Genomic DNA, 144179 nt, shown 5'->3' with positions numbered 1-144179 from the left:
TTTTCACCCCAAAGGTGAGACTCTTAATATTATTACAGGAGGCTAAGAGAAGCAAAGAATCCTGTGGCACCTTATAGACTAACACGGCTACCTCTATGAGGCTAAGAGAGTTACTCTGAGTTTGTCATCTGAGAGGTGTGCACAAGAGAGTTGGGGGAATTGACAGTTAGGGAAGTCAGGTGTGGGGGCACGCCTTCAAGGTACAAGCATGTGTGTGTGTGTCAGGATGTGAGTCTAGCTGCTTGTGACCTAGGAAGGGATGTAGCAGGGTCTAGGACTGGGGCAGGTTGGCAGCACTTTTCACGGGGCAATCTCCCACTCACTTGACAATTCATCCTCGGCCTTCTGGCAAACCAGGCAAGAGCCAGTGAAGAGTGGTGGTCTAGAAACAGCACACGTAGTATTAAACACAGCAGGGAACACCAGCAAATATACTTATTCAGTACTTGTTCCATCCAAATGTAACCAAGCCAAATGCAAACTAATTAAAAAACCCAGACAGACAACTCCCATTTAAACAATAATGATGTGTAATATGTATAGGCCAAATCTCAGTCATTACTCAGTTAATATTCAGGCAAAATCCCCAATGAGTAAGGCTTGAGTAGGTAATTTCAGGATTTGATCCATTGATATGATTTTACACTGCCAGAGAGCTTTGCAGGCAATGATCTCAAAGCATGTTATGAACATTTGCGAGCCTGTGTCAGGCTCAGGGTTTTGCTGAGTGAAGACATGAGGCAGTGCCTGTATCTGCAGCTTCATTTTCAACAGTCCCCACACCATCACAGAGCTCTACTCATTGTCCTCCTTCAAAACTTGACAATGGCTGGGCAGTGGGTATGCTAAGACCACTACCCATTGCCCGTTGTCTCATTGTATTCCCTATCTGTCTGTATCCACCTGTTGTCCCTCATCTCAGAGACCGTAAGCTCTTTGAGGCAGGGGCCATCTTTGTGTTGTGTGTTTGTACTGCACCTAGCCCAATGGGGTTGTGAGCCTTAACTAGGGTCCCGGGGTACTACCACATTACAAATAATGACCACCACCACTATAGCTCTGGTTTACAGTGTATCTTTTATTCCTTCTCCTTTCAAGCTTTTTTTGGAAGGGTGGGAGGGTGAGGGGAGGGAGTAGGGTGGCAAACTAAGGCCCCAGTTCAGCAAGTTTATCCAGACAGGTGGGTCCCGACACCCATGCAGATCCCCACTGAAGTCAATGGGTTCTGTGCAGTCCAGTCCCTGCAGATGCCAGGAGCCTTAGTGACTTTAGTGGGGTTCCCTGCAGGTGCTGAGGCCAGCCTGCTCCTGACAGCTGATCCATGCTGATAGATCCTAAGGTTTCAGTACATAATGGGGAAACCACTGGAGTTGTTGGATGGGGCCTCCATCTGCCTGCTAGCTGGGAGACAGTCATGTCTGACTATAGTCCCTCAGTGCCCATTGCTATGGGTAGATCTATATTATCAAGCTATTACCCAGGTAGTATGAAAGCAACATATAATAGTGGGTTACACACTTTATTGCTTCTGTAGGCCAAGCACATTGCCACACCAGGAGCTCCTTGCATCCCTCTATTCCCGCCTGCAAGTTCCCTGTGTGCCACTCTGTTATCCCCTCTATTTTAGAGACATTTTTGCAACCCACCTCCACGCCTGTGTTCTCCATTGCCTTTGCCCACACACTAGATTCCCCCATTCTCCCTCCCAAACTAGGGGCTCTGTACCCTTTCTTCCCCCACCCCATGCCATGTCCTCTTTCCCCACAGGCCAGTGGCTGTCTGTGCCACCACCATGCACCTCCCCCCAATTTCCTCATTGCTCCACCACAGCAGAGAAATGCCACCGAGTTGCCTGTTAGACATGGCTTCCCTTGCTCAGTAATTGCTATCAAGTTACCCGAAATGCACGTTACTACAACTGGCAGCATAAAAAAAGGTTTGTAGTTGTCTAAAAGGAAACTCCATGCTCTGTGGCTATATGCATATAAATAATTCAAACAGACATATCCATGGGAGAAAAGACAGCACATTTAGTTACAGGGCGGGCAGGCTGTGGCAAGAACGACGACACATTTAGCAGGAGTTTAGTAACACAATCTAAAGGTATACATTCTGGCTTAATTCTTCTGCTGCTTACCACTTAAATAAGCCTCATTCCAAGGGTTGACATTCATTTTAGTGCTAACGTTACCTGTATTCCACACCAATTCCACTGTCATTACTGAAAGCTATATCCAAAAGAGAAGATCATGCAACTGCAGGTGAAGAAAACCATTTACACTAACAGGCCAAATCCCACAGCATTTTAAATCTCCTCTATGAATAATGTTTGTGACCCTCATTTTGGGCCTCTGTCACACACTGTATCCCAGGTAGAGTAAATGTAAGTGTAAATCATGAGCAACTGAAATAAATGGAGCTACTGTATAAGGGTATGTCTACACTACGGGATTATTCCGATTTTACAGAAATCAATTTTTGAAAACAGATTGTATAAAGTCGAGTGCACGTGGCCACACTAAGCACATTAATTCGGCGGTGTGCGTCCATAGTACCGAGGCTAACTTCGACTTCTGGAGCGTTGCACTGTGTGTAGCTATCCCATAGTTATCCCATAGTTCCCACAGTCTCCCCTGCCCATTGGAATTCTGGGTTGAGATCCCAATGCATGATGGGGCAAAAAACATTGTCGCGGGTGGTTCTGGGTACATGTCATCAGGCCCCCTCTCCCCACCCCCTGTGAAAGCAACGGCAGACAACTGTTTCGTGCCTTTTTTCCTGGGTTACCTGTGCAGACGCCATACCACGGCAAGCATGGAGCCCGCTCAGCTCAACACAGCAGTCATAAACATTGTAAACACCTCGTACATGATCGTGCAGTTTGTGCTGAACCAGAACCTGCAAAACCAGGCAAGGAGGAGGCGGCAGTGCGGCGACGAGAGTGATGAGGACATGGACACACAATTCTCGCAAACCGCGGGCCCCAGCGCTTTGGAGATCATGGTGTTATTGGAGCAGGTTCATGCCATGGAACGCCGATTCTGGGCCCAGGAAACAAGCACAGACTGGTGGGACCGCATAGTGTTGCAGGTGTGGGACGGTTCCCATTGGCTGCGAAACTTTCGTAATGCATAGGGCCACTTTCATGGAACTTTGTGACTTGCTTTCCCCTGCCCTGAAGTGCAAAGACACCAAAATGAGAGCAGCTCTCACAATTGAGAAGTGAGTGGCGATAGCCCTCTGGAAGCTTGCAATGCCAGACAGCTACCGGTCAGTCAGGAATCAATTTGGAGTTGGAAAATCTACTGTGGGGGCTGCTGTGATCCAGGTAGCCAAAGCAATCACTAAGCTGCTGCTACCAAAGATAGTGACTCTGGGACATGTGCAGGTCATATTGGATGACTTTGCTGCACTGGGGTTCCCTAACTGTGGTGGAGCGATAGATGGAACCCATATCCCTATCTTGGCACTGGAGCACCAGGACAACCAGTACATAAACTGCAAGGGGGACTTTTCAATGGTGCTGCAAGCACTGGTGGATTACAAGGGACATTTCACCAACATCAACGTGGGATGGCTGGGAAGGGTTCATAACGCTCGCGTCTTCAGGAACACTAATCTGTTTAAACAGCTGCAGCAAGCGATTTACTTCCTAGACCAGAAAATAACCATTGGGGATGTTGAAATGCCTATAATTATCCTTGGGGACTCAGCCTACCCCTTAATGCCATGGCTCATAAAGCCATACACAGGCAGCCTGGACAGTAGTCAGGAGCTGTTCAACTATAGGCTGAGCAAGTGCAGAATGGTGGTAGAAGGTGCATTTGGACGTTTAAAGGGACGCTGGTGCATTTTACTGACTCGCTCAGACCTCAGCCAAACCAATATTCTCATTGTTATTGCTGCTTGCTGTGTGCTCCACAATCTCTGTGAGAGTAAGGGGGAGACATTTCTGGTGGGGTGGGAGGTTGAGGCAAATCGCCTGGCCACTGATTATGTGCAGCCAGACACCAGGGCAGTTAGAAGAGCACACCAGGAAGTACTGTGCATCATAGAAACTTTGAAAACCAGTTTCATGACTGGCCAGGCTACGGTGTGAGAGTTCTGTTTGTTTCTCCTTGATGAAAACCTGCCCCCTTGATTGACTCATTCCCTGTAAGCCATCCACCCTCCCCACTTTGAAAGCAAGCAGTGACTTTATTTCCTTTGATCACAATCATTTAAAAACCATGTATTCTTTATTACTTGATTATAAAAATAGGGAGAGAACTGACAAGGTAGCCCGGGTGGGGTGTGGGAGGAGGGAAGGAAGGAAAAGGTCACTTCAAAACTTGTTGAATGACAGCCTTTTGCTTGGGCTGTCCACTAGGGTGGAGTGGCAGGGTGCATGGAGCCTCTCTCCCCCACGTTCTTGGGCGTCTGGGTGAGGCGGCTATGGAACATGGGGAGGGCGGTTATACAGGGGCTGCAGCGGCACTCTGTGATCCTGCTGCCATTCCTGAAGCTCCACCAGACTCCGGAGCATGTCCGTTTGATCCTGCAGTAGCTGCAGCATTGCATCCTGCCTTCTCTGATCTTCCTGCTGCCACCTCTCATCTCGAGCGTCCCTCCTGTTCTCGCGTTCGTCCCTTCTGTCCTCACATTCATTGGCTGCTTTCCTGTACTGTGATATTGTGTCCTTCCACTCATTCAAATGAGCTCTTTCACTGCGGGTCAACTGCATGATCTCAGAGAACATTTCATCTCGCGTGCGTTTTTTTCACCGCCTTATCTGAGATAGCCTTCGGGACGGAGGAGGGAGGCTTGAAAAATTTGCAGCTGTGGGAGGGAAAAAAGGAAGAGAAGTATTTAAAAAGATACATTTTACAGAACAATGTGTGTACTCTTTCACAGTGAACAACACTGTTCACATTACATAGCACATGTGATTTCGGTACAAGTTCGCATTTTGCATCTTAATATTGAGTGCCTGCGGCTTTGATGTTAGAGATCACAGACACAGGGCCGGGCAACAGAATTCAGCTTGCAGGCAGCCATGGTAAGCCATTGTCTTTCGGCTTCTGCAACCTTCATAAAAGCAGCGCCCTCCTTTCCCATACTAAGCAAAGCCCATTGAGTGCTGCTGTTTTCGTGTTAATGTGCATCAGCAGAAACTAAACTAATCCCCCCGCATCCAGTTCTCTGGGATGATCGCTTTAGCCCTCCCCCCACCACATGGCTGGTATCAGGGAAGATCCCTGCTAGCCAAACGCAAACAGCTCAGCGCCAATGACCCCCGTCCCCGCGTGGCTAACTGCAGGGAAGGATTTCTTTTCAGCCACAGGCAAACAGCCCCGTAGGAATGGCCACCTCTGTCCCCTTAATTAAAATTCCTGTATTTCAACCAGGTTACCATGAACGATATCACTCTCCTGAGGATAACACAGCGAGATAAAGAACGGATGTTGCTTGAATGCCAGCAAACACCGGGACCATGCGCTACTAGGCTTTGTCATGCAATGATACCAGATTACTTGCTACTAGCATGGCGTGGTCAAGTGTCCTACCATGGAGGACGGAATAAAGCTGACCTGCCCAGAAACCTTCTGCAAAGGCTTTTGGAGTACCTCCAGGAGAGCTTCATGGAGATGTCCCTGGAGGATTTCCGCTCCATCCCCAGACACGTAACAGACTTTTCCAGTAGCTGTACTGGCTGTGAATGCATCCCAAGTCCTCAGGGCAAATTAATCATTAAAAAAGTTTGCTTTTAAACCATGTTTTATATTTACAAAGGTACACTCACCAGAGGGCCCTTCCATGGCTTCATGGTCTGGGATAATGCCTTGGGAGGGTTGGGAGACTACTTCAGTCAGGCTGAGAAAAAGATCCTGGCTGTTGGGGAGAACGGTGTGCTGTGTGCTCTCCGCAAGCTTGTCGTCCTCCTCCTCCTCATCTTCCCAGTCCACAGAATCCTCAGGCATGGCTGGGAGTACCCCCTCCTCGGAATCCATGGTTGGGGTGGGGTAGTGTTGGCACCGTGGCCCAGAACTGCATGCAGCTCAGCGTAGTAGCAGCATGTCTGCGGCTCTGCACAGGACTGTCCGTTTGCTTCTTTGGTTTTCTGGTAGGCTTGCCTGAGCTCCTTAACTTTCATGCCGCACTGTAGTGAGTCTCTATTGTGTCCTCTCTCCATCATGCCCTTGGAGACTTTTTCAAATGTTTTGGCATTTCATCTTTTGGAACGTAGTTCTGCTAGCATGGAATCCTCTCCCCATACAGTGATCAGATCAATATCTCCCATACAGTCCATGCTGAAGCTCTTTTTCGATTCTCGGACTGCATGGTTACCTGTGCTCATGAACTCTGCATGGTCACTTGTGCTGATCAGAGCTCCACACTGGGCAAACAGGAAATGCAATTCAAAAGTTCCCAGGGCTTTTCCTGTCTACCTGGCCAGTGCATATGAGTTCAGATTGCTGTCCAGAGCGGTCACAATGGTGCACTGTGGGATAGCTCCCAGAGGCCAATACTGTCGAATTGCAGCCACACTAACCCTAATTCGAAATGGCAATGTTGATTTCTGTGCTACTCCCCTCGTCGGGGAGGAGTACAGAAATCGGTTTTAAGAGCCCTTTATATCGAAGTAAATGACTTCGTTGTGTGGATGGGTGCAGGCTTAATTCAATTTAGTGCTGCTAAATTCGACCTAAACGCGTAGCATAGACCAGACCTAAGAGAGGTGAATCACACCCCTAAAACAAACTATTTCAGCAGGAACCCAATGAGCTCCTAGGTCTGGAGCCACATTTGAGATGAGGTTTCTTCCCTTTGATTTGTTTCTTTTAGGGAAAAGAGAACTTGATTAGAAGTGGCTATTAATACTAGGAAAAAGCCTATGAGAATAAACAAGGCAAATAGGGCCTTGTCTAGACTAGGACTTAAAAAATGTGTGAGATCATGTTATCTAGCTCAGTCTAACACCTTCTAAAAACGCTAGCCTGCACAAGGCAAGTTGTACATTAGCATGAGCTAAGCTTCATGAGGCTTTAAGGCAACCAGTATTGCACTTGTTAAAGTACAACTTGCCTTGTCCTGCCTAGAGTTTTGGAAGGTGTTTTTTAGGGCTTCTCTACATGGGGAAACTATTCTGGAATAAGTGACTACATAGAAAGCTGTTCCAGAATGGCGATTGCCTTCCAGTAACTATTTCAGTCAATTTCCCCTGTAGATCAAGATGGCTTTAAATCACACCTTTCAATCCTAGTCCAGACAAAACTCTAGTTGTCTGGAATGGAGTCTGACAGCCACCCCAGTTGTACATATGGGTCAACAAGATGGAGAAAATACCTTAGGGGGAGATTTTCAAGAAAACAAATAGCACATAGGCATCCAACTCTCACTGATTTTCAATGATTGTTGAGTACCCAACTGCCACATTATCACTGAAAAGCTCTCCCTTAAGCAACGGTGCTGGAACAATTTGTACAGTGGGGGTGCTGCTGAGAGACATTGAACCAAACTGTAAACCCTGTATAGAATGGAAATCACTTCAAGCGGAGGATGCAACAGCACCCCTGGTTCCCACACCTATGCTCTTAAGCATTATGTTGGTTTTACTTTTACATTCAGGCTTGCCAAGTGTCTACCTTGTTACTTTATGCAACCTTGACACTTTCCTTCTGTGTTTTTGGAATGAAAGAGTTTCCATTGCCATTTACATGGGTATTGGGAATGGGAAGGTTTTCTCCTGGAAGAGCTTCCTGTTAGAGAAAACCTATTATTAACCAGTTTACATGGAAAAGGTGTGGTGTCTCATCACTCCACCCATCTGTGTGTGTGATATCTGCTCAGGAATGAATCATGGTGATAGCAGCATTACGAATCCAAGCTTACACCATGGCTATTTTATTCACAATTCACTCTGTCACTCACTGCAGCCCACTTGATCAAGGTTCTATGACTGAGGACATGACCAATTTATGACTGTCACTTGAGCTGTCTGGGAAGCTTTCAGTGTTATGGTAAAAAATGTTAAGTATATTCCAGGACTAAAAATAGCAATGCTGTGATTTAATTAACCTTGGGATCGGTTGGCAATCAGTTACTAGAGAAACAATGTCTGTGAGATGGGGTAAAGTGAATTGACATTGATATGTGATTAGGTGTTTTTGTATGTGCTGTGTGCATGCCAAAGAATTATATACACTGTGATAGGTATATAGACTTCAACCTACATTTGCCTGGGAATAGGTTAAAATTCTCCCCCCTCTCTCCATCACCACCCTCAAAATCTACATCAGTTGCCTGCCTTCACTACAGGGATTATCAAAGGAATCCAGCCATGGGGAATGTGGTTTAGTATCAGAGCTGGTTGAACCCGGGGTGGGGGCCGGGGACACATACACCCAGTTGAGAACCTCTGTTTTGCGGAGGGCAGTGATTGTCTCGCATATCACATGCTCTGTCTAGTGCACAGGGCCCCAATTTCCATTGGACAGAAAATTCTGACATTTCAACTTTTTTTTTTCCTCAAGTCAGAACAAGAAGCCAAAATTCCCTATGAAACAAAAACTCTCCAGAATTTTTGATTTGCAAATACCCAATTGTTTTGACACTAAGGCAAAACATTTCATTTCAATAGTTGTTGAATTATAACAACTTTATTAAAATAGTTACATGTAATAAACCTCAAATCAAAATGATAAAGTCAAAAGGAAGTACTTCGACAATAAGAGAAGGCTGAAGAGATGTTTTGACTTTCACATCAAAATCACCATGTTCCTGCAAAATGTTTCAGTTTCAATAAAATTGCAGTACGGACAGAAAACTGTTCTGTTGAAAACATTTTGACCAGCTCTGTCGAGTTGATTGTAATCTCAGAACCTCGTTTTCACAGGTGCTGAACAACAGCAGTTCCCATTCAGTTGACTCAAATTAGCCAGTGTGCACTTGCCCATCCACCCATTTTAGGGGTTTTCCTGACCATCGGAAAAAAAACATAATGAGGTTGCAAACCTGTGTGCCCGGTCACGATACCACGCACTCAAATTTGGCCTGACTGCCATTCAGCAAAGTTGCTGGGAGTAGGCGTGTTGGGGGTGCTGCAGCCCCCACTACACCCGGTTGGAAGTGGTTTCCATTATATACAGGGTTTACAGTTTGGTTCAATGGCTCTCAGCATCCCCACTATACAAATTGTTCCAGCACCCGTACCCTTCAGTCATGATGGGGGGCAGCTGGGGCAAATCTGAGTGAGTAGCTGACCCCCATGCTTCTACCATAACTCCCAAATCATCAGAAGGCTCACCATACCCCTTCAAAAAGTCCAACATGCTCTCCCCGGGGTGGGGGCCGGGGACACATACACCCAGTTGAGAACCTCTGTTTTGCGGAGGGCAGTGATTGTCTCGCATATCACATGCTCTGTCTAGTGCACAGGGCCCCAACATTTTTTTAATCTGGGCCTGTTTATGGGCATTCAACACTTCTAAAAATTAGGCCCATAATATGAACCTAGTGATGAGATATGCAGCTGCAGTTATACTAGCTAGGAGAAAGTTAAATGGGCTATCAATCCTCATGATCAGACGCTGAGGTATAGTAACACACAATTTATAACAAATCTATGTGCCCAGAGGTACCATCTATACCACATCCATGTAGTAATGGAAACAGAATCAGAGCCTTCTAGTGCTTGTGCTAAAGAATAAGCTTTTGTAGTTGTCAGTATTTTAAGACTGTTCATATTATTGTTATTTATTATTTGTATTACAAGAACACCTGGAAAGCCCAGTCATGTACCAGGACTGTCCTGTGCTAGGTACTGTAGAAACATAACAAAAAGATGGCCCCCTGCCCCAAAGAACTTACAATCCAAGCCCTGGAGAATTCAGTTCATAAAGAGCCATGAAGAGGGTCCAACTGTAAGGTTTTGAAACAAACAAAACTCCCCAGGTGCCTCAGACTGGCCCTGTTTGCCCACACCTGGGCTGAGGTTCACACACACAACCTTCAAAACACTCAGATGTTGAGTAGGCACTGTGCAAACTCTTTGCATGGCTGTAGTAGGTGGCAGGAGAAGGACTTTTATCCTTTGTCACCCAGCCATGAGAAGGCAGCAACACACCTCAAGTTTAGTCCACCTCAGATAGAAAACTGTATTATAGAGAAATGTGCCTCCAACAGAAGTTTAAACAGGAAAGATAAATCTAGGATATTTCTAAGATAAGACAAACAGAACAAAATTTAAACATTATTGAAGGGGGGAGGGACCTAATTGACCTAAGGGAAAAAAAGTCAGGCCTTCTGTACACATGGCAAGGAATGAAAAAGGGCACAAACCTAGCTTTTCCTGTTTACAAGTCACCTTTAACTATGTAAACCCAATTTGTCCTGATCCTCAGCAACTGATTAGCCAGGGATTAGTATTCAAAGTGTGTTTTGTACAGTGCCTGTATTATTGACATGATAATCTTATTTGGCAGTGTTCAAATAGTGATGATAAATAAGTGATGTAAGTCCTGGGAGAATTGTACAGGAAATGTGTCAGTTATGCTAACTCATCATTTTTGGCTCATGAGACATTACAGAGTGAAAGCTCATGCGGAGCTTCCAATTAGAAGAGGCAACAAGTGAGAATTTTTCCTCAAGCTCTCTCACCTACAGTTCCACATATGTTTCTTTCTGCTCTGTCTTACATTTTTCATTCCTCACATCTCTGTGCCTTGCTTCTTTCTCCCACTTTCAGCTTTTCACTTCCTTTTTATCCTGCCCTGCACACATGGAGCAGTGTTCTGTTTCTTTTCAAGACTCCCCACCACCACCCCTCTTTCGAATCTGTTCTTAAAACTAGTGCTAGTCAAAAGGTGAGGGGGAGATTTTGAAATAATTTCTATGTCATTAGTATTTTAAATAGACCCATTTTAAATTTTTTGTTCATTTTTTTTCAAAATGGTATTGCTATTCTTACTGATTTTTCATAAGAAGCTGGTGAGTTCTCTCATATTTCATTTGTAAATTGGAAGTTTTTGAAAGTGATTTGTTAAAATGGTGAATTTTAAAAAAAATCCCACCATGTGACTAATCTGACCCCTCAAAATAATAACAACCTAGCAAAAGAGGGAAAACAGGGGAAAGTTGTTGTTTTTTTGTTTTTCCCCTCCTTATTTCATTTTGCTCCCATGTAACCTTTGAACAGCCAGCTTACTCAGACTGGGATTTAAAAACAAAAAACAAGAAAAAGTTCATATCTGAAATGTTACTATTTAAGATTGTAGCAGAGTGGATGTGCCGCTGGCCTGGCACAACCCCTCATGGCTGGCCATGACATAAAAGAGCTTTCTCCTCTCTAATACCATCTATCAACAATTGCTCAGACCTGTGATGGGCCGTCTCATCTCACAGCTCAGCACCCCAGACAGGTCGTGTTTTAGTTCCACCCCTTCCAGGGTAACAGAAAGGACAAAAAGAAAAAACAAACAAACAAAGTCTTCAGCCCCAACTTTTGGCCCCATGATCCTTACAGTCTTCTCTCTGGGGCATTGAATAATCATTATCCTCTTATGTCAGGGGGCTTCACACCACCTTCCCAGTGGCTTGTAGGGAAACCTAGGACCACCTTCTACCCTGAGTTCCAGCCCAGGGAACCTAGGACAAGCAGCCAAAGCCTGCTCCATCAGACATCTTGCCGCTGCCTCCCTGGACTTCTTCCTACCTCTAGCCTTTCTCCAGGCCTTTTCCTCAGCACCTCCCAGGGCTTCTTTCCAGAGACCCGCTTGCTGCCCATGTGTCAGGGTCAGCCAGAGAAGCTTGCTCCAATCCAGGCCTTCCCCCAGGCATTCACCTCACTCTACAGGAGCCTTCCCACTCCCTTCATGTCTCTCCACATCCTATTGCCAAAATAAACGAATAACCACAGAGTTATTCCTCCTTACCCCACAGCCCCCTTCTGCACCAAACTTCCTCTCTCTATAGCACACCCAGCTTCTCCCATCTTGGGCTTCGTTTCTAATTAGGCCTGGTCCATCCTCCAAGTGCAGCCAAGGTGGGTTAATTGGCTTCTTAGGCCCATATTAACCCTTTCACTTAGGGTTGCCAACAGTTCCGTACTACAAGGGACATCCCTTATTTAAATAGAAAATTGCCCGTCCCATACTAACTCAGCACAGGATGCCTTTTATCCTGCATTTCAACAGTGGGGAGCCAGTACTCATGGGTGCATATTTCCACTCCCCTCCCGATCCAGCCCTCGAGCATGGCCCCATTTTTTGTCCCTGCACAGCACTGGAGGGCCACAGTAGGGAGAGGCGTGGAAAAATGTACCTGTAACCCATGAGTACTGGCCCCCTCCTGGACAGGGTCCCCTGCTGATTCCAGCCCATGAGTGCTGCCCCATCTGCTTTCCCTGCACAGGCTTTGTCTGGCAAGGCAAGTGGACAGGGCTGTGAGCCCTGGAGCTGTGCTGAAGGGCCAGGGTGAGGAAGTGGCTCTGTCTGGCAGTGGGGTCACTACCTCCAGAATGTAGCCTCCACACTCGCAGAGTCTCTGCCATCATCCCTAGCAGCAAGAAATACCCCTGGCAAATGTAGATGAGTACTGCTTATTATAATAAATAATGATGATGATGATAATGGAAGGAGGAGTGGGTGGGGCTGCTAAGAAAACAGTCTCTTATTTTTTAAATGCAATGTTGGCAACCATGCATTCACCGCTTGTCTTAAGTAGACACCATGTCACCAAGATAAACAACAACAAAAAAACCTCAGAAATATCGATATGAAATAGGGATAACATTTATTAAACTATTGAGCGTGGATATTTTAAAAGTTTATACAATTCATTTTATTTTCAATTTAAAAAAATCATGAAAATATTTTGAGAACATTTTCACATAATGGAAATTTTCAAGAAATATTTCCAGATACGGAAAAGTGCACATTTTGATTTTCATTGACAATTTTTGACCAGCTCTACTTAAAAATACTTCTTCTATAAGTTTTCCTACATTGATTCCCCTCACTGATGATCTCTCACCACTTCACCTTAACTGTTGCCCCATCTTCTGACTTGTTTGTGTTCCACTATAAGCTATAGAGTGTAGGGACTGCTCTATTCCTAATGATAAGACTAATAATAACAGTGTTTAGTGTCAGATACCATGATAGTTTAAGGATAATGAGGTATTGAGAATGAAAAGAGTTCAGGAGATATCCTTTCCATTGCACTAGAAGGGCAAAGTGGGTGAGGTAATATCGTTTATTGAACCAACTTCTGCTGATGAGAGAGACAAGTTTTTGAGTTTACACAGAGATCTTCTTCAGGTCAATTTTTTTTATATGTTTGTTATAGAAAGGTTGTCTTAAAATATCTCAATGTCATGTTTCTTATAGGGCTAGGTTCAATGCACATCAGCAGGGATGTGACAAAGCTCAAAATCAGGGTTACAATAACCATAGTGAGCAGTAGTATGACTCAGCTGGTAACACCCTTGCCTCTGGGCATGATGCGCATGAGTTCAAACTGTAGAAGGCTGAGAGTTGAAATACTGTTCTGAAATTTGGGATTACACTTAATATTGACTGTGCAGTTCAAGGGTGACTGCTACACTGTTCGATATCCTGTTTAACTCTCCCTATTTAAATAACTTCAGATGGGAAGTTAAATAGAGGGAATTTTTGCTTCTCGCTGGTGACTATAATCACCTTTGATTTCTTCTCATTTAGGACAGAGTGGCCCCAGTGACTCAGAACCAATCTCTCAGTTACCTTATTTAAATGATTAAATGTACCTCTAGCATTAACTAATGGTTAATATGGGCAGTCTGGGGGCACTCATTATGTCTTTGGGATATGGACCACCAGATCATAGATTCCAGATTGTTACAGCAAAACTGAGATTTATCAGCCGCCTAGGTGGCTGTCCTAGAGAGACATGGCCTATAATTTTCTAAAAGTGTAGGAAAGAAATCTGTTGTTCTAGTTACCATTCCACTAATTGCTGTAATAAATTCTAATGTCCAATGCTGTGTGTAAGATGTTGCTAAGAACATAATGCTTTGCCACATCAATTTCTAATGTATAAACAATAGAACTGCAACTAATTTTGCCAATACACACAAGAGTTTCTGCTCAAATCTGGGAAATAGGGTATCAGATGATGTAAGAAATGTAAGACTGGAAGGGATCTCAAGAGGTCATCTAGTCTAGCCCTCTTCACAGAGGCAGGACCAGGTATACCTAGACCATCCCTGACAGGTGTTTGTCCAACCTATTCTTTAAAACCTCTAATGAGGGAGATTCCACAACCTCGCTTGGAAGCCTATTGCAGAATTTAACAATCCTTTATAGTTAGAAAGTTTTACTTAACATCCAGCCTAAATCTCCCTTGCTGCCGATTAAGCCTATTCTTGTCCTACCTTCAGTGGACAAGGAGGAAAAAAATGATCAACATCCTTTTTATACCAGTCTTCAACATATTTGAAGACTATCAGTCTTCTTTTCTCAAGACTAAACATGTCCAGATTTTTTAACCTTTCCTCACAGGCCAGGTTTTCTAAAGCTTTTATCATTTTTTTTTTTGTTCTCCTGAGGACTAATTCCAGTTTGTCCATGTTTTTCCTAAAGTGTGGCACCCAGAAGTGGACACAGTATGCCAGCTGAGGGCTCAACGCCACTGAGTAGAACAGGACAAAAAATTCCACATTTTCTAAATCCCAAAAGGCTTAGGAGTATCTTTTATAATGCCATTGTATATTCTGGAGCACACAGCAAGATCTGTGAGATGACACAAAATCCTTAGAAGTTACTTGATTTTCCACATCTGTGGATTTCTCTTGTCCCAGCACATTTCTTTGTAAAGCTTTACTGAAGTACCCAGAAAATCAAAAAAGCGACATGAAAGCAAATTAAAACCATGGCTGTGAACCTGGGTAGGGTTACCATATTTTAGGTTTCCAGAAAGAGGACACTGGGGGGAGCTGGGGCAGGAGGGAGAGGGGGGAGGGGCACTAGGAGGGTACTGTTAGGGGTGCTGGCAGGGGTACCTTCAGCAGGGGTATGCACTGGAGGTGGGGGGCAATGTCACCCCCTGTCCAGTGGCAGGGCTGCCAGCACGAGCCCAGGATGCAGCAATAGACTTCAGTCAACACCTCCCTCTGGGACCCCCTCCCCAGGGGTGGGAGCTGGGACGGCGGGATCCAGCAGCTGTGGCTTGCTGGGGAATGGACTAATCAGCTGCAGATGCTAGGACCAATCAGGAAGCAAAGCGACCAATCTGGGATCTTTCTGAACTGCAGTTTGCCTGCTCTTCAAAAACACCGGACATTTCTTGTTATTTGAAAAATCCACCCTGACGGAGAAAGGAGGCTCAAAAAAAGAGGCTGAGTTCAGGAAAACCCAGACGTATGGTAATCCTAAACCTGGGTACAACATAGTTGTCTTCTAAATCCAGTTACAAATATCCCATTTGTAGTACAGCCTGGATTCTAAATGTGTTTCTTAATTAGGTTAAACGTCTTAGTCTGCCCAGGATGGGCCTCCATTGTAACATACACAAACCTTACCCGAGACCCCCACACCAAGCCAAACTCTTTGCCTACAACTTTAGCACAATTCAGGGACATGATTAAGATCTCATCTACTTTGCAAAATGGAAGAGTATTCCATGTCCGTTGACTTCCTTTTTTTAACAACACCCGCTGATTTGATAATACTTGTAAACGGGCCATAAGACAACCATAATGCAACAGTGGTCTGTTAGCAAGTGGTACAGGTTCCTTTTACTGTTACTGTATTACTGTATTTTACTGTTTACTGTAATCTAGCATTTCCTGTTCAGCAAGTCATTTTTTCCATGACGTCTGATCTTTCTTTTACTGAACTGTCAATAAAGCCATACCATTCAGTCTTGACATTCAACCTACAGCCACCTACATATTTGTTCTTAACAGAAAACAAACTAAATGCCTTCATATCACAAAAGACATTCAGTAATTTCAGGTGGTTACTGATTAAAAAGATAAACTTGCACTATTTTGAGAAATCAAGAGAGGAGTCAACATGTTCACAAGCCTAGTTTAATATTATGAGCTGCTAGGATCAAAAAGTGAATGAGGTGGAGAAATGGTTTCTGCCATTGTAATATTTATGTGGCCAACAAAAAGAACCTATTCTCCCTCCAGTGCACATTTCTAACACCTATTAACATTCATGAGCAATGCATCTGCACATCCAGCAGGGGAGAGGGCTGCTCATATGAGAAAGCAGCATCACCAAAATAAAGAAGTACAAGGAGGGAAATGTTAATTTATAAGTCCCGAGTTGGATTTCTGCATAAAGGCACTAATTCAGACAGGTAGTTAAGCACATACCGAACTTAAACACATGAATAGTCTCATTGGCATCTAGGGGGCTACTCATATTATCTTGTGTAAATACTTTCCTGAATTGGGTCCTTGGTTTATTGTTAGCTAGATCTTGATGCATTTAGTATGCACCCAAAGTCCAGTTACTGCAGCTGGAGGAGGTGGAGAGGTGCTGAGTCATTACCTGAGCTAGCCCCTGCTCAGCCAGGGTCACCTCCTACCTGCATCGGGAGGCTGCAGCTCCCAGTGGTTCTGCAGGTGAGTCCTTTCCATCCCACGGAGGGGGGTACGTCAGAAATGGGGAAAAAAAATCCTTTAGGTCACCTAGTCCAGCCCCCTGCCAACATTGTTCCCTACAAAACATTTTTGAGAATATGGACCATTCTATTTTTACATGTTCCAAAAGAATAGAGTTTCCACCAGTTCCTCAGGGACAGTACTCCACGGCTTAATAGATCTTACTGTCAGGAAGTTCTGATATCCAACTTTACTGTCATATTGAGGGATACAGCGTAGCACAAATCTGCCTCAGAGGTAGGATATGTTTGCTATCTAAAGCCTTTATAGTGTATTGCAAGTACAGTGTGCACTGTGCAGCCTCACTCCTCTGGTTTGTAGCAACCAGCATGGAACTTGGTGGGAGGTACACAGGTTGGAGGAGGGGAGAGTTTGGAGGAGGCAGTCTGCACTTACATGGCTAGAATGTTAGTAGGGTGGCTAGATGTCCAGTTTTTGACCAGAAAGTCCTGTCAAAAAGGACCTGAAGGTGTCCAGTCAAATCTATTGACTGGACACCCAAAGTCCAGTTACTGCAGCTGGAGGAGGTGGAGAGGTGCTGAGTCATTACCTGAGCTAGCCCCTGCTCAGCCAGGGTCACCTCCTACCGGCATCGGGTGGCTGCAGCTCCCAGTGGTTCTGCAGGTGAGTCCTTTCCATCCCATGGAGGGGGGTACGTAGAGCTGGGTGTGTCAGCCCTATGCTACCCATTCATTGGACATTTTCTGTGGGGGATGGTGGGGAAATTGGCTAGCTCAGGGGATTTGGGGACAGGATATGTAGTCACTCATCTTAGGCTATGGCTACATGACAGCTTAAGTCAACATAAGTTACGTCACTCAGAAGCAGGGCCGGCTCCAGGCACCAGCTCAACAAGCAGGTGCTTGGGGCGGCCAATGGGAAGGATCAGCACATCGGGCTTTTCGGCGGCAATTCAGTGGCGGGTCCCTTGGTCCCTCTTGGAGGGAAGGACCTGCCGCTGAATTGCCGCCGAAGAAGAAAGCAGCACTGTGGAGGTGCCGCCGATCGCGCCTTTTTTTTCGCCTCTTGGGGCAGCAAAAACCCTGGAGCCGGCCCTGCTCAGAGATGGGAATTTGCGCCCCCATCCCCCCGTGATATAACTTATGCCAACTTAAGCACCAGTGTGGACAGTGCTACATCAGCAGGAGAGCTCCTGCCAACATAGCTACCGGTGCTCGCAGGGGCGGGAGTAATTAAGCTGACAGAGCTTTCTCCCATCTGCTTAGAGTGGCTACACAGAGAGCTTACTGCGGCGCAGCTCCATTGGTGCAGCTCCGCCGCTGTAAACTCTCTAGTGTAGCCATAGCCTTAAAGTCAGTAGGTCTAAGCCTGCGCAATTGGTGATGAACTTTAGAGATGGTTGAAATATTTTTCCCCTGAAAATTTTTATGAAAACAAAAAAAATATTTGCTCCTAAATTTCCCCCCCTCCTTTTTTTTTTTTTTTTAAGAAATTGAACAGTTTTGCCCAAAACTGAAAAAAAAATCAGCTGAAAATTTAAGTGTTTCTGTTTCCAAATCAACATATTTTAGTTTTTGGCCAAAATATTTTCATTTTCAGGCATTTGTTTTTTCAATAAAAAAATTAACATTTTCTATGGAAAGCTGACACTTTTTGTGAAAAATATCATTTAGTCCAAAAAAAAAAAATCTGTTGAAAGACAATTTTGGTGGGAAATTTTCAACCTGGTGTCCATGAATTGTTGTTATGTGGTTGGCCAACAGTCACAGTAAGCTGGGCTGCTTTATCAGCATTCTCAGCAGAAGCAAAGGACTGAGTGGACATGAAAATGCAATTAACCTTTCAGTGCCAAAGATGGGCCCTTGAATTATGAGTTGAGGCACAGTGGAGAGTAGATTGCACCACTGCTGCCCACAAAGGGCTTTAGGCCTAGCTCCTCAAAGTAATTTAGGCTCCTAAAGTCCATTGAAATCAACAGGAGTCAGATGCCTAAATACCTCTGAAGATCTGGACCTTAGTGTCCGGGGCAGTCAGCCTACTGCTTCCACAAACACTAAACTCACTCAAATGTGTTTTGAAAAATTATCTCAGACATTGCATCTTTCTTCATACAACACATGCAGCGCAGCAGCTACTAGTGAGAGGAGACAGTGGAGAAATGCAGCAATGAAAAAAAATGTTTTTGCCAAGGAGCATCAGGAACACGAGCAGAAAGCTGAACTTGAGTTGCCAGGTTGCAGTCATTGGTGATGGAGGCATGCTGTATCAAGACCTGTGTTACAAGAATGTTCAAGCTGTGAGAGAGACTAAACCAATGCAAATAAAAGAAGGGCAGTCCAAAAGGCGATAGATAAGAAAGCAATTATAAAAATTGAATAGACCCTATCTGACAAAGATGGGAAGAGCAGTAGGGTGAAGCAAAGCTGGAAGGCACACACAAAAAAAATCTACTAGTGCTACTTTACCTATTGCAGTTGCTGAGCATCAAGGGACAAAGGGGCATTGGGTGGAAGGTAACAAACTAGTTTGTCAAAAACTTCAATAGTGTTGCTATTTGGGCTCCATGAATAATGCAATTAGGTGCCCTCACAAACAGCTGAATAATTGACCTCATTGCCATAGTGCCACAATAGTTCTTTTCCAGCTTGTCCTCCTGTCATTCTGCCTTCCCTCCTGTTTGCTTCCTACCTACACCCCCAAAATTCATGGTCTGTACTCAGGATGCCTGCCCCTGCCTTATTATTCCTGTGTGCTGCTTCTTCCCTGTTGACTTCCCATCTACTCACTAACATTTGACTTTGTATGTAAATGGATATCCATTGTGTTGGCTTACAATGCTTCATTTGCATCTTGACAGAGAGATGCACAATCCTTACCTCCTGCCTGGAGGGAAACCTGTTTTCCACCTTTGCTGGTGACTAATACATTGATACAGACTAAAACATGTTTTCAGTGTATATATGCATAACTCCTTCCATAGAATCTGTGCATACAGTTCACAATGATATTAAGTATACGAGGGGTAGCTGTGTTAGTCTGTATTCACAAAAACAACGCGGAGTCCAGTGGCACCTTAAAAACTAACAGATATATTTGGGCACAAGCTTTCGTGGGTAAAAAACCCACTTCATCAGATGCAACCTTAATGATATTAAGGACCAGAGTGACCTCGACTTTCATTTGAGACCTCACATGCCATTCTTTGGTGAGCCTGAATATACACAACAGAATCAAGATATTCCTGTAACCCCTTTGCCAGTTGGCATTAAGCGGTTCTTGGGTCACACCATTATGATTGTACAGTCTGACTTCTGCATAACACAGGCCATAGAATCTTCCCCAGTAATTCCTGCATCAAGCCCACAACTTCTGTTTGAGCTAGAACATCTCTTACCCTCACCATTAACAGTGTGCACCTTATTTCTAGTCTGAATTTGTCTAGCTTCAGCCAGATGTATGTAATCATCTATTACTATAGTGTGTGTGTCATCTCAGCTGTTGGCCTTTCCCAGGCAGGGTTTGAAGGAATGACTCAGTCAGTACAGGCTGTATGAACTGGAAATAATTTATTTTTGTTTCTTGCATCACACCTCAGTATTTGACTGCTACGTGGTCAGTTTGGAAGGCTACCATGCCGTCCCTGCTGACTAGATTCATAAATTCTAAGGCCAGAAGCAGGGGCGGCGAGCTGTGTGGGCCCGTGGTGCCCGGGCTCTAGCAATATTCAAGGCCCAGGGCCCAGCTCCACCAATGTTTGGTGCCGGATCTCTCCCCTAGCCCTGCCTGCCGCCCCCTGGCACCTCCCCCGAGTGTCCCCCGGCCCCACTTGCTGTCCCCTGTGTGCCTCCCCTGTGTCTCCCTGCGTCCCTGCCTCTCCCCTGCAGCTCCATGCTGACTCTGCTCTGCTGGCTCCCAGAATCAACTGTCGCTGTAGGGTCCTAGTGCCCCCCATGCACAAGTGGCAGGGCTGGCTGCCCTTCCTCCTTGGACCCTTCCCTTTTCCGGCAGGACCCTCCACCAGCACAGGCCCCCCCCCCCCCCCCGCCCGCAGTCACCACTCCTGCCCCACACTGAGCAAGGGGTAGCTTAGCTCCATCTCCCACCCGCAGTGAGGCTACAGTGAGAGGCAGCAGGGGAGGAGGTGCACATGTGATGGTAGCCCCCCCCCCCAGCACCCACCACAGGGGAAGCGAGGGGGCTTCCTGGACCTGAGAGGGGGCCTAGAAGCACGTGCAGTGACAGTGGTGCAAGGTGAGTGTGCTGCCAGGGGTGAGAGGAGGGCCTCTCCCCCAGAGCTCGCTGCTGCCAGGGGGCAGAGGGCTAGGGGGGAGCCCTCCTCTCTGGCCCCAGCCCCAGGGCAACCTGTCTGCACCCCAAGCTCCTCATCCCTGGCCCCACCCCAGAGCCTGCACCCCCAGCCAGAGCCCTCACCCCCCGCACCCAACCCTCTGCCCTAGCCCTGAGCCCCTACCACACCCCAAACCCCTCATCCCCAGCCCCAGACAGAGCCCTCATCCCCCCCACACCCTAACCATCTGCCCCATCCCTGAGCTCCCTCCTGTATCATGAACCTCTCATCCCCAACCCCACCCCACAGCCCTCCCCCCTGCACCCTCTCCTTCTGTACCCTCCCCAAACTCCCTCCCAGAGCCTACACCCCCACCCCTTCTCACACACCCTCCCATCCCCAAACTCCATTGCAGAGCCTGTACCCCTCACCCCCACCCTGCACTCCCACCCCTTGCCCCAGCCTGGAGCCTGCAACCAAACTCTGTCCCAGAGTCTGCACCCCCACCCATCGCCCCAGCATAGAGCCCTCTCCTGCACCCAAACTCCATCCCAAAGCCTGCACCCCAGACTCCCTTCCCCACCCAAACTCCCTCCCAGAGCCTGCACCCTGCACCCCAATCCCCTTCCCCAGTCCAGGGCCTGCACCCTAGACCTCCTCCCCCCACCCAAACTCCCTCCCAGCACCTTAGGCAGGTGGGGGGCAGAGTTTGGGGGGGGGGTTCTGGGCACCACCAAAATTTCTGCAAACCTGCCACCCCTGTCCAGAAGGCACCATTGTGATCTTCTAGTCTGACCTCCTGTATAGCACAGGCCATAGGACTTCCCTGAATTAATTCCTGGTTGAACTAGAGCATCTCTTTTAGAAAAACATCTAAGCTTGATTAAAACATTTCCAGTGATGGGGGGAGGATTGCTACCTGGCCTGCTTTTTTAATAGTTTGGATGAAGGGCGAGGGGTTACAAGAAGCTGAAGGTAAGCTGTAGCCAAGGGGACTTTTTAAAACATTCTGTAATAATTATGTATTTAAAAAGTGAAAATTATATTCTCCCTAATGTTTTTGTGGGTTTTTTTTTTTGAGCTTAATTGTTTTGAAACTGAACCACATTACTACAGCCATGGAATATAGGGGAGTTTGTACTAACAACTGACTTAGAGCCCAATCCCTGCTCAAATTCGCATTGACTTCACTAAGAGAAGGACTGAGCCCACTGGCTCATAAGGCTTAAAAAGTGTTGCTGAACATTCAAAGAACCATCCCAGGATTCGCACATATTTCTTTAAATCGGGTCATCCCCGCTCCTCTCACCTGCTTCCCCCAACTCTAGTGCACAGGGTCCCCTCCACAGACAGCCCATTTGCAACATCTGACCGCTATGTTCCCTCAAAACAGGCAACTCTGGAAAACACAAATGGCAAGCACCTATTATTGTTTAGTTTGCGGTAGCACCTACATTGTGCCTGGCACTTTCTGAACACAGACCACGACACAGTTCCTGCCCCAAGGAGCACAGGAATGAAAAGGAGAAAGACACATGAGGGGGTGAGGGAAAGGGCCGTGGTGTGGTTTTGCGCAATCCATGAACTTCATGCATAGTTGACATGCACAAGCTTGTTTCCTTGAGTGTGATGAATAACCTGAGCGCAGCATGCTGCCACCCATCAAAGAACACAGCAGGCTGTTGGAGAATCAGAACATCAGACCCTTCATGGAAACGAGGACTAGTTTTTAAGTGCCTGGCTTTCCCCGGTGTTGTTTCTGTCACTTTCTATTGGCTGAACAGCTTCAGTAGCAGCTTGAGGACACCAGCTGAAGTGGATTTGGGTACCTTCTAGGAAGCTCTCTGCCTTGGCACATGCACTAGCACATGTCCACCCCCTCGCTGTCTGGGAGTGGATGGGGCTTGCCACTACCACTCCCCATTCTGGGGCTTGCCTTGAACACTCCCCACTTGGACAAACATGCAGCTACACCCAAGACTGCACACAGCAGGCTTACAGTCACCTATGGTTGATCAGATGCCATGGACAGGGCTGAGTAGTGCGGGCTTTATACACGTAGGAATACGTAAGGATTCAGGGTGAGAGCCTCTGCTGGTGTAAATTAACACAGCTCCATTGAGAGCAACGGTCCAATTGGCAAAGGGGGTTTCCTCTTCCATCATGGTCTCCGATTCATTTTGTTAGGATGAAATGTTGCATTTGGCTACCTCTTTAGCAGACAGTCAGGGAGTCAAACAGAATGCAAAAACAGCAGCAGGCGGGGAAAAATTTGATTTGTGAGTATTTATAAAGTTAGTGCCGAACATTAACAGTAAATGTTATGTAGAATTTAACCAATTTTCTTACAGAATGTTAGAAAACAAGTGTCAGAATTCGGACTTGTTTTTCTCATGTCAGGTACTGGCATTCTCTCTCTGCCTACTGCACCTGGAGTACAGTGTACACTCCAAAACACGTCTTTTCAGTGTATACTCTCTCTTCAAAGCCACTTGTGTATACATATCTTTTCCATGGGCCAAATTCTGTTCTCTAATACATACCTGAGGTTCCTGCTAACCCTCCAGGTCAGATGTTGACCCTTCAGTAAGTAAATGTTAAAGAAAAGATTGGAACAATCTGAAACAAATCAACGTAAAAAACAACAAAAAATTAATAACATTTTTTAAAAAACCCAAAGCACCAACCCTACCTTACGAAGAGTTTTTACCCCAGACATGCCACAGACTGCACTAGGGACTTCATGTATTGCAGTTGATTTTATAGAGAAACACGCAGACCCAGATCCTCAAAGGTATTTTGATTCAGAGTTCAGCATTTAAATACCTTCTAGTATCTGAGCCTCATCTAGTATGATGATGGGCAGCAGTATAAAACCCTAAGATAAGATAAAAGGGGGACATGATAGAGGTTATATACATTATTTTATATCTTCATTACCCTCTCTCATAATAAAAAACAAAACAAAAGGACATTCAGTAAAATTGAATGGCAACAAATTTTACAGCTGACAAAAGGAAATACATCTTTATACAATGGATAATTAACCGGTGGAACTCAGCTACAAGTTGTTATTGGTGCCAATAGCATAGTAGGATTCTATAAAGGACCAGACATTTATGGAGATAATGACAACATCCACACTGACTGACTGAGATGAGGAAGAGAGACAAGGTGGGTGAGGTAATCTTTTATTGGACCAACTTCTGCTGGTGAGAGAGACGAACTTTTGAGCCACACAGAGCTCTTCTTCAGGAAGATATTTTGAGGAAGCCCCCAACCTGAAGTAAATACTCACCAGCAACCACACACCACACAACAAAAACACCAACCCAGGAACCAAACCCTGCTACAAACCCCGGTGCCAACTCTGTCCACATATCTATTCAAGGGACACCATCATAGGATCTAACCACATCAGTCACACCATCCGGGGCTCGTTCACCTGCACATCTACTAATGTGATATATGCCAGCAATGCCCCTCTGCCATGTACATTGGCCAAACTGGACAGTCTCTATGCAAAAGAATAAATGGACACAAATCTGACATCAGGAATCATAACATTAAAAAACCAGTAGGAGAACACTTCAACCTCTCTGGTCACTCAGTAACAGATCTAAAAGTGGCAATTCTTCAGCAAAAAAACTTCAAAAACAGACTCCAACATGAAGCTGCAGAACTGGAATTAATTTGCAATACCATCAGATTAGGCCTACTGTTACTTACACCTTTTGTCAATTGTCTGCAATGGGCCACTCTCTTACCACTTCAATAGCTATTTTTCCTCCCTTGGTATCCTGCTGTTAATTGATTTATCTCATTAGCAACCCCCATCCTTTCATGTATTTATACCTGCTCCTGTATTTTTCACTCCATGCATCTGATGAAGTGGGTTCTAGCCCACAAAAGATTAAACCCAAATAAATGTGTTATTCTCTAAGGTGCCAGAAGGACTCCTCGTTGTTTTTATTCTTGAGGAAGACATTTCCCCTATGGGCAGGTTATTCCATAACCACCTAGAACAGGGTTTTCTGCCTCTCTTAAGCTTCTGGTACTGAATACTATCAGAAGCGGGTTACCAAAGTAGATGGACATTGGTCTGATCCAATATGGCAATTCCTGTGTTCCTAGGTAAGGAACCTTAAAATGTAACTGCATTATATATACACTTAAAAGTATACACAGCCTCATAACTGGCTTGCTTTTGCCAGTCCTTCCCGCCATGAATTTCATTTCTTTGATGTGCCTGCTAGCAAGGAAAACCATCCTGTCTGCATTAAAATAATGGCTCTCTCTCACTGGGAAAGCTTAAAGTGTGCTGTGGTCACAGCAGAAATATATCATGTAGTTGTTGACTTTTATGGTATATGCAACATCTCAGAGTGATACATTCTGAGGCATCTTTAGTGAGTCCAGAATTTGCAGTGGACCCCATGACACCTGAAAAAAAAATTAAGGGAAAGGTATAATGTAGTTATGTGCTGAATGCATCACCTGGCCTGGTTAGATGTGTATCCAACACCTATTTCAGTACTTCACTCAGGTTTCCTTTTGGACTTTGCAGTTCACCTGTAAAAGCAAAGAATGATGACAGGTTTTTTGTTTGGTTGGGGTTTTTTGCACCAATATAGATACACTAGTCTAGTGTGAAAATCCCCTGTGTTGGCTGGGCATCTAAGACGTGGTTATTTCTCAACTGACTGACAGGAAACTGGTATGCAGTGTTGTAGCTGTGCTGGTCCCAGGATATTAGGGAGACAATGTGAGTGAGGTAATATCTTTTTTTGGACCAACTTCTGCTGGTCAGACAGAGAAGCTTTCAAGCTTACACAGCTTCTTCAGGTCTGGTAAATGTCAGAGAGTCTCCGTCAAATATAAGGTGGTACAGATTGTTTAGCATAAGCAGTTAACACATATTTCAAGGTTTAAGAGCATAAATTCATAACTTTGCTAGACACTAAAAATCATAGACTGAATTTATGGCTTATTACAACAATCTATAACCCACTAACCCTCCCGCCTCAGCTTTTATTTTTTCTTCTTTCTCCCCTATGACTGGAGAGGTGTTAACTGGCCACTACACCTTGAATTGTTCCTTGAGATATATGTTAAATATTTATGCAAAGCTACCTGTTCCACCTTGTATTTATCCGTGACACTATGTTTCCCAGATCGGAAGAAGAGCTGTGTAAGTTGTCTCTCACAACAACAGAAGCTGGTCCAATAAAAGATATTACCTCACTCCCTTTGTCTCTAACTGGAAGTTAATATTCAGCTTCCATTATATACAGGGAGTGACCAGACCATCCCTATGAACTTTTAAAAGGATCAAAGTGAAGAAATAGCAACATTTAAAAGTCTAATATATTCAACAAGAACTAAAGCCATGTCCCTATTGCCTCCGGTTGTGTTACCTCACCCTACTCCACCCTGTCCCATGTCCCTATGAATTGTTTGCAAATAATAGCATGTATGCATGTGCAACCAGAGCCAGAATTCTATACAAGATTGAACAGAAGTTCTGTTCCTACGTCTGTGTGCTTTAAAGACCTGTTGTAAATCTCTGGCCTGGTCTACACTGGAGCAGGGGGGGAGGGGTGCAGGAAATCGATGTAAGATACACAACTTCAGCTACAGGAATAGCGTAGCTGAAGTCGACCTATCTTATTTTGACTTACCTCCTGTCCTCACGGTGCAGGGTCGACAGCTGCAGCTCCCCCGTCGACCCCGCTACTGCCACTCGCCCTGATGGAGTTCCGGAGTCGACAGGAGCGTGTTTGGGGATCCATCGCTACCCGCCAATCCAGCAGGTAGTGTAGACGTACCCTCTGACGCATCCTAGCTAGAGACAACACTCCTAATCGAGCATTGCTCTCTGTATACAGTGTTATTTACACCATGTCTGCACTACAAAATTTAGTCAACCTAAGTTAAATCAGCATACAGCCACCACAATAATTACATTGCATGGGCATGTCTATGCTTTGCTCCTTGTGTCGGCGGTGAGCATCCTCACTAGGAGGGCTTGTTGTATCAATTGTGCTGTCAGTATGGGGCATTGTAGGATGGCTCCTGAAAGCCAGTAATGACGTAAGCAACACAATGTCTACACTGACACTGCCTCAACCTAACTACATTGACCTTGACTTTATGCCACTCATGGAGGTGGAGTTATTGAGTCAGCATAATGGGGCAGTTACATTGGCAGAAGTGAAATTTAAGTGTAGACACAGGTTGACATAAGCTGCCTTAAGACAATCTTCTGGGTGGTACAAGGAAAATGGAAAGAAGTTGGGTAATAAAAGAACCCAGCCTTTACACTCATGTACAAAGAGCAAGGAGCAAACCAGTGCCACATGCTAGGACTAGTGATGGGTGAACCTCAGAATGTACAAAGTCGAGATATTTAAAAGCAAGCAACTATCCCTGAAATGCAGGTATTTTCCAGCTGCTTGGCGAGTGTGGGTCTATTATCTCCAGGAGAAACACAGCAGAAATCTATTGTGCAAAAGGGTAAAACAGCAGTGATTTTCCATGAGCTGGGGAAAATGATGACCCAGCAATGTGAATTAATGCAGGAGTCAGTGGCTCAGAGATGACACCTATAGGGATCAGTCCTTGCCCTGACTAAAGGTCGAGAGACAGACAGGTGGAAGAAGGACAGTCGTGTGATTAAGGCATTACAGTGGGACTCTGGAGATATGGGTTCAGATGCTGGCTCTGCCACTGACTTACTGTATGAACTTGGGCAAGTCATTTAGGCTCAGATCTACACAGGTACTTAGGCCCCTAACTTCTATTGATTTCAATAGGAGTTAGGTGCCTAAATATCTTGAGACTCCTCTTTAAGCCTCAGTTCCCCATCTCCAAAATAGAGATAATAATGCTTCCTATCTCAAATCCTTTATCTAGATTGTACATTCTTCAGAGCAGGAACAATCTCTTCCTATTTGCATCTATAGTGACTAGCATAATAGGGTGGGGGAGGGACTAGGTGCTACCATGATATAAATAATAAAAGAAAGTACCTTTGGGGGGGCTCCAAAGAAAAGAAATAGTTAATACAATGTTACCAGCTAAACCAAAGCAGGGCCATTACTTTTCTTCTGAGCCTTTGTATTTGGAAAGCTTCTGATTGAAAACATTTGCTTTGTCAAAGACCACCACCTAACTCATTAATGGAAGAAATGCTTCACCGGAACGCAAGCACATTTCACAAGGTTGGAGAAAGAACAAAACTTATGCCTCTACATTCTTCTTCATAAACACACCCAGGCAAGAGACAATTAATTATCTAGACAACCAAAGAGCGGCTCAATAGAAGGAAAAGGAGAGGAGCAGGGAGCTCCAGCCCCCTCACAGCAGGAAAAGTTGATTATGTGCCATAAACCCATAGCTATTGAATAATGTTGCTTTGCCAAATTAACTAGTAACTAACCAGCCACACCCCTGATTAACTACTAGGGAGAAAAACTGGGAGGGGGGCGCTTAATTAAGAAATTGCTTTTGATAGCTAATGGTGGGGAGGGAGAAATGAACTGAGGAAAAATGGCAACCTCTGAAAACAATCTACTCATGGTACAAAACTAAACTCTGCTGGAAAACATTTTTTTAAAAAGTAACCGCTGACCCTCCTGTTTTAAAAGGCAGGATTGTTTACTGTTACTCATAGCCACCTGTTTTACTCTACATGCCAGTACAAGCCAGATATATTGCCAGTGTTAGCTTGCCGCCCAAGTCAAAGGGTTTGTGTGAGAACAACTGACACACCATGTGTGTGAGGAACTATGGTCTTGTGGTGAGAGCCCAAAGCTCAGTGTCAGGAGTTCTGGGTTCTGTCCCAGCCTTGTGCATGTGATTTTGGGCACATCATCTCACCTCTCTGCCTTAAGGAAGTTTCCCAGTTGTAAAACAGGGCTAGTTATAGGTCTCTACCCATGGGGGCAGGTGGAGCCTTTGTGCTTTAAATTTTGGAAAGTGCTATGGAAGCTTGTACCTTTTTAGAGCAAATATCACATCCATAAAAAGGAGGATGACGATCACCCCTGCACAGAGCACCAGCACAAGACCTGAGTGTTTAAGTGGGTCATGGGCATTTGTGCCGGGGTGAATTTCACCAATGCATTGAAAAATGTTAGCACTATCTCATGAACAACAACAAAGGGAGAAAAGAGCAGGCCAGAAGGACTGGTTGGCTTGGAGACTGGTAATGCAATACAGAAGCTTTTGCTAGTAGGTCATTGTTCAAACCTGGACCAGGTCAGGGTGAGACAGAAGGTCATTCTCACCTGATGGCTGTTTGGTGGTCTACCATCACAACTGGCACTTATGGTATTCCTGCTGATCTCTCAGCAAAGAGACCAAGAATGCACAACTACCTGCTCATCCCAAGCAATGGTCTCTCTGATTCTTAGCTGAGACACTTCTGTGGGGGTGTGGAACCTTGCTCTGTTGTATGAACAAACAAAAAACTTCTGTCTCAAGGGCTGTCTTCCACTTTCCATAAGCACTAAAGCCACTTAGTAAATCAATGACAGAAGAGCAACACAGGGCTAGACTGAGCATGACTGGGATTGTTACATCATTTGAAAATCAAAATCAAATGGAAAGATACTATGGAACAAAAGGTTTTATACATACTTTGGGAAGTTAATGGTTAGGTTAAGTCAACCTGAAGCTTTAGTCAGCTTCCTTGTCCAGGCTATAATGGAGGCATCTGCTGATTAGATAAAAATATTTAAAAATGTAATACAAACATGAATGAGATCTCTGGGGTTTTTTTAAACTTTAACCTCTGTATTCCCCAGGAATGTAAATCTAAATGATCATACTGTAAATACCTGAGACCTGCTACATCTTGTACATTTGAGACCGGTTTCTGTGACAAACATTTGTGCCAAACATTTAATAGAATTGCTCCATGTGTGACTATCACAGATTACACTTGGACTAAACATTTTCTTAGCGAGGTGCCTTTGGAAAACACAAAATAATGGGAAACTAAAGCATGAATTTCACCACTAAGCGTCAGAAGATACTGTCACTGTGTTACATGACAAACACTTAAATGTCATCTGTCTTCCACTTGTGGAGCAGCTATATTCAAAAATCATATCCAAAATGTTTAGTGGCCCAGGCTTGGCCTTTTAAATAAGTGAAGGAAGGCAGCCCCAGGGCTGAGTCTCAAATCAAAGTTCACATGGTCAGGATTCATTTCCATGGACTATTTCTGAGGCGTAAATGGACCATGTAAGAATAGGAGTAATTTTGCAGCCCTTATCGACCCCAAGCAGCACTTAGCCACATGAATAATCTCATTGAACACACTTGAATAAGGTGAGGGTTACCCCAATCAGGCTTCCTGTTTAAAAAAAATATATATACACACACATAGCCAAATTGTGCCTTTAAGGGACTGGCCTACCTTGAGGCAGGCTGACCCAGAGAGCACTTGGGCAAGGAGCTTGCCTTAGGAAAGCAGAATCTGTCTCCGAGCAACCTAGTGAGTGGCCTATAGAATTAGCGCAGCCTGTGCCTGCTAATGCTCCTGGGCTGCTGCGCTCCTGGTATCCTTCCCTCCCCTGGTACCTCTGCAATGGCCAGGGACAATCTTGCACAGTCTGCCCTTGGGAGAAGAAAGACCTTCACACTTGAAACTTTTGTTTTCCCTAGCAATGGACCTGAGTCGTGACATTGGATTGAACTTGGAATTTCTCATAGTTGAGAGGTGTTTGGGTTCGGGTTCCTGGTTCAGGCCATTGACAAAGTAAAACCCAAATTTCAGTTTCAGTTTGGAGGTGCAGAGGGAATCCCCCAGGGAAGGATCTGGACAGTTGGTTCAAGACTCTCGCTAGTTCTTTCCCAAGGAAATAACACTGCTCAGATTTGGGCTCTGGTTCAGTAGAGGGAAACAGGGAACTAATGAAACCTGACTCAAAAAGAGTGTGGAGAAATTTCAGTGTTGCCAATGCTCACAATTTTAACACAAGTGTTGTGATTTTTGGTGTTTTTCTTAAAGCATCAGTGCATGGAGTCAGGTGATCACATGGAGATCTCAGCTTGATTAAAAAAAAAAGGCCGTAGCCTTCATAGTTGCATTAAAAAAAAGCTTGAAAACATGAACCCCTAAAGCTCAAAAAACAGAAAGCAACTAAAAGGAACCGAAGCTGTAGTACTTGTAAAATCTCCTCCTTGTTAAGAGCTTGGGGTTTGTGACACTGTTCCCTGCAAAGCTCAATGGAGGATTTTACAGCCTGCATACGAATTTGGTGCTCCCCTGGTCCTGAGGAGTAACTAGCCCTGCCTGGAGCCATATTTACTGCTGGCAGCTGCTGCACAAATACCTCATGGCTGAACTTTGCAGGGCTGAGTAGCACCAGTTTCCCTACTCAGCTCTTCCACTCCTGCCCTGCAACACGGCTGCTAATTCAGGCCCAAGCCTCACTTGATTGGAGGCAGCCAGTGATGCTGAACTGTTGAATTACTGTCAGTGCACAACAAGTTAGGATCTGCCGTACACTCCATTATCTGTTGAAACAACTTCCTGTGTTATTATGGTCTATTTAATCAGTGGGAGCTTTGGGCTGTGGTTCTTTTTCTGGCTTAGTTCAGCACTAGGAGCAGCAGAGCTATTATTCCATGCTGCGCCACCGCCTGGGGTTAAAGCGTGTCCCGAAAGGAGATGGATCACATGGAACTGGAATGTCACAGCACGGTAACATCTGAAGTGTGATATTGCATCTCTATTGCGAAGGCACTTGGAGGCACAATGCAAGGGCTAATGCATTGATTGATGATTTAGTTGGGGATTGGTCCTGCTTCGAGCAGGGGGTTGGACTAGATGACTTCCTGAGGTCCCTTCCAACCCTGAGATTCTATGATTCTATGAAATGCTCCAGCAGCTGAGCTTAAGGGAGATGGAGTATGATTTACCCTCATATGGGAGGAGACATGGCAAAGCGCCACCTTCCCTTGAACACTGGCCACAGCTATTTACATATGGGGACACTACACACCCCTTTCCTTCTTGGGGCACAGCCCTCCTGCAGCCAAACCAACCACTCAGAATTAAAATAGAAACTGGGATTATTTTCTTATCGCAGGCACTTAGTGCTGTTAACAAGGGAAAAAAGCCTCAAAATACTGTTCTTAGTCAAAGACAACAATGGAGTCCTTAAAAATGTGATGTTATTTCCATATAACAAGAGGTTCAGCCTCCCACTGGAGGAAATGGAGAAGAGCTCTTGGGTTCTCTAGCAGGTGAGCCAGAGTACAGGGGGAAGAGAGGCACCAGGCTGTGTCAAAGAGGGCATGCCCCTGGAAGGGGCGGTGGTGTCAAGAGAATGGGAGGGAGCGGAAGAGCTTCGGTCAGAAAAAGGTGCTAAATTGGAGAAACCATCTTCACAGGGGCCAAAGTACCACAGAATGAGGAAGAGCATCTCTCTGTGGGAGGATCCTGGTGTCTTAAATAGGGGGCGTATATCTTGCTGGTCCTTGAGGAAAGGCCTCCCTCTCTCAAATTTGGAAAATATACTCTGAGGGGAAGGTGGCTCTCCAGCAGCCAGATTTTAAGGGATCATTAAGATCTAGTCTGACCTCTTCCAGAACACAGGCAGAGAACTTCACCAGTGATTCCTTCATCAAGCCCAGGATGTCCAGCTGAGCTAGACTAAGTCTTTTATTAAGTCTGGATATAAAACCTTTCTGTGATGGAAAATCTGCCACATCCCTAAGAAAGCTGCTCCTTTGCCTCTCACCAGCCACCATACTGTCTGTGGATGGGTGGGGAGAGTTGACCTTCAACCTCCCCACAATCTCTTCTACAGCACAGCCCTCAGGTGTGTCTTGTTTTTCTTGTAACCTGCCGTGCAGAATCAAGATGACGCAACAGAAGGGAAATGAATGGAAGGGTTTAGATTTGCCTGTGGGGATGTTAGCAATAAATTCACATTCTTTTCTGTTACCACAGAGGAACCAAAGCATGTTTGAACTGCAAGCCTGATGCTTCCTTCTGAGGCCTGTAGCAACAATGTTCAACAGCTTTTTGCTTTATGCAGAAGCTAAAACAAAACTATCAGCGACCGAGAACAAACTGAACAAGCCTGGACTGTGGATGGTGCAGAGGCCAGGAGACTTCTTAGGCACCATCCCAGGTGCAATCCCCCTCTACACAAAGGAAGTGCACATTCTGCATAATTTCTTAGGAAAGTGCAGCAGACTTCATCTAGCCTTAACCCAACCTCCTTCCCACCCTCTTTGGAGGAGTGGGAGAAAGCAGCTCTGTGCTTCGCAACCTGCAGGGAATGCTCTCGTGCCAGGTCCTGGCATGAGGTGCAAGAGTGGAGAAATGTGCCTTGTACCATTCAGCCCACTCCTAAATACAAATAATTTTCATCATTCACAAGTTTGCATCAATGCCAACAAAAGGAAACACTGAGTCTACCTATGTAGTGCCCGATTTTCAGTGCGACTTCTACCCAGCCTGTTGCGTATGTGCAGCTTCATACATATGCATAGCCCTGAATATGTACTTCTGTGCACTAACATATGCATGAGCAGTTGATAATCTCTCTCATGCATGCACAGGAGTTGGCATTCCTTGTGGAAAAGCCATTTACAAAACAATCCTTCATGAAGAGTTGCACATGTACATTGGGAGACTTTTAAAAAAAGTCACATGCACCGCCTATGAAAGAAAACTGCTTTGAAAAGCTGAGGCTAGTATTCTCTAGCCAGAGCATATTTCAACATTAGCAAGATTTCAGTCAGTAACTGGCTGAGCCTTTTTCCTCCTTGCTACCTCTTGGAAAAAGCTTCAGTAGCATTGTGGCCTGAGGATACACAGAACCAGATGACCATGCATCGAAACTCTAAGGATCACCTTTGCCATTAGCACCATAGCATGAGGTGGAGTTGCATGCCTGAACTCTTTTGACAGATTGACTAAATCTCTAGAGGATCGCAGGAGGATAGAGGTTCTCAGCAGAGCAGGGCCGGCTCCAGACCCCAGCGCGCCAAGCAGGCGCGTGGGGCGGCATTTCGTGGCAGGGCGGCATTTGGCTCCGGTGGACCTTCCGCAGTCATGCCTGCGGGAGGTCCACCAGAGCCCCGGGACGAGCGGACCTGCCGCAGGCATGACTGCGGAGGGTCCCCTCTTCCCGCGGCTCTGCTTGAGCTCCTGCAGGCATGACTGCGGCGGGTGCGCTGGTCCCGCGGCTCAGACGGAGCTCCCGCAGGCATGCCTACGGATGCTCCACCGGAGCCGCGGGACCACAGGACCGTCCGCAGACACTTCTGCCCCGGCCGCGGGACCACTGAAGGGCGGCGTAATTTCTAGAGCCGCCCCTGCAGCAGAGGCCCTCAAGCAACGTTTGATTCTAAAGAGTCCAACTTTACTGACTTTCAAACTACCTATTTTCCCAGGTTTTTGGGGAGCCAGAGGGTTGAGTGGGCAGAGCCTCCAATTTGAAAGACTATGTGTGTTGAAATTGCACTTGTTTAACTTCCAATCTGATTTTAAACAGAAGTCATTTAAAGTGGTGCAAAACACAGAGTGGGTACTTATTTTCATTTTTTCAAAAAAAATTTTTGACTTGATTAGGAATTCATTTAAGCTAAGCCAAAATACGCCCTTCTTAATTAAACCAAGATGAGAGTATTCACACAACTTTTAGCACTAGGGTATTAAACTAGTACAACTTCCTTGTGTAGACATAGCATAATATTGATATTGGACAATCTGGATTGATGGTCCCAATCTTTAAAGAGACACTAGTGATTTTGTGCACTATGTAGGTGCCCAACTTGATACCTTTTAAAGGGCCTGATTTTCAGAAGACAGGTAGTTGGCAATTTCTGAAAATCAGGTCCCCTCAAAGGATCATGTCTGGTATCCAAAAAACAATAGTGCAAACACACACAAGAGTTTTGGATATGCACATTGTACTAGCTGAAATATCAAAAGTTCCCACTCATTTGAGCTCAACTTTTCCCTCATATTCCATTAGTGGACATGGAGCAGCATCTTCGAGTGACAGCACATCATCCTTAATTTTTTCCCCCCTCATAATGTTTAAGCCTTTGCTGAAGAGTTAATTTTGTCCCTCAGGAATGGCTTCAGTGCCAGCCTCACCTACTCTTTTGCAAGGTGTAGCCGATGCCTCTTATTGCGAAAGGCTGCATGGAAAATGTTCATGAGTATGTGGCCTTGTGTTCAATTAGAAGCTGATGCATGATTATTAATCTGTTTGGAAGGAATGTACTGGCAAGGTGGTGGCTGACAACTTATAATAAGGAGTTACATGAGTGAGCCTTTCCCTCTGCTGCAACTTCTGGTGTTTGTGGATAGTAGCCTTCTAGGCACCTTCCACACTCTACGCTAAGTGGTTCAGATGCAGTAGGTTACAGAATTCCTTTTCTGTGTAATGAAAAAATAAATAGTTTGGGGACATATTGCAAAATACAGGATGTTGTCCAGTCAGTCAGTCAAACTATTCCCAAAAGACAGATTAGGTAACATCAACCCTCAGGGTCGCTGCTAATGGGAACTAGATTGCCGAGTAGGTTATACCAAGCTTTTCAAGTCTAACTTGAAATCTAGTTCAGATTTCAGGTAAAAGCAAGTTTGAGATCACCCCCATTTCTAGTGGACATCAGCAACTATTACCAATCACAAAATGTAGAATGATCACCACCAACACTGTTCAAAAGGATTACAATTTAAGTAAGGTGTTGGTGATTAGGATTGAGGCAAATTACAATGGACCCAGAAATTTTTCTGATAAAAGAATTTTCATGCGTTTGCATTTTCCACAAGGATATCTATTTTACATGGAACACATTGAAGGGATTCAGAATAATCAAGATACTGATAGATGCACCTATCTCAGGAGAGATTATGAAGAACAGAACAAAGTTAGCACTAGGTTTATTTTAAAGTCAGTTTCTTTCTGGCCTCTGCTTTAGAAAGTGCATTCTGAGGACTCCATGCTCTTAAACGCGGCAGAGATTTAAAGGCTGCATTGTGTATGTAATCCAGCGTACTGGGTAATAAATACTATCCATTGGCATGCAGTAAATAGCTACGCTCTAATATAACCAGCATGGGCAGTCAGTGAAGTATCCCATCCAAGCAGGTGATTTTTAAAAAAGTGCTAAGCAGCCTGCAGTTCCAAATATAAGTGCTATGTATGGATTTAGAGCCTAACTTCAGACTCCTGGGGTTTTTTTTGGGGTTTTTGTGTTTTTTTTAAATCTTGATGTTACTTTCTCTTTAACAGAATTCTTCACACAGCTGCTCTAGGGAATGTACCAAACAGTTTGAAACAGTTGAATATGTATTTGGAATGGTTTAGATTTTTTCATCCGATTACTCTGTGAAGCGCTTTGCTATATGGCACTAATATATGCACATTCAGTCATTCTCCAGGACTGTCATATGGCACCTTTTATGAGCAACAAATTCAATCTAAAAATATAAGTGAAGAAAGCTGATATGACTGGCTAGCCCTTGATTTGTTTTAATTAATGCCTCAAGCTTTTAAACTTAAGACAGGCAGCATTAAATCATGTATATAATAGCAAAATAAACTGCTATTTTCCTCAGTCAGTCAATAAAGAGCTACTTAACCTGTCCCTGTTGACCAATTTGGTTTATTGCCCCAAAACAGAACAAAGCCCTACTCCTTTAATAATGGAAAGATAGTAATTTGTATATTCCCCCCCGCGCCCCCACACACACACCCCTCCACCCCAGTAAGGTTTAGTAGTTCAGTTTGTTTAACTGCATGATGTACTCTACCTTGTTTTTCTACTAATTACAGCAAACTTTGCCTAAGTAGAAGAATTTACATGCAATAGATATAGAACATTATATTTATTGATAAACAGATCACATCTGAACTTTGAAAAGCGTGAACATTAAGAGGCGTATTAAAACATACCCAGGCCTAAACAGTCTCAATATTTTCTGCTGTAGAAAATGTATACAACTGGTAGAAATACTATATACACAGTATATTTATATTAGAGAATTCACCACAGTTCATTCATTTAGGACACATAGCGTGCCACTGTACACGTGGTTCTATTACATACTAATCTAAACAAACTGCTTGTGAAGAGTTCTATAATGTTATTAGAATATAACATTTAACTACAGTTCATCATGAATTCATTTCAGCCAAACGAACAAAAAAACACCCTAAAAAACTTAGTTGCTTCTAGTTTCACATTACACACTAACAGATCCTTATTTCACAACTGACTGGTAACAAAAATAATCTTATATTTTACTGATCTTACACTATATACAAGTTACTATTGTATATCAAAAGTGAACTTCTGTGCTTCACTCCACCAGCTAGTCTGAGAATTCTTCTACCATATGCATTGGCTGAAGATAGTCTCTTGACCATTCTGAGTAAACAGAAATGTGTGGCTTTATAATCAACATCTCTATATTACAATGAAAGAAGCAGAGCATTTTCATATATTCCATTTTGTATCTTCTGAAAATGAAATTATGACACTCAGCCACATGGTCCAGGTTGAAACAGGTCTATCCTAAAACACATTTTAAATAAATAGCTTGCATCTTTCCAAAATGGTCATTTCAAATTGATTTGTGTGCTGTCAATGCCTCCATGGTAACAAGTGATATTAAAAACACACACAAAAGGATGGATTATGTAATAATCCAATCATCTGAAATAATATGCTTGTCCCACCATGTGCCTGAAGAAATCAGAAGGCAGGATGATAATACTTAAATGTGGGTATGGCACATTGAAAAAATTAAGGCACTATTTAAACCCCATCTAATTAACCCTCACAACATCCCTGTGAGGTTAGTTATATAAGTACTTTCATCTCCACTATACAGGTCGGGAAGGAAACAAAATGCCTTGCCCAAGACCACACAAATGACAGACCTGGAATCAGTACTCAGGAGTTCCTGGCTCTTGGTCCTACACACAGTTCATTAGGCCATGCTACCTCTCTAAAATGCAGTTTCTGACTGGCTGGAATTCAGACTTATCTGCAGACTTAATAGAAAAGCAGGTCACTGTGCAATTCCAGGAGAACTCCCCAAGAGAGTCAAGCTCCAGTAAAGATCTCAAGAGTCAGAATTTGTTCAGCTAAGTCTCACTCAGCAGCATGACAACAGAGCTATTCCCACTTTGCTTAGCCAGCTGCAGTGGAGTCTGAAACTTGAGGCTTTGCAAGTTATCAAGGGCCCCATGTTTTAGCAGAATCTCAACTGTTTTTGCATGCCCGCCTCTCGCGGCCAGATGAAGAGCTGTCAGCCCTTCCTCATCACAATCATTGACATTTTCTGAATTTACGAGTTCTTCGACTACTTCGGCATGTCCATTTTCAGCAGCAAGGTGGAGCGCTGTCCTGTTCAAAGGGCCTCTAGCCAGAGCATTAGCCATTTCATCTAGCAACAGTTTGGTAGTTGCTAGATGTCCATTGCGAGAGGCTAAATGAAGTGCGGTGCATCCCTCCGCTGTTGCTACCTCTATTTCTGCACCACGATTGAGAAGCAGCCTCGAAGTGCTGGTATGGCCAGTTTCAGCAGCTACGTGGAGAGCTGTTTGCAGAAGCACGTTCCGTACGTTGACATCAGACTGTAGTTCTATAAGAATGCGGGCAACTCTGTAATGCCCTCTTTGTGCTGCCAGGTGCAATGGGGTCCTTCCATCCACTGTCTGTGCATTCACATTCACGCCCGGCTGTTTTGCCAGAAGCTTTACAATGGAGAGATGACCTTGCCACGCAGCATAGTGCAGTGGCACCCAGCCATCCTTGCCTTTGATATCCACATTGACACCTCTTCTCAACAGTATCCGCACTATGTGCTCTTGTCCATGCTGGCAGGCTATGTGTACGGGGGCTCTTCCTTCAAAATCCACTTCATTCAGTAATGCATTTTTATCAAGCAGCATTCGGGTACTGAACTCATCCCCATTCTGTGCAGCAAAGTGAAGAGCAGTCCACTGATCCTCGTCTTTGGCATTCACATTGATTTTCCGTGCCAGAATAAGTTCCACAATGCTCTTCATTTTCTTCTCTATGGCCACATGGAGAGGAGTGGACCCTTTCTTGTTGGTCAGGTTGGGGTTGGCATTATATAGAAGAAGCCACTTGACACATTCTTCTTCACCTGCTTCAACAGCCAAGTGTAAAAGGCTGGAGCTTCCATCTAAGACAAGATCAACATCCTGGGGCTGGAGAATCTTCATCAATTTGCTCGTGTCTCCAGATATAATTGCCTCGGCCAGTTTTCTCTTCTGAATATCTGTTGTGCCAATATCTGAGTGGGTAAAGAGCATCAAAATTCTATTACAACCAAGAATTTTATTTTCATGACTGAAAACAGGCTAACAGTGAATAAAGTCATTACCTTTCCTTGCCTAGGAATTAAACTACAGTTTAATCCACACCACTTTGCAGTATAGTTAGGACAATTTTAAAATCAGATTTGGAACGTGTGCTAACTCTGTTCTTGTCTTCTCTCGTGAAAGTAGGCAGGAGAGCATGGTGGGGTGGGAAAGACATTCCGCAGGTGATCTGTCCTCACCCCTGCAATTATCTCAATTTAATCCAGGACTAAAATAGGGTCTTTAGGAGCACTAGCTTGGAAGTGGGGGGAAAAAAAAATCTATTACAGTTCTCATCATGTCTGTATTAAACCAACTGTATGATGCTAGGCTCAGATATTCAAAAAAGGAGCCCAATTATAGGCACCTGAAGTCTGTATTTAGGCAACTAAAGTTACTTGATTTTCCATAGTAAAGTAAGTGACCATACATCTCGCATTAAGCTCATATTTAGGCACCCTGGAACTCAGGTTTAGGGACCCATTTTTGAAGAAAAAATAAAAATCTTTGCCCTAGTTTCAAATCACATAATGCTTTCCCATTTCAGGCTGAAGGTTTATCCAACATTTACAAAAACATTGAACAAATTAATAGTGCTAAGAGCAAAACAGTCAATGCTCTGATTTATGTAATAGTGGTGTTTATAAAATACCCCTCTTACTCCCCACCTTGTCTCCCATGACTCATTCCAGTAAAATCACCAACACTTACCGCTTCCAGAGTTCTCTCTCTCAAAGGACAGTGACAAGGAACCTCTAGAGGAAAAGGCAGAATCCACAGACGAAACCCCTGAAAGCCTCTTGTCACTGGAAGCAAGTTTTGACTCAGAAGCACTACGACTGAGTTCTTCAGGGCCTTCCATTGACTGCGAGATCCCTGAATCCAGCTGGGACAACAACTCAGAGAGGCTATAATCCTTAGCAGATACTGGAGTGGACTCCCGTTTTGGCTGGGATAACACAGGCATTCCCTTCAAAAGAAAGGAAAAACATGTGTTTTAAAAGTGTCTGAATTTCACTTGGCAGTGGGGAAAACTAACAGCATGAAATCAAAACGTGTTCACTTGCAGGTATCTTTAAATGTTGTTAAAGACAAAAACAAAATGAAAAGGTGTCTGGGAGACTTCAGTACTAGGAAACAATGACAGGGATTCTCCAAATCTAGCTGTTCCTCCACAGCATTTTGAAGATCAAACCTTTCTCCCATCCAGATAGTTAACACTCTCTCAATCAGGCCCTCATCACCTCAGTTACTGTAGCTATCTCTTCTCTGGCTTTCCTCACACTATGTCTCTTCCCCCTTCCCCCGCCCCCCCCCCCCTCTCTCACACACACACACTTTAATCTACACAAGAAGCACCCACTGATATTTTTTTTGCCCAATCTGCCCTTGTTATCCACCTTTGAAGCCCTTCCACTGACTCCCTCACCCCCCCCCCCCAAAAAAAAGTCTTAGCCTTCACTGCCCTGCATAATACTGCCCTCCCAAGCACACCCACCTTGTTTCTGATCACATCACTCCTGCTGTTTCACTAATGGGCCCAACCTCACCCTCCTCTTATCCTTTTCTCCCACAGCAGTTTTTGTGCTTCCTTACAAGTCCACCCCAATGCATAGAAGGTCCTTTCTGATCTGCAAGTCTGCTACTCCAGTTTGCATTCAAATCCCTCATCGAGATCCACTTCTACCACAATGCCTACACAAAGTTGCCCAACTAAACCACTAGTGGAGGGATACTGGGAGTATTACAATGGTACTATAGGGGGGTTAGGTCAGGGCAGTGTTTGACTCTTGTAGATTTCACTTCTGGCAACAATTTAAGATTTGTTTAGAGCAAGTTTCATATTAAACTTTGCATTAAATATGGGAACAAGAACTACCTCTGAATGTGGTTCCGGAGATCTTTTGGTGGTCAGGTCCTGAGCTATCATTTCCTTTGTTTCATCTTCTGGTTTTTCACAGAGGTCCTCTGTTTCCGAGGTGATTTCTTTGAAAGAGGCAAGAAAGATTTAATAGACAAACCAGTGGTTATTTGTCTGAGTGGCATTTAATGCTAATGAAAGGTGCTTGGGTCAACAGTACTGGAGATTTACTTCCCCTCCCCTTTCACCCCACAGCACACACATCAAGGGCAGCAATGTAAGTTTCCCCCCCCCCCAACACTACCCACTATCAGTGTGTTATTTTCACCTTATCTCAGTCTTCCTGGACACTGAATTATGGCTTTATCGAAATGCCAGTGGCCAACTAGCCACTAAAAACTGAACAGAGCCTAACAATAACTCATTACACATAAGCTAATGATCACCTGTGAGATGGTAAAAATATCGTCAGTACCCTCCTGGTCCAGATTCAGACATGTGACTAAGATGTGGAAGTCTCCTCATCCTCAGGGCTTGTCTACATTTGAAATGCTACAGTAGCACAGCTGCAACATGTCCGTATAGACCAGGGGTCAGCAACCTTTCAGAAGTAGTGTGCCGAGTCTTCATTTATTCATTCTAATTTAAGGTTTTGCGTGCCAGTAATACATTTTAAATGTTTTTAGAAGGTCTCTTTCTATAAGTCTATAATATATAACTAAACTATTGTTGTATGTAAAGTAAATAAGGTTTTTAAAATGTTTAAGAAGCTTCATTTAAAACTAAATTAAAATGCAGAGCCCCCTGGACTAGTGGCCAGGACCCGGACAGTGTGAGTGCCACTGAAAATCAGCTCGCGTGCCGCCTTTGGCACCCGTGCCATACGTTGCTTACCCCTGGTATAGACACTACCTCTGCCAACAGGAGGGGTTCTCCCATCAGCATAGGTAAATCCACTTCCATGAGAGTTGGTAGCTAGGTCAACGGAATAACTCTTCCGTCGACCTAGCTCTGTCTACACAGGGTGTTAGGTCGGCTTAACTACATTGCTCAAGGAGTGTGGATTTTTCACACCCCTGAGCATTGTAGCTGGGTCGACCTAACTTTTAAGGTGTAGACCAGACCTCAGTCATCATCCAGTCCTGTACTTCATCTGGGGTGGGAGGAAAGGGGTGGGGTGGGGTGGAGATTTAAAAAAAAAAAATAATCACACTTTAGCAATTAGCATTAAAACCATCTGTAGGAGGATTACTGTATTCTCTTATGTGTTTACAGTTGGAGCACTTGTGTGTTTGGTTTTGGATATGCTGAAGGCTTTTTTTTTTTTTTTTTTAAATTAAACTGCCAGAAACATGTCAGTTGTAGAAAGACCAATCCCATTCATTGGTTTATAACGTTAGGCATCATGGCCCAGGGCATCCAATGCTCTCCTTCACCACAACAAACTCAATCTTGGCTAGGATATGTGCTTTAGGAAGTCAACCTACGCACACACTCCCCAGGCAATGGCTACAGGGATTACCCAGTTCAGTACATGTCTTACTTCTAGAACGTTTACACAACATTTCTTCATGGTCAGACTTGTCTTCGTATAATCCCTTCCCCAAGTGAATAAGCTTCCTGTATCCTTGTCTTCACTACACAATATGCTCAATGCATTGTGTTACCATCAGTTTATATAGGATTTAGCCCTCAGCACTTAATGATTCACAGGAGAAATGGGTAGCTGCATTATCAGGAAAGGTACCTTGAAATGTTGGCCGTTTGCTAGGATCGTCTTGCCAGCACTTTTGCATCAGTTTGATCAAGTTATTACACGAGCGAGGTCTGGATTTTGATATGGCAGGTAGCTCTGGGCGGTGGCCTTTAACCACTTTTACCATAATATGCAAAATGTTGTTTTCCTCTGCAAAGTAAGGGCACACAAATAGAAACAGTTTAACAAAATGATGAGATTCTTTTCCTTGAGCTGTTATATGAAAGTTCAATTACTTCAGTTGAAACTTGGGTTCTCCACATTTTTCCAGGGTTGGGAATATATTTATATTATGGTATAAAAACTGAAATTTGAATTTAAAATCTAATTGCTAGACAATAAGTTGAAGTACCCAACCATATTTGCTTTCAGAACGGATGGTGATACTGATGTCACTGAATGACAGTGCTATGTTTCTACCACCTATGTCAGGTCACTTTACAAAACCGCAGGTTAGAGAGAAATACTGATCTGTGTTACTGTACAGTATTTTGCACTTGCCTATCTGCAGTAGGCAAAGAGGAAGGGACTTGTTCTCTTATTCGTGTGCCTCAGCTTTTCATACAAGCTAACAAGACCACACAGCAATTCAACCTCCAGACATACTGTATATAATAGTTGGTGAATCTACCATGGTCTCCATGCTAATGTGCATGATCATGTGATTCAAGTGATGAAAGCGTACACTTTTAGATCCAGTGATCCAAAGCAAAGTCCCTTCAGATGATCCAAACAGGGGTTTCATTCAACACAAGTACGCTCTGTCTAACCACGGTAACATATGCTGATCCCAGGAATAGAACCAGGATTCCTGATACCCAGTATTCCAGTCCCAGTAACTCTGAGGTTCTACTGTATGTTGAAATTAAGCAAATAGGGACAGAGAAGATCTTGTTCTCCAGAAAATGGATTGGGGAGGGTGGGGTGGGGGGGGGGGAGAAGAGTAACCTGCCCAAACAAGTTTGTTATAGATTTGAGAAGCTAACCAAAGGGTAAGATTTGCATTTCAGTACATTTATTATGGGGAGGCAATACTAAAAAAGGAGCAGGGGCGGCTCCAGGCACCAGCATGCCAAGCCGTGGGGGGCACTCTGCTGGTCACCACGAGGGCGGCAGGCAGGTTGCCTTCGGCGGCATGCCTGCGGAGAGTCCGCTGGTCCCGCGGCTTCGGCGGACCTCCCACAGGCTGCCACCGAATCTGCGGGACCAGGGACCTCCCGCAGGCAAGCCGCCGAGGGCAGCCTGCCTGCCGTGCTTGGGGTGGCAAAATACCTAGAGCCGCCCCTGAAAAGGCGAGAGATACACATCAGGACTTGAACAAAAACTCTTCCTCTGGGGCCCTTTTCTTGCAGGATGGATACATGTCAATTTAAAAAAAAGTAAACCTGCTTAAAAGTAAAGTTAAAGCTAAATGTAACACTAGTTATGTTAAGGCCAAAAATTATAATCTCTTAACACATTTAAATAAATGCTGAATCCATGAGCCTCTATCAAAAATGCTGAATTAAAGGCTGCTTTCCTACATAAAGCAAAAATTAGAGGGAAAACCAACTTGTGAGGTCAAGTTTTACAAATATGGCATAGTAGGTCAACCTGTACAACTTAGGAGACTTCTCATTTTTCAGGAGACTTAGGCAAGTAGGAATTTGTGCTCCAGTCACTTTCACTTAGGTACGTGTGAAAATTTTCCCCAGGCTGATGTGAAATAATCAATGTAATTCATTGACTACAGTCAATCCCTCTGTTTAATTAGTCAAATAGTTATAAATGTGAAATATGTTTTGATGAGAAGGTTTATATATTCAACACATTTGAGGTTTTAAATAAAAATAAATTGTATATGTTGGTGTGTGTGTAATTTCCAGTTACCACCCTAATGCAGCTTGACAAAGTCATGAGCAAAATAATTATCTAGTAAATAAGCAATATATCATTCACCATTTTTTAACATACTTAAAAAAATGTATAAGAAGAATTGGAAAATATTAGGTTAAATAATTGCTTACATGAAGGTATATCGTTAGGTAGCACAGATGTACAAAATCTAGCCTAAAGGCTCTATTTAGCTGTAAATCAACGTTTTAATGGTTATATCAACCAATGAAAATGCATCTCTTTAGAAATAACTGAAGTACAAGTGGAATTTTTTTTTTTTTTAAATAACTGATTTAAAAAAAAAAAATCAATCCACCCTGGATTTCTTGACAATTGCCTTCCATGAACTTCCAATAGCAAAGCCAAGGATTTTTTAGAATACACTGGACCACATGCTACTCTAGAACTGTATGCAAACTCCCATTGGGTCACTGATTGAGGGCAGTCTTACGGGTTACGCTTTCAGAATACAAAGGAGAAGTTGGACTTTTTTTTTTTTTTAAATATAATCAATCAATCATACTTGAAATGTATGAGCTGAGAACTTTAGTTAGGGACCAGCCCATTGATATGCTGTAGAAATTGAGGTTGGTCAGTCAAGACACCAGACATGACACCTCAATTTGGGATATGCACACAGAGGGAGCAAAGAATCCTGTTTCTGTTATGTACATCCAAAATATGAAGCTCATGAACAAAGTAGCATTGGCTTACCTGCAAACGGCTTTTTCTGTGTGAGGACTCCCCAAATCACTATAGAAAAACTGTAAATAGATATTATGTCTGTTAATCCTAAGGAAGAAAAATTAGAAGTTCACCTCATAAAAACAGTTTATTTTCATTAGTGTCAATCCAGTGCTTTTGAGTCTTTGAGGCGTGCCTGAGCTACTAGTGTACAGATGGCCCCTATGTGATTAGGTGTATTTATAGGCTGGGATGCCTGAATGGCAGTTAAAATGAAATTATGGATCTTATGGTGAGGACTAACTAACAGTGTCCAGGCATTAGTGAGTGACCTGAGAGAGTCAGAATTATGGTTACATTCGCTACTAGTTTACACCAAGTCACCATATATGCCAAAACCAAGGAAATCTGAATGCAGGTGAAATTTCTAAGAAAGTTGCTAAGTAAAAACGTAAATATTTAAACTGAAGCCCACAGTTTGTCTTCCATTCGCTTAGAACATGCATTATTATTAGAACAAAATATTCACTGCCAACACACTCATAGCAAACTGAAGATGATTTCACCCCTTGTGTACTCTGTCCTCACAGAAGTTAGTGGTGAAACTCTCACTCAATAGGGTCAGGAACCGAAGGGTACATCTACACTGATAAGACACCCTGCCACAGCGAGTCTCATACAGACTGGAGTTCAAGCCTCAGTGCTAAAAATAGCAGTGGGGACATTACTGCTCAAACTGAAGTTTGGGCTCTAAAACCCAGCGATGTCGGGAGAGGGAGTCTCAGAGCCAGACTTCCGGACCAAGTGGGTGTGTCTACATTGCTAATTTTAGCACTGTATCATGAAGGTGAGTCTGTAGGCCTGGACTCAGAGTCTCACTGTTGCAAAGGTTTCTGGTTGTTTCTTTTCCTCCCCCTCCTCTTTCTTTTTTTTTTTTTGGGGGGGGGGGGGAGAAAAGGGGGTTGCACTTACACTCTTAGGGTACATCTATGCTACATGTAGAAATGCATGCCAAGCTAGTCACTAACAAATCAGCATAATCTTTACATAGTTAATGAGTTCTAAATTAGTTTCCACAATACTGAAGTCATAGGATCAACCCATCAGTGTATGATATAATTGTAAACTTAGATTATCAGTGTGTTTAATACCACACTGTACAATTTAACAATGCTTCACTTGAGAAAACATTAAAACAAAATAAAATAAGACCAAAACAAGCAATTAGTCACCAAGACCTTAATCCTGGAAAGACTTCAGTAGGTCTACTCTTCCTCTTAAAGTGAAGCATGTACGTCGTTGCAGGATCAGGGCCTAATCTGGGATTTATTTAGTTTTTAAATTGTGCTTGGCTTGATATTTTAGAGAGAGACGTCCAGAACTTGAGAGAAACAAGGCTCATTATTACAATTACAACGTTGTATCATTTAACCAAGGGTTTTTGATAGCTCTACTGATATCTACTGAGAAGTATGCACTGACCTGTACACATCATGTTTAGTGTCAAAGTATCTGTTCTTCTCTTTTATACGTTCTGGAGGCAGATATGCAATAGTTCCACACAGACCATCTATGCTAAGATCATGGGAATGTGAAAGTCCATTGCACTTTGCTAATCCAAAATCAGAAATCTGCAAAAACAGGAAAGAAAAAAAATTACCCATAAAACCAACAATTACACTTCAGATGATTTCACCTAAACTTTTCTCTAATGAGTTATATCCCTACATTACAGTGAACTGTCATGTGGAAATATCAAGCTAATAAATTTTGAAAATACTAAGATATGATAGGCTTGCTTTTTATTGGCTTAAGAAATAATTTTTAAAAGGTTTTTCTATGAAAAATAAAAGATATTAGCCCATAAACTAAAGAGAGACATGTTTCTTTTTCCAGTTAGCCCATTACAGACATTTACACTTCTATTACCTCAGTAGGGCTACTTCACATGATTCAGATTGTGAGTTTGGCTAATGGAGCCCACAAATTAATACAACTATCACTTTTTTTCCTTCCAAGCAACATCAAGCTAGAAAGAGTTCTGATCATGTATGTTTCAGAGAAACTTTGTAGCTTGCTCAAAGCCCAGAAAAGATTCACAAATGCTATTTAGAGAACGGTTATCAGGATCATCTATGTTATAGTGATTATGTCTACATAGACTAACAAGTGACATGCACAGAGGAAGACACAATAATGTAAAAGAGAAGTAGGGATTTTTCTAACAAGCAACACATATAGCAAGTTGGAGGGAAGCAGTGGAGCCAGCTGAAGAGAAAAGAACAAGTAACAGCAAGTTATTTTTTAAAAGGAAACACCTCCAATGTAATCTGAAGGATCAAACAAATGTGCATTAATTTGTCCTCCAAGGTACATCTCAGTCATAAATCAAACACAACTAGATAAAAAATTCTCTCGTGTTCTACTTGATATTTTCCCAGCTATTTTAGAGAAGATTTTAGAATACAGGTGAGAATTTCAAAGGCAATTAAGTGATTTAAGAGCATAAATCCCATTGATTTTCAATGGGACTTGTGCTCCTAAGTAACGTTTATGCTTTGGGGCGGGGTGGGGGGAGAACCACACACCTCATTCATGTAACATCATCTTTTGGCTCTTTATACCCTCTCCCTTGAGAAAATTCTATACATTTGTATCAGCTATTGATTTGAGGCAATGTTAAAAATTATTAAAATAAGAAGTTTGTGGGAGATCCTGACTTATACTTTGGGGACTCCTTCCCCCGCCCCATATACATTATAACCAGTTTTATGGTGTTAGAACTCAGAGACTTCAGTCTCAAAGAACATTTGATCTCCCTGTTAATTTTCAACAAATTTCAAAACATTCCCTTACCATAAGGGTTAAGAAAAATTTCCCTCTGGGAGCAAGGAATCAGACATTCTTACTCCAGAATTGCCTGGAAGGGTAATTTCTAGTATTCGTAATGGTGTAGTAATGGACAAGTATGATCCTAACCCACTTAGAGAGCCAATACAACAGTGGAATCAAGCTTGGTACCTAGGAAAATGCAGAGCAGAAGGAATAGGGAAGAGAGACCTCCCAGACAGGCAAATGCTGAAAATCATGTTGCGTTTCAGAGGGGCCGAGAACCTGCAGCTCCTATTAACTGCATAGGAGTCCTGGTTGCTCAGTGCTTCTGAAAAATACAGCCTCAAAAATGTCTGTTTAATCAGCGATCTGACTATGCAAGTCTGAACAGATCCAACTTGGAAGAGTACTGATACCTGTATTATATGACTAACACAGTGCAAGGTAGTAGATTGTGCACTTCCCATGAGATTTACAGGGCATGTGAGTGTTTGCTCATCATGGAAGTAATGTACTACCTTAAAATAAACAAACAATGTAAAAGTGTAGTGTTCAGTTAAAGTGAAATATAAAACAGCACACGTGTAAAAGTTCCCAAGTTCAGAACAGCTCCTCATTCACCTTTTCTGTATAGATCCAAGTCAGCAATTCCCAGAACTACAATATAGATTAAAGGTCTTAGAACCAACGAAGGTACCATTGGAACTGTACAGTACATCTCTGTGGGTCTGTTGGGTTTCTGTTTTGTAAACACACTAGCATCAATGTGCAAAAGGACAACACAAAAAGTCAAATGTATCTATATAAAAGGAAAATCCAACAGCAAATTTCCACCTTGAACGTGCTAACGTACTGCAAAGGGCACTGAAAATTAAAGTACTGTACCTGAGGGCTGCAACACCCCAATCAAACAGGCATTTTCTGGAGGGAGCTTTTGTGGGATTAAATTAGGTCCTTTGAAGTAAGTTTTCAACAGTGTGGGGGGTATTTAGTCACCCAGCTCTTATTAACGCCAGTAAGAAGCATACGGCAGGTGGAAAATGTAACCATTTAATGTAGGTTTTCCCCTTTAATTAGCTTCTTAGAGATGTCCCCCAAAACACACCTATTAAGTTATGCAAAATGACAATGTTAAATGTAGTGATTCAGAGTTTGACATGTGTGTGTGTTCTTGGAATGGATATCTTCTCTAACTAGCAAATACACACAACTACAGGCATCTGGAAACTCCCAAAAGGCATTTGTGGGTGACATCATTGTTAGAGGAAACCTTAACCTTAATTCCTTAGAATAGTAATTTACTTTCATATGGCGCCTTTCATTTCAATGTGATTCATGAGCTTATATAATAAAAGCAGTTAAAAATTGCTGCCACTTCTGGGGTGGAGGACAGCATTCTATATAGCATGTGTATTGAGGTGAGGAGACATTGAGAAACAGTTTCCTGCTCCCACAGGATCTTTCATATTCAGAGCGTTTACAGGGCCTCTTCCTTTGAATTTCATATGGACAATGAGGAGGAAAGAGTAGCTAAAGTATTTATACATGTGTTTCTGTACATATATCAGAATAGCATTTGGTACTGAACTTGAGGACATCAAATCATTTCTCCCCCATAGGTTTCAGTTTGTTCATGGAGCTTTGTTGCAGCATTTTTGGCTTGTTCAGCTCACACATTTCTATTCTGATCATCAGTATAATGTGCTCAGAATAACTTTCAGAATTCTGGTCCGGTCAAACATGATTTCAAAAGCTACTTTTAATGACCATTCTGGATAAACTGATTCTCAAAAAGAGACATAGTACCAGGGGCAGCTTCTGGCCCCAGCATGCCAAGCGCGTGCTTGGGGTGGCAAGCCGCGGGGGGCGCTCTGCTGGTCGCCGGCAGGCAGCCAGCCTTCGGCAGCATGCCTGCGGAGAGTCCTCTGGTCCCGCGGCTCCGGTGGACCTCCCGCAGGCATGGGACCGGCGATCGGCAGAGCCCCCCCCGTGACATGCTGCCGTGCTTGGGGCGGCGAAATGTCTAGAGCCGCCCCTGCATAGTACATTGGCATACCTGGTATTACTCATTATATTTGCAGATCTTTATCCATAATGCCCTCTGAGCTGTCAGCTGTTTCATAACAGTACTGAGGTCTGAATACTGGGAATTAAACAGTGAGTTTAAATTGTGATTTTTGCACACAATTTTCTGTATGTTATACAAGCCAGAATTGTGGAAGGCACTTGGTGCTTTGAGCCTTTAATCTCATGTGTGTTATTTTTCTGTGAATAAAACCAAAGCATTTAGTCATCAACTGGGGTTCATTGCATCACACTCAGTGACAGAGTTCATAAACAGGTTAGGTAATCTAAAACAAGATTAAATATTAATCTCTGTTGGCGTGCCTGGTGTTTATTTCATTGTTAGATATGAACACACACCCAAAGAGCTACAGAGATGCTAGGTTTTTCTTTGATGACTTTTGGAAACAGACGGGTGTTTAAGCTTGCATTGAATTAGTGCAGCGATCTGCATGTTTTAGCTTCAAAAAGTTAAACTTTAGTTTTTTTGCATTTCTTGATAACTATCACATATGATGGAGTCAAAGCAAATTGCTACATTAACTAATACAATCTATCTATCTATACAGCTTCGTTTAACTTCTGCTTTTGTCTCCATTTTCCTGAAACATCCCCAATTTATTTAAAGCCTTTGTTAACAGAAATATTTCTTAATTGTATGAATCTGACTAATTTAAAAAGAATCCCAGTTTCTGATAGGGCATCCTTTAAACAATACCCTGAAATGTTAAAAACCTTTTGGAAAAAAAAATTCTGTTCCTCAGTGAATATTCAGAACAATCTTTTTAGCAAAGGAGAAGCTGACAAAAGAACACTAAAACTAACAGAAAGTAAACTGCAGAACAGAAAAAAACTATTCTAACTTTTCAGTTCCAGTAATTTTGGACATTATTAGTTACTACACTAGGTACGCATGACATTGCCAGACAGAAATACATCTTTCAACTTGACTGTGCCCCTTTAAAGTTCACATTCACTTCTTTAATAGAACAAAATTAGCAAGTGACAGGAAAATGGTAGATGCAACAACATTTAAATGTTTGTGAAACATTGTATCAAAGGCTTTACTAAGTCTCACTCCTAACATTTGTTTAGATAGGAACACTAATGATACAAAGGGTGGGGGGGGCAGGCATTAAGGTGGGGTCTAGCTAAATAGTTGTCCTTAGATCTGGTCTTATTAGAGAACTGGAAGGAGGAATGAAGAGTAGACCAAAGAATCCTGTGGATTGTGTTGAGAGAAGTTGTAAATACCAGCCAGGGTAGAAAAAAATACCCAGAAGAATCTAGAGATAGATCAGGAACTGAAGCAGAAAGCAGCAAAATGAAGTTAGCCTAGAGAGGGAAAAAAATGATTAGTACATCCAGAGAAAGTGATCTGAAACTGATATTTAATGGGAGGAGAAACCTGGAAAGCGGTAATGCTGAAAAAGACCTAGGAGAAGCAGCTGCCAGAAAGTTAAGAGTAGGTGCTGCAGCACAAGAGGCCAATGCACTTTATGGATGAACATGAGGCATCAGATCTATTCTAATAGCTCCTTATGGCAGCACATGAGAAATTGCATTTGTTCCTCGGCATCCAATTACTAGACATACTGGGAAATCACAGGGAATGCAGAGAAGAGTTATTTCAAGCAGTCCAAATCATAAGATCATCAAGAAAGATTGCCAGAGCCCATTATGTCTAGCTTGGCTAAGTGAGAAGTGGAGACAGTCTACAGTCTATAGTTGAAGGGGGCAAACACTACGCAGAGAGAGGAATTATTTAGGTTGGTACAAGTGGGAACAAGGAGTGATGGGTCAGAATTAAGAAAGTGAAAATACAGGCTGAATATCAGGAAAAGATTCTGATAGTGAAGCTTATTAATAATGTGGAATCATCTTCCCAATGGAAGTATTGGAAAGACCCATTGCTTGGAACTGAACAAGACACCATAAAAAGGAAAACAGTCCTGCATGAGCAGAGAACTGGACTAGATGATCTACTGGGTCTTTTCCATCTCTAACTTCTAGGATACTTGTAAATAGCTGCACGAACTAAAAAAAATGCTTAGCAAAGCTTTACCATAAATGCATCATTTAAAGATGACAAGACATCACTTTGAACTCTTTGAAATAGATTTCTTATATTCATTTGTTTCCGGCTGTGGTTTACACCACCCTGTTAATTATTCCTCAATAATAAAATTAAACAAAAATATTATGCAATACCCCAGAGACAACTTTATTGTACAAAGGCATCCACTTGATGACTAATGCAATAGGGCTGCACAGAAGTTAATATCATCCCTGCATGGAATTTAAAATAAATATTGTGCTTGTAAAAAGAGACAGGGGTGGTTTTTATTTTAGGCAATGGAAGGACATACAGGAGCATTTCCTATTTACTGCATTTGGGAGCTGTTTTGTTTGTTTCCTGGCTTAAGGACACCTACTTTGTAAAGAACCTTTTCCCCCAGAACACGAATCTACTCTTCTTTTGCAGCCTGCAACTGTTTGTTCACTCGGGGCAGGCTACACTTGCAGATGGAGAGCGCTGTGTGTTAAACCAGCCCTCGGAGTGTGCAGTAAGGAAAGCGCTGCAGTGTGTTCACGCCGTCAGCTGCAAGCGCACTGGCTTGGTCAGATTTGCGGCACTTGCAGCGGTGCATTATGGGCAGCTATCCCACAGAGCACCTCTTCCCATTCTTTGGAGTCTTTCGGTCGGTGATAACAAGGATGACTGAGATCTCAAGGTTGCATCTCTAAAGGCAAAATGCAATGCTTAAGAGGCAGCATTGTTCACACCAGACAGAGCAATGATTTGCCCGTACTTAAAGACGAGCACAGTCTACACAATAGCAGAATTTGCTAGTCCCAAAGTGAGCGCACATAACCCACAGGAGCCCCAAAATGGTGAGTAAGCACAGGGGCAAGGGGGACTGATTGTTTCATGGCCATACTGTCCTCTGGGTTCTGTGCCTTGGGGAAAGCTCACTGATGCAGGGGGCCCCCTATACTGAACACTGTCCCCCCATTTTCCACAGCAGTTTGTCCTGAAAGATCTCGCTGCTGAGGGTGACCTGGGAAGCAAGGGAGAGTCTTCTACTGCAATGCAGCTTCCACCCTGGCCCACATGCAGCTTGCCTGTGTGCCACGGCACAGTGGTGCGGACAGGTTAGCCTTACTGGGACAAGAAACACAGTAGCTCTCCCAAAGGACCTGTGCAAGCACATTTCAAAGGTCTCATGCAGAAGCTGGGCAGAGATCACAGAGGCTGATTACAGCAATGTGAGAGCACATCAACGCCCTATTCTGCATCTAGGCATGCTTGCAGCCCTAACCCTCCTCACCCCAAGAGCCTGCACCGAACAACTTCCTTCCCACAATAAAAGCCACTTAACAGGCACCTCCTCTGGTCTTTGTCCTTCCCCAAGAACCAGCTGCTGCTACTGGCTACCTTCCTCCTGGCTTGAGACCAGCTCCTGGCTGCATGTATCTAGGGATGCTGGGGTGTCTCCCTCCTCCTCCTCAGCACCCTCGCTCCCGGTTTGTTCCTCCTCCTTCTCCTCCTCCCGCCTTGTGGGACTGGACTCTGAAGTGCCCATGGTGGTCCTTGGAGTAGAAGTGGGGTCGCCCCCAAGCATTGCGTCCAGCTCTTTGTACAAATGGCAGGTCACGGGGGCAGCACCGGAGCAGCAGTTTGACTCACAGGCTTTGTAGTGGGCATCCTGCAGCTCCTTCACTTTAACCCTGCACTGCTGTACGTCCCAGTCATGGCCCCTTTCCATCATGTCCCTTGATAGCTGCCCGAAGGCATCACAATTCCTATGTCTGGAGCGCAGCTGGGACTGGACAGCTTCCTCCCCCTCAAAACACTGATGAGGTCCAGCAACTTGCCATTGCTCCATACTGGGGATTGCCTGGCACGTGGAGGCATGGTCACCTGGAAAGATTCGCTGAGAGCACGCCACACCTGGCTGAGCAAACAGGAAGGGGGATTTTCAAAATTCCCAGAGAATTTAAAGGGCGGGTCTGACAGTTGGTCACCTGAGGACAGGGCAGAAGAGTTCAAAGTGATGACCAGAGTGGCTAGAAGAGGCATTGTGGGACACTTCTGGAGGCCGATCAGAGCGCATTAATAGACCAGGGCGTCCACACTGGTGCCACGATGCTGCAGCCGGGGCACATCAAGCGTTATGCTTCTCATGGAGGTGGATTACCAGGAGTGCTCCAGCCGTGGAGTCCGGGTGCTCTACATGCCTTGCCAGTGTGGACGCATCATGAGTTAGGGCGCCCGGGACTGCTTTAAATGTGCTCTAACTCTTAAGTGTAGCCATGGCCTCATTTTAGGATTCCATCAGGAACCATCACCTGCTAATTATGCTGCCATTTAAAAGGAAAAGCACCTGAATCACAGGATCCATTAGCCTGTCAGGAAGAAAAACGCATATTAAGTCGCCAGGCTGCAGGGTGTGTGGCTATGTCTACACTTCAAATGCTACAGTGGCACAACACCTGCACACTGTAGTATTTTAAGTGTGGACACTCACTACAGTGAAGGGAGGGGTTTTCCCTTTGCTGTAGTTAATCCACCTCCCTGAGACGCGGTAGCTAGGTCAACAGAAGAATTCTGTCTACATGGTAGGGAGGCTGGCATGGCATAGCTACATTGCTCAGGAGCGTACGTTTTTGGCATAGACCAGCCCTGAGATTCAGTGAAGGGTTTCACCCTACACAAAAGGGAGCTTTGAGGCCACATTTTCTTGAGTGCAGGAACTCACTTACATACTCATGAATTAAGGCATCTTCAGTCTCTCCAATTTGTCTGTAGCTATGTGTGCGCCACATTGGCATTTGCACTTGCACGTGCCTGAAAAGTATGGCTTTAACCTTGCATGTCTGCCTGCTCAGGGTGGAATCCAACTCTCACCGAAGTTACTGGGAGCCAGATTTGGCTCTCAGCTTGCTAAACTGTACTGCATCCTCCAAGCATAGCAAGTTACGGACTTCAGCACCACCCTCATTTGTTAGTGCCGTTAGCACTTTGCCCCCTTCCCATTCTATCATCCAAATATATGCCAACTAGTACCCGCTTGCCATGCGTCTTTCTAGTAATCCTAACATGGAGAGAAAAATGCAAAATACTTTCAGACTGATTACAGATGAGCCAAGAATTTGGGGTTCAATAAACATAGGCAATGGAGAACTTTAGTCTTAATACTTAAATAAATAAATGCTTGGGAATCACCTCCAAGCATTTAATAGCTATGCAGAGCATGCTTTGAACAGCCATGTAGATAGTCCTTTATGTTACTATCCGAGCACCATTGGGCCACTATATTGCAATCTAGTTCTTGGGAAGGAGCCACCCAAGAAGTAGGCCACCAAAAGGCTTAGCCACCAGTGAGATGTTTAGACCCTGCTTCAAGTCTGAGGCCGTGTGTGTGTGTGTCAAGGTGCTTTGCAGGCAGGAGGCGACTAGCGCAGTCACAGTTTATATGGGCAACATTCATTTTTGCCAGCATAACTTATTCCACCACCCTTGAGCTAGATCATCTATACTGGCCAAAGGCGCAGTTTGTGGATACCACTGCAGCTACGGTAGGGGCTTTTGCTGGCACAGTTGCATTGGTCAGGATTCACAGCTCTTCACACCCCGACCAACATAGCTGTGCTGCCAGAAGTCTGTAGGGTAGACACGGCCTGACTTACCTAAAAACCATGTTTACTATAGCTCTGAACCTCCATCCCACCAGTAAAGGAGATTGGAGGGGCGGGGGGGAGGGGGGGGGGCGGGGGTAAATCTGGTAGTTGTTAAATGTTGCAAACAAACAAAAATCAAAGCCTGACTTTTGTAGGTCTGCCAAATGATTTTCAGAGGAGAAGTACAAGTAAAAATCACAACCACCTCTGACGTTATTGGGAGCTGATAGCGTTCCACACCTAGAACATATACAGAGCTGGCCCAGTGCACCACTCATGTTCGCAGCATATATACAAAGATCTGATTGGGTCAGGAACAGCAAGGAGCTGTGCATGAGCGTGTCTTTTAAATGATTTTGTACTACAATTATTGATTTACCATTTAAGAGTTGGGTTCATTCCAAGGTAAAGAACTCAAAAAGGAGCTGACAGACTAGAACAAGCTGTTTATCCATTTGGGGGAGCAGGTCACAAGAGACACATGACCACCAAACTAAATCCTGCACCCTTGAAGATAAAAGAGATAGTTTTACCACTAACTTCAGCAGGGGCAGGATCAGGCCCAAAACTAGAAAACAAGCACTGAGCTCAAATTCCAAACACCAGGAAAGCCCACATTTTTAACAGAGTGGATGACAGGACTAGAAAAATCCACCTCAAATGGTCATCACTTGGCTAATGAGTGGGAAATTAAGCAAAAAAAGAATTTCTTAACACTAAGCCCATGAAAACATCCGAGTGAACGTTATGATGAGTGTGGCTGGCTAAGGGAGGTTCACTTTTCACTGTATCAACTCCTAGAAAACCAGTGGGGTGGGGGGGAGAGCACCTCCAGGAATTCAGTCATTCCTGCGGATTCCAGCGCGAAGCCTCCTAATACTGACTAGACTTGGGCATTCAGGGAGAGGCCCCAGATGGAATAGGGTTCCTAAGTGGGTGCTGTGGAAGATCTTGGAATATACACAAAATGACTAAGAAGCCTTCCCTTCAAGGGCCACATCCCTCTTCTCTCCTTGTTTGCTGCCTTACCCCCATCACAGGAGTCAGCTATTTGCTAAAGACCTAAAAGCCAGAGTTTTCTGCTAAACTTTGACGCTGCTATTTTTTAACTGATCGAGCCCTAGATCTACTATAACTTGTCTCTTCTTCAGAAGGAGCCCTTATAGCCTGTACCAAGCCAGTTGTGCAACACTTCAGAATAGGGTGGGGGAAAGAGGATTACTAACTAAACCCAAAAAACAGGTTTCACATGGTACAAATCAGGCTTCGAAGTATTTATTTTGAACCCTCTGGGCACAGTTTTGCTCTCACATACCTGTACAACTCCCTTTGAAATCAGAAAAGTCATGCAAAGATACCGTCGGACAGAAGTGAGACTTAAAAGCACATACAAGTAGGGGTACACCCCCTGGCATTACCTTCACATGGTAATGAGCATCCAGCAGGATGTTGGCTGGCTTGAGGTCCAAATGGAGTAATGGCGGGGACATGCAGTGCAGGAAGTTCATACCCACAGCTGTCTCATGGATAATTCGGAAGCGTAGCTCCCATGGCAGCGGTTCTGAGGCCAGGAGCTTTTCCAGTGATCCTGTCTCCATGTATTCCATGACCAAGCCAACAGGTTCTTTACAGATGCCATACACAGGAAGAATGTAACGAAACTTTGCCATTTCCATCTTCTTGGCCTCTTCCAATAGCTCCATACGCTCCCTAGATGAAATGGAACATACCATACAGGGTTCAATGGTCATTCAAAAACACTCATACACAGAAACGGTTATCTCGTTCTGACAAAGTACCTCTGCGCATTAGCTCACAGCACTGAATAAAGCATTTAATAATCCTTACTTGGTTGAGCCTCAGATGATGTCCAGTATCCACAATTAGTGTTAAGTCCATTCGTCCACTGATTACATGCATGGCACTTGCTTTTAACAGAGCACATTTAATGCTTAGATTTACCATAATCATAACTCCCTTGGCTATTAAAATCATTAGCCTTTTGTGAATCATAAGACAAGTTCATTTCTAATCACAATAGGACAGTATTGCTCAGACTGCCTTGCTACATTTAAGTAACCAAAGCTACATTGGGTCTGGGGACAAACACCTCAAACTAGCTCCTTAGATAGGGGAGTTTTTCCAATTAGATGAATACAGTACCATGAAAATCCCCTTTCCAACATGGGTCAAGTCCCGTTTGTTACTACAGTTCTCCAGCTCTAGCTGGCACTGGAAACTTTGACCTTCATTTTAAGTTAGCAGGCCCAGTAGGGTAAGTATCTAATGTATCCAGACTTATCACCACACTGTGCAACACAAGCATTATTTACAAACCATGTGCGGTCTGACCCCATGAGTTGCTCCTTTTAAAGTAAATGGGAGTTGAGGCCATTCACTACCTCCCAGAACAAGATCCCACTGCAAGCAATAAGGCAGAAGACTTGCTGCTGATTTCACAATCTAGTCATTAATATTTGTTTACCTGAAGTTAAGCCCAAATCTGACAATACAAGGGTCCCCATTCTAAGTTTATATAAAGGACAGAGAACCAGAAATAGAGAGGGTCACTTTTTAGGAAGGAATACAACCAAAAATTAACAATAGGACAACATACTGTGCAACTTTGGCTCATGGGTAACAATAAAACCAGGTTGCTTCTGTTCTCCAAGCAACAAAGAGAGGTATAAAAGTCATGTATCATCAGTACCACTACTTCTCACGCGGGCGCCGTCGTTCTCGCGATCGATTCATATATCACATCCTATATCTATATATATATATCCCGATATATCGATCTGTCCGATCGAACTCCCAACCCAACCAGCAGTAAACGGAGAGACATGGGGAGACGCGGACATCGATCCGCGGCGTGAGGACGTGAGGGTGGGTAGTACAGAGAGATAGATTCTTCATTCTTATTCACGTACGCGAAGCTGAATGCGTATCTCGATTTTTTTTTTTCCGTTCAGACCACAGACCAGAGCAAGCTCTTCCATGCAAGCCCCCAACATACACACAAGCTATCCAAGTTGGGAGGACTTAAACTTTCACTCCTTAGTGCAGCTAGAGTTCAGTCATTTCTAAATGAAACATCATATGTTCTTAAAACCTTTGTGAAGCATTCTGGAAGATGGTTTTATTTTTTTTTTATAGCCTAACATTCAAGAATAGATAAAACTTCTGCATTTTGGTTCTTCAGCATGGTGGATTTGACTCACTAGTTTCCCCTTAAAATGCAATGAAAAGTTTAGACATACCCTAATTCTTGTGTGGTTTGTCATTTCAGTCAACTAGAACCAGCAGGTCTGATATATGCCCAGGGCCAGATCCCAGACTGATGGAAGTCAGCAAAGCTCTGTTGACTTTAATTGAAAAATACCACAATTTATATGATCTGATGATTTGGTCCTAAGTGTGTTGCATACCTTATGAAACTATTATATAGACACTGACTTTTTTTAATCACATGATTCAACTACTACTCAGAAAAGTTAAGTGCTGATAGAGCTTATAAAGAAAAATCACAAAAACTTTGCTGCTACTTATGCTCTGATCTGAAGTGCAAAGAATGGAAAGATCCATAGAATTCCACAGCAAATGCCATAGCTGCTAATGCAACCTTGTAAAATTTGAAAAGAGGTATTGAGTTGAGCAAGATCTAGTCCACTACTCTTCTAGAGTAGGAATTTAAATTCCTCTGGCACAGAAGAAAATCATTATTCTGCTAGAAAAAGGACAGTTACTCTATGAAACCAGTTTAACAAAATCAAGACAACATGCCAAACACTTACTGTGCTCCAAGTATTTACCCACTGATTTTATGAATCAACTTCGTAAGTAAAAGGTGGTGCTTTGCACTGTCCGGCATAATCGCTGTGTTGAACCAAGCATTCAGCTACATGAGCCATGTGACTCTCTTTGCCCAACATTCTCAGTGAGCTCTGGGAGGAAGTTTGGGGGTGGGGTGCAGGCTCTGGGCTGGGGCAGGAGTACGGTGTTTACCTTGGGTGGCGCAGCTCCCAAAGAGACCAGCACACCCCTCTGGCAGCAGCTCCTAGGTGGAGGGTGGGGGTAGACCAGGGGTCTCTGTGCTCCACTGCCTGCAAGCACTGCCCCCACAGCAATTCCCGGCCAATGGGAGCTGCGGAGTCAGTGCTCGGGGCGGGAGCGATGCAATGCATGGAGACACACACACACACCGCCCCCAGGGGCCGCAGGGACATGCTGTCTGTTTCTGGGAGCAGCATGGCGTAGAGTGAAGGAGGCAGCATGGGCAGGGAGCCGCCTTAGCCCTGCTGCTGGCATGTCTCTGCATGCCCCTTGGGGGGGTGGAGGGCAGGAGGTCTCCGTGAGGTGCCTGGGACAGGAGCAGCGCGCGGAGCCGCCTCCGCACGTGCCAGGGGTATGCAGAGATGTGCCAGTAGCCAGCCGCTTCCGGGAGCAACATGGGTCCACTGGCCAAGGCATGCAGGTAGCCTGCCTGCCTGAGCCCTGCTGCACCATTGGCCGGGACTCAGGGGCAGGTTGTCAGATGATATTTGTCCTGCATTTTGGGGGTCCCCCATCATGGTAAATCCGCCTCTGGACCCAAGCAAGATAAACATCTGCTACAAAATTAAATATTAACAATGCTTCTTAACAGATTTCAGATGCTAGCCATCAACCTACAAACTAAGCCTTGAGGCTTAGCACTTTTCAATTGAAGAGCGTAAGATTTTATCTTGAAGTATTTCTCCACACTCTGGGGCCGGAAAAGATTCCATTGGGTCGTTCATGGGAAATGTATATGAATCAACATCAGTCATTAAAATTAGAAATGCAAGTGGTAACTAAAAATCCTGTCTAGCAGATGTAACAATCTGGTGTGGTACTGTTGAGTGATGAGTGACTCGCAGTTAGCAGGAAGAAGACACTAACCTAATAGCCAACTTTAACTTTTTAGAATTCGAATCCATGAGAATTTGGGGGGGGGGGGAGGGAGGAGGGGGAGGAGAAAAAGTGGTGTTTTTTTTGGAGACGAAGGAAGGAAAAGCTGGAGTGTGGGCAGGAACCTCTCCTCTATTATCCATGTTGGCTCTTGTTGCTGCCTTCAGCAATTTTCCTTTGAAATAATTGCCTTTGTAGACAAGCACGGAGGCTGCTCTTTGGCATGCTGGAAGGGAGCTCCCATGAACAGGACAACCAACTCCTTGCCCTCAAGCCACATACATAGCCAGCATAATTCATCAGACTCCAAAGCTAGCTCAAGCCTAAGAGATGTAAAATCTGTATGAACACTCCAAGGTGGAGTTAGCAAGAATCATCCAGCAACCACTTAACCATGTAAATGGAGCCACATGAGACACATTCACAAATATAGGGTTTCTTGGTTATGAAGGGGTCTGAAGTTAAAGCAAGATCCAAGATTCTGCCTTCCACCTCCTCCCCTACAGGAGAGTAACCTCCCTGTATAGTTAGTGCTCAAAAAGTTTTTAAAAAGTGACTAGTAGATTTGGGTGCCCAACTTGAGAAGCGCTAAAGGATTTTCAGAGGGCAGCTGCTCAGCATTTCCTGAAAATAAAGTGCCTAAAAGGGTCTCTCAGTGCACCCAAAATCATTAGTTAGTTTGAAAATCTTGGGCAGTGTTTATAGTTTGGATCAATGGGCTAACAAGTTCTTTTCAATAACAGCAGTCAAAGATGAGCGATCTTTAACTAGTCCTTTCTGATTGCCCATCAAATTTTGCACTTTAAGAACACTGAGGATTGTATTCTGAAAGTGCTTATCACCTGGATATCTAGGTGCTAACAGTACCACACAGAGCAGTGTGGGGGGAGAGGGAGAGAGAAATTGGATTAAAACTTTTTAAACAGATCAAGAGGTTTTTTATACATGCTCTTAGTTATTCAGCTAGACATTCAGTACAAGTTGCTGGTGCTGGGGAACACCACCACTTTTAAATGCACCTATGTGAAGAAACAATGTTCATTCTAACTGATGTTATTTAATCAAAGGGCACAAGACTAATCCCAATTATTACCCCCATCAGCTGCAATATTCTACATTACAACTTGAGAGGTCATTATCCTACCGTAATGATCTTCTCTATTCAGTGTTGTGTGTTGCTTTATCTCCCTACATGCTGGTCACTACTGAGAGTAGAAGAAGAAATGAGCTTCCATCAAGGACTCTCTCACATAATTCCAGTTAATAAATTTTTTTTATTCTGTGTTCTGTAACTAGGACTACCCCAGCAGAATGCACTGTATCAGAACAGGTTTCAGAGTAGCACCCCTGTTAGTCTGTATCCACAAAAAGAACAGGAGTACTTGTGGCACCTTAGAGACTAACATTTATTTGAGCATAAATTGTATCAGAACAATATACTAGCAGCTAATTAGATAAATATGCATACTGCTTGAAGGTCTACTCTAACACCTTGGACCTTTGGCATACCTAAAAAGGTTGTTTCTGATTTGCCTAAAGGTCTTTTTCAATATATCAATTAGAGAGATCAACTCTGATGTCACTTCATTCTTTGAGTTTTATTTTTTTGCAACCCACTCCAAAAGGAATGAGGCTGTGTCAAATGCCTCCTCTATCACAATAGAGACCCTCCTTCAAAACACACAAGAGACAGACCCAGATGTTAATTGACATGTGCCCACAAGGGCTGATCAAAATCAGAAGTGATTGTCAGTGATTTGAATAAACGTGATAACCCATTGTTCAGTTTTGTTAAGTCTCCCTCCCAGTCTTCTTCTAAAGACAACCTTGATTATTTCCTTTGTATTGTAGTCAGGATGAAAGCCATTTGAGAACCTCTACATTGGCATTTATCTCCTTTTGTTATGCCCTAAGGATTGCACTCTGTGAAGAGGAATACAATTTTAACAGTTATGCATTTCCTGAGAGGAATCTAAACAAAGTTAACTATTACTCCAGACATAGATAGTGATCCAGAGGGAAGTCAGAAAGAATCAGGAGTATTAATCTCTGGACAACCTCACAAGCAAAACAGCTGGAATGCTCTCAGGCAAGGAGAGACCCATCCCATTTACAAAGAACTCCACCACACAACTCTCTAGCAAGGAATACAAGTAATATCATCAGAACCAACTGTCACTGGCTGAGCCGTGATCCAGAAGCAGGACAATTACCGAGCAGCTTTTCACACCTGGGTTTTACATACTAATCCTTTCAACTGTGTCATGCCACAGTAACCACTTCTGACACGTCCGTCTTCTGCTGCTCATTTCAAGCTTCTCCACCAAATTTTCAGCAACACAATGTTTTGAAGAACACTTATGATTAAATATATGGTATTACTAACATCTTATTGACCCTCAAAATGGTATGCGGACAAGGACGATAATACACTTTATTGGGCTACTACATATTTGCGTCCAAAAAGATTCCTTCATTCACGTTAATATAGTTCTCAGTCCATTCTACACTGGCAGACAAACACTGTTGACCATACTGGCTCACTATGCAATTGTAACTAACCCCCCCTCCCCAACTTAGTGGTAGTTAAAGATGGGAGACTGAACCTTTTATAGGCAGTGAGAGAACATTAACTAGGACATTTAGGTTCTCTCTCAAGGAGCGTTACATGAACATTGAACTTATACCCACACATTCAGCAGAGATTGACAGAAAGTCAACTTCTTGAAAAAAGCTCCTTTTACATCCAAGCAACAATGCAGCACTCTCTACCAGTAGGATGTTTCTTAGTACTATGAGGATCCCACTGTAGGATGTGTGTGGTTTAACTAAGATTCCTTTTCCCCCAGAATCCACCACAAAAAAAAGAGTCAGATACCAATATGTTCAGTCAAAAAGTCCCCTTTCATGACCTTTACGTGCACAACCTAGAATGGGAATGAGATATCTTCAATAAACAAGTGCATACAAGAACTTCTGGATTTCTCCCTGCAATTTTGTTCCCCTTTGCCTCTGATATCCCCATATAAAAGCCATTCTAGGCACAGGGCTAATAAACTTGCTTCGTCCACCACTAGTCCTTCAGATTAGCTTGCTTTACTTCTCTCTGGTGCATACCCTCTTTTGGTGCTCTTTCTTGGGCTTCCATTGATCCTCTCCCCTCTTTCAAGAAGAAAGTCAACATAGGCCCAGTTCTACCCCCAGATACATAGGTGTCTCCCATGAAAGTCAACTGGAAGGCTCAGGCAATACGTTTCTAGGAATGGAATTTGGCTCAATACCCCCAAGATGACTTGGCTTTAAAGGAAAAGTGCTTTTGGCTTCACACTTACTCCTCATTAAACCTCACCTAGAGCTCAATAATCAGAACTACCAACTACCACCACCAGAATTTGCCTACAGAAATGCAGCAAAGACCGAGATGTTCCTAATAAGACCACATTCCATTACTACAGACCCATGTTTTAAATTTGGTACCAAGCCAGTTAAAATAATTCTATATTACAGACATTTCCTGGAGCTTTTCCAAGTTTATTTTTAAGATTCCAAGACGACGACTAGACTAATTAACAACAGTTGCTGATCCATGGATTACTCAGGCTAGTTTGAACTAGCCTTAAAATCTGTAGCCGAAGAGTTAGTGTTTATTTAGTACTGCCTCCCCCCAATCCCACCCCAAATTTCTGAGCAGTACAGCTACTTAGAAAAGCTTCAAAAGGAAATCCATTCATTTATTGGCAGTGTTGCTTCGACAAACTCCTGAAGGAGATTTGGTGGCATGCTGTGAGACTCAAAGGAACAGTCAAATAAAAGTCAACCTTTATTTAAAAAAAAAAAAAAAACCCACACAAATCAAGTTTTCAATACCCTAGGCCACCATTAACATTTCTACAATTCATTATAGAAAACTTGCAATGCAGGATGAGGTTCTAAAATAAGTACAATCCTCTTCAATTATGTGTAGCACCTAGGAGCCCTAGTCCTAGACCACGGCCCAACTGTGCTAGGCACTGTACAACAGCGAACAAATGACATTCCCCATTCCAATGGGCTTACAATTCAAGTATAAGGACTTGTCTTCACATACAGCGCTACAGTGGTGCAGCTGTACCAATGCAGCTGCAGCACTTACACTGACATGAGAGCTTCTCCCTTTGACATAGTTAATCCACTTCCCCGAAAGCCAGTAGCTATGGGAGAGCTTCTTCCATCAACATAGCACCATCTACACTGGGGGGGGGGGGGGGGGGGAACGGGAAAAAGGTCTGTATAACTAGATTGCTCAGGGATGTAGATTTTTCACACCCCTGAGCATAGGGTGACCAGACAGCAAATATGAAAAATCGGGAGGGAGGGAGAGGAGGAGTCTAATAGGAGCCTATATAAGAAAAAGGCTCAAAAATCGAGACATTTGGTCACTCTACCTGAGCAACAGTAGTTATACCAGTGGTTCCCAAACTCTTGTACTGGTGACCCCTTTTACATACCAAGCCTCTGAGTGTGACATTCCCCTCCCCTTATAAAAATTAAAAAACACCCCAACACACATATTTAACACCATTATAAATGCTGGAGGCAACGCGGGGTTTGGGGTGCAGGCTGACAGCTCATAACCCCCCCCATAAAATAACCTCACAGCCCCCTGAGGGGTCCCAACCCCCAGTTTGAGAACCCCGGAGTTATACCAATACAGGGCTGTAGTGTAGACCTGGTCTAAGCGACAATAGATAATTAGCTAGACAGACAGTCAAAGGATTACAAGTAAACAATGAGACAGTATTGATCGGCATTATAGGCTGTGATCTCAGCACATAGCAGCAGCCTAGTTAAGTGTTTTTGTAGGCATTGCGGCAAAACATTGAAGCACTGAGAACCTGAAAGTGAAACTGACTTCATATATTTTCACCTTACAATATGCAAAGATACAGTGAGGAATAGAAATTTATATCCAATGTAATAATCTAAAAAGATGTTATTACTAATGGCTGAGGTTTTACGATCTAGCTAGGAAATACATCAGCTTTGAAAGGCTTAACACATTTTTCAAGTTAAGAGCATCCATTTAATTGTTTAACTACTTTGAAATCACTGGATGAAAGATGTTATCCAATTGCAAAGTATAATATTAAATATGAAGACCAACTTGGGGAAATCTCTTAACTTAATATGAGTTTTCACTATGTCAAACCAGGAGACAATTTTGTTTATTGTTTCAGATTCCTTAAATCTAATATGTGAATACTGCTTCTCTCCACACTCCCAAGCGCCTGAAGAGAAAAGCAGTAGCAGGTTGAGTAAATGGAAGTGACAGTCCTTTAGCCTAATCCAATATTGAAAACAAAACAGGTCTAGCAAATTCACCAATTGTAAGAGAAAGTTATTTTCACTTCAGTTGAACACAAAATAAAAAAGCCTAAGCAATTGTTTGAGTATCCCTAACCAAATTTACCCTTTTAAGTTTTTTGGTGTTCTCTTTTATTGAATCATCTGCAACTTTTTGGCCTACTTTAATCTTAAATCTTTTATTCTGACCTAACAATTACCACATCAGGACACCACTTGGTGGGGGAGACCATGGGCTTCTACCCAACACAGGGCTACCCACCTCTGGTCTCCTCTCGCCATGCAGATCCTGATTCTGCAGAATCTTCTGCGATTCCTAGGAAGGGAGAGAGAATGCCATGGAGGTGGCTGGTGACCCTTCTCACAAGAGAGGAGAGTGCTCCTTGCACAGAGGGTCCACACCATATACTGATTGTGGGGGCAAAAATCTGGCCTAGAACAGTTGCAACACTCCACCCAAGTGCCCTATACCATGTTACACCTAAGCTAGGGCCTTGTCTACAGAAGAACCAAATTTATTCCCTAATGAGGGCATGAAACAACCAGAATAAAAGGAAACAAAACGGAGCACAAGAGACAGCTGACCCCATCTAGGAGATGGGGCTCTGTCTTCTTCTATTGCCAAGGAATACATTGTCTTCTTTCCCAGGAGATGTGGCCCCTAACCATGCACAGACCCCAACCCTACAGACTTGTGCATTGTCCAGTGAAGCAAAGCCACGTTAAGCAGATTTAATGCTCAACAGCAGCTCTCAGAAGTGGCTGCAGCTAGCACAATTTACAGCTGAAACAAAACAGCACCAGAGGTCTCATCCAGACTATAAAGTCAACCATGCAAACTAACCCAGTTACAACATGGTAAATCTGACCTAGTTAAGATATGGCTCGGTCTTGAAGCGGGATGGGAACAGATTCTGCAGTAGTCACGCCCAAACCCTACCCTACCCTAGTCACAATCAGGTCCCTCAGCACAATGGGTTTTACCAGGAAAATGGGACAAAAGAAGCTCCACCTCACATCCTGCTCCTCCCTCATTTGCACTTTGAATGGAAAGTGCCAGAGCACTTCCCGTTCAATGCTGCCTTTTGTTGACCTCTTGAGCATCGGCGGGTGGAGCCCATTAGCAGCACAAGCCGACACATGCCTGATTAAGACAGGGCAGAACACTTTGGCAATGGCTCCCAGCTAATAGGCAAAAGCCGGACTGAATTGGAGCTAATGCAATATTCTTAGCCTGCCTCAAGTGGCAAAGCAGATAGCCAGTGTCTGAAGAGGCCAGCCCAGCACGGCGCACACAAGACAAAAGCTGTTGGCCTTGTCCTCATTTAAGTATGACAATGGCCACATATATTCAGGGAAAGTTTAGCAGCTGGGGGTACGTATTCACTGTGTTTAATCACAGTCTCTACGTACACTGTTTGCACACCAGGTTATTATATAGGCTCCATTCACATTTGTTGGCCACATTGGCTATAATATAGCCAAAGTTTTTTTTAAAAGTCAGTGTTCTGGCCCATAGCTCTGGCCTAAATTGCTTTTCATTTAAAACTAGTTTACGGTGGTAGAGCAAACTGTGAGATAAATCCAGTCTGGCCACAGCAGCACTGAAATTGTGCTTAAATGCAAGTATGGTTGTTTATCCTGAGTAACCCAGGTAAAAAATGTAAGTTCTTAAGGGAGCTAAAGAGTCGAATAGGGTCTTCCTAATTCCTCTTATGTTTCACCACTACATTACATACTGCACCTGCAAAGTCCCAAGTTATGCTCTCACTCACAGCAATAATTTCTATTTACAGGAGAATAAGAGTCCTTGATATTTATTACAATAAGCCTGATGCCTATGTTCAGACTCAACACCTATACCAAAGGAATTCTGTAAGAGCGATGGCAGTCAGCCTCTAGCTGACGGGGCAGCTCTCAGCCCTACTGAAATTGCTCTATATTTTTAAAAAGCCAACCTGCGTCCCTTATTCTGAAGTCTAAGTGATTCACTTTTCCCCCCTTGGGAGATTCTCCCCCCCCTCCCCCGCCAAGACCAGGGCTGGGTCTTTAACATGCAAAGAGTTAGTATGCAAGCATTCCACAAGGACCCCAACTTTCCTAGTCACATGCTTAAAATACCTTCACAAAAAAAGGGAGGGACAGTTGAAGCATCTCATAGAAATATCGGGGAGGAAGCAAGGATAAGAAAGCCTGCTCTGGATGTTGAAGAGTTAGATCAGTGGTTCTCAACCAAGGGTACACATACCCCTGAAGGTGTACATCAACTCATCTAGATATTTGCCTAGTTTACAATAGACTACATGAAAAGCACTAACAAAGTCAGTACAAACTAAAATTTCATACAGACAAAATGAGAAAGCAAGCAATTTGTCAGTACTAGTGTGCTGTGACACTTCTGTATTTTTATGTCTGATTTTGTAAACAAGGAGTTTAAGTGAGGTGAAACTTGGGGGTACACAAGCAGTGGCAGATTAACAAATCTGGCACCCCTAGGCCCTCAAAAAATTGTCCCCCCTCCACGCCCGCTCATCTCTGCTCCCCCACAGCAAGCCTGGGAGGGAGGAGGGGAGATGTGGTGTGCTTGGGGGGGGGGGAGGGGGGATGATGAGGGTGGAGTGATGGTGAGCTAGAGCAGGGAGCAGTTCCCTGCCTCCTCTCCCCCCCCCCCCTCCTCCCAAGAGTTACTTCCCACGCCCGCCGGCCCCAGGTCACCTCCACTATCCCACCGAGCACGCCACTACTCGCTTCTCTCTCCCCCGCAGCGCTTTCGCGCAGTAAGCCTGGGAGGGGAGTTGCGGCGCACTCTGAGGATGGCAGCGGTAGAGCGGAGGTGAGCTGGGCAGGGAGCGCTTCCCGGCCCCCCCGCCCCCCCCGGGGTTACTCCCCGCACCCGCAGGCCCCAGCTCACCTCTGCTCTGCCTCCTCCAAGTGCCGCTACTCACTTCTCCCTCCCAGCACTTTCACGCGGCAAGCCTGGGAGGGAGGTGGAAGGAGGGAAGTGCATCACTTCTGGGGGAGGAAGCAGGCCGGGGATTTGGGGAAGGGGAGTGAGCAAATTTGCCGCCCCAGGCCTAGGCAATAATACGCCGCTGTACACAAGACAAATCAGACTCCTGAAAGGGGCACAGTGGTCTGGAAAGGTTGAGAGCCATTGAGTGGAGCATCTAAAAGGCTGAGCCACAGGAGTGGACATTACCAGTCGAGATCAGTCAGTTTCCCTATTCTACAATATCTATTGTTTCAAAAATACTGGTACTCATCCCACAACTGCCCTTATTTCTGACAAGCACACTCAAACCTTGCAAGTTAGAAATAGTGACCAAGAGACCAACTAAGCATTACTAAATAGCAATGTAACCAACTCATGATTTTAATTACATCTCATGATTTGTTTCTTCTTAAAACAAGAAAGCTCAGTGACTCTCAAACTTTTGTACTGGTGACCCCTTTCACATAGCAAGCCTCTGTGTGCAACCCCCCCTTTTTATATTTAAAAAAGTGTTTTTAAACATATTTAACACCATTATAAATGCTGGAGACAAAGCCGGGTTTGGAGTGGAGATTGACAGCTTGTGACCCCCCTCCCCCATGTAATAACCTCATGACCCCTTGAGGGGTCCTGACCCCCACTTTGAGAACCCCTGCAGTCATGTGATTATTAGGGCGGTAGATTAATCACAGTTAACTCACCAATTAACTAAAAAAATTGTAATTAATCACAGTTTTAATCGCAATGTTAAATAGAATAAATTGAAATTTATTAAATATTTTGAATGTTTTTCTACATTTTCACATGTATTGTGTTGTAATTGAAATCAACGTATTTTTTTACAAATATTTGCATTGTAAAAATGATAAAAAATAGTATTTTTCAGTTCACCTCATACAAGTACTGTAGTGCAATCTCTGTTGTGAACGTGCAATTTACAAGTGTAGATTTTGGGGCAGGGGGGATTACATACTTCATTCAAAACAAAACAATGTAAAATTGTAGAGCAGGGGTAGGCAACCTATGGCACACGTGCCGAAGGCGGCACGCGAGCTGATTTTCAGTGGCACTCACACTGCCTGGGGCCTGGCCACTGGTCCAGGGGGCTCTGCATTTTAACTTAAAATTTTTAAAAAGCTTCATTTAAAATTAAAAACCTTATTTACTTTATATACAACGATAATTTAGTTATATATTATAGAATTGTAGATACAGACCTTCTAAAAACGTTAAATGTATTACTGGCACGCAAAAACTTAAATTAGAGTGAATAAATGACGGCTCGGCACACCACTTCTGAAAGGCTGCCGACCCCTGCTTTAGAGCCTACAAGTCCACTCAGTCCTAATTCTTGTTTGTTTGGCCAATTGCTAAGACAAGTTTGTTTATATTTACAGGAGATAATGCTGTCTTCTTATTTACAATATCACCAGAAAGTGAGACCAGGCATTTGCATGGCACTTTTGTAGTCGGAATTGCGAGGTATTTACATGCCAGATATGCTGAACATTCATATGCCCCTTCATGCTTCAGCCACCATTCCAGAGGACATGCTTCCATGCTGATGATGCTCATTAATAAAATAATGTGTTAATTAAATTTGTGATTGAACTCCTTGGAGGAGAATTGTATGTCTCCCATTCTGTTTTACCCACATCCTGCCATATATTTCATGTTATAACAGTCTCAGATGATGACCCAGCACATGCTGTTCATTTTAAGGAAAAACTTTCACTGCAGATTTGACAAAATGCAAAGAATGTGAGATTTCTAAAAAGATAGCTACAGCACTTGAACCAAGGTTTAAGAAATTGAAGTGCCTTCCAAAATCTGAGAGGGACGAGGTGTGGAGCATGCTTTCAGAAGTCTTAAAAGAGCAGCATTCCAATATGGAAACTACAGAACCCAAACCACCAAAAAAGAAAATCAACCATCTGCTGGTGGCATCTCTGACTCAGATAATGAAGATGAACATATGTCGGTCCACACTGCTTTGGATTGTTATCTAGCAGAACCAGTCACCAGCACACATGCATATCCCCTGGAATAGTGGTTGAAGCATGAAGGGACATATGAATCTTTAGTGCATCTGGTGCAAGTATTTTGCTACCCTGGCTACAACAGTGCCATGCAAATGCCTCGTCTCACTTTCAGATGACATTGTAAACAAGAAATGAGCAGCATTATCTCCTGCAAATGTAAATAAACTTGTTTGCCTGAGCAACTGGCTGAACAAGAAGCAGGACTGAGTGGACTTGCATATTCTAAAATTTTACATTATTTTTAATGCAGGGTTTTTTTGTACATAATTCTACATTTGTAAGTTCAACTTCATGATAGAGATATTGTACTACAGTACTTAGTATTTTTCAATTCACCTAATATATTTCCTTTGTTTTATTACAGTGCAAAAACTTGTAAATCAAAAATATAAAGTGAGCACTATATACTTTGTATTCTGTGTTGTAACAAATCAATATTTGAAAATGTAGAAAATATCCACAAATATTTAAATAAATGGTATTCTATTAACAGTAGAATTAATTGTGCGATTAATCACATTTAATTTTTTTAAATCACTTGAGAACCCTAGTGATTACATGAGAATCCCCACTTCATTTTAAAAAAAAAGTTTTGAAACCTCTAGTTATGAAGAAAAGCTTGAGTGACATGACATGAATATAATTTAAGGGCTCCATGACCAAAACAAAGCACACCCTTATCTCCTCCCTCCCCCATCTCATAATTTTTAACTAATCACATGGTATTTTGGTGTCTGACTCAGGATTTCTACATGCACTACAGCTGTAGCTGTGTCAGTCCCAGGATATTACAGAAACACTGTGGGTGAGGTCATATCTTTTACTGGACTAACTTCTGTAGTGAGGGAGACACCAACAGAAGTTGGTCCAATAAAAGATATGACCTCACCCACCTTGTCTGAGGATTTCAGAACATTTGAGGGTGACAGTAATGCAACAGTTACTAGTAAGTTTTCTGCAGTACATTTTCAGAGTAATGAAGTCTTTGTAATGAAAACCTACTACAGCACTTTACTAATTCAGAACTCACTCAACAGTAAAAATTCTTCTACTGCACTCTCCCCTCCCCAAACAATGTTCTCAAAAAAAGAGTAAGATTTCCAGAAGTGACTGGTGATTTTGAGGGCTCAACTTGTGACTTTAAGGACCATGATTTTCAGACAACTTGGAGCACCAGTGACCAAAAATGTGGCCCTGTTAAAATATCTGAGTTTGGGCACTTAAGATTTTTGCCCGTCTAGCTACAAAAAGCAATCAACATAATGGTGGGAAGCTCTTCCTAACATATTTGACTCAAGCAACTTACATTTTGTCAATAAGTACACACCAACCCTTTAGTACTCTAAGTGGTATGAAAATTACCAAGTGATATATAGAACCCTTTTTTGTAACAAGATAGGCCAAGGTAGGTTTTGAAGCAATTTTTAAAACCTGCACATCCTTCACCAGCAGACTGTGAATAAGGAATATGAACAGATACCAAATGCCCCTTGAGTGTAAGGCTAAAATCCTGCAAACGCTTATGGACAGAGAAGCGGTAACAGGATATGGACTGTCAAATCCCCATTCCCCACACACAGCTGTCCAAACGGGACTTCTTTCTAAGTCCCAGGCCTTTTCCTCCAGCACAAACAACTCCTTCCTGCCAAAGCCACCCCATCCCCACCTCTCTCCTTCCAGCTCTCAAGTGCCCTGCTGAAGGGGCAGGAAAAAAGTACTGTACAGCACTGCATGCTAACAAGCTTTTTCGTTTTAGCATCTGTTCTCCTCAAAACATTTTGCTTATTAAAGCAAATTGGACTTTCCTATTAGAGATACTATTGCAATTTAACTCCAGTATTTACACTCTTGCCTCACCCTGCCGACTCTGTAAAGCTGTTTCCAGTGATTATTTTCATAGGTTAACATGCACAGCAGAAGCACTATACCAAGAACTTCATGCAACAAATAAATAAAAAATCCAGGGGTAACAGGAGGGTGTGGAGTTCTCTTGCAAGTGACTTTCCATTGCTAATCAGACATTTCATCCGAGATCGTAAAATGGAAATCTTGTCAGTTAACAGAAAGGAGTTAGATTTCAGAGTAGCAGCCGTGTTAATCTGTATCTGCAAAAAGAACAGGAGTCCTTGTGGCACCTTATTTGAGCATAAGCCCATGAAAGCTTATGCTCAAATAAATGTGTTGGTCTCTACGGTGCCACAAGGACTCCTGTTCTTTTTTTTAAGAAAGGAGTTAGATAGCGACAGGTACTACACTTGCTCCTACAACCCCTGGCAGTTTGTGATTTTAGAGTCATTTTTCTGTTTTACGCCGGGTTTTTCTCTCCACTCTTGCTGCGTTGAAGTCACACACAAACAGGAGAAATTGACCAGAGACAGAGGAAACAGAGGAATTGAACTATGTATGAAGGGCTTTGCAAATACACAGAGCAAACAAACTCAAAAGAGAGATTAGAGGGAAAATATTTCTCTCTCTCAGTCCCAGCAACCTTGGGTGTTACTTTTAACAACAGCAGAAAGACAGAGAGAAGTGTGAATTGGAAGTTGGCTGTCCCCCTTTCAATGGCAGTAATTGCACGCACCTCTTTGTAGGCTTGCATGTCAAAAATCTCCAACTACACATTTCAGCAGACGAGTCACTTTGCGTGCGTCAGTGCAAAAGAGCTGCACTGATAAATTGGCTTCATTTGCTTCCAAATCAAAACCGGCGGAAAAAACCCCCGTCGTGTTCTACTCCCTTCAGCTTAGCGCTCCGGGTGCGACAGTCTCAATCAAAAAGCATTTCAGTTTTTAAATGCATTGGTGAAATGAAGCACGTGCTCTAAGGAATAACACAAGCCCCAAAATTGTCATTAAAAAGCCCGTCTGGGTTTTTGCATGTGAATTGCAACGCCTGTAACTCTTTGCAATATAGTCTCTACAGAAGCTATCAGGAAAAAATGAAACTCGATGCACAATTTAAAGCCACATTTAAAAGACCAGCAGATAAATAGGTTATTCTACCTTATTTTTGGCTAAAATAATGCCAGCCCTTTTTCATTAATCATCGCAAATCCTCACTTACTACAGGTAAACCTTTTATTTGAGAGAGCCCGCTTAGGGCTTTTCAGCTGTCAGCTAGAACTACATGCCAATTTCCACAGAGACGCCTCATCCCGTGCACTTCTGCATACACATTTAATAGGAAAGCATGAACAGTACACATTGTAATTGGGACAGGCACTTACTTTTCATCCACATGAAGGCTTGGGGAGCACTTGATGGCTAGCCATGTTTTCCAGTGTATATGTCGCACTTTGTAAACCTGCCCAAATCCACCCGAACCAATCTTCTCCCAACTAACAAATTCACTGGAATCGAAGGTTTTCAGCAGCCCCATTTCCCAATGGGAACCGCTTTCCTTTTCCATGGTGTCCTCCTATTCCTCCCAGGGTGATTTCTCTGGCCACTTGAGAATTTCTGACAGACTGCTTCCCTCTCTTCCAGTCCCCACTTGTTTGCTGCTCTGCCTTTCCCTACCCAGGTGACTAAGGTGTATTCATTAACCAAACAATTACATCACTTCCTGAGTTCACTTCTTGCTGCTGTGCTATCTATGTAATCTGAGCAGACACAACAGTTCCAATCAGACAAGCCGTTCCAAGTGTGGGTGTAGTTAGGAGTCTTTACTGGACAAAGGTTATAAAACTGTTCTGGAAAAAGTGGATTTACAGCTATCCTTTTGTATTTGCTTTATCTGTCTTAGTTATAGACAAACATCCCTACATTTCCCTGGAGCACTAAGCAACTTCTTCCCCCCTCATTGCCACATCCCTAAAAACAAAACAATACTGAATAGCCACCTCAATCCTAACTCATCAGCATAGTTCCAAAGGCAATTTATAACTGTTATATTATTTCCCCCTCACTTAATAGAAAACTACATGCAGTGTGCATGTGTACCATCATCTGAAACCAATAGAGTATATTAAATATGAAAAAGTAACTTCTTCCTCCTTAGATTTCAAGGCTCCTTATCCCCCAATAGCAATATCAGTTAAAAAAAGAAGCTTCTGATCCTGCAGAGTCTTACACATTTGCTTAACTTTATGCACTTGAGTAATCCTGTTTAAATCAATGGGATTACTCATGTTTAAAGGTAAGCAGCTGTATTAGTCTTTGCAGCATCAGGGCCAGATACATTAAACAAAACAGCAGCAAAGAGTCTTGTGGCACCTTGTAGACTAACAGACGTTTTGGAGCATAAGCTTTCGTGGGTGAATGTGCATCCGACGAAGTGGGTATTCACACACGAAAGCTCATGCTCCAAAACAACTGTTAGTCTATAAGGTGCCACAAGACTCTTTGCTGCTTTTACAGATCCAGACTAACACGGCTACCCCTCTGATACTAAACAAAACAGATTTCCTTGCCTAAATTACACACCTTATGCTATTAAAACTTAATAAAACTAGTTCAATGTTCACTTTTTATGTTGCATGTTTCAATGAAAATGTACTAGTCAATTTTGTGGTTTTTTTATAGCCATTTTCTAGAACATTTCACTTCCCAGTTCTCAGGTAAGAGCACAATGCTGAAGTGTTTGGTTTGCAGATATTGCAAGGAATAGATTTTCTCCCCACAGATTTTATGGCCGAAAAGGACCATTGTGGTCTAGTCTGACCTATTGCACAACAATCATTGTTACCAACTTTTGTGATTGTATTGCAAATCACACAATATTTGCTGTTTCATCTTATCTTAAAGCCACAGCTCCTGTAGTCAGGTGGTTACATGAGAATCTCAGGCTTCATTTTTAAAAATAAGTTAAGTTTGCAACCCTCTTGGTCCTGGAGAAAAGTTTGTAAATGTGACCCCTAAACACTCAAAAACCAGAAGGAAATAAAAAGAACCCAATATTTTAAAATCTCCTTATTTTTAAGCCAATGATGATTTGGGGAGTCTGACACATTAATTTTTAATAATTCGGGTTGGTAGTATTGTAACAGAGCATACAGTGTCACCCAGGGAATTTTGTTCACCCCTGATTCTGCAAAGCTCTTCATGATGTATCAATCCATGAACAACAATTTGTTGGATTAGGTGTTTAAAAAATATATATATCAAGTTGAACAATGTTAAATCTTATTTAACTGGTCTTAGGTTTCATTAAAGCTTATTTTTAAAAAGTGTCAATTTTGGCCAAATTTGATCTGCCAATGTCAGGTGAGACTGTTTAATGTTTTAAACCTCTTATTGCTAAGTACAATTTAGCCAAATTATATTGTAGATACTCTATCATTCATAAGATATCTCATCCATTACTTACCAAAACAGAACAGTCGTCATTGGTATGTCTGCATATACATTTCCTAGGACCAACCCCATCATTTTAATAAAATTGTGGGTTTGGTTCAGCTGAGTTGTGACAAAAATAAATTGAGATGCACACAAAAATATAATGTTTTAATCATAATGGGACGAATCCTGGAGTTGTTGCTCGTGACCTGATCCTGCAAAGACTCTGAGGAGCACCATTGACTTCAACAAGCATAAAGTTAAGCCCTTTTCTGATTAATTGAAGGCAATGGAAGTTTTGCCTGAGTAGTAAAACTGGGAACCGGTCAAGGGGGTGAGATGCTAGGTGCCCCAACAGCCCCCATGGGAGAGCCAACCACAAACTTACACCAGTATAACTATGTCACTCTGGATTTGAAAAAAATCTACTCCTCTGAGTGACATAGTTATACCAACCTAACCCACCATGTAGACAGTGCTATGTCAACAGGAGAAGCTCTCCCATCAACATACAAGCATCTTCACTAAAGTGCTACAGTGACCCAGTGGCAGCTTTTTAAATGTAGAACTGCCCTCAGTCAGTCTCTGGGCTTTCCTGAGGGCAGGGACTGCTCAGCTCCTTGTATCTTTCTCCTGACCACGGGACAAGGGGTAGGAAGCAGGGCCATGCTCAGTCCAGCCGGGGAGAATATGATACACCCCTGAAGGAGAACAGCAGAAGGTGTGTTTTCATTGCTTGCTTAGTCACTGGGGACAAAGGGCTAGATCCCCAAAGGGACTTAGGTGGTGTTGCAACACTGCATGGGAGGACAAGGCAGGAGCCTCCCGTATAACCTTTAGCCCAGTGATTGGTGTATTCACTGAGGATGTAGGAGATCCTGGTTCAGTCCCTCCTGCTGCCTGATAAGGAGACGGGAATTGAATAAGGACCTCCCACTCTCAGGTGAACGCCTAACCACTGGACTACCAGAGTGAGTTTTGCTCTGCCTCAGTTAAAGAGGAATGGCTTCAACAAGAGAGACTGAGACCATGTCTACACTAACGTTGGCAAAACGTATCACTCAGAGGTGTGAAAAAACCCCAACACACCCCTGAGCAACATATGCGAGCAACACTTAGGTGCTCGTCTGCACAGAGCTATGTTAGTGGGAGACGCTCTCCCACCAGCATAGCTACCACTGCTTGTTGAGCTGGTTTTATGATGTTGATGGGAGAGTTCTCTCCCATCTGCATAATGCAGGTACATGAGTGCTCTTACAGTGGCACAGCTGCATCAGTACAGCTGTGCCACTGTATGCTTGTAAGCGTAGACATGGCCTGAGAAACCCCCACAATCAGCGTATCCCATACCTCCATGGTTGGGGCACTCACCTGGGAAGTAGGGAACCCTGTTCAAATCCCTTCTCACCAGGGAAATTGAACTGGGTTCCACAGGCACTGACTCATTTTTCTGGGTGGGTGCTCCACCCCCACTCCATCCTGAGATCCTGCCCCAATCTGCCCCTCCCTCCTCCTAAGGTCCCACCCTTGTTACACCTCTTCCTGCCCCTGCTCACTCCTGAACAGCCCCAGAGCACCCACAGAGTCACTGCTTAGGCTAGGATCTCCCACATCCCAGGTGAGTTCTCTAACCACCAGCCTAAAGGTTATTGGGGAGGGGGGGTCTTGCCTCCTCCCCCCAGCTGTTGTGTGTGGAGCTAGGTATGCCCCACAAGCAAGGTACGTGGAGGCACACCTATCTTCCCCTGATTTGATGATTGCAGTGGGGTTTAGGAAGGAGACTGAGAATATGTACTGCTACCTTGGGCAGGCTTCCACATGCCTGAGGCAGAAATGTAGGTGCCTAGAGAACTGTTATAGCAAAAACTTAGGTGCCAAGAGAGTTTAGGCACCTAGAGTTAGGTGGCTGCCGAGCAGGAGTTTTGTGGATCACAGTGGTGCTTAAATCTGGCCCTTAAGCACCCAAGTGCCTTTGCAGATCTAGTCCTAGTTCTCTCACTCATATTGTTAAACTCAATGCCATTCCAGTGCAGGGCTGTGGCAAAAAGCTACCAGTAGGCCCAACTAAAGTCCTCAGAAACTGGCTACCGATTTGGTTATTCTTCAAAATGTCCTGCTTTGTTTTCAGTTAAAAAAAGCAAGGGTCTGTTCAAGTGACAGCAAAGGTTTTATATCCGTCTCACACACCCACCCCTCTCTCATGGAGGGGTAATCTCCAGATCCAGCAGGGATATTATCTTGCAACCTGACTGGCAAAGGGACAAATCTGGTCTCTACTCAAGCAACATTCACTGAGAGTATGGATGTTTTGCTGGAGGAAGGGCAAATACTGTGGGATTTGACCCAAAGGGATGAAGGAAAAGAAATGAGGCAGTAGCCTTAATCCAAGCAGGGATTATCTGAGATATTGGGGGTGGAGGGAGGCAGTCTGCAACCTTTGTTATAGATTCTCTTTACTGTGGTGCTCTGCACATGAAAAATATACGAGGTGTGAAGGTCACATGATACAGGGCAACACTCAATGTGCAAAGTCATCTCACAAAACAAATCTCTGATTTTTAAAGTGAATACCAGATTATTGAGGCTATTGTTCTGGCAGCTAGTGTTTGAACTATTTAATCTGGCAAATTAAATATCAAACAGAAAATGCATGCTAAATCTATTAATTAGGGATAGCAGCCCAGTAGTCACCCAAATGCTTCAGGAACATCCAGTTTGGGATTTAAGGGCTTGTCTATTCACAGAGTAGTTCTTGACTAACTCCATGTGTGATACGCTCATTCTGAAATGACAATGCCTTGTTTCTGTGGCAGGACCCTAATATTGAACCCAGGCCCCCAAAATGGCATCCCTAGCCTCCGTGTCAGAGCGGTAACACTTTGCTTCTCCCCTTGATCAGCAGCATTAATGCTAAAGGTCTACAGCACCACAGCAGCCGAGCCCCTGATTGGATGGGCAGAAAGCATTACCAGTGGATACCTGGATTATACAAAGTCCCAGCGGGCAGAGGAAGTTCTCTGAGCAACAGGCCATTGCTGTCCAGACCGCCTTGTTGCCCTGCTGTCTTGCCTGACTGTGCCTTGCCAGCTTGACTGACCTTGTCTCCCTGTCCTGCAACCTGGCCACTGACCCCTGTGAGAATTCCAACCATTGCCCCAGATGCCTTTAATACCAATTGATCTCCCAGCTTCCGGACCACTTGACCATGGCTCCAGATTGACTCTAGCCTGCTTTGGCCACTGGGCGTTACATCCTGTTACTTTCACAGCATCTAGACAAAGACATTGGATAAAAACAAATACTTTTGCTGGACACTTGCAACATAACAATACTAATTACTTAGAATTCAGAACAACACCTGAAAACCCCAAAACAGAGAGAGAGAAAACAGCCTGCTCTCCAATGCAGGGAAACATCAGTCCCCGTGCTTTAAACTCTCTTTCCAGACTGTGTGTTGGGCAAACTTTGCTACAAAGCCTCTAACCTGCAAATAGGACCCAGAAACCCCTCCTCTCTTAACATGATAGCTTGTAATTCTAACCATCCACAATACTCCACAGTTCCTGCTTGGCTTAATAGTTGGGTTAGTCCTGCTTGGATTAAGAGTTAATCAGGAACAAATTCATGTGTAGACAAGCTGTTATCCAGCCTATGCGTTACTCTTGCCCTCCCTCCTATTGTTTGTTGGGCTAACTTGTTTCTTGTCTTGAATTGGACCACAGTCATGGAATCAGATCAGCGCAGGTAGACATTTGTGCCCTCAGAGAGCCCCAGTAAGTCAGAGCAATTTGCAGAATCAGGGGCTTAGACTGTACACTCTTTGTGCAGCACCTAGTACAATGGGGCCTGTGGGCCCCACTCCAATAATAATAAAGTAATAGACAAACATTTGCCTGACTGGAATAATTGAGAACATTGTTAGAACTAAGCTAGTTACGATATTTTAGCAAAAATACGAGTTAACTGGGGGGAAAAAAATCCATCCAGATGCACTTAGCTGAGAGCGAAGGAATGGCATACTGCAGTAGTGAAGGGTCAAAATCATGGAACAGGTCCTCAAGGAATCAATTCTGAACCACTTAAAGGAGGGGAAAGTGATCAGGAACAGTCAGCATGGATTCTCCAAGGGCAAGTCATGCCTGACTAACCTAATTGCCTTCTATGATGAGATAACCGGCTCTGTGGATGAGGGGAAAGCAGTGGATGTGCTATTTCTGGACTTTAGCAAAGCTTTTGATACAGTCTCCCACAGTATTCTTGCCAGCAAGTTAAAGAAGTCTGGGCTGGATGAATGGATGGTAAGGTGGATAGAAAACTGGCTAGATGGTCGGGCTCAACGGGTAGTGATCAATGGTTCCATGTCTAGTTGGCAGCCAGTATCAAGCGGAGTGCCCCAAGGGTCGGTGCTGGGGCCGGTTTTGTTCAATATCTTCATTAACGATCTGGAGGATGGTGTGGACTGCACCCTTAGCAAGTTTGCAGATGACACTAAACTGGGAGGAGTGGTTGATATGCTGGAGGGTAGGGATAGGATACAGAGGGACCTAGACAAATTAGAGGATTGGGCCAAAAGAAATATGATGAGGTTCAACAAGGACAAGTGCAGAGTCCTGCATTTAGGACGGAAGAATCCCATGCACTGCTACAGACTAGGGACCGAATGGCTGGGCAGCAGTTCTGCAGAAAGGGACCTAGGTGTTACAGTGGACGAAAAGCTGAATATGAGTCAACAGTGTGCCCTTGTTGCCAAGAAGGCTAATGGCATTTTGGGTTGTATAAGGAGGGGCATTTCCAGCAGATCGAGGGATGTGATCATTCCCTTCTATTCGGCATTGGTGAGGCGTCATCTAGAGTACTGTGTCCAGTTTTGGGCCCCACACTACAAGAAGGATGTGGAAAAATTGGAAAGAGTCCAGCGGAGGGCAACAAAAATGATTAGGGGGCTGGCGCACATGACTTATGAGGAGAGGCTGAGGGAAAAGACGGTTACTCACCGTAGTAACTGTTGTTCTTCGAGATGTGTTGCTCCTATCCATTCCAGTTAGGTGTGCGCGCCACGTGTGCACGGCATCTCGGAACTTTTTTACCCTAGCAACACCGGCGGGCCGGCTGGGCGCCCCCTGGAGTGGCGCCGCTATGGCGCTGAATATATACCCCAGCTGGCCCGTCCACTCCTCAGTTCCTTCTTGCCGGCTACTCCGACAGTGGGGAAGGAGGGCGGGTCTGGAATGGATAGGAGCAACACATCTCGAAGAACAACAGTTACTACGGTGAGTAACCGTCTTTTCTTCTTCGAGTGATTGCTCCTATGCATTCCAGTTAGGTGATTCCCAAGCCTTACCTAGGCGGTGGGGTCGGAGTGAGACGTGGCAGAGTGTAATACCGCGGAGCCGAAGGCTGCGTCGTCTGGAGACTGCTGCACCAACGCGTAGTGGGAGGCGAAGGTGTGGACCGAAGACCAGGTGGCCGCTCGGCAGATGTCCTGGATTGGAACGTGGGCCAGGAAGGCGGCCGACGAGGCGTGCGCCCTTGTCGAGTGTGCCGTGAGGCGGCATGGCGGTACGCGAGCAAGCTCGTAGCAGGTCCGGATACACGCAGTGACCCAGGAGGAAATCCGCTGGGAGGATATCAGTTCGCCCTTCATGCAGTCAGCCACCGCCACGAACAGCTGAGGCGAACGCCGGAAGGGCTTAGTCCGCTCGATGTAGAAAGCGAGCGCCCTGCGGACGTCGAGGGTATGCAGCTGTTGCTCCCGAGGCGAGGCATGTGGTTTCGGGAAGAACACCGGGAGGAAGATCTCCTGGTTGAGATGGAAAGCTGACACTACCTTCGGGAGGAAGGCCGGATGAGGGCGAAGCTGCACCTTGTCCCCATGGAAGACGGTGTACGGCGGGCTAACAGTCAGAGCGCGGAGCTCAGAAACTCGTCTAGCTGATGTAATGGCGACGAGGAAGGCCGTCTTCCAGGAGAGGTAGAGCAGGGAGCACGTAGCTAAGGGCTTGAACGGAGGGCCCATCAGCTTAGCGAGCACGAGGTTCAAATCCCATGTCGGGGTAGGACGCCGCACCGGCGGGTACAAGCGGTCCAGGCCTTTGAGGAAGCGGGAAACCATCTGGTTCGAGAAGATGGACCGACCTTCCACGGACGGACGAAAGGCGGACACCGCTGCCAGGTGAACTCTCAAGGAGGAGACCGCAAGACCTTGCTCCTTAAGGTGCCAGAGGTAGTCCAGGATGGTAGGAACCGGGACCACGAATGGATTGAGACCTTGATGATCACACCAGAGTGCAAATCTCTTCCACTTTGCTAGGTAAGTGGAGCGAGTGGAAGGCTTTCTGCTCTCAAGCAGGACTTGCTGAACCGCTGTAGAACAGCCCCTCTCCGCGTGGGTCAACCACTCAGGTACCAAGCTGTAAGATGGAGGGACTGCAGGTTCGGATGGCGGAGTCTGCCGAAGTCCTGGGTGATGAGGTCCGGCCACAACGGAAGGGGAACGGGTTCCCGAACGGAGAGCTCGAGCAGCAGGGTGTACCAGTGCTGCCTCGGCCAGGCCGGCGCTACGAGTATGATATGGGCTCTGTCCCTCCGAAGCTTCATGAGCACTCGGTGCACGAGCGGGAGCGGAGGGAAGGCATAGAGGAGGCGATCCGTCCAGGGGTAAAGGAAGGCGTCCGACAGGGAGCCTGGCGAGCGACCCTGGTATGAGCAAATGCGGTGGCACTTCCTGTTCTCCCTGGAGGCAAATAGGTCTATTTGGGGAAACCCCCACCTCCAGAAGATTGTGTGGACGACATCTGGACGGAGGGACCACTCGTGGGAGAGGAACGACCTGCTGAGATGGTCGGCCAGTGTGTTCTGCACTCCCGGAAGAAAGGACGCTTCCAGGTGAATTGAGTGGGTTACGCAGAAGTCCCACAGGAGCATCGCTTCCTTGCAGAGCGGGGAGGAGCGGACTCCGCCCTGTTTGTTCACATAGAACATTGCGGTGGTGTTGTCCGTGAATTCTGTCACACAGCGGCGTTGCAGGTGGGTGCAGAAGGTGCGACAGGCCAGGCGGATCGCGCGCAGCTCGCGGACATTGATGTGCAGGACGAGCTCCTGGGGCGACCACAGGCCTTGGGTGTGAAGGTCGCCCAGGTGAGCTCCCCAACCGAGTGCTGAGGCATCCGTGGTCAGAGTGGCCGACGGACGAGGAGGGCGGAATGGGACTCCGGCACACACGACCTCCGGGTCGAGCCACCAGTTGAGGGACTCGAGGGTCGGCCTGGTGACCATGACCACCATGTCGATGGGATCCCGATGCGGTCGGTACACCGACGCAAGCCAAGACTGGAACGGACGGAGGCGGAGCCGTGCGTACGCGGTGACATACGTGCACGAAGCCACGTGGCCCAGGAGACGGAGGCAGGAGCGCACCGTCGTGGTCGGAAAGGTGACGAGGTCCCGGATGATGGAGACCATCGTCTGGTGTCGAGCGCGAGGGAGAGAGGCCCTGACTACCGTGGAGTCGAGAACCGCTCCGATGAACTCCACTCGCTGTGACGGAATCAAAGTGGACTTCTCGGCGTTGATGAGAAGACCGAGCCGTTGAAAGAGAGACAGGATTTCTGTCATCTGGGCCATCACGAGATGTTGAGACTGTCCGCGAACCAGCCAGTTGTCGAGATACGGGTAGACGTGTACTTGACGACGCCGGAGGGCTGTGGCAACCACCGCCATGCATTTGGTAAACACCCTCGGGGAGGTGGCGAGTCCAAACGGCAACACGGCGAACTGGTAGTGGGTGTTGTTGACCACAAACCGCAGATAACGACGATGGGGAGGATAGATCACAACATGGAAGTAGGCGTCCTTCATGTCGAGGGCAGCAAACCAGTCTCCCGGATCCAGAGAGGGAATGATGGTCCCCAAGGTGACCATGCGAAACTTGGGCTTGAGCAGGTACTTGTTCAGCTCGCGAAGGTCCAGGATAGGACGTAGCCCCCCTTTCGCTTTGGGGATGAGAAAATAACGGGAATAGAAACCCCTGCCCCGCCTGTCTTGAGGCACTGCTTCTATGGCACCCACGCTCAGAGTCTGAACCTCTTGTAAGAGGACTTGCTCGTGAGAGGGGTCCCTGAAGAGGGACAGGGAGGGTGGGTGGGAAGGAGGGGGCGAAACAAATTGTAGGCGGTATCCCGACTGGACCGTTTGAAGCACCCAGTTGTCTGTTGTTAACTGGGACCACGCCGAAAAGAAATGGGAAAGGCGGTTGTAAAATAACGGGGAAGGATCCGGTAGGGAGAGAGATGGGCCGTCCTCGAGCATCCCATCAAAAGGCCTGCTTAGCCCCCTGAGGGGCCTTGGAAGTGGCCTGGCCCTGGTTACGGCGGTTGCCCGAGGGACGACGGCGATTTTGGGCCGGTCGCCGGCTATTGTATGGCCGATACCGCTGCTGATAAAAGGGCCAGGAGGGCTGCTGCCGGAAGGACCTGCGCTGCGTCGCCGGCGTGTGCATGCCGAGAGTACGGATTGCAATACGGCCGTCTTTCAGGGTCTGGATTCGAGAATCCGTCTTTTCGGAAAAGAGACCCTGTGTGTCGAAGGGCAGGTCCTGTAGAGTATACTGCACCTCTGGCGGCAGGGTAGAGGACTGCAGCCAGGCGATGCGCCGCATTGACACGCCGGAGGCCAAGGTCCGAGCTCCGGAGTCCGCAGCGTCGAGGGCGGCCGTGATGGAGGATCGAGATGACCTTCTGCCCTCCTCCAACAACGCCGTGAACTCCTGGCGGGAGGCTGAAGGCAGGAGCTCCGTGAACTTCGCCAGGGACATCAAGATGTCGTAGACGTACCTGGCGAGGAGGACCATCTGATTGGCAATTCTCATCTGCAAACCGCCTGCCGAGTAGACCTTGCGGCCTAGCAGGTCCATGCGCCGAGCATCCTTGGATTTAGGCGCAGGGGCAGGTTGACCGTGTCTCTCGCGGTCATTAACCGACTGCACCACTAACGAGTCCGGGGTCGGGTGGGTGTAAAGGTACTCGTATCCCGTCGGGGGAATCGAGTATTTACGCTCAACCCTGCGGGCCGTGGGAGGAATGGATGCAGGGGTTTGCCAGAGCATAGTGGCGTTCTTTTGAATTGTCCTGACGAAGGGTAACGCCACGCGCACGGGAGCGTCCGCGCCCACCACATTGGTGATAGGGTCCTCGTCCTCCTGGACCTCCGCCACCGGGAGATCCATGGCCGTCGCCACCCGGCGAAGCAGGTCCTGATGGGCCTTCAGGTCAATAGGCGGTGGATCTTTGGCTGAAGCGCCGGCCACCGCCTCGTCCGGGGAGGATGAAGAGGACAAGCCCTGCACTACGGCCTCCGCCGCAGGGGCTGTAGACTGTGCCTCGGTTGGATCCGGTGGAATGGGGGACTCATGGTGAGGAGAAGGAGCCGGCCGGCTAACCGTCGCCTCGGGGACCCTGCGCTCGGCGGCTAAGTCTCTCAGGGGAAACGGTACCCCCTGTGCCTCATGCTGGGCCCATGGAACCCAGAAGCCCCACTGTTGAGACCCCTGAGGATCGCCATGTGGGGTCGGTGGCAGATGCGCGGCGCTGTCCACACCAGAGGCCACCGATGCCGGGCGGGATGGCCAAGGAGGCGCTGAGGCGCTGACAGACTGCACAGCTGAAGGCGGTAGCCTCTCCGCAGATGGTACCGAGGGACGGCGTGAGTATGTCCGGTACCGGGACGGTGATCAAGACCGTCGGTCACTGCGGTGCCGGGAGCTCGACCGGTGCCGGGAGCTCGACCGGGAGTGGGATCTGCGGTGCTGGGAGAGGCTGCGGGAATCGCGATGTCGGGAACGACGCCGGGATGGAGACCTCCGGTGGTGCCGACGCGACGGCGATCGGGACCTGGATCTGCGCCGGGAGTGCGACCGGTACCGAGATGACGAACGGTACCGGGACTCTGACCGGAGGCGGGATGGCGACCGGTACCGAGACGGCGAACGGTGCCGAGATCGAGAAGGCAACCTCCGTCGGGACCGGGAGCGTGATCGGGACCGGGAGTGTCACTTGTGCCGGCGGTCCGCGGAGGGCGGGCGGAGCATCATTGCCGGCTTCCCGACGGATGGTACAGCCCGCACCGGCGGTGCCGGGGGCCGGAGGCTCGGTGCCTCTACAAGCTGTATGAGCTCTCGGGCTGCAGAGAATGTCTCCGGCGTCGAAGGCAGCCGTGGCTCAACCGCGGACGGTGCCGGGGAGCGTGGCGGTGCCGGACTCGACGGGCCTTGCGGCGCCGGAGTCAACGGCCCGGTGCCTGCTTGGCGCACGGCCACCGCGGGAGGCGCCGATGGCGCAATAGACCTGGCTGAGTCCTGCGCGCGGGACTTAGCAATAGCCTTAGCCAGTCTGCGCTTTCTGGCAGGCGAAAGAGATCGGTGCCGGGTCTTCTCAGTGTCTGACTGAGGCTGCGGTGCCGCGGTGCCGGAGCGGCTCGGAGCCACCGGTGCGCTCTGCACCGATGATGCTCTCGGTGCCGGCGCGGCCGGTGCCGGGGGCTGCAGCGACGCCTCCATAAGGAGCGGCTTTAGTCTATTGTCCCGCTCCTTACGCGTTCTCGGCTTGAAGGCGGAACAAATTTGGCACTTGTCCGTGCGATGACCCTCGCCGAGGCAGTGAAGACAGGCGTCGTGCGGGTCCCCAATCGGCATAGGCCTCTGGCAAATTGCGCAGGGCTTAAAGCCCGGTGCCTTGGGCATGAGCCCGCACCGGGGCAGGAAAGGGAGGGAAACCCCCCCTAACCCTAACACTAAACTTAACCAACTAACTATAACTACAACTATCACAACTAACTATATGTACTAAGATAACTATATACAAAAAACCTGTAGCGAGAGCTAGGGTAGTGGAGGACAAAGAGCACTCCACAGTTCCAACTGGCCGTCACGGGCGGTAAGAAGGAACTGAGGAGCGGACGGGCCGGCTGGGGTATATATTCAGCGCCATAGCGGCACCACTCCAGGGGGCGCCCAGCCGGCCCGCCGGTGTTGCTAGGGTAAAAAAGTTCCGAGATGCCGTGCATGCACGGCGCACACACCTAACTGGAATGCATAGGAGCAATCACTCGAAGAAGAACTGGGATTGTTTAGTCTGCAGAAGAGAAGAATGAGGGGGGATTTGATAGCTGCTTTCAACTACCTGAAAGGGGGTTCCAAAGAGGATGGATCTAGACTGTTCTCAGTGGTAGATGATAGAACAAGGAGTAATGGTCTCAAGTTGCAGAGTGGGAGGTTTAGGTTGGACATTAGGAAAAACTTTTTCACTAGTAGGGTGGTGAAGCACTGGAATAGGTTACCTAGGGAGGTGGTGGAATCCCCTTCCTTAGAGGTTTTTAAGGTCAGGCTTGACAAAGCCCTGGCCGGGATGATTTAGTTGGGTTTGGTCCTGCTTTGAGCAGGGGGTTGGACTAGATGACCTCCTGAGGTCCCTTCCAACCCTGAGATTCTATGATTCTAAGGCCTAAAAAAGCAGCCACATGAAACCAGGTCCTGTCCATTCTGGGATCAGGTGCCTGCCAGCTCTAATCATGTTTAAACAGGAGTGTTGCTAACCAGGTTCCATCAGCATTTGTCTGATCAAAGCACAAAAGTCTTTTTCCGCAAAGAGCCATATTATAAAATCATGCCATAAGAACCCAGTTAGCATGACTCTGAACCCCATGCAATCAAAGCCCTAGAAAACCACTTATACACAGATTATTATGCACCAAAGCTGCTTTATTGTTAGTAGAAAGCTCTCTAAGGCCTGATCCTGCAAAAGCACCTGCTTAACTTTAGGGTGTGACAGTTACAGCCATTTCCTGCAATATCTTACTACATTAAGTTTGTGTACAGTTGTGGGCCAGAGATTATATGTAAACCCATGGGGGAGGGTGATTGCAGTCCTCCAGGAACTTAGAACAGTGGGGAGTGATTAGGCAAATTCACTCAGGTTGTAACACCTCAAGAAAGGTACCACCACCTGGAGAGGTTCATGTATATTGGTTTGAAGTGGCTTCTGGATACCAACAGACAAAGAAAGGACTTTTGGATAAAGAGTTTAAATTGACTCAGGCCCTTCTTTCTGATCAAGCAAATGGAAAGGACTTTCTGTTCAAGGCAGATCCTGAATCCTTAATGAAGGGTTAGGAGGATGGACACTTGCCAGAACCTAAGGTTGGAGTGAGGGGTAGGTTCTTGCATTGTTTTTAAAATGTTCTCTTTGTAATGCTTTCACCTTAAGAATAAGTGTGCTTGCTTAGAAAGGCCTATGTGATAACTTATAACTGCTGGCAATTACAGCAGTTCATAGCCTTCAAAGAGAGAGCAAAGCACAGACACTGTCCTGTTTAAGCAGTCTGGCTTGCTGGGGAACTGCCAGCATAGGTAAGAAACTGTGCAGCCTTGAAATACCCATCAAGAAGGAGAAAGATGAAGGTCTCTGTCCCCAGAGAGGTGATGCCAGAAACCTAGAGCAGATGCCCTTGCTGCACCACAGAGGTGAATACAGGTGCTGTTGCTCTGAACTGTGACATATGCACTGTGATTACTTTACACACTGTGAGGCTAAGCACAAGCAGGACTGGAGCCTAGAGTGCCAAATAATTTTGTGTGCCCTGATTAATCAAGATTCATACCCCATAACATTACTAGTAAGCAATTACATTATAATTAGCAAGGAAAATTCCTCCACCTTACTCCTTACAACACATTTGTATTTCACTGTATCCAAAAATAAAAAGTGATCTAACACTGTTCTGCCTCAACTGACTTATTCCCATATTGGCTTTATCTTGAAGATCATGATGGGTGAGTTAGTTGTATAATATTGTTTCTTCCTAAATAAAAGCCACAGTAGACAGCTTCATCCTGGTTTCTGGGTGGGGAACAGATGATGGTATGTGCCAGTGAAGGTTTCAAATAAGAGCACAGAGATTCTATTTTTTGCCACCTAAAAGGGAGCATTTTAGTCTTTTGGCAATTTCATATGTACAATGTAAATATTTGCATGTCTTAGATGAGCATGATATCCTTTAACAAACACTTCACATGGCATTTTGCTGATAGGAAAGGGTACCCTTAACACCTAAGTAATGCACAGGAACTCTTTGGCCTTAAAGCACTGGAATTTTCCAGGATGTCAAACAAGTGAATTCTTTAGGGAGAGGAGGGAAAGTTACATTCACTAACTCTAAAGTGACAGTAGAGCTACCTCACTGCAGTCTGGCCATGGTTCTAGAACTCAGAAAGCCACCACTTACGCTGTCAAACCAGCTACTACCTCCAAAGTGGCCCTTTTTGGCAATGACCCTGGGAGATAGGACAAGAGTTCCACATGGGTCTGGATCTCCTAGGTAACCTGTTGAAATTTCCACTCACTGAGGGCCCTAGCTCCTTACAGCAGCCTGATAATGAGCAGAGGCATTTGAAATCAAAGGTGCAAAAAAAGCCTGGGAACTTGATTTGGGCGCTTTCTGTCATTTAATGTTTTGTACATTAACTTTTTTCTTTTGAAGAAAAGCTTATGAATCTAGAACAACGTTCCAGGAATCTCACTCTGAAGCCTAAAATGCCAGCTGAGTCAGTGTGAAGTGATGGAAACAGCTGCAAGCAGGGTTGAGAGCTCTTTGTGTTCAGAGCATCACCAGGTTGATTCATCACTGGGTTTCACTGTCTGTTAACATCCAGTTTTTAAGTTCTCAGCCATTTTCACTTTATGAATTACACCTGTGCAGTGTACAGCTACAGTAAGGCAGGTATCTATGCTATGCAAAAGTCTCAGACCATTGTGATATCAGAGGTAACTCAGCCAATCACCACCCATATGCTAGGTGGAGGCTAGTTTCATCTGTTGCATGAGGGAGACTGTTCTTCAGAATCACCCACACAGCAGCAACACAGCCCAGGGCTGCCTGGGGGTGGGGGGCAAGTGGGGCAATTTGCCCCAGGCCCCACAGGGGCCCCCACGAGAATACAGTAGTCTATAATATTGCAACTTTTTTTTAATAGAAGGGGCCCTCAAAATTGCTTTTCCCCAGGCCCCCTGAATCCTCTGGGCAGCCCTGTCACAGCCAGCACACATGATAATTCAAAAGACACATAGCCCCTCACTGCAGCACACAGCCCTCATTGTCCACCCACACCCACACCCACACAACACAGCCCACCCACACTCATGCTAACCCCAAATATCACTCTGGAGCCTACTCCATCTGTTGGGTCAGTGTGAAGCAATAGAAGCAGCTACACACATGGTTGAGCTCTTTATTTAGAATCTCTCCATGTTCAATCATCACTGGTATTCACAATTTATTACCATTCAGCTGTTAATTTCTCAGCCAAGTTACACCTGTGTGACAGCACAAGAGTTAAGTCATAGGTGACTTCAGTACTTCTGAGACATGCCCCACTGACAGCAAAGGAGAAAAGAGCTGCCTCCCACAGAATAGGCACAGCAGGAGCAGCAGTACTGTAAGTGAGGCTCCCTAAGGGGACCAGACAGCAAGTGTGAAAAATCAGGACAGGGGTGGGGGGTAATAACAGCCTATATAAGAAGAAGACCCCAAAATCAGGACTGTCCCTATAAAATTGGGACATCTGGTCACCCTAAGACTTCCAAGCAGTACCGTAGGCTACCAACACACAGTCATCTCTATCTACTTGTTTAAAATTCACTCACATAGCAAAATTCCAGCTTCTGATAGAGTTATAAATGAGTTGACCAGCCCCTTAGCTCTTACCTCAGAGCCTGGGTGAGTAAAAGGGCTCCTGATGATCAGTTCTTAGAGGATATGACTCTGGGGTCAGCTTGCAGCTGTGCTGCTCAGAACTGACTCCCTTAGAACCCTCTCAGAGTCAGCAACCAACCGACCCCCCCCCCCCCCCAAAAAAAAAAAAAGTCTTCAGCTCTCTTATAAACTGCTTGAGGTGCCTTACCCATGCCAGGTGTTTCAAACTGGCTCATTTAGCAAGCCTGCTCCAGGTCTCCTGCAGGCAGATCTCTCACAAGTCCCTTTCGAAAATGTGTCCTGATTTATTTCAATTGCTGTTTTTCTATACAGAAGTGTATAGAAATAAGTTGACTGATTGTCTGACTATAATGGAGAAATAGTGCAAAGGACTGTGTACAAAATGCTAAGTACCCAAAATAAACATACTGAGAAAGAGAGCGAGAGAGAGAAAGCAACTACAAGAGTTAAGCCCCTGATCTTGCAAGCACTTTTAAATGTGCTTAATTTTACTAGTGAGATTTAAATTAAGCACATGTCTATTTGTTTGCAGGATTGGAGCCGAATTTCTTTCAGCTCTAGTCATCTCAAAGGTTACTTGTAACTATAGCAGGTACAGTATTTTCACACAAGTGTTTTTTTCAAGCTGATGTCCCTGTAATAACTATAGGTGTCAATTAAAGAAACTTTCATCCTGGGGATGATACATGAGCATGTGTTTGCCGGACTGGCAGCTAGACCTTGATGTATATTTAACTTGCACAAACAGTACTTATTCAGCACATTATGTTAGCTTTCCCTAACCCTGACAGGACTCATTTATTGTCACATGGGAAAATGGATTTGGAAAACTTTCCCCAGTGTGTTTCTCCACCCTCTATTTCTCCACCTTCCCACTTGCTGTGGCTATTGCAAAGAAATCTCACTCCCTTAGTTGTGTTCCATTGTCACTGACTTACATTTCCAAGTCATGCCGAAGAACAAGATTTTGTACTGCACTTCAACCTTTTCTTTCAGGATGGTTCTTCTTTAAATATTACTCAATATACACGGAATAAAACAATCTGAAGGTTCTATGATTTCAGCTCTGCCCTATGCATGAAAGATCTGTGATATTGGGCTGCTATACTGTACTGTAAAACAGAATAGCAGATATGGAACTACATGACCTTATAGTCCAAACCAATATATTGTTATACACAATTTGGTCAAAAGTAGCCACAGATTTTGGGTGCCCAACGTGTGACACCTTGGGTACCCATACATGCAGAGTACTCACATCTCCAGGTTAAGGCCCCAGTCCTGCAAACATTTATGCACATGCTCAGCTTTCCACATACTTAACAATCCCCTTAAAGTCAAGTAAAGATTTTAATTGAACTGCTCACCCTGTGTAAAGAAAAGCAAGTGCATGTATCTTTGTAGGTTCAGGGAGTAAGTTAATGGAAGCTGTCTGTGCTCAGCATCCTGAAAACCATGTCCTATATGTTTCAGCTTGAGCACCCAAAAACTGAGGCATAAGATATCAATGACTGGTTTTGAAAATGTGAGGACCTTTATAGGCATTTTGATTGTGCTTTTCACTGTAATATTTGAACAAATAAAAAAGCTGAAAGTAGGGAAATATGTTAGAGGTGCGGAAACTGAGGCACAGTTGGTGCAATCCACAAAGGTACTTAGGTGCCTAAGTCTTGTTTTTAGACACCACTGAAATCCACAAAAGTCCTGCTTGGTTGCCACCTATCCCTGTAGGCAACTAAATTCACTTGGTGCCTGTGTTTTTCCCTTTATAAATGTTCACTGCAGCTTCACTCTAGGTGCCAGGGAGCCTATCTTCTGCCTGAGCATACACTCTACTGCCTCATCATAATCATCCGGTCACCTATCGCCTAAGCCCTAGAGCCACTCACACACTGGGATAAATAGGCATTTGGCTGCCCAAGACTCGTGGGTGGGGCCTGATTTGGTAGACAACTTCTAAGCATGCCTTCCAGATAGATTGTCTCAGGTGAGGTCACACAAAAGCAAGTTCACCTGAGAGATAGCCAAGCCCTGTTCAAATCCCTTCTCCCACTTAGGAGAAGGGGGAACTTGAACTGGGGGGGCTCCCACATCCTGGGTGAATAGCCTATCCCTTAGGGCTATAAGTGAGCTACTCCTCTCTCCCAACCATTTTGTTTCAGGCCCCATAGGGAACATAAGCTGCTGAAGGACTATCTTCCCCCAGTTCCCGGAACCCTCGACATATGCACCTATATCAGAGAGGGGCAGAGCTTGGTGCACACCCCTCTCACCAGCATCTCCCATCGGCTACCTTAAGCAGCTCCCCACCTAGTGTGCTGGCTTTGTGGATCAGAGTGTGAAGCCTCTATCCCCATTCATTGTATAGGGAGCCTAGGCTCCTCATTCAGGCTTTGTGGATCGCAGTGGTGTTCTTGTGATTTTCTAGACAACTAAAAGTTAGGGTCTGCAACGCTCAGCATTCATGGATCCCACCCAGAATGATTTGCTCCAGATCACAGGGGCAGCCTGTGTCAGAACCGGAACAGAACGCTCCAGCTTTCTATTCCTATGCCTGACTCAGTAGACCATTCTTCCTCTTCATTTGCTTAACTTAATCCAGCACAGAAAAGATGGACTTGCCCAACAGTCTGGTATTCTATTAAAATGACTGTTGCAACACTAACATACCATGAACCAAAAAAAGGGAAAGCTCGTTCAAACATAGTAATGACTGCAAACAGCATAGTTATGCCAATATAAAGGAGTGTGACCTAGAGCAAGATCAGTATAAAAAAAGGGAATGAATAGTCACACTTGGGTCTCCCCCAAAATCTATTGTCACCACGTAATTGATGATCTAGCAACAACTGATGTTTTGTAGTAAGAGGGTAAATGTTTCTATGCTTTAGCATACAAAGAATGCTTTGAACTTTATTTAGTACACCTCAATTTTATGTAATTATATTAAATATTAAAAGAACAGTAACATTGCAAAGTCAAGCACTCAGAAGTTCAGGAATGCCAGAAATAGTGCACTGAATGAGGCAGAGGTTCTGTAGCAAAAATTATAGGTGATCACATAATTAAAGTTGCACAAGCAACTCTAATTCTGGCATTTCCTAACTTTTAAGTGCTTGACTTTGCAACCTTATAGTCTTTGAACTTGTTGTTTCAAATGTTATTTCCAAATTATTTTTTTTTTAAAAAGCAACAACAAAAAAATCCATCGTGTGAAAACATATTGACCTCTGCATGGGTCATCAGCAGAATTGGAACCTTTAGATCCACAGCACAAATTCTACTACTTGAGCTAAAGGAGCAACTAATAGTAGTAGTAGTAGTAGTATGTTGACATTTTCTACATGGACCAATCACTAGAGAAGGGCTGAGATGCACATTTTATCAGTGGGTTTCATACCCATTTGTTGACAACAGAAGAATGGTGAGATTGGAGAATTCTGGTTTTGGAGGTGAGTATTCTCTAATGGTACAGACTAGACCCTTCTTACCACCATTTCTCCACCCCCTCCATCAAGACTGACCCTTTCTTTCTTTCTCCCCTCCAGCCTGTTCCTGTCCCAGCCCTCTCCAAGCAGCCCCTTTCTGCCCACACCATCACCCAAAGCTCCTGTCTTGGTTTTCCCTTTCCTGGCTCACTCCACTCTCTCCCACCACCCCCACAAAAATTTCTCTTCACCCCTCTGCAGTCCAGTTAGGCTGCATCCTTCACCTCCATTCTCCTGGGCACCAAAAAGGCAGGTATCAAGAGCACAGGAGAGAGTTTCTGTGCTCTTAGTTCTTGTGCCAGTCACCACAATAGTTTCTGCAGCCAGAAATAGTAATTTCAGGGAAAGTTCTACTCAGCCCTGCAGCCTTGGGAAGGAGCATGTTCCATCACTTTCTGGGAATAAAGCATGCTCAGTACAGACAGAATCTTCTGAGAATTTAGCTGCAATATTCCAATAAACCTCTACTGAGCAAGTATGAATTGTGATTTTTTTTTTTTAGAGGCTTATCATTTGGCCAAATGGGCAGATTTCCATGGGGATGGCAAAAGGCACATCCCTGACACCAGGCAGACGCCGCTGCCCATTTTCAAATCCATGCTTTTAAATTAAACAGTTGTAATAATACGTATAATATGAAGAAAACATTGTGTTTTTTCCTAACTGCATTCTTAGAAAGAGCTGGACTATTTTTGCTGATATTTTCCCCCCAAATCAGGCAAAGGTAGACATCTAGCATGAGAAATTTCAGTCAGAACTATTAACATTTGGCAAACATATAAACTACTCAAATCAGGACCTTATAATGGAAAGTGTTAGGAAACCTTAACTATGTGTCACTACCGGCTCCACCCACAATAACATGATCCTCAGATGAAGGGGGAACCTATAAAAGTGCAAAATATGAATAAAATAAAACAAATGAATATTAAAATAAATAACTGAAAACCAAAGTTGTTTCTATAGTATTAAGAAAAAAATGTGTGGCTCCCCCTTCCCCACTGAGCTCCTCAAGCCCCTGAGTAAAGATTGCTGCTCTTCTACCATCTCCACTAACTCAGTCTTGCTGCTTTCTGGTAGGTGTAACCATCTCGTGGTGCATTTCCTCCTTCTGCAAGGTGAGCAGGAGGGCATCTAATGAATTTGGTTTGTACTGTTTGTCCGTCAGTACTGCGGCACTGGTGAGCTGGCTTTCCCGTTATCTCCTCAAAGCCAAGGGCACAGTCCTGTGGCACTGACATCCGTTAAAGCTAAAAGGCCAGATCCTCAGCTAGTATACATTTCCATAGATGCACAGACTTCAATCGTGCTATGCCAGTTTACATTGACTGATGAAATGACTCCATTAGAACAGGATCTGGCCCTAAGTGAATCATGGCTCTCTCATACCTGATATGTGGGAGTAAAGCAGCAGTTTTTCAGCCGGGGTCTCACACAGCATATCACATGATTTTACATTTCTAACAAAGCTTTTCCTAGCCAAGAAATAGCTGCTTAAAACATTTATTAAATTATCTTGTTTTTTTTAATAAACACACACACACACACAAACTGCACAGAACAATGCATAACACCAAACTAATGGCAAGATTTGGGTTATCATCATGAGCATTCAGTACACCTGCACCCTCTACAGGCCTCTCCAGGAAATGGCAACCTTTTATAGCCTCCAATTATATTTAATACAGCTGCGAAACCTAAGAAGAAAACAACTTGAAAGTAAAGGCTAAACAGGAACTAATTACAAACACCAGAGCATTCCTGGTGACTTTACTTTTCAGGTTTTTTGGACTGAATGACTAACACATAGGTTTTGCAGTTTGGAATCACAACACTGTAGTGAAATTGAAATGAAAAAGCTTTTTTTTCACTGAAGAGCTTTAAAAAAAATAGCAGAATCACATTTTATATTATATTTTGTTTTGCATAGTGCAAACAGGCGCACACACAGCTGAAAACAAAACCAATAAACCCTGAAAACCATTTTGCCTATCAACTGGATCTAAGTACTGGTGCACATGAGCAGTAAGAATAAGCAGTGTAAACAAAGCCTCTTGATTTGCACAGGAATTAGTATATGAACATATTATTAAGCTAGAGAATTACAAATCTGATTTGAAAACAAATTTCACTTTCAGCTTTCTGAGACCCCAGTCCTGCAAACATGCATATGATTAATTTTACCACCATGAATAATAGTGAAGTTAAACATGTGTATAACTGTTTGCAGGATGGGGGGAGTATGGTGTAATTAATAAAGTAACTAGAGGAGGAAATAAAAGTATGGATTTTCAAAGGGATGATTTCCCTTTGAAAAAACTTGTCATTGCATGGTTGCAGATCTAACAGAATTGTTATACCTTACAACAGTACATTTAATAGGATCACATTAACTATTAGCAATTCCTGCAGGCTTATAATATACAGTGAGTTTGTAGACTAACTACTCCACTACATGCATTCATCCTATTACTTGTCTCATGCAGAAGCAGCTGTAGCATGGGTTCAGTTGCACCCACAGAAATCAGGCCCAGATTATCCAGTTACACAGGACCCATCTCAGGTTTGGTCTGCTGCCTTTCCATCATGAGAACGTGGGGAGGGACTTGCCTGGCCCAGCTGGGCCCTGATCTCATTGTTGCTGCTGCTGGCATCACCACACCCAGCCGAGGCAATCCACCAAGCCAATAGCCCAGAGGTAAGAGTGGGGTTTGGGACACCACTCCCAACAACACTGCTGGAGCTCAGGAATAAGCAGGGCTGAAAGTGGCTCCTGGCCACATACAGGGCAGAGCCCTCCCATCCCCATGGGGAGGGTTATGACCCCCTTGCTCCACAGGGAGAGCAGCAACTCCACAGATTAGATGAATTTGAGTATAATGTACCCATTGAATGGAGGGGGGGGGCTACATCCTCCTCTCCTCTCATGTATTGATATTCACTACATGGACTTTTGATTTTGTGTTAAGTCTTTAATCCTGCAACTGACTTTATGCAAGTGGATGCCTGCACCTGCATGGAGTCCCCAGTGATGGCAGTAGAGCTCAGTGCAGGTATGGGGGTCTGCTGTGGGAATCAGTGGCAGGATTGAGGCCTAACATTTTTCTAGTGCCCCTTACAGGGGAACTGGTAATAACCCGTTGATTTAGGTTGCTTAACACTTTCCATTTTAAAAGATTATTTTCTTTGAGAAGCATTAATAGCTCTATTGTTTGCAGCAGGCCTTTGATAGTCAGCAGGAAGAAATCCCTCAGGCCACAGAAGTGCCTTTTTTTTGCCTAATGAAATTCCATTCAGATTTGGGTGAGAGGGAAAGTGTTAACAAAAAATAATCCCAATTTTCTTTTTCTTACTGGCATGCCACAGATAAGTATTGGCAGCCTACCAAGATCAATCACTATTCTAGACACCCTGGTCCATGCTGCCACCAAAGCAGCTGCAGCAGCCAACACATTGCAGCAGCTGGGAACATTTGGGAGCTACCAAAGCAACTGCAGAGGGGAGAGCCAGGCTGGGCTCCCCCCCATCAATCCCTCCAATCTCACACCAGCATCCCATTTTCTACTCACCCCTCTTCAGGGGGCACCATATGCATCACCATATGCTCCCCCAACTCCTGGAGGGTGAGGGATGAGAGAGACAACCTGGGATTCCCACAAAAACCCCTCTTGACCCAGCATATGGCCCCATCAAATCAAACCTTCTCTGGGGGCACTACAAGGGGCAGGTACTCCCCCAATTTTTAGGACAGGAGGGAGCGAGCCAAGCAGGACTCCAACCATAATGCATAGGCACTATAGCTCAAGTGGTAGATATCTGTGCTGCAGTGGTGGTGGTTCAGATGTATAGATTGGAACTTGGTCAAAAAGTGCATTATTTTGATCAAAAAATGAAAAACTTCTGTGGCTTTTGTTTAATTAAAATACCTCAAAGATTCCATCTCTGATAGGCATCTAATTAGAAGTAAAAGATCCTATAACAATTTCTGAAACAATTAGGTGATAAGGGGCAGGTCTGAACTTGGTGGCTAATTCAATTAGGACTGGAATGGACACACATTTTTCTCAAAGGAGGGTTCTTTATTGTGGAATTCCCTCCCAGAAAAAGTCTGCCAGAACCCCTCCTTAGCTGCCTTTAGGGTATACATCAAATTTTCATTTACTTCAGCTGGCCTATTTTTGGCTGTCTGGGCTCCCTCCCCTTGCTTTTATATCTGCTACTCTTGTTTCTCCACTCTTCTTATTGGTCAAGAACTGATCGCTCTGTAGGTTGGGTGATTTGATGGATACTAGGTTTGTTCTAAGTTGTAATGGGTATGACCCTGTCCCCGTTTTTCTGAAACTGTATATCCCTGTACATTTTATTTGGAGAGCTTATTCTTTTTTAGGTTTAAATAAAAGGTATTTTATTGTATGGCAGTAGCTGTCTCATTATTGGCACCCTTTATAAGTGAATGAAAAAACTAAATAATACTGGAGTCACGTCCAACATTTTTTATTTAACAGGTTCTAATAACCATGGCTGCATAGAATTATTTCTGAAAACTACAGTCACCAGTTCTAGTGCCCAAATGATTATTATGAAATACTTCGTAATCTCTCAACTATAATGAGTGCTATCTGAAACCAAGGTCAGTTCTCTGAACATCTTTTTCACTATTCTATGAATGCAAACAATTCTTGAATTGTAATCACCTTTAAACAATGAAAAAGATTTTAAAATTATATTAATTTACAAAACACATCATAGCTTAAAGCCAAAGTAAACTACTTGAAAGACACTTAAAATTACTCTAGTATATACTTGAAATATACTTAACATCACTAACTAAAGGCAAAGACACTTCTTAGAAATATTGTAGACCAGATGCATTATGAAAAATGTTTATCAAAAAATAGCAATGCACAATCTACCAGATCAAACCCTTTGTCTAGTGTACTGGCTCAGAATTTTGCCTTTATGGGATAGTTTTGTTTCTTTTGTATAGACAGACAACAACAGCACACAGATTAATGAAATCCAATGCCTTCTTGTTGGAATAGTCAGTTATCTAAGTATCACATATTGAACATATAGCAAAACCTTTCTGGTGTATATCATTTATTCAGATAAAATAATTTAGTATATTTAGCATATTTAACAAATATATACACGTTACATACAAAATTTGACAAGTGAAAACAATGCAGACTCTTTGTATATTTCATATTTAGTTAAAATAATGAACTCTTCCAGGAGTACTAAATAGATCCCAAGGTAAAATCCAAAAAAATGCATTTTTCTTAAACAGCAACCTGAATTCCCAAGCCTATTGCAATTTCTATTAATTTTTCCTTTGTATTCAGTGTCATTGCTTGATCAAGTTCAGAGGGAACAGCAGAGTTTTCAAATGACTGTGGGGTAGTTTGAAGTTCAAAATACACTGGCTCCATTATGGAGGTGTCTGATTCTACCATAACCTTTTCTGCAATAGTCTGTGACCATCTCTGACATCTTGTGGTATGTAGTTCCATTGATGAATGGCTTCTTTCGCAAGAGGCATAGCTGTCTTTTCCAGTACTGTTTTGAACTACTGAAGACTTCTTTGGTGCCATCTTGTTCTCAAGACCCTGATCTAAACCCATGACAGCATTATAAACTGCTACATTCAGCCTCAAGTACCCATCATCATATTCTTTGTATCTAAGAAAGTAAAATTAAAGTAATGAAAATAAAAATGACTGTAGCTTTTATATACATCTATACAAATACAAAATTACAAAAATGCATACTAAATCCAAACAGCTAGCATTTAAAACCCAAATCATAAATTGCAATGTATGAAACGGTAGTTAAAGGAAACAAAATTTATGCAAAGAAACAAACATAATGGCACTAACTACTTTGTGCGACTCTAAACATGAACCTGCATAGAAGAGATATCTATTCATAATATATTTTATTAGAAGAGCTCCTCATTCTCTAAATTGAGCATTATATGGTAATCAACCAAATATCTGTATCCCTTATACAAGACTGCCCCACCCCCCCAGGAAAAAAGAAGATTTCATTTTTTGCTTTGGGTAAGAATTGATAACATACCTGAAGCGAGAATGACAGCTGAGTTTGTGCACCTTGCGAAGATGCAGAGTCAATGTGTAACACCAGGAATAACATTTCTGACAGATGTGACATTTATATTTTAGATTGCCATTATTCTGAGGAAAAGATGGTGGGGAAATCAGTAACTGAGGTTGATGATAAATACAAAGTAAAATTAAAGTAAGAAAAAATTTATATTAACTATGTTATACTCCTGTAATACTTACATTATTTTCTAAGTACACATTTTTGACAGATAACCTCCACTGAATATTGCAATTCTCTGATCTAAAATTATACTGCAGATACCTCAGTCTTGATAGCAGGGTCTATGGCTTCCCGTGAAACAACTACAGCTTAAACGAACATCAGCTGGATAGTACTGGATTGCAATACATCAGCCATTGTAACCAGGGCCAGCTTTAGTGAAAATGGTGCCCTGGGCGAACTTGTATTTTGGCGCCTCCTTCCCTCTCCCCTCATCATCCCTGGCTCCTACAGGCTCCCTGGGCTCCCCCTGGCCATTACCTATACTTCATATAGAATGTCCACAGGAAAGTCCATTCAATGTAGATGGGCGTCTCCCATGGTCCATTGTGAGTTAAGTGTCCCTTGATGAGCCACTTACTTTGACTAGTCCCTTCAAGACGTGTTGCTAACTACCTTGTGGGCGTTACCCAGGAGCAAACATTTGAAATACAGGTATAGAGCCAATACTTATAACTTCAAGTACAAACATGATACGTGCATACAGAGAGCATAAACATATTCAGCAAATCGTAACCTTTTTATAGACATCTTACATGCCACATTTTGTACAAGATTTGTTGCAAATATATAACAGTGGTTCCAACAATGATCTGCATGGTCATGTTTTAATCAGATAACATCACAATGAGTAACTGCTGCAACTAGCAAATTCCTAGGCCACTGTCAGCAGAAGCGCAGGTGGCATGGTATATGGTGTATTGCACACTTACTTCTGTGCTGCTGCAGTGGCTTGTGGCGCCTGGCGCTTGGCCTGTGGCTCAAGGCAGGCTTCGCACTGTCACATGGAGGCTGCAACTTGCTGGAGCCCACACCCCTCCTGCAGCCCCTAGCCACTGCTGGCTCACCACAAGCATTTTGACAGGAAGTACCAAGCAGTAATACAGAGAGAGAGAGAGAGGGTGTGTGTGTGTGTGTGAGACTGTGTACTGGGGGACTGTGTGACAGTGTGTGTGTTGGGGAGTGTGAGACTGCGTGTGAGACAACCTGTGTTGGGGGACTGTGAGAGGCAGAGAGTATGTGGGTGTGAGAGCCAGTTTGTGTGTGAGAGAGAGAGTGTGTGTGTGACTGTGTGTTGGGGGGTTGTGAGAGACAGAATGTATGTGGGTGTGAGAGCCTTTGTGTAGGGTGACCAGACAGCAAATGTGAAAAATCAGCACAGGGGTGAGGGGTAATAGGAGTCTATATAAGAAAGAGACCCAAAAATCGGGACTGTCCCTATAAAATCAGGACATCTGGTCACCCTACCTGTGTGTGCTAGGGAGTTTGAGAGACACTGTCACTTTAAGTCCCCCCTCCTCCCAGCTCAGCCCAGCTCCCCCATCCTCCACCCCACCCCCCACGGAAGTTTCACTCCTCCTGGCCCCAGCCTGGCCGCCCCGTCAGAGACCGAACGGTGCAGGGCCACAGGCAGGGAGGGACTTGGCTTTGCTCCGGGCAGCGAGCGGTTGGCCGCGCTGCTCTGGGCTCCCGGGGGCCAGGGCAGAGCCCGAGCCCTCAGCCACCTGGCTAAGAGTGTGTGGGAGGGGGCAGAGGGGCGGGGAGAAGCCCGCTGGCCCAGCGCGGGGGAGGGGCCGGAGAAGAGAGGAGTCCAGCCACAGCTAGCCAGGGGAAGCCCGAGCTCCTTGTGGCAACCCCCTGGGTACAGCACCCTGGGCATGGGCCCCGTTTGCCTGGCCCTGATTATAACTCAGACAAGTTTAAAAACCACGTAATAAATATGTACCGGTTCTAGTTGTGTTTTTGTGTGCTGTACTAGTTCTAGGGACCGAGTGCAGTAAATTGACACAGAAGTATAGTCCTCAAATATTTTGCTTCTCAGGCTAGGAATGGCTTGTTGATTTACAGGAAAGAAAAACATGATATTGGCCCAGTTTTCAAGATTGGGAACATGCAACTCTGTAGGGTTAAATTATGCACCCAATAGCCTAGATGCAAGCACAAGTCAGGTGTTTTGACATACACATGCATTTTGAAAATTAGCCCCTATTGTCTATTAAAAGATACTTCCATCTACTTTTTTAATACCCACCATATGTGCTCTCTTGTAATGCTGCCTCAAGATCTGTGAAGTCCGTGAAGTAAAAACACATCCTTCTACATCACAGCTGTAGGCATTTGAATCGTTGTGTGTTTCAACATGTTTATGGAGATCATAAGCATTCTTAAAACTGAGGAGCATATAGGTGAAACAAATTACTTTTACTGTTCAAATAACAGCAATAATAGCAGAGAGGGTGTGGTCTAGTACAGTGGTTCTCAACTTTTTTAGGCTCAGGACCCCTTTTAAAATGTTAATGGCCTGTTGCAACCCAGTAAATACTCTGAGGGTGGAGGCCCTGGGATGGTTTTGGTTGGATCCTGCCCCTCACCTGGGGGAGGGGAGAGTTGGGTCCTGCCCGGCACTCACCTCACAGTGGCAGCTCCTGTGCTGTGGGGCTTGCTGGGCTTGGCTCAGCTCCAGGCTTTGCAACCTCAGGGATTGCAGCATTACTCAAGTTTGGCCCTTCCCCCCTGATTGGACCAAATTTGTCTGAGTGGAGTTGTGATCTGGCTCATGGGGTTGCAGTGCCACTCACTCAAATTTGGTCTATCCAGACTCCTGACATGGCAGCTGGGCCAAACCTGAGTGGTGCTGGGACCCCAAAAGTTGCAGTGCCCGGAGCAGGGAGGCGAGCCCAGCCAGCCTCATGGGACAGGAGCTGCCATGTGACCCCTGGAAACATTCCAGGTACCCAATGTTGGGTTCCAACCCACAAGTTGAGAAACCCTGATCTAGTGGTTGAAGCACCGGAGTGGGAGTCACAAATTCTTGAGTTCTATTCCTGGTTCTGGCAATGATGAGCAATGGGGACCTTGTACAAATCACTTATCCTCTCTACGTCCATTTCACAATCTGTGCAAGGGGAATATACTTCCAATAGTCTCATTGTTATGGTTTGGGGGTAATCTCTGATTCTACTTTCTTCCTAGGCATCTAGGCTATGTCCAAATCTTGCCACTTTTCCCACAATAACTTTTCAATGATCCATCCACGCCTCTGTTCTCTAAAACTCTTGTCCATGCACTGATCAAATGTTGTCATAAGAGCAACTTCCTCCGCTCTAGTCCCTCAAATATTCATGTTACTCCCTCCAGTCTATCTAAAACATGCACATGAAAGTGTTATCCATTTATCTGACCTCTCCTGAAATCCATCCCTGCATCAGGTTTAAACTTCTTATCCTCCCTTTCAAGGCCCTATTTAATTCAGCCCCTGCCTACGTATGTAAGTGTCCTATATCATTACGTCTTGCTCCATCAGTAATGCCGCAGTCAGTGTTCCCTTTGACCGAACTGGAAAAAGTAAAGAAAGTTGTGAGAGCCACCAGGAAGTTAAGAGAATCAAGTCGGGAGTGGAAAAATAGAGGTAGCTGAGAGGAAATGGATAAAATGATCCAGTGGCAGGAGGACAGTTCAGAAGAGGAGCATCTGACTCTCTCAGAAATATCCAGTAACCCTTGCAGCTGATCAATTGAGGGGGGGAAATAGTTGCTAAATATGATCTACATTGATCATTGATGGCCTTTTCTTACAGTATGCATAGTCTTACTTGGAAGACATCTTTTGGCACTAGAAATCAAGTATCAATCCTACTTCCACCATAAGTTCAAGAAGTGCCTTTATGAGTTCCAACAGACTAATGCATCCCTCTATCTATTTATTTTTTAAGCAAAGGGTTGCTATTTTAAGGGCTGAACGTTTTTCTTACCTTTGTTACCTCTTACATTCATTGAACACTGAATTATTTCCAAACTTCTGTTGATTAGCTAAGAGTTCCAAATCTTCTTACCTACTCTCACAGAGATCACAGTGGAAAGGGCGTTCATCACAGTGTCGGAATCTGATGTGCGCTTTCAGAGAGGAGACACTTGTACATACCAAATCACAAAATGGACATGTAACATGGGTAACTGGAGAAATAATAATACTTTTATTTCTATGTCACTCCTTTGCCAAGACACTCAGTCTGCAGTGCACTATGATAAAAACATTTAGAAAAACCCATTCACACTAAAATTAACAACTAACGCTAATTTGGGTATACAATGCATAAGGGGAAAAAAGGGGGAAGAAAGAACAGAGGGGTAATAAATATGGGCCAAACAGTGGACATTCCAATAAACATGCACATGAAAAAGCATTTTGAGGTATTTTCAAAACATCGATGGAGAGAGAGAGACAAATTTCAGAGGGGAAGGGGGAGTTTGTTTCACTCTCTAGGGACTAGTAAAACAAAGGCCTAATTGCCTACTTGCTTATGGCATAATGGTGGGAATTCATAAAAGATGGATGTTGTGAGAGTGCATGCAACAGGAAATTCTGAACGTAGGCAGGATCTACACTTTGGTGGGGAGTTGAAAGAAGTGTGTCATTTTATAATCTGATGCTTTATGGCAGCCAATATAAAATATGTATGGTTGGCACAATGTGCTCATGCTAACGGCTTGTCTGGATGGGGAAAGTGACCAGAATAGCAACTGAAAAATAAGCTATTCCTCATTAGCTACTGCTAGGTAGATCCACATATGGACACTCTTATCCCGGAACAAGAGTGCCCTTTTCTTATTGAGCTTAATACACTTGGAAAGTTAATTAAACTAAATTACAGATAGTCACTTTTATTCCAGAATAGCTTTAGCGCTTTAAGTTTATACTCTATAATAACCTCCCCATGAAGACGAACCCTAAGAGGGAATTGTAATATTCAAACTTTGTAGTCAAGTGAGGACACAAAGAGGAGAAAGTCCTAAACAAGTGGGCATGCGAAGAGGAGAAAGCCATCTCATATGGACTGTCTTATCTGATAGTAAGACGTCTGTTTCCCCACAATTGTATCATAATTGCCTTGAGTCTGTATACTGCTTCTCTCAGCTGACATATGAAAAGGTATCTTAATAATATTATCATCTATCTATGGTTGTGTTACAGTTTAGTAGAACATTTATTTAAAAAAACTGACTCACCATGTCCTCTCATATGGTCTCGTAGTAACCTCTCATTGGCAAAGTGTTTGTCACAATTCTGACAAACAAATACTTGTTCTGAAATTTAATGGGAACTGATCAGTGATGCAATTGATATTTATTGATCTATTTTTAAAACACAGATTAGAGTTGTCAATTTGATCACTAAACTGTCACAGCAGTGGGACAATTTCAGTATTATTTTGTATTCTAGATGTTTTTCAGAAAAAATCTGGTTTAGGGTAATTGCAGAATTTTAATTAGCAATATATTAATTTTACTCCTAACAAGACAACAATCTGTTAACAAATATTAACAGTTTGAAACCTGCCAAGTTTTGGAGCTTTATGGTTTGAGTACTTATATAGACCCCATCACCGTAACATCCATAGTACCTGAGCATTTTCCAAGTATTTAAAAAAACAAAAATCTCTCTCCTCCTTCCTGGCCTGTAGGAAAAATATCCTGCTTAGTTTATAGTTTGCTGAAGGGCGGTGGTGGGGGGTGGTAGGAGAATGTGCTGCAGTGAAGAACATATTGAGTAAAATCTAAGCTCAAGAGAGTGTTACATTTAGCTCTGAAAGTGCTTAGTTCAGGGGCAGCTCCAGGCCCCAGCACGCCAAGCGCGTGTTTGGGGCAGCATGCCGCGGGGGGCGCTCTGCCGGTCGCTGGGAGGGCGGCAGGCGGCTCCGGTGGACCTCCCGCAGGCGTGACTGCAGAGGGTCTGCTGGTCCCACAGCTTCAGTGGAGCCGCGGGACCAGTGGACCCTCCGCAGGCACACCTGCGGGAGGTCCACCGGAGCCGTGGGACCGGCGACCGGCAGAGTGCCCCCCACGGCATGCCGCCGTGCTTGGGGCGGCAAAATATTTAGAGCCGCCCCTGGCTTAGTTCCATGATCATTCAGATCACTTTCAGAAGTGAAGTCCATAATTTAAGTCCAACTCCTGTAAGAGCTCTGTCTCTGGTATTAAACAGCTTCTCCTACTGGTCATCAGTTTCACTGTTCCAGTGGAATGCAGTTACCCTGAGAAGCCATGGGCATGGAGTCAGAAGCAATCTCTATTTTTACAATGGAATGCCACAACTGTCAGGTGGATAGCCACTATATTTAAATATGCATCTGAGTGCTCTCTCTCTTTCCCCCATTACCCCAATTCATCATTTATATGAAGCAATCATTGCAAAGCCAAAAGTACTTCCATGCTTCAGGAAGATAATTTCCTTCCTAAAGTCAATTTTGCATTTAACTGACACTTCTGAAAAATAGTAATAGGTGTTATATATGTACTGTTATAAACCAGCCCAAAAGTAAACCCCTAAATAAATGTAAACAGAAATAGAGCAAATCCACTTACGATCCTCTGAAACCTGTCGCTTAGCATGATCAAAAAACTTGGTATTATTGGAGAACATCGCTCCACAAGAGGGACAGGCCACCACTCTTTCTTGAGTGTGGGTTCTTAAGTGATCCCATAGCTTATGCTTTCCTTTAAATGTTCCTGAACAATCTAAAAACACATCCTATATAAGATTACAGAACAGTTGCATATGAGCACTTTATTTTCTCTTGAGTACAAACAGGAAAGATTGTATTATATATAGTCCACCAATAAGTTTTTAGAGGAGCACAACTAAAATGTTTTTAGGAAAAGTCAGAACATTACTACTGCAAACACTACAAAGAGTTCAGTTCTGCAAATGCTACACAGGGCCTGTTCAAAAGCCTACTAAAAATCAGTGGACTGATTCCCAGTGACTTCAGTTGGCTTTGGCTTAGGCCAGTGTTGCCCAAACTTTTCCTGTCTGCGCCCCCCGCTCCATTACTCCTCAGCCACGGTTTCCTCAGGAGAGGAGCTTGAGCCGATGGCAGAGATGAGGACAGAACTGAGGATGGGGGCGGAGCTGGCCTGGAGTCAGGGCAGAGGGAGAACGAGGGCAGAGTTGGGCTGGGGGCAGAGTAGAGCTGTGGTTGGAGCTGGAGTGGGGGCAGAACAGAGCTGGGGCTGGAGCTAGGCTGGGGGCAGAGCGGGCTGGATGGCACTCCCTCCATGCCCCCTGTTGGAGCTGGCCTGGGCCCCACCATGCATCCCCTTAAACTTTCCTCCATCCCCCCCCCCCCATTGGAGCATGCCCCACAGTTTGGGGACTACTGGTTTAGGCAAAATTCCCATTGAAGTTATGTGCAGAACACCCATTAAATTACTGTTTTTGAATTCTTACAAAGTGTGAAAAAGTTTTAGGGCAGCAAAATCATTACTCTTAGCTCAGAAACATGCCTTCAGTGTAGGACCCCAAGCCTATGGGTGCTGAAAGTTTTCAATTCCCACTGAGGTCAAAAGGGAATTGAGGGTGCTCAGAACCTTGAAGGATTGGACTCTGGCATACTAGGCTTTTAATTAAGTGATTTGGCATTGCTAGTGCAATCCATTTAAACTAATCAGGAGCTTACAATGTAGGTAAAGTACTTTAATTATTTAAGATTGCTGGAAAAAGGCTGTATGAAGATAGCTAACATATTCCTGTGCTTCATGAGACACCCAGTAAATTTTATAGTGGCAGTGAAATTACTAGGGCAATATTCCATATTTTGTAAATTAAATATAGAATGTGAGCTACCTTTCCAGTGACAACAACAAATAGCTTTCTTGTTATTTGAAATGTTTTCTTTCTCAGTTGAGTATGCATGCATAGCAACATGCCGATAAAACCATTCTGGGTTGTTGTAGGTAACCTGAGGACAAAATGGAACCATGAAGATGATGGATAGTATTGACAGGAAATCAAATGACAAAAACAAAACACATTGAGAGAAGTGATTTCTAGAGAATTTACACAGAGTAAATGATGCCTCATCTGTTGAAGAAATTTTGAATAGGGCTGTCGATTAATTGCAGTTAACTCATGCGATTAACTCAACAAATTAATTGCAATTAAAAAAATTAATCATGATTAATCACACTTTAAAACAACAGAATACCAACTGACATTTATTAATTATTTTTGGACATTTTTCTACATTTTCAAATATACTGATTTCAGTTACAACACACAATACAAAGTGTACAGTGCTCACTTTATATTATTTTTATTACAGATATTTGCACTGGATTGACAACTTTTGGCACACGGCCGTCAGGGAAATCACTGGCAGGCCAGGACAGTTTGTTTACCTGCAGCATCCGCAGGTTCGGCCCATCACAGCTCCTACTGGCTGTGGGTCACTGTTCCAAGCCAATGGGGGCTGTGGGAAGCGGTAGCCAGCACATCCCTCAGCCCACACTGCTTCCCGCAGCCCCCATTGGCCTGGAACAACAAACTGCGACCAATGGACGCTGCGATCGGCCAAACCTGCAGACGCTGCAGGTAAATAAAACGTCCCGACCTGCCAGTGGATTTCCCTGATGGGCTGCGTGCCAAAGGTTGCTGATCTCTGCTGTAGTAGCTTAAAGATAAAGTCAGTCTATTTTAGTCCAGTGGCTCCCGATTTTTCTTTTGTTGGAAGCCCCCTCTTCTAATGGGTTAGCAAATAGGAGCCCTCACCATCCCATCACACCATGCCCTGGTATAGTTGTCACTGACTCTCCGTATTTCTTTACCTATTCTCATTTTTTTAAATTGTTTTTCTCTCTCTCCTTTTTCCCTAGATTCTTTCTTTTCCCTTGTTTTTTTGTTTCCCCCCTACACTCTCCCGCTCACCAGAAACCTACTAGTGCAGGTTGCTCAGAGTGGGCATAGGTGGCACATCATTTCAGTAACTTTATATTTAAGTGTTGCTGCAGTGGAGGAGAGAGAGAGAGAAACTTAAGGGCTGCTGCCTGAGCCAGATGGTTTGTACCATTGAGTCCATCTGCAGTTTGATACATTAGGAGCCACCACAGAAGCTGGGAGGCAAAATGGGTGATTTTCAAGGAGGACTTTATCCATTGCTATAGGAGTGGAAATGGTTAGCAGCTTTCCCTGCCCCCTCTCTCTCCTCTTTTGTTTTGCATCTTACCCCACCTTTCTGGGCTAGTCTAGCCTGCCTACCAGGTTGGGAAACACTGTTTTAATTAATACAATTCATAACAACAGTTTAAGCTTGAAGGAACATGTATAGAAATATTTAGCAAAGTGCTACATATAGAAAGAAATAAAATTAAAGGGCATATTTCATCTTAAGTGAAGAAAACCATACAAAAAACCCCCAATTACCCATAAAAACTGATTATATGCTAACTGAAAATGAAGTTACTACCCCATCAGAACAACTCCCATAAATGTTAACGTTTTTTTTAAATACATGTTCCACAAAAGAGAAAGAGTTTCCTGACATGCACAACCAGGGCGGCTCTTGATTCCTGGCCTGAAAAAATGTGAGATCTCTGAGTTTTATTGGTATTTCTTAAAATTAAAGGCCTATCAACATGCAAGATCAGTTCTAGTAAGTACATACACAAGGACTTTTTTTTTTTAACCTTTATATTTTAAAAATAATCACCGTGGGAAAAGTAACCTCCATAAGTTATGAGGCTCAATGGAAATGGAACCTGCAGGTCAAGCTATACAGCTAATTATCTTATGATACAGTAATTAATTATATCTGTTTTGGTTTTTAACTTTAAAGAGAAATGAATGTTTGTGAAAGGTTCTGTATTTCGTACACTGAGCCCAGATCCACAAAGGGACTTAGGTGCCTAGAAAACCACAAGAACACTGTGATCCACAAACCCTGAGTTAAGCACCTACGGCTTCCTATACAATGAATGGGGAGAGATAGGTGCCTAAGGCCACCCACAAAACTCAGCACACTAGGCGCAGAACTGCTTAAGTTAGTCAGTGGGAGATGCCAATGAGAGGGGATCTAAGCCTCGCCCTTGTCATGGAGATAAGTGTCTAATTCCATGCTGCAGGGAGGTATCTATTTCTGCTTATGATCCACAACTGGGAGAAGATAAGCATTCCTCTGCCTAAGTCACATGTGGGGCCTGATTTGGTAGACATGCTCTGAGGCCACCAACTTTGCACAGAAACATGGTGGGTGGGCGAGTGGGAACCCCAGTTCAAGTCTTGCCTCTGCCCAGTGAAAAGGTATTTGAACAAAGGGTCTACCACCTCTCAGGTGCATGGTCTAAATCACTAGACTATTCTCATGTGGATCTCCCTCATTCTTTCCTTTTGAAGCTGTTCCACTTTAAATAACTGAATATTAATTTGGCCAGAGAAAGAGTGAGAATCATTACAGTTCAGTGGGGACTTAAACTGCTGGTCTCCAGTACTCTGGGTGAGTGTCCTAACCACTGGGATAAAGATAAAGGTTCTTTCATTACCTGCCAATCCCCCATTATTGGTGTTGTGTTAGGTGGCCTATGAAACACACTTACTGGATTGAGCACCACATGCAATTTAGTCAGAGGGACGCCTATCTTCCTGAGTCATGACTCACATGGAGGCTTAGATGGCAGATAGGCATCCATACCATAAAGGCCCTCTAGCACATGGATCAGAACACTGGCCTTATAAACCAGGGTTTGTGATTTCAATTGTCATTAAGGACTTGTACCAATAATTTTCAGACTAGATGGTCACAATGATCCCTTCTGGCCTTGGAATACATGAACACTACAATGAGGCAGCAATGTGCTTGCCCAGGGGCAGAAACATAGGTGCCTAAGTAACTTTTACTGCAAAAATTTAGATGCTGAGTGACTTTAGATACCTACAGGGTTAGGCAGCAGCGAAGCAGGGGTTTTGTGAATCACAGTGGCACCTAAAAATGCTATACAGGCACCTAAATCTGGGGGTCAGGCACCTAAGTACCTTTGTAGATACAGGCCCTGGTGACTAAAATCTGCTATTTATACAGGTACAGATTGTGACAGATTAAAACTAATCTGTCAATAATTCTTATTTGATGTAGAAATGCATTAACATGAAGAGAGAAATCTAAGAATTATATGAGCACTGTCTCTTTAAATTCAGAGCCAAAGGAACAAATGAGCTTTCTTCTAGGTTAACATCTCAGAGGACACACAGACCAGGATCCAGTCACCCTTTAGGCAGACTAAGATCAAAGGGCTTGTGAAATACTATATTTTGACAGAAGAAATTGGGAAATACCTCCAGTGATAGATAGGGGGAATGTTAATAGAAACATGGGACAATAGCCATTATACAGAGAATGGAAACTATTCCACTCCCTCAAGATAGTACATTTGTTCAAACATTACACTGACTTAAATTCAGCAATGAGCTCCATGTAGCCAGACCTCTGTGCCTCGGCAGAGCAACAGTGAAGTCAAATAGAGTACATCTCACGGACTTCACTGAAGAATCAGGATCATTGTTTGTACCCACAACCAGAACTGGCACACCTTTAAAATGAAAAATGGTCACAAACAAGAAACAACTGAAAGCTGATGGGGGGGACATACTTGAGACTCCTGAAACCATGTGACTTTGAAAGGGCAAAAGAGTGGGGGGCGGGAAGGGGAGAGAGAGCTCTTCTAGAAATGTAAGCATCTGCTTATTTTTAACTCTGTAGAATTAAACTTGAAGTGAACCTATCTAGATGAGATTTGCAGAGTGAGTTTCATAGCGTTTCTGTGTTCTGCATGCCAAGTCTTTTGTTTTAATCTGATTTTCTCTATATTCTTCATTGACTTATTTGTTATTAAACTATTTGAGCCAAAGATTGATGTTTGTAAATTTCATGAAAACCAACCTGGACAGGGGCAACAGCCTTTAAAAAGAGGTAGTAGTGAAGGAAGGTTCTCTGAAGCCTACCTTGTTCAGTGTTCTCAATCTAAAGGGCATGCCTAAGGAGTCCTCTTCCAGATGGAGCATCAGTTGCAGGGCTTCAACCCAATGGATGCAAAGATAATGCCCACTGACAGGAACTGAGTTTAGGGGGCCAAAGATGACAGACAACATGCTTCCCCACGCTGCCCTACTAATATGGTCCCACTCCTAGCAGAGCCCATTCAGTTATTACCAACTATGCAAACACTGGCAAAGAGGATATTAATTGGCGTAAAATGTAATCATTCTCTTCATACAGAAAGACAAAGTGAGGAGGTGATATCTTTTATTGGACTAACTTCTGCTGATGAAAGAGACAAGTTTTCAAGCTTACAGAGAGCTCTCTTCAACAGCCAACATGGGTACAACACTGCAAACAACTCTTGATACAGACACTGTCCACTAGGAGTTGGATGGAGACCACTAATTAATTTTACATATTCCACCAAAGAGCTGTCAGAAGCTGACATTTTTCAGTTGCTCCCAGGCTATGTCACATTTTAATTAGTGACCTAAAGATGAAAGACTCATTAACACATCCTCTGAGCCATCTAGTTCCAGAATCATTAAAAGGCTGCAAATATCTGAGAAAATATCAGATATTCTTGTCTAATTTTTGTTCCAGAAAATGGTCAAAGTAAATACAGTGGGTCTCTTAACTAGGTTGATGGCATATTCATTGGCTTAGAATATTTCTGCTTACTTTGCAATTTTGTATGATATATTTCTAAAACACAGAAAAAGCAGTGCAGTGGGGAAAAAATCATTTTAGTTCTAACAAAAGAAAGAATACTTGGATTTAAAATAAATTGGTTGCAGATGCTAAAATAAATGGTGTTTATATACAGTATATACTTTGGCAAACACTATCACAATCATTACCATTTCTACTTATGAAGATGGAATGGAACACTACTCAATAATAAATAATAAAAAAATTCAGTAGTGAAACCTCTTTCTTCCAGGTGCTGGAGCTGGGGAAGGTTAAGGTAGAGTTAAGAGACAAGAAAGGAAACAACATTCATTTCACTTACATCACAATTCTCCCATTGGCAAACATACATCTCTGAAATCCTTGGTATCTGATTCTGGTTATGGCTGTTCTGAGAACATGCTGGCCAATCTTGGTGGGATGCCCTTAACTGAGAGCCTAAGAATTTCAACTTGGTGTGGTAACTATGAAAATTTACATGGGTTACCAGCTCCCTGGGACCTGTAGCCAAAAATTCACAATTTCTCCACCAACAATGGTACTGCTCTAAACACAAAAAAAAAGAAATAATGTTTAAAGGAATGTTGTATTAAGTTAGGAACTGCGTGAGACAATCTTCAAGAAGGTACCAGAAAATAACTATTACTTACATTTTAGGTGATGATCTACTGAACCATCGGTAAAACTAGTAGAGTGATGGATAACGGCTACGTTCAGATAATTAAGCATCTAAAGATTTTAAGCCTCAGCAATGAACAAGATTTTTTCACTTTCTCAAAACTCAGATAATTCTAGTGGAATTTTCCCCAGAAAGAGAGCACTGGGCTTAGAATGTCTGAGTAAGGACTATTGAATGGTTCTACAGTGTTATTGATTACTATTAAAAAGACAAGTTGGGCGAAGTAATATCCTTGTCTCTGTAACATCCTGGGAACAACATGGCTACAAGAACACTGCATATAACTTATCACACATTACCACAATATAAATGATAATAGTAAAGACTTGAGGCCTGATTCTTAGGCACTGGACTTTTAGCAAATGACAGTCCTTGCTCCAAAAATCTTGATTATGTTTTCAAATTTTACAATCAATTTGCACTCCTGCCTGTATAACAGCCAACCAAACTTTTAATTATTCAATAATCTTTCCTGAACCCACTGAGTAGTTAGTTATATAGTACAAACTGGATTATCCAAATGTAATGGGCACAATGATTAAGTATGGAAACACAAAGGAAATCCCAAGTCATAGAAAGAAGAGGATATATCTATTTCAGATAAAAGAGTTTCTGATAATTTTGGTTTGGATATTTGAGTGTTGCACAATATTTGATTTTTGACAGTGCAAATCTTGAATTCAAAAGGACACTTAAGAATATCTGATACGGAAACTGATTGTTTGGCATTTTTAGTTTGCAGGCTTTCACACTGTCATCACTTTGTTCTGCCTTGTTTCAATACAGTGAGTTGGCAGAGGCTCTAAATTTGAAAGGGACTCCATGTGAGTGCAAGGATCTGCCCACATTGATTCAACTGCAGGATAGGGCCCACATAATAAGGCAACAAAACAAAAATTAACACAGGAATTACTTGAGTCTCCCATGCCTAGTACTACAGTAGGTTATACGCAGCTGTAACATCATAGAATTATTCATTCTGGAGCACCAAAGAAACCCAGGACAAGCCCAGTGGTTTCAAAGGACCAATACAGAATGTTGTAAAAATTAGTTTTTTTACTTATGTATGAGCTAAAATACTGTCACTCTGGATAAGAGGAGGCATTGAGTGCATATTGTTGTTGGTTCAATTTTACTTTCCATTTACTGTACCTTTAATTAAACTCAGTCTAGTATTTACACCAGCAATTAAATATGTGAAAATAGTGTTAAGAATAAAGGTCAGGATTCATAAGAGCTACAACAGCAATATTAAAAATATCTATTACACCAGTGGTTCCCAAACTTGTTCCACCGCTTGTGCAGGAAAAGCCCCTGGCGGGGTGGGCCGGTTTGTTTACCTGCCGCGTCCGCAGGTTCAGCCCATCGCGGCTCCCATTGGCCGCGGTTCACTGCTCCAGGCCAATAGGAGCAGCTGGAAGCAGCGGCCTGTACATCTCTCGGCCTGCGCTGCTTCCAGCAGCTCCCATTGGCCTGGAGCAACAAACCACGGCCACTGGGAGCCGCGATCGGCCAAACCTGTGGATGCAGCAGGTACACAAACCAGCCCGGCCCACCAGGAGCTTTCCCTGCACAAGCGGCGAGACAAGTATGGGAACCACTGTACTACACTATTGCTATTACAGTCTACAAAGACTGCTTATAATTTTCTGTGGGATACAACTTCTGAGTTTTTCTTGTAAGTAACTGTAATACCAATAGAAGAAAGATGCAAGATACATAAAAGGAGCAAGTAAATACCGTTTATTTATTCACAAAAAACAGATACAAAAAAGGGCAAGTTTCCTCTAAGTTGATTTCTCCAACCTCCACATTAAAGTTAAAAATCTTAACACATAAGTTCCAGAAATCCAAAAATTCTTTTTTGAGACTACCAATTTAAAAAAAAAAAAAAAACACCACACTTTAGCCCTAATTCAAGAAGAAACTGAGTTTAAACTTCTGATTCATGACTTCAGCTACATTAGTATTATTTCTATTTTACTACTATAGCTTTAGAAAAAGAGAAAACCAGCAAAATCAGATGCAAATAAAAAAAACAAAAATAGGCCCCAGTCCTGCAAGTGACTCTGGTGTGTAGTCACCAGCGCACACATACGAGTCCTATTGACTTCATTCTACCAGCAAAGTGCCAGTGCAAGATCAGGGCCACAAAGTACAAAAATCTTCAAAACTGCAATATTATTTGTATGGTGAATGAGACAGATATATTACCTGTTCTTTCCAGAGGATGTTGTCGATACTCTTTCAAGTGTTCTGCAACGTGATCACAAAATTCCTCCATACATTTTCCTACAAAAAGGCATTCTTCCCATTCACACAGTAATATCAGTTCAGAGTTCTTGAATTTGTTTCCAGGTGCCATTATTTAAAAGTACAGAGTAGTTTTATCTGTTATTAGATTTACAGAAATTTCTCTTATGAAAACAACCGTCATATAATTTACCTCCCAAATTATGATATGTACCTTTTTATAACTGGGTGGATAATATCTTTCAGACTCTATGGCCTAATCTCACATGTGCACAGGCCTTGTCTACACACAAAAGTTGTACCTCTTTAACAATACTGATATAGTTTAAGCGGTACACACACAGTGCAGGCACCGTACTGATATAAATCTTTTAATACTAGTATAGTTTATTCCCATATAGGAAGGGGACTAAGCTATATTGATATAAGCACCTGTATAGCAGCATAAACATACTAGGGATTTGTACTGGTATAACTATATATTGGTAAAAAACCCTCATCCCTAATAACAGAATACCAATACAAAATCTGTGTGAAGACTAGGCCTTGGGCAGACGTGTGAGGAAATGGGCCCTAAATCAGTTTCTCTATTTCAACATCATGAAATTAAATAGGTACTCAGTGCATTTGCTGACAGGATTTCTGTACTTTGACTAGAGAAAGTGCTAGCAAAAGGAACAGACACTAACTAAGCACTGTTTTCCAAAACCGCTGACATAGCTGAAAATGTTATACTGTGAAAGGCGCCTCTAACAAATTGTAACAGTGTCATCTCAGCAGTTACACCTGATTGTGCTGCTGGGTGTCACTGACTCCCTGACCTGTAGCGCAGAACGCAGGGATGGTCCCACACGTGTCCTGACCCCCCCCCCCCCCGCACTCTGCCCACGGAGTCTTTCATTTTCAAACACCGAATTAATAAATTACCCAAATTTGGAATAATTAACAAAAAATCCCAAGTGACCGTTAGTCTTTGTTTTGATGGAGCCCTTGCTGCACCCAAAGGGGCCCGCCAGCACGCTGCCCCCGGGGCGGGAACTTCCCCTGGGAACAAGAGCCACTTGCGGCACGGCCGGGCAGAGCAGGAGCTACTCTCTGGAAGGGACCGCGGGCCCGGGGCCGCTATTTCCGGAGCGCTGTGCCAGAGCAGCCGCCCCTGGCTGCAGCGGTCCCGGCCGCGGGAACGGCTCGGTGTATTTGAATTTCAACGGTCCAAACACGTCCCTTTGCCGTCACTGCTCCCCCCCTCACCCGCCTAGGGACTCACGGACGGAGGAAGGGGGGTGTTGACATTCAGAGGCGCCTCCCCCACCATTAGCCCCACGGCCACCGGGGGGGGGCTCAGAGCCGGGGGCCGGACACAGACACGCGCCGGCCGAGCCACGCGCGCGGACGCACACGTCGGAGGCGGGAAAGCGCCTTACAGCGGCCGGAGCCCGCGCGCCGCAGCGGGATCGAGGTTCCCGCCAGCGCGCCCGGATAACTCACGTGCCTAGCAAGGGGGGAGGGGAGGGGCGGCTCCTCCTCATAGCAGCCCGGGGGGCGGGGCCGAGACTCCCTGCGAGTGACCGAGTCCCCTGCGGTGCCGCCCCTTCGCCTCAGCGGGTGGGGGGAGGGGAACGCGCAGCCGCCGCCAACGGATGGCCCCGGCGCTCCTCGCTCCACCCCCCCCGCCCTGACTGAGCGCGCGCCCTCGATCAACCACCCCCGGCCCTCTGGGATCAGCTAGGGGCGGGGCTAGGAGCCGCCGGGAGCCGGCCCCGCCCCCTTCCACGCGCCAGAGGGAGGGGGGACATGGAGGAGGCCAGCCCCGCCCCCCATGAAATGAACAAGCCAGGGGCGGGGTCGCCTCGGCTCCCCCCCCCCCCACGTGCTGGTGACCTGCTCCCCCCTATTTCCCCAGCCCCCCTCCCGCTGCTGTGACCCAGCCCCCAGGCCCCTCGTCCAATGCTGGGCGATGTGTGATACAAACCCCTCACCCACAGGCCGGGTGGGGCCTTTCCTGGCCCATTGCCCACCCCTCCCTCCCCCCACACGGCCCAGATGTCCCTAGTGTAGACAGGGCCACAGATGCCACCCGTGTGGCCTCCCTTCATAGACTGACTGCATTTGCATGGGGTAAGATTTGTAAATGGTACGTGGGATTTGTAAGTTATCAGCTGTGACATTGTATGTGACACAGAAAAGGCGGCGTGCAACTTGCGTTAAATGTAATCACTCCTCTTTGATCCTGCCAGCGATGGCCACGCTCATCTAGAAAGGGTGGACGCAGTGTTGCTATGGTAACTGGGTGATTGTAAGAATCCGGTTTTCCAAAAGGAACAGCAGTATCCTGGGCTGCTTGGTTTAGGCCTAGGTCAGCCGTGTTGGCCCGTCTAGAAAGCCATTGCTGTGCTAAGTAACATTAATGTTTAATTTTACTTATGTGTAGACTTGTTGAAGTCAGTGTGGGACTACTCAAGATCTTAAAAGTTATTCATGTGGTTAAGTGTATATAGGATTGGGGCTTTATAGGATGACTTGTGCTTAGTTAAACATGTAAATCTTTGCGCGATTGGGGCTTTAGATTATAAATGCCTTGGGGCAGGCACTATCTCTTTACTATGTGACTGTATAATTCCATTACAATAAGGCCCTTGTCCTGACTGGGGTCTGTAGCTGGTGCTATCACAATACATACACATAATAAATGTGAGATGTTGTTGATGTCTTACCATTTTCATGGTAGCCTACTGAGCAATTGCTGTTTGTGACTTTTATTTTTCCATTATATCTTTGTTTTGCCTGTTTTCAATAGATTTTTTTTTCTAAGCCAAATAGAGTATTGCATGGAACAAAGGAAAAAAAGAGATCTGGTAGGTGAGGTAATATGCAGATGGACGCCCTGATCGTCGGAGCCCTGGGTGCCTGGGTCCCCTGCAACAAGCATGTCCTGCAGACGTGTGGGATCGGTCGATGCTACACACTGCTCGTATGGCACCTCATGGTCTCAGACACCATCTGATGGTCCAGGGACATCTATACCGGCCGCCAACAGTACCAGGAGGCATGAGCCGGAGCGACATCGTGCATCGACTACAAGACAGGGACCGAGAGACTTTTTCCACTGGACCATATGAACTGGAACCGTAAACTCACTGAACGTTAAATCTCACCAGATGAGGGTCAATCCATCCTCATCATCTTAACCACTCATTATACTCCACACCTGAATATAGCCATTATATGAACAACATACCCTCATATCTCAATGTCTGTACTTTGACCCATTAACCTTTTACCCCCAACAGAGGATATTGCAGTTTATGTATTCCTTACACCACCCGATCTTAAACTGAACTTCGCACCCATTGATAATTTGTACGTTATTCCCTGATAACCAGAAACTTCTACACTTAATCTCTGTACCATTCACTTTTTTTAAAACATCATATTAATACACTTTTAAAATCTTTTATTGGACCAACTTCTGTTGGTAGAAGGTACAAGCTTTCAAGCGACACAGAGCTCTTCTTCAGATCTGGGGAAGGAAATCACAGTGTCTAAGCTAAATACAGTTTGGGATAGATTGTTAAGTATAAGGGGTAATGCATGTTGTAGGCCATTACTAGAAATGGGCAATTGAGGGTTAGATTGTTATGCAAACTGGAATGTGTGCTCTGCTTAATTTGCATTTATGCAGCGAACAGAGTCGTGGAGCAGGAAGGGAAACAAAGGTGAGAAAAAGCCAGCAGGGAACATCCTTCCATATAGACTCTGTCTCCTAGTGCCCAGTAGGAAATGTTTTTCAAGAGAGGGACAGAAACTATAAAAAGGAGGGACAAACATCCCACGTCTTCCACTTCCCACTCTCCCTGCCTATTGCATTCACTGGCCCAAAGCGACAAAGGAAGCATTTGTTGGATTCTGGGAGAGGGGTCCTGACCTATATGGCTTGTTCAGTAAGACTTATGAAAGCATGTAGATTTCTTGTATGTGATATAGTTTGTCCAATTAGGTATTAGTAAACATCTTATCTTCATTTTTCTTGTAATCATTTCTGACTTTTCTGCCTCATTACTTGTACTCATTTAAAATCCCTCTCTTTGTGCATACCCTGATATATTAACTACAATGTGCCCAGCCATTTGATAGTGTCGTCATCAGCCAGGTGGAGAGCTGGTAGCCTGCCATCAAAATAAGTCAGTAGGCACTCATCAAGGATATGCAACATAGTCTGAAGTTGACTGCAGCTGCATCTCAGATCATTGGAAAAACCCCATTTAAAGAGATTGGTTGCACAGCTCCCCTGCCCTGTTTGAAAGCGGTTCAGAGATGACCACAGGTGCCTTGATAGATCAAAACCTGGTGAGCAGATGGTTGGGTCAGTGACGAGAGAGTGATTAATGACTGTCATCGCTGACCATTCATTGTGCCAAGAAGATTCCACCGTCATGTCTGTGGTAGCATAAATGACCATAAAGGGAGTCTAGAAGACAGGCGAGTTGGCAGGTGGTTGAAGAGGTCTGCGTACAAAGGCAGGTTGCTGTTCTCACAGATCTTGGCCAGCAGCATGACAGGTTTTCTCATGGTGAATATGGAACAGTGCTATCTTACTAAGTATCGGTAGCCAGGGCAACAGAGTAGCCTGTAAAGTCCCAGTAAAAATACACATCGCTTTGTTAAGCTGAACATCGACCAGCCTCATGTGAGATGAGCATGGGCGATGAGTATAATAGGCAAGGGGAGGCATTGCCTCCCCTAGCACAACCATACCTGCTGCCTGACACCTGTTCCATGGTGCCCCCCACCTCTTCCCCTACCTGCTCTGACCCTTCCCCAGTGCTCCCACGGCTTGCTGCTGCCGCCTGGGGTGAGTTTTCCTCCTCTCCTCTCCTTCACCCCATTCCCTTTCTCCCTCAGATGTCCCCACAGCTGCCAGCTGCATCTCTCCTCACCCCACCCTCCGCATGGGGTGGGTGTGAGAGAGAGAGAGAATGCGAGCAGGGAGTCAGCGGCAGACAGGGGGGTGGGAGGGAGTGAGGAGGCAAGCGGAGGGGATCCCTGAGTAACTACATAGTGAAAAAGCCTTCCAGATACCTAGTAGCAGAGATCACTGAAACTGTTAAAGAGACATTAAAGTGGTAATAAACCCATTTAACAGGCATTTGCCAATGCCCAGGAAGCCTTTGGCCACATTCAGCTGGCTTTTATATCATAGGAAAATGTGTTATTGGAGTTAAAAACAGTTTCCAAATGCCGACCCTTCAGTTATTCTCTGTACCCAGAAGAAGTAGCTGCTAACCTGGCTCCAGGAGGAGCTGACCTAGCCAGTGAGTTTATTTCTTGATCTAGTCATTTTTTTCAAACCCAGTTTAAGTAAATGAGTCTGGCAGGGGATTCTCTGAAAGAAAGGTGATTAAACTACTGCTTTAAAGCAGGCTGTCAATGACAAGCACTTTTTCAAAAGGAGAGATTGGGCTTTCATCTCTCTCTATACAGCATACAACAAACTCCCTGCCATGCAGAGGAGAATCGGTCTGGCAATTGTGCTATGCCTGTTGCCTGTTCAGTTCCCTTAGGGAAAGTTATTAGTGCTTTAAGGTGAAAAGGGAGAGGGTGTCACGAGGGTGGGAGGGCATTAGCACGGTGAGGAGGTGAGCAGAGAGCCAGCTGCACAGCAGGTGGGGGTGGGGGTCTCATGGTGGGCAGGGAAAGGGTCTGGCAAGGTGGGGGTGACTAGGTGAGCGGCAGGCAGGTGGGGAAGGAGGTGAGCGGAGGGGAATCTCGGTAGGTGGGTGAAGAGATGAGTGATGAATCAGTGGTGGGTGGGGCGGGGCCTGGGGCAGAGCAGGGGTGGAGTGTGGATGGGGCTGTGGGCGGAAGAGGCAGGACAAGGAGCTCACCTCCCCCAGAGGAAGTTTTACCCACCGCCCATGGAGATGAGCGACACCAGACAGGAGCACATTACTCGGCTGTTGAGTAGCGGAGGGCAAAGTCTGATGTTCTAAGCATCTGGGTGCTTGCCCCCAGGTTGAACCAGCCAATTTTCTGAGCAGGTTGTTCTGAGTGCTGACTTTGGCTGTTAATAAGCTTATTTGATTGTTTTAGCTAAGCCAGTGTGTTTAAATTGAAGTGTTTGATAATTATTTGAGATAATAAAATGACATATTCCCTTTAAGGAATAATGGACTTCAGATATTTTGTACTGTTCAGGAGAGGGTTAGCAATAAATGATTTGCCGTATTTTTCCGTGTATAAGACTATACTTTTTCCTAAAATCGTTACACTAAAAATTGAGGGTCATCTCGGAAGTAAGCCGAGGAGAGAACCACGCGGTTGCGAAACTGCCCATACCCAGTGATGAGCTGCCAAAATCCCAACCCCTATCCACCCCCCCACCCCCGAACTCCCCTGCCCTCTCTCCAACACCCCCTCCCTGCCCCCTTACCGCGCTGCCTGGACGTGGCTGGTGGCGCTACAGTCCGGCCGCGGCTGGAGCTGGGAGCCCGGGACGCTGGGCCGGGGCAGGAGTCGCGCAGCCGGAGCCCGGAGCCGGAGGATGTGGCGGGAGCCGGGGAGGGCTGCGGCCAGAGCCACGCAGCCGGAGCTGGAGCTGGGCAGCCGGGGCTGCCTCCGCACCCGGACCCGCGCTGCCGGAGCCCGGCCGCGTGGCAAAACAGCAGGAGCCGGGCGGCTGGAGCCATGGGGCCAGGCAGTGTCCGGGTAGGTGGGGTCGCGGCCGCCACCGTGCCCGGACCCGCACTACCGGAGTCGGGCAGCCGGGGACGCAGGGCCAGGGCCGGAGCCGGGCGGCTGGGGCCACGGGGCCGGGGCCGGAGCCAGGCGGCCGGGGCCGCAGGGCCAGGGCTGGGCGGCCAGGGCAGGAGTCGAGCGGCCGGGGCAGGAGTCGAGCGGCCGGGGACGCGGGGCCGGGGAGGGACGCAGCAGGAGCCAGGCAGGGCCGTGGCTGGAGACCAGCCGGGGCGCACGGCCTTCCTCGTTCCCTCTACCCCTACCTCGGCGTCCTCTTCCTGGGCCTAAGCGGGAAGCCTGCTTGCTTCTCAGCCCTCCCAGGCTTCCCGTGCTCACAGCTGGTATGTAAATGTTGCCTACGGTAATTACTAAATAAAAATGTGTTCTGTTTTATGTTTAAAATATTGATTTCTGAATTTTGGGTTAGAAAAGTGGGGGGTCGTCTTATACATGGGGGCATCTTATACACGGAAAAATACGGGTACATTTTGGGGGCAGAAATCTGGGGGGGGGGGGCGTTGGAGTCACCCTGTAGTATAACCAAGGCTGGTGAGAGCCAGACTGTAACCAAAGTGTGGCTGGCAGGCTGCAGTTACACACAGACACTCAGGGTGTGGCTTGCATGCTGGAAGGCTGTTTGTGACTGTGAGCAGCCCAGGTGTGAGCTACTTCAGCAAGGCACTGTAAGGCACCCAAGGTTTTTTGTTTTTTTTTTTGTTAAAATGCCAATAGGCCAGCCCCGGCCTCTCCGCACAGAGAGAGGCCGTCACAGTGACGAGGTGATCCGAAAAAGGGGCCGGACGGATGCTGGAGGACTGGGCCCGTGAAAGATAGAAACGTGACAAATAGATGCAGTCCAACCGGGAGTGGCATGACCGATGGGCTTTCACCCGGACATAGGTAAACGTGGAGACATCGTCCGCGTGGTGGTCATGCCAGACGTCCACTAGGGAGTGCTGGGCAGGTGCGACACACTTGCTCCTTACTCTGGATTGTACCATGGTCTGTCACAGCTTGATTTACAAAATAAATTATAACTGGTCTCTCTTTGGAGACCTTTTTGGATTGAGGGAAAAAAAAAAAAAAGAGTTTAGATTATTTAAGCCTTACTCCCATCCCCTACTCCTGGCGAAAAAAAGAGAACCTCTGTAAACAAAGTGGGACTTTTCTGCCCCTTCTTACTTTTTCATGTGTACTTTGTTCCATTTTAACTCAGCTGATATTGGTTCCCCAGGGCATTTTCTGCAGCACTGTGGCCGGCCATTAATATTGCTGTTACAATGGATGGCAGCATTGAATGTTTTGCTTATGTTGCAGTCCTAAGTCCTTAAAAAAATAAAATAAAATTGTAAATGTCAACACTCTTTGGCCCCAATCCTGAAAATACTTATGCACACATTTCAAGTTAAAGAGGTGTGTATGTGTTTACAGGACTTGGCCTTTATTCGTAGCTAGATCAAAGCCACATGTCTGGTTAATTTTGCTGTACACTGTGATGGTTGCCTGAGCAGTAAGCCAAGGTGCATGATAATCAAACAGCCAGAATTTAAATTGTTACAAACTTCAACTGAATACAGCTAGTCAGTGTTCAGTTGAAATTAGTTTTTAGGTCAATGTTCATTTTGGTGAAGTCTTTGCACTTGGTTTACTGACTATGATGCGAGGTCAGAATGTTAAATAGGAAGGTAATTTAATGTGTTATAAAATGAAAATAATAGCTGTCCATTTGCCAGCCAGCTATGTTTTCAGGAATGATAGGATTCCTCTAATGCAAGAGCAATAAATACGGTGTGCCTTGTAAAAACTTTTCTGCCAGCAGCATGTTATGTATCTCCCTGTTTCTGGAGATTGTCACCTGTTTAACCCATTTTTCTCACTTAGCTAACCACACAAATAAATTATGCCTACAGGAAAACTTAGTTCATGTTGAGATCTGTATGTACTGCATGGGAAAATGTGGGGAGGATAGTGAACGAAAATAAGATACATTTTCCCTCAGGAGCAAGTTTCTATTTTTTTCTTTTGATTACTCAAGTTAAATAGTTCTAACTTGCATATGTACAAAGACTTTTCTTTTGCCTGAGTAAAGCCTGCAGGATTAGGGCAAAAATTGACTAATCATGACTTTTTCACACGTACCAGAAAAACAGCTAAATACACGATCGAACAGATAGTTTAGCATATCAAACTATCTGTTTGATCCTGTATTTAGCTATGACACTCTTAGTAACTTTCTCAGCCCTGAAGAAGAGCTCAATGTAGCTCAAAAGCTTGTGTCTCTGAGCAGCAGAATTTGGTCTAATAAAAGATATTACCTCACCCACCTTGTCTCTCTCAAGTCAGAAACAGGCATTCCTTTGAAAGGGCCTTAAATATGTAGGGGTGTTGAGTGAATGAGGGAGGAAGAACAAACACATCTCTCAATTGTTCTCTTCTGAGACCATCCACAAAACAGCCCTGCAGCATGCTGCCCTTCCCACAAAGTGACAAAATGAGTCATTCCCTTATCATTCTAGCATCTCAAACTTATTTGCATTGAGTATGTTTCACCTTTAATTTGCTGTTGAACTAAACATGATAAAATTGTCTCTCTTTCAGAGTGCAGAACAAGAGCCCTTCCAGGAATGACTGTTTGGAAATGATAAACACTAAAATTTAGTTTAAAACAGTCTCCACAGTGCTTGATAATACCTGCCAGTGACTTTGCAGCACAGCAATGACCTCTGTCTTTTCAGTTACGCTAACCTCTTCACACACCTCAATGCTCTCGAGTAGGATATCTCTATGGCATTCAGGCCTCAGATCAGGAACAGGGGCTGTCTTACAATCCTCTGCACAGAATAGCATCTTGACAACGGCTTCACTGTTGTGAAGCACTTTTAACCTGTTTATATGCACAGTCCGAGGTGCGTCCCTGCTGCGGGGCCTGTGTACATTGCAGGTAACAGCGTGACCCCTCCCTACCACCTCAGAAGGCCCCTCCCATCAGTTTTGCAATTTGTACTTTTCCACAAGGAATAACACCAGCAGCAGATCCCCTGCATCAAACGATCGCTCACAAGGAGAGCGGAACACCCTTTATCCCATCGAGTTGGGACCAGGGCCAGATTGGTTAACCAAAACGTCGGATGATCGGATGAATGGGAAAGTGCCAGGCTGCAGCGCCATCTAGGGACCATAAGAGAGATTGCCCACTTCTGGACCTGTGCACGCTGGTTGTTGGGTTAATACGGAGAACCGGATAATAGAGGGTCAGATAAATAGGGTTCTACTGTATTGTGATCATCCCATTCTTTCCGAGCTGCTTGGCTTCTAGTGAGGTTTTGCGTCACTATTCCAATCATGGATTTAGGGAAACCTAATTTAGGCTCCTCCCTGTGAAAGGGGAAGGAAAAGTGAAGTGCTTCAGTAAGATCAACATTACCAGAATGAAATGGGTCCATTTTTTTGTTTCAAAAGGCTTCATAAGTTTATTTTATTTTGGATGAGATTGTGCCTTTCATGTTTTGTGCCACACAAGCAGACAAGTTAGAGAAAATATAAAATACTCTTGATGGAAGTTCCCAACATCTCGCTAATTTGTTTCTTAGGAGCCAGAACAACAACACATAAGAACCCAAAAATCAGAGGGAGAGAACGCAGGCTACTGCCTATAACAGAGAGGCACAACTCACTGGGTACCTGCTGACTGGCTGCTGCTACGCCCCAATTGTGTGCTGCCCTACTGAGCTCCCTAGCATGCAAGCACGCCCAGGAACCCTGCCCAACGTTTAAAGTCACAGTATTCAATTTTAACACATCCACAAATGCACCAGAGCATCAACATTTTCTGTTTAACGAGGTCTCTCCTTTTTTTGGAACCCTTGTTTCTAAACATGCCATGCATGATTTGAATCAAATTTCAGCCACTAATTATCATGTGGGTGAAATCACCATTAATGTGTATTCTGGGTAGTTCTGTTGTTGGCTTCTTTAGGAAATTTGGGGAAACAGGAGCACTGGGAACGCCTGCCCCCCCACCCCCAAACACACATACACACCACACATTTGCTGCCCACTGGTGCTGCCTGAGCAGTAGCCTTGTGACATCAGATATAACTCAGCACTTCCTCCCTCCGCTTCATTTTCATACTTGGGGAGAATGACTAGCACCCTGGCTGTCATGGCAACAGCTACCTTTGACAGCTGATTGCCCCCTTGTTACCAGAACATCATCACAGACAGGAAGTTTGTAATGAAACAGGGCCAGAGCTGGATAACCGGGACAGCCCCTGCTGTGCTCAGTGGGGTTTGTGCTGCGGTACAGTGATGTGTTCCTTCACAAAGGGCAGGTGTTTGCTACTTTCCTCAGTAAGGCCTAGATGAAAACAAGATGCAAAATTCCAGCTCTTTTTCTTGGATATTGTTTCTCTGCTTCTTGCACATTCAGGGTTACAGTTGAGAACTTTCACTGACCCTGAAGTTGCATAAAATGAGTTTTGTTTTAATGCAGTTTAATTTCATTACTTTCAATACTCTGATCAGCACAGCCCTGAGTGGTAAAAGTGGGATTTTCACAAAGATAACCATGGCAATAAAACATAGACTGAACCAACGCATGAGTAAAAGCTTCACTGTTTAACAGCTTATAGAGGTGCGGACTCACCCCCACGGCACCTCCTGCTGGTGACTTCTGGGAATCAGCTCGTTCCAGCTCCGGAGCGCCCTTTGCAGGCCGGTGATCCGCCTGTCCCCTGGCCCCCGTGCCCCTCCCTGGACCCGGTGCCCCTTTAGCTGAGGTGCTGCCCCCTGGCAGTAACCCCTTTATCTCAGGGTCTACCCTGCCCAGGGAACCCCCACCCACTATCCCCACCTCACCTCAGTATATGGCTACTGCCAGTCATCGTCTCACCCCCGTGCCAGGAAACATGGACTCCTTCACCACCCCCAGTCTTAGGACTGCCCTAAGAGGAGATTTTGACCAATCAGGGAGAATTCTGGGGCAGGGTGACCCATCTGGAAGTGGGCCGTATGACCCCACTAAGAACTACTCCCAAGGCCCTCTGCCAATCAGGATGCAGTACCATTACCCCATAAATCCCAGCACCGGACAGACAAGGCCATCTCTTACCAAGGACACATGGTTTAGAAATTGTGGAAAGGCTGTTGAGAGGAAACATGGACTCCTTCACCACCCCCATGAGAACTTCAGACTCTGTCTTATCCCCAAGGGTCTTTGACCATCCACGGAGACAGCGCTACATCAGCGACAGTGCCGAGGAGGAGGAGGGAGCGGCCGAGGGGAGCCCTTCAGCCCAGCCATTGATGGATAAACCCGAACCCAAAACCCAACTGCTTGTGAGACACCCCAATGAGCATGGTGGCCTCTCTTTGTCCACCCCCTTAGAGGTGGACTGTGATTGAGGCTGGGGGGAGTCACCAGTGGCAAAGGTGAACGGAAAAGACATCACACAGGTAAATGAATGATTAAGAAGCAATCGCTTCTTAACAGGTAAGGAACCGGGGGTTGTGTAAAAACAAACAGTGGGGTGCTTACACTGTTTCTGTTCTGAAAATCTCTCAACAGCGCGACAATGCCTTTCTAGACGGCCTGAAAGCCCTGGACAGCGTTGCATCAAGCAGGGAAGATGAACCGGGCCCACCTTGGTTTTGCTCAATGCCGATACAAATTGTTGAAGCGGACTCTGAGGATGATGGCCATGAGGTGTTTCGGAGGAGGCTTGGCATAGAACTAACTGGGCCAGTGCCACATCGTGAGCGTAAAAAAGTCATGCGGACTATTGTACACGTTGCTGTTTATGCTGCCCTTAAGAAATGCCTTAGGGAAAAGCTTTGTGAAGATTGCGAGAGCCGTGTCATAGATGCGCCAGGCCAACAGCCCCACGACTGGGTGACTTGGACTTCAGTGGATATAAACCACAAGCTCTGGGGCCTATGTGCTGAGCTGGGTTTGGAAAGCTGATTAAACACCGTGATTGCCAGAAGTTCTGCTGTGCAATGTCTGTGCCTAAGCCAAGAACATTTAGCGCAAGGGGGGACCTTGTTCAATGCTGTGCAGTTGAGTGGAGCCCCTGATTGTGTTTTAAAGAAAATAACCTGCTTACAGCTGGAGTGGAAAAACTGGAGGCACCTTCTGGTTCATTTTCTTTAAAACACAGTCAGGGTCTCCACTCACTTGCACAGCATTTCTCCAGTTATGGCAATCATGTGAACAAGGACGTGTGTATCACGAATTGTGGGGTTTTTGCTATAAAACCTGTTGAAAAATCTCTATTCAGGGGTAAGCCAGTTCGCTGCTCCCTGCTCCCCGTATGCGCGTAATAAAGGGGCCTCGTGTGATTCTGATCCAAACACAATGCGGGGTCATTTATCCACGACACGGCGTGATATTGGCCGTCTAGTCTGCACAAAAAGTTACAGATTCCTGCTTAAGGAAAAGACTATTGTAAGGAATCTAAAAGGATTCAGCTAGAGAATGGTGAGGGGACAAACACGCAATAGAAAACTTGGTCGCTTTAAATTTACAAATAAACCCTATTGAAAAGGGCTTTGTGACTATCCGTGTTTCTGTTCGAAGGCCTTTGGCCCTTAAATGAGCTAGAAGTGTTAATGAAGCATCTTGCCTTGGTTTCAAGGAGCTGTATGTCTTTTAAATAAAAAAATCAATTGTTTGTGAGAAGCTAGCGCTTGTGGGTTTTGTGTGTCAAAGTGACCCATTTACAGCAAAAAGCTGAAATGTATGTTGTGGGTGGGGGGGAAAATCCTAAGAAATGTGCTTACAGTAAAACAAACAGGCTGTTCAGACCTGTGTTTGAGTACAATACAGTTGACTTATCCTGTTGAACTGAGTGGGTTTAAACCCCCCCTCACTGAATAGCCAGGGTGACTGCGATTACTTACCCTTGTTGCCATAGGGTTAAATGTGATGGGGCTGGGTGGGGGTAGATGGTGAGTTCTGATTAATATGAAATGAAATAAAACCTCAGGAATTCGCAGATGCTATTGGACAGTTTCGATATAACTGCTGGAGTTGGCAGAACTCAATTAGACAGTTTCAATATGACCCCAGGAGTTGGTGGAACACTATTGAACAGATTAAATATGGCCCTGGAGTTGGTCGAATGCTCTGGGTCATTCTTTCTAGAAAACACCCCCACCCCAAACTTTAAGCATGAAAGAAACGTGTTTAAAAAAAAAAACCCAAGCCCCAAGACATTCATTTATATCTGCAAAGGGCCCCCCGCTTGGAAATGGATACTGCTCAAAACTCTAAGAAGGCCCCACAGAAACATTTATTTTAACTTACAGAAAAAAGGAAAAAAGAAAAAAAAAAAGCCCTGTTGTGCAGACAGCTTGGTTCCCCCACCCCAGATCACCACAGGGGGTGCTGCGGGAGGGGTGCCTAAAGTCCTTCAGGATCTATTAGTTCAGAGCTGTGGGGATTAAATTAACCTGCTAGCTACTATGCTGAAGTCTGTCTGAACAATGGGCTAAGATGGTATAAAAACCTCAGGTCTGTTGGAGACTGTCCTTTTCAACAGAAACTTTCTTGAAAGGCTGCTGGACGGCAGACAGAGGTAGGGCTTGCTGGCTTGAACTCTGAAACTATACATTGTATAATGCCACTCTTTGCCCAGGCTGTCTTAGGAAAATAATGGTGCCTATCTTCATTGCAGCATGATCTGCTTAGCATGGACCCAGTAACTTTAAGCTGCAGTTCACCACCAGGCCAAGGTAAAAACCATTTTAACTATAGTTGTGCTTAATACTGTTTTAAAAAACTTTAAGTATTGCACAGTTTGTATAGGGATTTGGTGGTAATAGTCACTAACATTTTTGCTTGTTCTTTAACCTGAAGGCCCAAACACACATTGGGGGAACAGAACAAGCATGTGCCTGCAACACATGATCCCTTAGTGAAAGGGAACTTTTTTGCAACTGACTTTTAAATGCATGGGGAGGTGGGGGTTATTGAAAAGAATATGGAGGCAAACTTGGTTTAGTGTGTTTCTAAAGCTGCTGATTTGTGTGTGAGAGAGGTCTGGGCAAGGCATAGGTGTAGAGTTTTAAAAGTACTTGGTTTGTTTCAAACCAACAGGGTTTTTTCCTGTGCAAAATGTGGTTTAAAATGGATTTTAAAAGCAGTTTGGTTTTTATTCTGCAAAATGAGATGTATTTTAAAAAAATGTTTTTGAGGTTTTTGTTGTTGTTTGTTTGTTTGTTGTTTTTTGGTTTATGTTTTAAGTGGTAGAAATAAACTCAAAACCGGTGTTTCTCGTACAGCCTGAACTGGATGATTTGTTTTAAAGCTGTGACTTTTTAAACAGAAAAACACCCTAATGAATATTTAGTTTTTAAGTTTACAAGACGGTTTCATGTGTTTTATAATAATGCTGTTTGCTCCACAGTACGGTGAAAACATGAGAGATCCTTAGAGCAGAGGGAAAACAAGCTCAGAAGAAAAGGGAACGAGACAGCTGAAAGGGAAAATTCACCAGCATCAGTGACTGATGGATGGAAGAAGCCCAGTAAATATATTTTGCTTATTGGTTGGGTTGTTCTGTGAGGTTTTGTATTTGAAGTGAATACATAGGTGTGGGTGAGAAAGATGGTAAAGTTCAGTTTTGTAAAATGATTCCCCCCACCCCCCATAGGCATGGGCAACTTTTCTGACAATGCTTAGTCTGCGCTACAAGGACACCTCCTCCAGAACCGCCAAAGAACCAGGAATCTGCTTTGAGACTTTTAACAACGCAAAACAGCACAAGAGTGCAGATGAAGCATCCGGGCAGTCCAAACCTCATATCCGTCAAACCCAAGGGCAAAACAAGACTCTGGTAAACAACAACCACAACTCCAGTTCCTCAGCGGCCACTGCCACAGCAAACCCTGAGAAAACATCCACATTCACAAACCTGGAGAACGCGCTCGAGGGGTTGTGAATAAAACACCAAGGACTGACAAACCATTCTCCCAAAACCATAAGCTCGTCACCGCTCCCCTATATTCTAGTATTTGGGAACAGTTTGATGGTTCATTCAGAAAACTGATGGACGCTGTGTCCCCGGAGGGCGGGGGGTGTGGGGCGCTAAAAGAACGGCATTCTAAAGAGAGTTGGGAAAAATCTGACGCTTCGCTCAGAACACTGGTGACCTCTGTATCCTCAGGGGGCCTAACGACTGACCACAACTCACTTACTGGATGCTGAAACGAGTCTGTTCTTCAAAGAACCGACTGAGCCGAATACTAAAAGGCTAAACCTTACAGCGCCGAGCTTCAAAGGTGCCTAATGTACGTGAAGCCGAGCGATGCGGAGAAAGTGAAAATCAGTCTGTTTCTACCAGAACAGAGACTGAATGTAACTGAAACCCCCCAGAAACACCAAAGACCTCACACTCTGTTGCTCAGCAGGTGCTGGATAACGTGAAGAAGCGTTCTAAGAAAAATGCATTCGTATTGCTAAAGAAGCTGGGCCAGGCTACAAATCTCTCTTCATGGAACGATAAATGGGCTTTTGTGTTCAAAGGCTCTGTGGTTAATGGTTCTAACATGCTCGACTTAGTCAGGGCCGTGACCCAGACCCGCTCTGTTCCTAGCAGACATGGACCTTAAAGATGGGATGTGTTTATGAATGTCATGGCGGAACGCAACATACCACCTTCCGTCATGGGCACTGCGGCCAAGAGAGCTCTATGGAACGTCTCACGACCTCGACCGTCACTTAATCCAGAGGTGAAAGTAAGCCAGTACGGGCCAGTACGGAGTACCAGCCAGAGCCAGTACGCCGTGCCAGACCGCACCTTCTTCCTCAGCGGGGATTTAAAGGGCTCAGAGCTCCGGCAGCTGTAGGGAGCCCAGAGCCCTTTAAATTCCCCTCGCAGCTCCAGCAGCTGGGTTGGGGCTGGGATTTAAAGGGCTCACAGCAGGGGTGAAAGTAACTTCCAGGACTTACCGGTACTGCCGGAATCCTGAGGGGGCGTGGCCTCAACCGGAAGAGACGGGGCCTCTCAAGATTTAAAGGTCCTGGAGGATCAGCTGTGGCTGGGAGCCCCAGGGCCTTTAAATCAACCCTGGGCTCAGGGGCAAATTAAAGGGCCCAGGGCTCAGGCCGTCACGAAGCCCCGAGCCCTTTAAATTCCCCCCGCAGCTCCGGCAGCCGGATTCATGTGTGGATTTAAAGGGCCCGGAGCTCCCACGGCTGCGGGGAGCACCGAGCCCTTTAAATCTGGCCCCAGCCCGGCTGCCAGAGCTGAGGGGGAAAATTAAAGGGCTCTGGGCTCCCTGCAACCACCAGAGCTCTGAGTCGTTCAAATCCCTGCTGAGGAAGCCGGTGCGGTCCGGCACGGCATATTGGCTCTTCCTGGTACGCCGTACTGGCCCGTAATGGCTTATTTTCATCTCTGCTTCAGAGATCTCACAGCTGTGGGGAGCCCAGAGGTCTTTAAATACCCCCCCGCAGCTCCAGAAGCCAGGCTGGGGCTGTGAATTAAAGGACTCAGAGCTCCCGCGGCTACAGGGAGCCAGAGCACTGCCGGGCTGGGGCCGAGATTTGAAGGGCCCGGGGCTCCTTCCACTACGGGGAGCACCGAGCTCTTTAATTCCCAGCCCCAGCCCGGTTGCTGGAGCTGCGGTGGGAGGGGAGGAGGGATTTAAAGGGCTCTGGGCTCCCCGCAGCCGCCGGAGCTCTTAGCCCTTTAAATCTCCACTGAGGAAGCCGGTGCGGTCCAGCACAGCGTACTGGCTCCTGTCGCTGCGCCGTTCTGGCACGTACCAGCTTACTTTCATCTCTGGCTCAGAACTCCTATGGCTGCGGGGAGCCCAGAGCCCTTTAAATTCCCCCCGCAGCTCCAGGAGCTGGGCTGGGGCTGGGAATTAAAGGGCTCAGAGCTCCGGCGGTTGCTGGGAACCCAGAGCCCATAAAATCTCCCCCCTCCTCCCCCGGCAGCTCCTGCAGCTGGGCTGGGACCAGGATTTAATGGCCTCAGCACTCCCCGTGGCTGCGTAGATCCCAGAGCCCTTTAATTCCCCCCGCCCCGCCCGCAGCTCCAGCACCCAGGCTGGGGCAGGGAATTAAAGGGCTGAGAGCTCTCCACAGCGGCAGGAGCTCTGGGCCCTTTAAATCCACACTTGAACCCGGCTGCCAGAGCTGCGGGGGGAATTTAAAGGCCCTGGGGCTCCCAGCCACAGGTGATGCTCCAGGACCTTTAAATCTTGAGAGGCCCCACCTCTTCCGGTTGAGGCCACGCCCCCTCAGGACTCCGGCAGTACCGGTAAGTCCTGGAAGTTACTTTCCCCCCTGACTTAATCATTCCTTTACCTGTGTACACCTTGTGCGCCGGTGACTCCCCCGAGCCGCAATCACATTCCACCTCTAAGGGGGTGGACAAAGGGAGGCCACCATGCTCATTGGGGTGTCTCACAAGCAGTTGGGTTTTGGGTTCAGGTTCCGGCGTATCCATCAACGGCTGAGCCGAAGGGCTCCCCTCGGTCGCTCCCTCCTCCTCCTCGGCACTGTCGCTGATGTAGCGCTTTCTCCGCGGATGGTCAAAGACTCTCGGGCGAAGACAGAGTCCAAAGTTCTCACGGGGGTGGTGTAGGAGTCCAGGTTTCCTCTCCGCAGCCTTCCCACAATTTCTAAACCATGTGTCCTTGGTAAGAGATGGCCTCGTCCGTCCGGCACTGGGACTTATGAGGTGATGGTGCTGCACTCTGATTGGCAGAGGGCCCTGGGAGGAGTTCTTAGTGGGGTCAAACAGCCCACTCCTGGACGGGTCACCCTGCCCCAGAACTCACCCTGATTGGTCAGAATCTCCTCTTGGGGTGGTCCTGTCAGGACAAAACCGATCCTAATTGGTCAAGGGCAGTGAGAGGAGTTCCTAGAGAGGTCACAAGACCCACGTCAGGACGGGTCACCCTCCCACCCCAGAGCTCACCCTGATTGGTCAAATCTCCTCTTGGGATGGTCCTTCCAGCTTGGTAGAGGGTGGTGGGAGGAGTTCTTAGAGGGGTCACATGACACACCTGGCTTCCAGTTATGTGGCCGACTTGACCACAAAGAAATACCCCCATGGGGCGGGGCTTCCGGTGACAGGTGGGAGGGACTAAGGGGTCATGGGGCGGGGTTAGGCTTTGATTAATGGTGGGGCCTTTCTACTGCTGCCGGGTGTTGAGTATGTCCAGGCAGAACCGGAGCCAGTGTCCATGTCCAGGCCACAGGTCGAAGCCGGGTGGTCAGAAGTACAAGCCAAAGTCCGTATCCATGCAAAGGTCAAATCCGTGTAGTCGAAATCGGAGGGGTTGGGGAAGATCAGGAGGAGGAGGAGGCAGGGCTGGAGCGGGTGGCTGGAGGGCCTGGAGCGAGGCTAGAGAAAGGCAAGGAGAATACTGAGCCGGGGTTCAGAACCCAAATCTGGAGCCAAAAAGGGTCACGCCAAAGTCATAGCCAGAGACTGGAGTCAAGAGCCCAGCCAGAGTCAACAGTGAGAAACCGGAGGGCAGGGCAGGGCAGGGGGTACATGCGGGCGGGAATGTGGATGACTTACTGGAGCCCTGGAGACCCCTCATCTGGGGACTCCCTTCCTAGCAATAAGAGAAGGACAGCGGGATGCCAAAGATGTCTCTGAGCCTGGGGTCCAAGCCAAGGGGAGCTCCCATCCAGGCTGTGTACAAGGACCCCGTCACCCTCCCTGTTCATTTCACACTCACAGACCCCCTGGCTGGAGGGGAGAACAAAGGGCAGAAGCGAAGGTGCCCCTGGGGGAAAGGCTCTAGGCCGGGACCCAGTCCACTTCCCACATCTACACCCAGGATTGTGTGACCAGGCCCACAGCCCTTCCTCTGCATCTCAGTTCCCACCTGCCAGATGGGGAGGCTCCTCCCCTGCCCCAGGGTGTTCGGGGGGAGTTTCATTCCTGGCTGGGAAGGGTTCAGAGACCAGGTGGGTGCACTGGGCCCCAGGTGGGGGATGGTCGGACATTTGCTGCGTCAGGGGTGACAGGGGCCATGGGAGGGTCTGAGCAGTGATGACGGGGGAGGGGCTCCATGTCAGGCCACCCCTCCCAGACTGCAATAGCTATTGAGCATAACCCCTGGCTCTGCGGATTCTCTCACTTCTGGGCCAGCCCCACAGCCTGATTCTTCCCAACCAGTATCTGGCCTGGCCCCAGCTCCAGGGGTCGGGGTGGGACAGGGTGTCCAGAGCGAGGTGCTCGGCCTTGGTTTCTCTCAGTGCTGCGGGGGGCTCTATGGCCGCTCCCCCCAGCCCTTCCCCCCAGGCACAGTGAGACAGAGCAGTACCTGCGGCAGGGGGTGGGAGCTGGTCATGCGAGGGGGGGTCTTCAAGGCTACCCCACGGAGCACAGCCCCTGCAGGGCATCGGGCACCTGGCCCAAGACCCTGATATTAAACAGCTGGACCATGATGTTGGCTGTGATGTCCCCCTGTTGCAAGGGAACAAGGATCAATCAGAGACTCCGACACCCACGAGAACGAAGGGAATTAACGGCACCGGGAGCCAGCAACATTTCCTCCCCATGTCTGAGGGACGGATTCCCCCTCCCAAACCCTGAGACGAAATCTTCTCTCTTCTCTAGTGACTTCCATCCCCTCTCCCACCATTGTGGAATGAACTCCTGCCCCCACTCCTCTCAGTCCCCCCCTGAGAGCTGTTCTACCTCCCAACCCAGCGGGAATCCAGCTCTGCTCCCCAGAGTCCCCTCAGCCACCCTCGCCCCCTCCAGCTGAGGGACTGGGAGGCTTTGGGCCGTAGTGCCGGGGGGGTGAGAGGAAGTGGACACCTTTCCACAAGGGATCCCCATGTCCTTAACATGATGCCATGGGCAGTGGCTCTGGTGAATGGGGCACTTAAGCAGCCTCTGCTGACTGACTCCTCCAGTTCTCCCAGAGCAGGTGGGGGCTGGGATAACATGATACCAGAGCTCTAGGAACCGGCCTGAGGCCCCGAGGGGGATGAAAGGCTCACAGAGGTGGCTAGGGGAGTTGGCAGCCCCTAGCATGAGCAATGGCAGTGTGTCGTGTTGATGTGACGCCTGTTAGGAAATAGCCTTGCTGGAGAGCTGGGTCTGCCCTGCTTTGAGCTGCTCAGGGGACAAGCTGGCACCGACCAATGGCACCTGTCTGGGGTCACCCTCTCCTTGCTCCCTGGTCAGCGCATGGGGATGGGATGGGAGTGATTTTCAATGGCCTGGAGGTGAAAGGCCCTGGGGTTCCCTCCCCAGGTGACCCCTCTTTGGTTACCTCGTCCTCTAGCAGCTGGCCGGCTTCCCCCAAGATGGAATAGGTCAGCACCAGGCCAGCCTGGCTGACGCGGAGTAGGGGGTCGTGGATGGCCAGCAGCCCCGCCTCGAGGAAAGATCTTTTCTGCTCCTCCGTGAAGAGTTCGCCAAAGACCTAAAACCAAAAGAACCAGAGCCCTTACAATGGCCCAGAACCAGGCTCCAAATCCCTCAAGTGTTTCACAAGGTGGAGAAGAGTCCTGGGGCAGCCAACCTTTGGGGTCCCATGGACCAGGAACCCCCTTCTGTAGGAGGCTGCAGGCACTGAGGCCTCAAAAAGCTCTTTCTGGAGCAGGATTCACCGCAGGTGCCATGAGATGCTGGGAATGTGTCTGCGCGCTCTGGAACCCAGCTCACACAGACAGCACAGGACCCCTACTGCTCCCAGCAGCGATAGCTCCTGCAGCTCACCCGCTAGAGGTTCGGGGTCTTTTAGATCTGGTTCATTCCCACGCCTCACCCCACGGACATTCCCAGGAGCCTCACATACTCTGTGGAAATAAGAAGCAGGCTCTTGCCCTGTGTCCATGACACACTCACTGCAGGGGGAGACAGCTCCACACCTGAGCTACTGCAATGCACCGGCCGAGAGTCCTTACCTCTCCCACCCTGGCCAGATTTCTATACCCCAGGCGCTCGGGGTCATGGAGCCCGTCCCGGCACCACAGGTCTGGGGCCTCTCTGGTGTTGAGCCCTGGGGGAGAAAGACACACCCATTGGGGAGGTTTGGCCTTCCGCTTTCAGTGCCTGTTTCCTTCTGGGTGCACACTGGCCAGGCTCCTCGTGGCATCCGCGGACGAATGGAATCGCAGGGTCCATGCCAGGCGGGTTAGTACCAGAAGGGGGATTTGTTTCAGCCATCACAGTAATCATGTGACCCTTACTGTCACTGTGCTCTGGGAGTGGGTGCCTGTTCATGGGGGTGTCTAATACTGAGAACCCCCCACACCCACTGAAGTCAGGATCTGGCCCTGGCTACCCGACAGGTGACACCCTACAAGCTTTGTGTCCATCTCCTGTGGTGCCTGCTCCTGCCCCATCCCTCATGATGGGCTCTTTCCCTCCATGTGTCTCAATAGCTCCGTTCCTGTCCCCTCACGAGCTGGCTGCCCCATACGGGGGTGGGCTGATTTCCCTGGGCTGGGGGACAGAGCCGGGCTATGAGATAATGCAGCCAATTTCCTTGGCACTTTCACACTCATCTCCCTAATTCAGAGAGAGGGGGAGAGACAGAGTCACCATCTAAGCTGGGGTCGGTCTCAGAGGAGGGGGCTTCTTTCTGTAGGGTCCCATTGCCCAGCAGAGGGAGTCTCAAAGGAGGGGCCTTGTTTCTATTGGGGTTCCTCTTCCCCGCTACAGCAGGTCTAAGCAGAGAGGCCTTAGTTCTAGAGGCGTCCCAATGGCCAGCTGGAGCTAGTCTCCCAGAGGCTCGTTTCCATGGGGTCCCATTGCCCAGCTGGGTTTCTTACCCCTCTTCTGAAGCAGGAGCCAGTAAAGCCAATATATCCCACCCCTGGCATACCAACTGAGGTCACTGGCTGGGTGGGATACACAGAGACCCAGCTGCAGCACGAATTCACCTGCCTTGGAGAAGGTGGAGGAGGTCTGGTGGAAGTAGAAGGAGAGGGGAATCCATCACCATTCTCCCTTCAGCTCCCCAGTGCCCCTGGACCTGAGCTCTGCTCCCACCCCTCTGTAGGAGGCGCTGGGGGAGAGGATCGAGAGCCCTCTTCCTCTCTGTCCCCAAGGGAGCTTGGAGCAAAGGGAGCAGGGCAAGGGCCCTCGCTGAGCACTCACTGCCTCGCTGCTCCAGAATAACAAGGGCCCTGAGGCCAGGCATGACCCTGCCAGCCAGCGGCCTATGGAACGCAGTCCCTTACGGACCCAGGGGGGACCAATTAGCCAGGTGACGAGGAACTTGACTCTGCAGGATGCTGGGGTCAGAGGTCACGTACGTCTAATCCAGGCAGGGAGGTGGCAAACTGGAGCAGGGCCGCGCTGGTCTGTACGGCCCTGGCTCTCTCCTGGGTGTTGTTTGACAGGAGAGAGGGATGGACGTGCTGCGGGAGAAGGAGGCAGGGGAGGGTCAGCGGGCAGGCGTACATGCTCTACAAACCAGCCTCTCCCCCTCCCCAAGGGGCTCAGACTTTGTGCTCAGGGTGGAATAGCCGAGCCCTGGTCGCAGAGTTTGAAAAGGGGGTTCATGACACTGCCCACGTCTTGCTGGGCACAAGCTGCTTGTCTGTCCAGGCTGGGACAATGGTCAGTCTTGGGGCTGGTCTATTTGCTCTGAACCCCTGATCCATGAACAGCACGTCAGGATCAAGGCACATGCCCTGGACCCCAGACGCAACGTGCAAAGGCCTCGGTACGATGGATGGAACAGCCCTGAGGACAATCCCTCCGGGAACTGCAGTGTCCCTAGGACATAAGAGCTGATTCCCTGAGGCTCCTCCTGTATCTCAGGGTCTCCCTAGAGAGGAGCCAGTGACTTTTCTCTGAGGCCCATGTCCTGCATCTCACAGAGGTTTTAGTCTCTCAGGCCCCAGCCAGGCCTGGTGCTCACTATTAGTGCTTAATGCAACCGTGCAGAGCTCTGACTCATAGTCCCAGCTCCTTCCCCCTGCACTGGCAGCTCTGGGAAAGTGTGGCCGGCTGGGTCCAAGCTGGGAGGACACAATGGAAACGTGGCTTTTCTAGTCTCTCCTTTGCTGCCCTCCCACAGGGTTCAGGGGCAATTCCACCCCAGACCGTCCATTCTACTCACCTCCAGGAGGTGCTGCAGCTTCTCCACGGTGGGGGTCTCTGTCAGAAGGCCCCTGAGCAGGATGTCCAGGCTCTGCGAATAGTTGATGTACAGAGCCTGCAAGAAGAGGGATCACCCGTCAGTCATGGGACATGGGGCTACACCAGTCAGGGGACAATTAGGAAGATTCTCCAGGAGCCCTGGCAAGACTCAAAAGGCATATCCTGGCCTCTCCCATTCACATCACTCCAGGGACACTTAGCAAGAGTTCATGGCCGGATGCCTGCTGCCTCGTCAATCCTTGTTCTTAGCAGTTCTCTGTGCAGGGCCTGGTACCCAGCAGAGTATGGACCAGCCAAACTGCAATGGGTGGGAGGTAGGATCGCCGGGAGAGTCCAGGCAGGAGATCAGAGAATGAGGAGAGGAGGGAAGGCTGGGATCAGCCATGGAGGGGTAACGCAATCCCCTCTGGAGGGAAGGGGCCCCCCCTGCCAGTTTGTCCCGGGCCTGTTCCCAGCTCTGCCCACCCCTCCCCTATTCTCAGCAGCTCCATCAAAGCGAGGGAGCAGGGACCAGAGCCTGCTCCTGCTCCTGGGCCAGAGAGGTAGGATCAGGACCTACCCGGCAGTGTGTGGTGTCCTGCCCAGTGCCCAGGGTGTACATCCCGTTCAGAAGAGCCCGCAGGAGGCGAGATTCTAGCTCCAGGGCGAGCGGTGGCTTCAGTTTGCTGGCAGGAGAGAGGAGCCCATGTTACACTTTGCAGCACCAGCGTGGCGCTGGCACTGCCATGGATATGACCCCCTCCCCCGCAGTGATCCCCTCCTTACGTTCCTGGACTGAAATCAACCCCCCGGCCAGGAAAACGGGGACGCTCCCGCCTCCTCTGCTGGGGGATGGGAACAGCCACAGCCGGGGGGAACCTAGACGGGGGAGGAGCTGTGACTCCCGGCTCTGGGCCCGGTCAGCACCAGGGTTAGGGCAGCTGGATGGGAGGGTCCTGGTACCTGAGGCTGCAAACTGCGGCCATGGAGCTGGGCATGATGGAGCTTGGCTCTGACGGACCAGGGACATTTTCAATCAGCTCCTGGGAGACCCCAAGGAAACAAAACTGCATGTGAGACTCAGGCCCTGCAGACGCACTGGCACTTCCCCGGGAGGAGCCCAAAGTGCTCTGCAGAAACAGCCAGTGTCACCCCCCCCCCCCACCCGCTGGGCCCCCCCTTCCTCCCGTCCCTCAACTTTCCGTCCCCCTCTCACCCCCCACTCCTCCCTCCCCTCCCGCACTGCCAGCTCCCCATCAGTGTCACAATTCTCCCCTTCCCTGCTCTCCAGCGCTCCGCCCCAGGACCCCGTCTTCTGCTTCCCGCTCTGGCCCCACTAACGCTTCCTCCCATATCGGGCTCCCTCGCCCCAGGGGCCGAGCACGGGGTCCCACTCACCGCAATGCTCTCCACGAGGGCCGCTTTGGAGACCGGGGGCTCCAGAGTGTCCCGCCCCTGCTTCTGTGCCGAGAACCAGAGACGCGGCACAGCGTGGAGGAAGCGGAGCTGTTTGGCCCTGTCCGCCACCAGCTAGGAGTGGGGGGGAGAGGGGGAGAGAGAGAGCCCGTTACATAGAGACCTCCCCGCCCAACCTAAACCAGCTCCAGGGCTCAGGACCTCCATGGGGTTGGACAGGGAAAGCTGCCCACTTCCCGAAACCAGTGTAGCCCTGCACAGACATGGGGTTGGAACTGGGACAGTGTCTGCGGGGAGCGGAAACCTCGGCCTGTGTGGGACAAATGTCCCCACTTTGGGGTGCCAGATAACAGAGGAGATGTGTCCCCCCACTGGGGGTGAGGGATTCTCTGGGACAAGGCCCCCTGCCTGGGTGGGGATGGAACAAGGAGCAGGACAGACTTGGGGGCAGCGCAGCTGGGGGATTTTTGTACCTCAGCTCTGCCCTGGAGGTGCTGCTGGATCACCAAAATGGGGGACAAATCTTCCTCCTCCTCCTCCTGCTCCTCCTCCTCAGGCCACGGCACCTGGGCACTGGGGGTGTCTGCACCAGGGAGGGAAGGAGAAAGTTTAATCCCTTCTGCTGCTGGGGGATGCAGTGGACAGAGAAGGCTCCATGTTTCCCCTTTCTCTGTAAGGAGCCCCATGGTGGCGAGGGCCCCACCCTGCCCCTCCCAGAGATGCCCTCAGCCCCGTCAGCCTCAGGGCCCCGTGGCAGTCAGCCCCTCCCCCCCCCCACAACATGATCAGGGGAGGCTGGAGCTCCCCGACTCTGCCCAGCATCCCCATGGGTGTGTGTGTGCCACCACCCTGGTGGGTAGTGGGGCTCCGTGGGTCAGTCCCGGCGCCTTGGTGAGCCGATGGGCACAGGGTGTTACTAGTCCCCCACTGCCCCAGTCCTTCTCCCTTTCCCCTGGGTCTCCCCTCACCTCCAAAGAGGGAGCCTAGCAACACAGGGCTGCCAAACCCCACGGAGGAGCTGCTGGCCCCGCAGGAGAATACAGAGCTGCTGGTGTTTGTCCCGCAGTTGCTCAACTCCTGCTCTGGGCTGGGAGGAGGCGCCACAGGTGCCAGGGTGGGGCTGGCGGGAGGCCCCTCTGGGGCCAGGGTGGTTGGCGGCTCCTGCTGGGCCCTGGGACGCAGCTCCTGGCTCCTTGGCTTCCTGCAAAGGAATCCCCCGAGCTGCATTGCCCGGCTCCTGCCCCCCTGGCTCTCTCCTCCACAGCTGAACCCGGGGCCACCTCCATTTCTGCCCAGAAGGTGCCGCAGGTTCAGCTAGGGGAGCTGCTGTCTTCCTCCTCCTCCAGCAGGCGACGCAGCTCCTCCCTTTCCCCTGGCCACGAGCCTCTTCCCCGCCCGCGGGGACAGAGGGGCCGCTCTCCTCCTGGGCAGGCTGGCGGATGTTTGCTGCCGGCTCTGGAGCCACCTGCCCGGCCTTCCTCCTGAGCATCCGCCTGATTCGCTCCATCCTGGAACTGAGTGGGGAGCAGCCATGAGTCTGGCTTCAAAGCAGCCGCTCATTAATGAGCCTGCCTGCTCCCCTGCCCACCTCCCCTCTGCTGAGGCAATTTCTCCTCCCGACACATCCCACCCCAGGGCACAGGAACCCTCAACCTGGGGAACAAACCCTGACAAGGGACGGGCTGGGAGCCCTAGTGGTGGGATATTCCCACCACACGGGGGATGGCTCTGGAGAACTCCACTTACTTGCTCTAGATTGGATGGAGCTGGATGGCAGATGCTCAGGGTTGCTCCTCCCTTCACCGTCCTCGATCTCTGCACCCAGGTGGCCGGCAACGGGTGCCGCTCAATGCCCTGCCAGCAGGGCAAGGGGTAGAAGCCAGAGATTGAAACTGGCTGTGAAAACAATAAAATGCCACTAGCGGAACACTCCTGGGACACTCCATAGCTGTACCGGGGGCCACCTCCATTTGGGCCCAGAAGGTGCCTCAGGGTCAGCTAGGGGAGCTGGGGTCTTCCTCCTCCTCCAGAAAGCCAGAGCTGGGAAGTGCCAGCAGGACTCAATTCCCAGTCTCCCTGGCTCCGAGTGGGATCTGTTGTAGTGACTGACGGATTTGCTCCTTGTCCCCCATCCAAAGCCAATAACACATCTCTGGGTTGGCAGTCATGAGTTAGACCTTCTCAGCATCCCTCTGTCTCCCGCAGCCCCCAGCTGTTCCTTGGATTGCGGTGGCTTGGATGGTAACAGGACTGGATATTGTTACTGGCTCACTGGGTGGTTCTAGCCAATGAGGGTCTCAGTCTAGCCTC

General features: G+C 45.9%; 3 protein-coding genes and 2 long non-coding RNA genes across 11 annotated transcripts in view; 1 reads left to right on the top strand and 4 right to left on the bottom strand.

Moving 5' to 3' along the window:
- Window positions 1-36749: 36749 nt before the first annotated feature.
- Window positions 36750-91479, bottom strand: RIPK4 (receptor interacting serine/threonine kinase 4). Of its 2 annotated transcripts, none has more exons than XM_039497028.1 (8): window positions 91365-91479; window positions 57447-57738; window positions 46930-47078; window positions 45478-45527; window positions 42880-43038; window positions 41151-41257; window positions 39983-40241; window positions 36750-39204 (listed from the first exon to the last, which is right to left on the bottom strand). In XM_039497028.1, exons 2-8 carry the CDS (start codon window positions 57729-57731, stop codon window positions 38027-38029), a joined length of 2187 nt encoding a protein of 728 aa, XP_039352962.1. In that variant the 5' UTR covers window positions 57732-57738; window positions 91365-91479; the 3' UTR covers window positions 36750-38026. The 2 variants fall into 2 exon arrangements, with proteins under 2 accessions (XP_039352962.1, XP_039352961.1); XM_039497027.1 differs by lacking the exon at window positions 91365-91479 and adding an exon at window positions 74561-74877.
- LOC120377294 lies at window positions 90697-99454 on the top strand. Its single transcript, XR_005587482.1, has 3 exons — window positions 90697-91095; window positions 91906-91965; window positions 99367-99454. It is a non-coding gene; the product is annotated as an uncharacterized LOC120377294 (long non-coding RNA).
- LOC120377228 (histone H4 transcription factor-like) lies at window positions 99340-118261 on the bottom strand. Of its 6 annotated transcripts, none has more exons than XM_039497031.1 (10): window positions 118130-118261; window positions 116599-116775; window positions 114028-114251; window positions 108833-108947; window positions 107572-107724; window positions 106216-106293; window positions 105042-105162; window positions 103242-103380; window positions 100943-101058; window positions 99340-100543 (listed from the first exon to the last, which is right to left on the bottom strand). In XM_039497031.1, exons 2-10 carry the CDS (start codon window positions 116747-116749, stop codon window positions 100144-100146), a joined length of 1497 nt encoding a protein of 498 aa, XP_039352965.1. In that variant the 5' UTR covers window positions 116750-116775; window positions 118130-118261; the 3' UTR covers window positions 99340-100143. The 6 variants fall into 6 exon arrangements, with proteins under 6 accessions (XP_039352965.1, XP_039352963.1, XP_039352964.1 ...); XM_039497029.1 differs by having other exon boundaries at window positions 118062-118151; XM_039497030.1 differs by lacking the exon at window positions 118130-118261 and adding an exon at window positions 117905-118040.
- Window positions 118262-135124: 16863 nt separating this feature from the next.
- On the bottom strand, window positions 135125-142390 carry LOC120379836 (maestro heat-like repeat-containing protein family member 7). Its single transcript, XM_039497353.1, has 11 exons — window positions 142343-142390; window positions 141852-141983; window positions 141417-141496; window positions 141034-141139; window positions 140434-140529; window positions 139622-139726; window positions 139136-139271; window positions 138266-138360; window positions 137629-137781; window positions 136669-136811; window positions 135125-135734 (listed from the first exon to the last, which is right to left on the bottom strand). Exons 3-10 carry the CDS (start codon window positions 141449-141451, stop codon window positions 136716-136718), a joined length of 822 nt encoding a protein of 273 aa, XP_039353287.1. The 5' UTR covers window positions 141452-141496; window positions 141852-141983; window positions 142343-142390; the 3' UTR covers window positions 135125-135734; window positions 136669-136715.
- A 4-nt stretch (window positions 142391-142394) lies between these two features.
- LOC120379843 overlaps window positions 142395-144179 on the bottom strand; it is a 5788-nt gene continuing 4003 nt past the window's right edge. The window contains exons 2-4 of the long non-coding RNA XR_005587614.1: window positions 143616-143765; window positions 142838-143383; window positions 142395-142452 (exon numbers count right to left, since the gene is read on the bottom strand). This is a non-coding gene — a long non-coding RNA (uncharacterized LOC120379843). The remainder of the gene's footprint in view (window positions 142453-142837; window positions 143384-143615; window positions 143766-144179) is intronic.

This window comes from Mauremys reevesii, linkage group 1 (genome assembly GCF_016161935.1).
Source record: "Mauremys reevesii isolate NIE-2019 linkage group 1, ASM1616193v1, whole genome shotgun sequence".
Lineage (NCBI taxonomy): Eukaryota > Metazoa > Chordata > Testudines > Geoemydidae > Mauremys > Mauremys reevesii.
The sequence above is the reverse complement of the archived record's forward strand: the minus strand, read 5'-3'. Positions and strand labels throughout refer to the sequence as shown.

Coding starts and splice junctions, on each gene's coding strand:
- RIPK4 (XM_039497027.1), bottom strand. CDS start 74,742: ATGGAAAAGGAAAGCGGTTCCCATTGGGAAATGGGGCTGCTGAAAACC. Junction 57,739..74,560: donor AGCCTTCATGTGGATGAAAA/GTAAGTGCCTGT, acceptor CATTTCATCTAG/GGAGCGTATGGAGCTATTGG. Junction 39,205..39,982: donor GAGAGAGAACTCTGGAAGCG/GTAAGTGTTGGT, acceptor TTACCCACTCAG/ATATTGGCACAACAGATATT.
- LOC120377228 (XM_039497031.1), bottom strand. CDS start 116,749: ATGGCACCTGGAAACAAATTCAAGAACTCTGAACTGATATTACTGTGT. Junction 106,294..107,571: donor GCGACAGGTTTCAGAGGATC/GTAAGTGGATTT, acceptor ATTAAATTTCAG/AACAAGTATTTGTTTGTCAG. Junction 105,163..106,215: donor AGACCATATGAGAGGACATG/GTGAGTCAGTTT, acceptor TTATTTCTCCAG/TTACCCATGTTACATGTCCA.
- LOC120379836 (XM_039497353.1), bottom strand. CDS start 141,451: ATGCCCAGCTCCATGGCCGCAGTTTGCAGCCTCAG. Junction 141,140..141,416: donor GCCGCAGTTTGCAGCCTCAG/GTACCAGGACCC, acceptor CTCTCCTGCCAG/CAAACTGAAGCCACCGCTCG. Junction 140,530..141,033: donor AGGACACCACACACTGCCGG/GTAGGTCCTGAT, acceptor CTCTTCTTGCAG/GCTCTGTACATCAACTATTC.